Source organism: Balaenoptera musculus, chromosome 1, assembly GCF_009873245.2.
Source record: "Balaenoptera musculus isolate JJ_BM4_2016_0621 chromosome 1, mBalMus1.pri.v3, whole genome shotgun sequence".
Lineage (NCBI taxonomy): Eukaryota > Metazoa > Chordata > Mammalia > Artiodactyla > Balaenopteridae > Balaenoptera > Balaenoptera musculus.
The window spans coordinates 45,336,237-45,480,415 of NC_045785.1; the positions used below are offsets into that span (position 1 = coordinate 45,336,237).

The 144,179-nt window shown below is 44.1% G+C and overlaps 4 protein-coding genes across 12 annotated transcripts in view; 1 reads left to right on the plus strand and 3 right to left on the minus strand.

The window, feature by feature from the left end:
• Positions 1–9,074: 9,074 nt before the first annotated feature.
• On the minus strand, positions 9,075–17,826 carry LDLRAD1 (low density lipoprotein receptor class A domain containing 1). Of its 3 annotated transcripts, XM_036829513.1 has the most exons (6): positions 17,806–17,826; positions 17,246–17,297; positions 14,504–14,632; positions 12,328–12,465; positions 10,435–10,563; positions 9,075–9,223 (listed from the first exon to the last, which is right to left on the minus strand). In XM_036829513.1, exons 1-6 carry the CDS (start codon positions 17,824–17,826, stop codon positions 9,075–9,077), a joined length of 618 nt encoding a protein of 205 aa, XP_036685408.1. The 3 variants fall into 3 exon arrangements, with proteins under 3 accessions (XP_036685408.1, XP_036685414.1, XP_036685423.1); XM_036829519.1 differs by lacking the exon at positions 14,504–14,632; XM_036829528.1 differs by lacking the exons at positions 12,328–12,465; positions 14,504–14,632.
• Positions 17,827–27,850: 10,024 nt separating this feature from the next.
• On the minus strand, positions 27,851–52,956 carry TMEM59 (transmembrane protein 59). 4 transcript variants are annotated; one of them, XM_036852112.1, is made up of 9 exons: positions 52,595–52,934; positions 48,603–48,635; positions 47,479–47,584; positions 45,955–46,049; positions 43,202–43,354; positions 41,526–41,607; positions 40,563–40,644; positions 37,850–37,958; positions 27,851–28,483 (listed from the first exon to the last, which is right to left on the minus strand). In XM_036852112.1, exons 1-9 carry the CDS (start codon positions 52,784–52,786, stop codon positions 28,328–28,330), a joined length of 1,008 nt encoding a protein of 335 aa, XP_036708007.1. In that variant the 5' UTR covers positions 52,787–52,934; the 3' UTR covers positions 27,851–28,327. The 4 variants fall into 4 exon arrangements, with proteins under 4 accessions (XP_036708007.1, XP_036707999.1, XP_036708021.1 ...); XM_036852104.1 differs by having other exon boundaries at positions 40,563–40,647; XM_036852126.1 differs by lacking the exon at positions 48,603–48,635 and having other exon boundaries at positions 52,595–52,956.
• TCEANC2 (transcription elongation factor A N-terminal and central domain containing 2) lies at positions 52,852–91,385 on the plus strand. 4 transcript variants are annotated; one of them, XM_036852159.1, is made up of 5 exons: positions 52,852–52,987; positions 53,966–54,109; positions 67,198–67,339; positions 81,913–82,106; positions 90,028–91,385. In XM_036852159.1, the coding sequence occupies exons 2-5, from the start codon at positions 54,008–54,010 to the stop codon at positions 90,214–90,216; spliced, it is 627 nt and encodes a 208-aa protein (XP_036708054.1). In that variant the 5' UTR covers positions 52,852–52,987; positions 53,966–54,007; the 3' UTR covers positions 90,217–91,385. The 4 variants fall into 4 exon arrangements, with proteins under 4 accessions (XP_036708054.1, XP_036708044.1, XP_036708062.1 ...); XM_036852149.1 differs by having other exon boundaries at positions 52,860–52,973; XM_036852167.1 differs by lacking the exon at positions 52,852–52,987 and adding an exon at positions 53,032–53,314.
• A 44,079-nt stretch (positions 91,386–135,464) lies between these two features.
• CDCP2 (CUB domain containing protein 2) overlaps positions 135,465–144,179 on the minus strand; it is a 19,611-nt gene continuing 10,896 nt past the window's right edge. Inside the window, 4 exon segments of the mRNA XM_036842102.1 lie at positions 135,465–135,791; positions 138,957–139,135; positions 142,689–143,042; positions 144,075–144,179. The exon segment at positions 144,075–144,179 is cut by the window's right edge and continues 231 nt beyond it. Of these exon segments, the coding sequence (XP_036697997.1) occupies positions 135,465–135,791; positions 138,957–139,135; positions 142,689–143,042; positions 144,075–144,179 (965 nt within the window).

A 144,179-nucleotide genomic window follows, 5' to 3' on the forward strand; every position in this document is an offset into this window, starting at 1 on the left:
AATCAGCATAAACACTATTGGAATTTATCTAAACAAAAGAATGGAGCATTTTTAACATTCCATGATAAAGTGGAATTTTTCTTGGAAAGGAAAAAAAAAAACCCAAAACTATAAACCTTCTAGACGAACATATAAGATAAAATCTTTGTGACCTTGGGTTAGGCAATTATTTCTTAAATACAACACCAAAAGCATGATCCATAAAAGAAAAAATTTGATAAATGGGACTTCGTCAAAATAAAAAACTTTTGCTTTTTGAAAGACACTGTCAAAAGAATGAAAAGACAAGCCATAGACTGGAAGAAGTATTTGCAAATCATAATCTGATAAAGGGTGTGTGTATTCAGAGTATACAAAGAACTCTCAAAACCCAACAACGAAAAAACAAGCAATATAATAAAATTTAAAAATATTTAAACAAACCTTTCACCAAGGAAGATAAGCACATGAAAAGATGCCCAACATCATTAGTCATTGGGGAAATGCTAAGTAAAATCACAATTAGATGCTACCACACACCTATTAGAATAGCTAAAATTAAAAATACTGATTATACCAAGTGTTGGCAAGGATATAGAGCAACTCAACTCTCCTACTCCAATGATGGGAATGTAAAGTGATACAACCACTTTAGAAAACAAGTCGTTTCATAAAAAGTTAAACATACACCTACCATATCCAGCCATTTCCTTTCCAAGATAAATGAAAGCATATGTCTGTTGCAGGAGAGTGGACTCGAATACTCAGAAATGAATTGTCTGAGGAGACACACATGCTGACAAAGCAAGAGACTTTATTGGGAAGGGGCACCCAGGTGGAGAGCAGGAGGGTTAGGGAAACCAAGAGGACTGCTTTGCCACGTGGCTCACAGTCTCGGGTTTTATAGTAATGGGATTAGTTTCCGGGTTGCCTCTGGCCAATCATTCTGACTCAGGGACCTTCCTGGTGGCGCACGCATCGCTCAGCAAAGATGGATTCCAGTGAGGAGGATCTGAGAGGTTGGTAGGACATATGGACTGGCTTCTCCTTTCTCCTTTTGACCTTTCCCGGATTCTTCCGATTGGTGGTGGCTTGTTAGTTCCACATTCCTTACCAGGACCTCCTGTCGCAAGATAACTCAAATGGTTGCTGTGGTGCCTGGCCAGGGTGGGCGAATTCAGTCAGTGGTTCCCCTAACATGACCATGTAAAGACTTGTGTATAAATGTTCAGAGCAGCTTCATTTGTAATAGCCCAAACTGGGAATAACCTAAAGTCTATTAACAAATGAATGGATAAGTGAAGAATGCATTTCTTCAGCCTGGAATTCACAAATCATGGTACACGCACATGATGGAATACTACTCAGCAATGAAAAGGAATGACTATGGGCATGCTATGACATGGATAAATCTTTATATGTTTTTTTTTTTGCCTGCACCTCTCAACATGTGGGATCTTAGTTCCCCAACCAGGGATCGAACCCATGCCCCCTGCAGTGGAAGCTCAGAGTCTTAACCACTGGACTGCCAGGGAAGTCCTTGGATAAATCTCATAATAGTTATTCTGAATGAAAGAAGTCAGAGAGACCAAAAAAAAAAAGAGTATATGCTGTATGATTTCACTTATATAACATTCTAGAAAAGTGCAAACTAATCTATACTGACAGAAAATCAGTGGTTGTCTAAGTATGGGAGTGAGGATCAGGGCGGGTGAGAGTGAAGGATTACCAAGGTGCACAAGAACTCTTGAGGGTGATGCACATGTTCACTATGGACATGAAACTATGTGATAGTTTCATGGGTATATATCAATACATGTGTCAAAACTTATGAAAGTGTACATTTTAAATATGTGTAGCTTATTGTTTGTCAGTTATACTTCAATGAAGCTGTTTTAAAAAAACTCACTGGGCTTCCCTGGTGACGCAGCGGTTAGGAATCCACCTGCCAATGCAGGGGACACGGGTTCGAGCCCTGGTCCGGGAGGATCCCACATGCTGCAGAGCAACTAAGCCCGGGCGCTACAACTACTGAGCCTGTGCTCTAGGGCCCGCAAGCCACAGCTACTGAGCCCACGCACCACAACTACTGAAGCCTGCGCGCCTAGAGCCTGTGCTCCACAACAAGAGAAGCCACCACAATGAGAAGCCCGTCGACACAACTAGGGAAAGCCTGTGCGCAGCAACGAAGACCCAACGCAGCCAAAAATAAATAAATAAAATAAATAAAATTAAAAAAAAAAACTCACTGAACTATATACACCTAAGATCTGTGTATTTCACTAATGTAAATTACAACTCAATAAATGTTTTTTTAAAAAAATGGAATCAAAGAAATCGCTTCTACCTGACCTGAAGTTGCTGGGTGGCCCTCAGAATCCCAGTGACAGCTACCAGGCAGTGCCAGTTTGGGCTGGTCCCTTCCCTCTCTGCCTCTCTGAGAAGCAATGTCCTCCTATCAAAAGTCTGGCTGGGCTCTGAGCTCCTCGCCAGCTCTGATGTCTGTGGTTTCGTTAGTCTAAGGATGAATGGGGAGTCCCGGGAAACAGTGATGGCAGAAGGTTAAACCAGACCAGTTTTCCAGTCCAAACCCTGCGGTGAAGCCTGAGTCACTTTAAATTCCATTCATCTGTACCTGCGTGTTTGCACAGCAAAGAACCTGTTGTACTTAAGGTACTGATCTTGGAGCCAGGGCCAGGGAGGCTGGGAGATGGCAAATGTTGACGCTCCACGCCTAAGTTCTCTCTGCAGGCTGTGGCATTCAATCCCCTGCTCTGCTGATGTGAACCAAGGGAGCGGCCTGGCTGGCCGCCCCGGGCTCTGTGTCTTCCTGGACCTAGCTTATGGAATGCTGTTTGGGAGGTTGCTACAGCACCTGCTTCTTTGTGAAAGGAAGAACCAATAAAGCAGAAAAGAACAAACACCGTTCTTCCGCCAGCACCAGCCACCTCCTGTTTACAGGCTGCCTCCCCCTGGCCTGGACTCCAGCTTTCTCCTCTAGGGAGTCCTGGCTAAGAAAGAGTGAGCCATCAAGGAGTGGGGATGGTGGGCTCTGGGTGTGAGCCTATCAAGCTTTGATCCTGACTCCACCCTTTAAAAACTGTGTGATCTTAGCCAAGCAACTTCATCTCTCTTAGCCCCTGTGAGGTACAAATAACCAAACCGGGTTCCCGGAATGGTTGTGAGGATAAGAGAAAATGGGATACAAGAGCTAAGACATGTACCAAATGCTCACTAAATATTGCCTGGTAATATTTGTGGACAGGGACTGTTGCCCGCCCGTCCAGTAAACAAAGAATGTTGCCCACCATCCCAATTCTATGAAGATCAAGCCATTAGGCACTGCAACCTCCCACCGATGGTGTACCCTGAGGGGAATTCAGGATGGAGAAAAACAGGAAGCATTCTGGGCTTTGACTACAGGCCTAAATAATTAAGATGCATATGTAAAGAATAATTTCAATGAACCCAGATCCTTTCATTTTTCCATACATAGAAAAGTGCCAAAATCTTTCATTTGTGATGTCTGCTCTTTGTGATTAGCAGTAATCTTTTGGTGTTAGACAACATGTTTTTGTTTTTTCAGCAAAAACCTCCTATATACCCTGGTTCCTCCCTTACCTCTTCAGAGCAGTTCCTAGAGCTGTCTGAGAGGCTGTCTCCTGGGCTATAGTCCTCAGTAAGGTCCCTGGATAAAACTTAACTTGCAACTTTTAGTTGTGCATTTTTCTTCTGTCGGCATATTCATTAAAGGCCCTCTCCTTTCTTCTGCTTGAAGCTTTACTGTTTCCCAGCGGCATTCACCTTTTGGATATCACTTTTCCCCCTAATGCCTGCAAAGTAGTCTGATCATGACATCCTTATTCCTGCTGTACAGAGGAGAGCCTTCTTTGCAGCCTCTCCTCAGAAGGAAGAATCAAATGTGTTTCTCCTGCTGAATACCTCTGCCAGCACCCTGAATCCAAGACTCTTCCTCATACTCCAGCCACGGGGGACAACTTCACGTGCCCTTAGGTGCCCCTCTTGCACTGGCCCCTGTGGCTCTTCAGCCTGGTCTGCCCTGTCCCTGGCTCCTTCATCACCCTGCTCAGGCACCACTGCCACTGGAAGCTTCCCAGACCTCCTGAGACATAGCACGAAATAGCCAACTGCCATGGCTAAGTGCCCAGACTCCTGGTGTTGTCAAACCCAAGTGCATGTGCCTGAGGCACAGTGAGGCCAGACAAACGGAAACAGAGTTTGGAGCAGAGAAAGGTTTATTTCAGAGCCAAGCAAGGAGAACAGGTAGCTCATGCTCCAAAGACCCAAACTCCCCAATGGCTTTCAGGGGAGCATTTTTAAATGCAACATTTGGGGGTGAAGGCTGCAGGATTCATGACTTTCTTCTCACTGATATGTTGTGAAGCAACAGTGTGGTGTTTTAGGAATCTTAATCATCAACTTTCTGGTTCCGAACGGTCTGGGGTCTCGTGCTTGTGCTCAGCAGGTAGTCGCCATCCTCCACCTGAGTGCGGGGCTCTCAGTTCCTGTACAACAACTTAAAGATATGCATCAGATTGTTACGTATATTCCTTGAGGAGGAACTAGGACTCTGTTTTCACTAAACTATTATCATTACTTTTCTTGTTTAACTGCTTTTCCTTTGTTTCTATATTCCCGCACATCCCTAGTTAGTAACTGCTTGAGTCCGTTCTTTAGAACTCAGGGAAGGCCTAGGAGACTAAGCAAGAAATGAGGGGGTGGGGCACGGAAAGGCTCCCCCCTCGCCTTCCCAGGAGGCCCTGCAGGGTTCTTCTCAGTTTCCCTGGCTCTGCCCCTACCGGTCATACACACTTCAACAAGCTGCCTGGCCCCTCTAAGCCTCATATAAACACAGTACCACCCTCAGAGCCTTGTTGGAGGATGAGAGGTAAAGCTCCTACTTAGCATAGTGCTTGACTCATAGTAAGTGCTCAGCAAGTGCCAACTGTGTGCACCTAGAAAGCTGGCTTTTGGTCTTCCCCCTGCTACTGACACGCTGAATGGACTCGGGAAAGTTGGTCTCAGCTTTGGTTTCTCCGTCCTGTAAAATGAAGCATCTTAACCCCATGGGCCTGTTAGGGAACCATTGACCGAAACCACCCACCTTGGCCAGACACGGTGATAACTACTCATGGGTTGTCTCACAACAAGAGGTCCCACCAGTAAGGACCCTGAATCAGACCAAATATGGGCCAAGCAAGATGATTGGCCAGAGACAACCCGGAAATTAACCCCATTACCATAAAACCCGAGACTGTGAGCCACGTGGCAGAGTTGTTCTCCTGGGTTCCTACTCTCCTGCTCTCCGCCCAGGCGCCCCTTCCCAATAAAGTCTTTTGGTTTGTCAGTATGAAACCGTGCACCTCAGACCGGGACGTGAACCCATGCCAGGACTCAAACCCGGCCAAAACCCATAGTATTCCAACTGAGATCACACACCTGGTCTCAGGACTTAATGAAGCTCAGGTTCTTGATGTCTCACCGCAGAAAGAATTCAGTGAGAGACAAAGTGACGAGTAAGAAGTGGATTTATTTAGAGAGAAACACACTCCACAGACAGAGTGTTGGCCATCTCAGAAGGTGAGAAAGGCACCAGGGTATGGGGTTGTCAGTTTTTATAGGGCTGGGCAATTTCATAGGCTAATGAGTGGGAGGAGTATTCCAGCTATTTCGGGAAGGGGCAGGGATTTCCAGGAATTGGGCTACCACCCACTTTTTGATCTTTATGGTCGGCCTTGGAACTGTCATGGTGCCTGTGGGTGTGTCATTTAGCTTGCTGATGTGTTACAGTGAGTGTATACTGAGGCTCAAGGTCTAGTGGAAGTTGACTGGTCCTCCATCTTGGACCCATTTGGTTCTAATCAGTTTATGTCATGTCCTTGGGCTATGTCATTCTTTCAAATGTTGTGCCCTAACCCCTTCCCTCCTATTTCAAGTACACATGTCTCCTCAGACAATTCATTTCCAAGTGTTAGACAAGAGGCCCACTCTCAGGCCCTGGAAGGGGTCCCCTTCCTGCAACAGGCCCATAGATGGGCTTGGTTGGGAGGGGAGGGCAGAATTATGTGCAACCTGTGGTGCCAGTGCCTCTGGGCATTTTTCTGAGAAAGCCACAGCCCAGTGAAGAAGCCCAGGAATGGATGACCACTGAGGTTTCCCTGTCTCTCTCTTGCGGGGACCAACCGCAGCACCACCAGCCCCTGGCAGGAACTGGGCCTCACCTGCACCTGAACCACCGAGGCTGACTGATATTGAAACAGCAGGGAAGTGGGCAGGGCACAACCTATAATAGAATGACATAGCCCTTGAGGATACAACAAACACTGGTTAGAACTGTTAGGTTCAAGATGGTGGAAGATTCAACTTCCAGTGGACCTTAAGTCTCATTATACACTCATTGTAATATATTAGCAAATGCTAAATGACACACCCACAGGCGCCATGACAGTTCCAAGGCTAACCATAAAATGTCAAAAAGTGGGTGGTGGCCCAATTCCTGGAAACTTCTGCCCATTTCCCAAAATAGTTGGAATAATCCTCTCATTCGTTGGCCTATGAAATTACCCAGCCCATAAAAACTAACCACCCCATATTTTGGGGCCTCTTGCCTTCTGAGATGGCCCACGCTCTGTCTGTGGAGTGCTTCTCCCAGGGCCATTCTCAACTTTTGAGACGGACCACATTCTGTCTATGGAATATGTATCTCTCTAAATAAATCCACTTGTTACCTATCACTTTGTCTCTCACTGAATTCTTTCTGCCAAGAGACATAAAGAACCTGAGGTTCGTTAAGTCCTGAGACCAGGTATGCGATCTCAATGAAAAGACAGCGGGTTCAAATCCCAATGTGAGTTGAGCAGTTTCAGCATGAGCAAACATAGGCTCCTTCTTCCTTGGCCTCTCCCCAGTGACCTTGTTTTCAACAACTGATGATCAGGATGTCAGGAACATGTTGGTATTTGAACGCTGGAATGAGTTTCTGAAACTTTTCTTGTTCCTCAGGGGTGAGTCAGCTCAACTCTCTTGTCCTCTCTCAGGCTTCGGGGCCCCTGTTGTCCTCATTCTCACTACTTCCCTCCCCCCCCAACACGTGTTCCACCAGTAAATAGCCCTTGATCATCCTCTCTTCTCTGCCCACTTGGTCATGCCCTGGCATGTTCTTCTTGGACTGTTACTGTTACTGTTGTAATTAAAGGTCACTGTAGCTCCAGGTGACTTCCTTGCTTACCATGCCCTGATGACACCCACTGCCCTTAGGTTGAAGTGTGACACACTATGCCCTCCAGGATCATGTCCTTGCCCACCTCCTCACCTCCTATTGTCCTATTGCTTTGGCCACGTGGCCTGCTGGGCATTCCCACACCTTTCTTCATGAGGCCCCTCAGCCGGAAATGCCTTCTCCTCCACCTGTACTACTGGAAATTCTCCTGCCCTCCAGAGCCAGCCCAAATGCCCCTCCTCTGGGAAGGAGTGGCTGCTCTGGATCAGTCTTCAGAACAAGGATGCCCTGAGTGTGCCCGTAGTACCTCACTTGTGCCGCACTTGGAGAGAAACTCAGCCAAAGATGCCAGAGCCCAGGGCTGAGGCTCCCTCAGGCAGGCTCCCTGAGGCATCCCGTTCCAGGAACTGATCTTCAGGTCATCAGAGCCCAAAACATGATTGTGTCCTGGCTCCCGAAGGCCCCTCCTTGGTGCCCTCAGCCCAGCATTTTCTGCTGTCCCACCCCTCCTCCCAGTGTAAGGTGCCTCCTCCGTGGGATCCTGTGCTCCTCCATCATTGGACCCAGGCCTGCTCACTCCTGGGTGCCTGGCGCCCGGCTTGGCACAGAGCAGGCGCACAGCGTCTGTTTAGTGTGTGAGTGAATGAATTAACGTGGCAGTGAATGAACTAGAGCTCACCCGTCTCTCTTGGTGCCCATATTTATTTCAAAACTCACGTGAGACTGATACACAGAACTGATTTTATTAATTTCCAGTGGGGATATGTCTGGCTCCCTCAACAGGAGTCCCCTTATTGGCCAGATTCCAAGTCCATCTTTCAGAATAAGGGTGGGGCACTTTCTGATTCTCAAGCCACCTTTTTAAATACGCTACAGAGACTCTGCCTCCACCCTGGCCAAGATAGAGTCACACTGGTAGATGGAAAGACTTTGGGGTTGGGACACCATGGATGGTATTTGAGTCCCAGTTCCAGCCCTTACTTTGCTGTATGATCCTGGTTATTTCTCCCTCTGGGCCACAGTTTCCTCATCTGTTTAATGGGGATATCCATCCTTGCCTGCCTGGGTGCTGTGAAACTGGAAATGTACGCCGAGAAACAACTCTTTCACTCAGGCTCTGGAACCCAAATACAATCCCTACTTGAAGGAACCTGGGCTGTTTTGTTGGGCAGCTGGTCACGGGGTGAGGGTGGGAGTGGTTGGGAAGAGAAGGGATGGAAGGGGCGGTGGGGGTGCTCCTCAAGCTGTTCTTCCTACAACTCAGAGCTTCCTGGGGTGGCTTCCTAGGGGCAGGATGACAAGTACCCCATCTCATGTGTATCTCATGTGATCCATCAGTGGGACCTGCTAGGCTTACTGAGCTGAGAAAACACTGAGGCTGCATCCAAGTTCAGCAATATCTGCCTTAGGTACCAAAAGGGCAGGAAGTGGCATATACTTCATATATGTGCCATTCATAAGGGCTAAACTTCTCAGCTTGGTGTTTAAGCCCAAGACTTATCTTTTCTCCAAGGGGTGACAAGGTCAGTATCTGCAAGCCTGTCTTGGAGTGGAGGAGCAGATTTCCTCTGTGTGGCCCCAGAGTCAGGCCTCCAATCATGGCAGCAGATTCCCTTCGTCTTTGTTAGGAGTTGCCTAACATGGTAGTGAGCTCCCCGTCACTGGAAGAATTCAAGCAGAGGCTGAAAAACTTGAAAGCAGGAGAGGCAATTCCTATTCAGAGACAACGGTGTGTAGATCCCACTACATGATCTCGAAGGCCCCTTCCTGCCCTTGTGTACTTGGATTCATAGCACATGTGATGGGTTATCAGTGCCATTCCAACCAGCCTCCCACTCTGGCCTGGGTGACCCATTCAGGGTCCAGGACAGGAGTACTCGTCAGACCAGTCGGAGCAGTGCTGCACGTGATCACGGCAGAGGCTCCTGGGGATACAGCTGCAATATTTGAAGACAGTCGAGGGACAGCGCCACCAGCCAGGGCCGCAGGGCGGGCACGTAGTCACTGGGAAGACAGAAGAGCAGCTGCTCTGTCCTGGAATGCCCCGTGCACCAGGGCACTCCTTAGCTCTGAAACCTACCATTGCCTCCACAGCCCTGCCCCATCTGACACGGGTTGACTATATTCCTTATTTCCCTGGAGAAGAGAAAATCTAGACTCCCCAGCTCATAGGCTGTGTGACCTCAAGCAAGTCTCTCACCCTGTCTGAACCTCAGTTTCCTCATGTGCTCAAGGTTGTTATTAAGGAAGATAGGCAAAGTGCCAGGTCCACAGTCAGTGTTCAGTTACTAACGGGCGTATATAGTCTCCCATCCTCCTCTCTCACCCTGATTCGGTCCCACCAGCCCGCTTACGATTCTCTTGAGGGCACCTCGCAGACCTCCCTCCTTTGCCCTGGACCCTGGGCCTCCAGCATTCTTCCCTGCACACCCAGCCTCTGCCTGTTGAAACCCTGTCCATTTTTTAAGGCCTGCTTGAATACTGCCTCTTCTGAGAAGTCTCCCTTGATGATTACTTCTCCTATCTGCCCCCTCCACAAAAAACCTCTCCAGGACCCCGGCACTTCCTTTTGGCTTCAGCATGATGTGAGTCCTGGGGGTGGGACATATGTTTGACTCCTGACGGTGCCCCAGCAGAACCTGGCACCAGGCCAGCCCCCAACAGTGCTCAGAACATGTTTGTGGGTTGAACACTGGGGAAGAAATTGAAAGGAAACTCTGGAGCAGTGAAAGAACTCGTCTCAGAGTCAGGAGACCTGGGTTTACACCCAAGCCCCCTTCCTATCACTCATCATATTAAGTCACTTCTCCTCTCTGGTCTCAGTTTACCTACATATAAATTGGGGCCAGCGATTCCTGCCTTCCTTTCCTCGCAGGGTTGTTGGGTGGTGCAGAGAAGATGAAGGAAGCCCAGGTTCAAACCCCGGCTGGGCCACGTACGTACTCCTTGCATGACTGCCCTCTGGGTCCCAGTTTCCTCATCTGCGACCCTGAAAGCAAGTTTCCCACCACAGAAGAATAACTCTCCAGAAGGAGCCCCTTGGAGTGGTAGTGAGCACCCTACCACTTGAGGCATTCAAGGAGGAGTGGAAAACTTCTTCCTAGGATGCAAGAAGGGGATGCAGGGGGAACTTCGGAGATTCTCTCTGTTTAACTTCTGCCCTCTGGCCACTACCTGGCCACCTGCCCCAGCCAAGCTCGTGCCCAGACCCCCACCTGGGCTCAGTTCATCTGAGCAGTCCCCACAGTTGTTGATCCCATCACACTTTTGGTTTGAGTAGATCCAGGAAGCGGGGTCTCCGCAGTGAGCCACGAGGAAGCCAGGGAGGCTCTGGGGCATGTCTCCTGCAGAGGGAGAGATGAGGCAGGAGGAAGTCCACATCTGGATGCAGCTGCCTCAGGACTATCCGGAGGTGGATTTTCCTGGCCACCCTGGCAGCTGTCAAACTCGGGGTCACTGCCCATCTATCCAGGAAGGGCAAAAGGAGGTTTCTTGGGGAGGAGGTCAAGTCAAGGAGAGAGGAGGGTTCTTTCCCTGTTCACCCAATAGAATGCCCAGAGCCACTTCTCCCTACTCAGCTCTTGCGCCTTCCCACTCCACACCATTGCTTGCTTTATTCCTCCCTCCAGAAAAGTCCTCCTTGACACCTGTCCAAAACCATTCCACCTGCAAGTCCAGGTTCAAGTTCCTTCACCTCCAGGAAGCCTCTTCCGACTGGAACATAACAAGAATAAATATGAAGCCTTGCACTTGGGTCCCAGAACTCAGGGAATGTGGGATCACATGCTTTGTAAAAGAGAGTCAGAGCGTCTTTCTTGGAAGTGAGTTCTATGTTAGACAGCAGTGTGACAGGTATACCAAAAATTAACACAAACTCAGGCCACATCACTGGAGGTATAACCCAGACTTGGGAGGGGAAAAGCCTTTGTTCCTTGGACTCACCAGAGCCAGCCAGAAGTGTCATGGATGCTTCTGGGGCCAGTCCAGGGAGAGGGACATGGGCACTTGGTATGTGTTCTGTAGAGTGCTGGTGGAGTGGGGAAGACCAATCATAAGGGGGTGACTGGGAGTTCAGAGGGTGGCCCGGGTAAGAGGACACTCATGGGGGACAAGAAAGCAATCTCCAAATCCATGCAGTGCCATCATCATGGGAGACAGATTGAAATGTGGTTCTTGGGGGGCAGGGGTTAATGAGAGGGCAGAGTTGGAACCAATCAAGGATGCTACTGGGAGGCAGCTCTAAACTCAGTACAAGGGAGACGTTCCCATGGAAAAACCAGGCAATGACGGGAGCAGCTGCCTCAAACTGTAGTGAGCGTCCCATCCTGGGAGTGTGCAAGCAGAGGCAGAGGGGATTTGGGCATGAGCTGGGACATGGACTAGATGACCTTTAAGGTCTCTTCTGGTCTTGAGGGTCCATGATGCAATGACCCTCCCCCCATAAGCTACCCCATCCCACCACTCCGGCTCACCAGGCTCTCTCCCTCCTCTGTGGCAAGTGCCACGCCCCTCTCTCTTGAGAACTGTCAGGTCTCTAAGGTCTGGGACTAGACCTTCCCATTCATTAATTCAGTAATTCACTCATTTCATCATTTATTCAGCAAATTATTCCTGATACCTCTCTGTGCAGTGCCCTGTGCCAGGCACTGGGCCCCAATATCAAGCAGATTAGGTTTGCCCCAGAGGAGTTCACAGTCTGATGGGGGTGGCAAACATGCCAATTGAGAGTGACAACCAGTGTGACTAGGGCTGGGGTGCAGGGAAGCACAGGGGTTGTGAGAGCCCAAAGGAGGGAACTTAATTTAGTTCGGGCATCAGGGAAGGCTTCCTGGAGGAGGTAGCACTTGAAATCTGCCTTGAGGGTTGTACACAGGTTCTCTGGGCACGGAGATGCACAGAGTGGAGGCATCCCCTAGTGTGGGCACATGTGTGTGCGTGTGAGTGGGACAGGGCAGGGGAAGATGTTCCTGGCTGAGGGCAGCATATAAGCAAAGGCCTGAGGACATCAGGGTGCTTGGTATGTTCAGGGGTGGTCGAGCTTCAGCATGGCTGCAGGGAGAGCTGGAGTTGGGGGGCAGCTCCCAAGGGGCCCTGGAGTAGCTACTCACGGCACAAGGCCTCCTCCTCGTCCTCGCCGTGGGCACAGGTGCGGACGCCATCACAGACCCTGCTGGCTGGGATGCAGCTCCTCAGGTCATGGCATAGGAAGCCTGTCCTGTTCATCTGTGTCACGCAGGGCTGGGCCCCTGAGTGGGCAGGGCGAGCCCCGGAAGGGTCAAGGGTGGTGTTTACAAGGGCATCACCAAGTTCTCCCCACTGAGCCCCACCTGAGCTGGGGTGAGAAGCTTGGGCAGTGGGGAGGACACTGAGCTCCAAGCCCCAGCTCAACCACTTGCCAGCTGTGTGACCATGGGCAGATGACCCAACCTCTCTGTGCCTCAGGTTCCTTTCTGCAAGATAGGGATCATAGCACACACCCCACAGGACAGTTGGGGAGATTACATAAAAGCCTCTGTGTGAATAACCCTAGAGAGAGTGCAGAGAAAGTCATGGTTTATTGAATGACTGTCTCATGGGAAGTTCCTGAGGACAGTGCTCAAGTCAGTGAAGTGGCTTTCATGGTGGGGCTCCTGGTGCAGGTGAAGGTGTCAGAGGCAACCTCCTGGGGCTGGTTGGGGACTGTTATGCCACAATCCCTTACATCTGGGACAACTTTATGGGCTGCAAAGCGCCTTCACATTTTTATTCTATTGTTTCCCCAAAAATCTCTGTGAGGTGTGATCATTAGCCCCATTTCATAGATGAGGAAAGTAAGACTCAGAGAGGTGCAACATGCCCGGCCGCACGGCTGATACCCCAGGCTGCTGCCTCTGCTCTTTCCTGAGGCCGGGTCGCCTCCCCAGTGTCCAGGAGTGGTGGGGACCATCTGAGTGTCCATCCTTCTGAGAGTCTTCCCTTCCATCCCACTGCGGGGAACACCCAACCCTGGGGCTACCCCCAAAGAATTAGGGGAGATAAACTGACAGACGGGCTGGGAGGTCCGGCTCCGCAGGCTGTGCATGTGTACACGCGTGAGTGCAGGTTGGAGGTGGGAGCGGGTTTGTGCCTGTGTGTTTGTGCACATGTGAACCACAGCTCATCTCCTGGAACTGCCTCAGCTAGTGTGAGGGGGCCGGCCCTCGGAGACAGTTACATTGTCACACACACACATACTTCAGTACACTCGCACATACACAGACGTGCACACACACACAGATATGTACCTGCATACACAGACATGTGCGTATACACAGACACCTGCACACACACATACACACACACAGGTACATACACGCAGGCAACTCCTTGCGTGCTCACATCTATCCCCAGTGCCCATGCTCAGGCATGTAGGGTACTGTGGATTTTACCCCCTACTCCACCTGTCCCCTTAGCACCTCCTGCTAGGTGACAGAGCCATCTCTCAGAAAGGTAGGTCTGCTGACACTCTGCCCCCAGCTTAATCCCCGCCCATGGCTTTCTGGGTGGTGACCTCCCTCCCCAGTGCAGCCTTAGAGGCCCTGGGCCTCGGCCCCACCCACTGCTCTGTCCTTCGTGTCCACTGACCTTCTCCTCACATTTCCTCCCATCCCAGGGACTCTGCACAGGGTGTTCCCTGTGGTTCTCCTGCCACCCCTTCCACTAACCAATCCCACTTTCCCTTCATGCCTCAGCCCCCTTACACTTCTCAAGGAGCCCTTCCTGACTCCTGGACTGGGTCAGAGCCCTGCTCCAGACTCTCAGAGCCCCCGTTAACCCTGCCTTACTGTACTTATTGGATTAATATCTGCCTCACTTTCCAAACTGTTAGCTGCATGATGGCAGGGTCGGTGTTGGGGCTCACCACTGAAGCCGGGCCTCAGGGATATGCTGGACAGGTCCCTGTCCTCTGTGGTGAAGGCAGACATGCAGATGGATGGCACCACCCAGGGTGACCAGACTGGGGGAAGAGGAAGTGTGAGAGTTATGGGAGCTGAGACAAGGCTCCTAAACCAGGCAGGCAGGGAAGGCTTCCTGGAGGAGGTGGCATCAGAGCTGGGTCCTCTCAATAGCTCATGCTTATAGATGTGCAAATGGAAGCTCAGAGATGTGTATATGTCAGTGTCTGTGTGTGTCTGCACATGCACCCTAAGGAATTGTCCAAAAGTCATTTCATGGAGAAGCCAGGCAGGGTCAGTTTTCCCCCATCTCTCTGTGTCCCCATCCCCTCCCAACAAGTCTGACCCACCCTCTCTTGCCCACCCTGACCTGGCGTGCGAGGTGGGGGTCCAAGGATGGCGACCAGGGCAATCAGGGCTGCAAGAGTTGCCAGCAGGAGCATCAGGAAAGCTGAGAGGCAGGCCCCTCGGCATGAGCAGCAGAAAGGGCTGCAGTCGGCTGTGTGGGGTGGGAAACCAGTGATGGAGCAGCCAGTGCTGGGGCCCAGGGATTTCCTGCCCTGACCGCTACAAGTTGTCCCTCCCCACTGGGGTCCTGGGGGGCAGGACAGGCTTCCCTGGAGGAGAGGGCTCCCAAGCCCACCATGATGTTCTCAGCTCTGCCTGTGGGCCCACCAAACACCTGTCTCTGGCCCAGGTCCAGTTGCTGGTGAGTGGCAGTCAGGACGAGGGTCCCAGGTCTCTGCTCCACCCCCCTCACCCTCCTGTCCTTCCATGAGGCTGTCTCCTCAGGAGGAAGGGAGAGATGTACATCTGCGTATCAAGCCCCTACCATGGGGCAGAGACCAAAGCAGGCCCTTCATAGCCATTATTTGTATTTTCCAAGACAACATTTATTTTATAAATGAGGAGACTGAGGCTCAGAGAAGAAAGGGTTCAGGTCACCTTGTGTGGAGCTGGGATGTGAATCCACACCTATTTGCCACCCAAATGGGTGCCCTTTCCACATGCCAACTGATTGCTCATTCTGGAGCCCATCAGGAATTGGAATCCCAGCTGCACCACTTTCCAGTTGGACCACACTGAAAAGCCACTTTACTTCTCTGTGTCTGTTTCCTCAAGTGGAAAATGGGGGTCATAATGCCTACCTTAGAGTTGTTGAGAGGATTAAGCTAGGTACTGTATCAGAACAGTGCTTGGGACATAGTAAGTGCTGTAAAGGTTTTAGCTACTATTCATGTTTTTGAGCATCTACTATGTGCCATTCTGTATCTGAAGTACTGTGGAAATAGGTGATGTCCTCCTCCTTTAACTAACTTCGATCCTTTAATATTTGCTTGCTTGTGAAATAATGAAACAACGTCTTCTTGGGATCCTACTAGATGCCCTGCTCTGTAGAGGACACAAAATCAGTCACAGCTCTGATCCCCTTGCCCTCCAAAAGCTTGTAGTTGCACTCAGAAGACAAGATGTAGACAGAAGAGTGTGGGCACTCCTGCTGTCCTCTGGGGCACAATTATCTCAGAGAGGGGGCAGGAGCGGGTCTGATGCATCTACGTCCCCAGGATCCAGCCTGGGGACATAGTAGGCAGGCACACAGTAGGTGCTTTCTGAATACTCTGATCTAGAGATCCAGGAAACAAGGGAAGGGCCCAATTCAGGTCAGTTCAGGTCATTTCCATGTAATCCATTCACATTTCCAGAGCTGCCTACTCTGTACTCAGGCTATACCTATACACCCGCTGCTCACAGAGCCAGGTCGCAAATGTGGTTAAGAAAGCGTGAACAAGGTGTCATGGGTGCTTGAAGGAGGGTGGGATTTCCACAGGCAGGCGAGGGGAAGGTGCAAGGAGAGGGCACTCCAGGCAGAGAGCGCCTGGATGGCATGCGGGGGACAGCAAGTGGCCCCGTGTGTCCGGAGCCCGGGGTGGGCGTGCATTGCGAAGGGAGACGATAGCCGATTTATGCTGTAGGAGATGCAGCATAAATCTAAAACCCATATTCCCTGCAGCCTTAGTCCGTGGCTCCCTTGTAAGCTCAGGTAACCAGGGAGACAGCGGGAAGGCTGGCCAGGAGCAGCATGGTTGGCCAAGCAGCCACTCCTCAAACATTTGTGCAGCACAGGCCGGGTGGGTGGGGTCACAGGAGAGCCTCGGGGCCCACGGCCAGATGAAGGCTGCACTTCAAAGCCTGAAAGCCCTTAGGTGCCGATGCCCCAGGGGACAGACGGGAAAAGGAGGCCATTTTCCCACATCACGCCCACCGTGAGCCAGGCTTGAAATAAACAAGCGCCAGTGTGGAGCAGCAAAGGCACCGGGGCTCTGCAACCAGAGGGACCCTGATTCGGATTTGAACCCTGCCTCCCTTCTCCCATCCGTGTGGGATCCCAGCTTGGCTGAGCTACCTGACCTCCCTTCACCTCAGCTGCCTCATCTGTTATTGCCCCCTAATAGGAGCCCCTCTCAGAGCTGTCCTGAGGGTTGAAACAGGCCCTGCGATGCTGGGCACATAACAGGGCCTTGATCCTTGATAGCTATTAATAGTAGCTACCTCTCTGGGGCTGTTTCCTTAAACGATCAAATGAAGGCCAAGATTGGAAACACATAGCAGGTGCTTAATAAATGTGTTCTTTCCTGCCTTTATTCCACAGAGGTAAAGCAAACTGTCCTGGTCACATGGTGAGCCAGTGGCCAAGAGCAGGTGCTAAATAAGTGCGTAATCCTGCCTATTTTATCCCTCAGAGGTAAAGAGAATCACCCAGGTCACCCTCTGAGCCAAGGACTCGACTCCAGAGCTCTTTCCTCTATAGGTTACCGGGGGGTACTGTATGTGGCTCTGTGCCTGTGAGGTGGGCAGCATACAGTAGGTGCTCCACACATGCTTGTGCATGGAGAGAATGAACCACCCTATTAAGCAAATGGCTGTCATCATGGTTGGCCAGGACGCTGGGAGCAAGGGGACATCAGCAAGGGGACAGAGAGCGGGACAGAGCTCTCTCTGTCTGAGAGAGTGGGAGCCTTAGGGAGCCCCCTTTGTGTCTCTGTAGCAACAGCCCAGCTTCAAGGGAGCCCCACGTGGGGGAGGGACTGGCCCCAGGCCCTCCGTCCTTTACCTTCCCTTCCAGGGAGGGCTTGGCTTCCAGCGGCAGCAGCATTGCCATCCCCCTGCCCAAGAGAACAGAGTGAGGGGTGGGCTGAGGTGAGGCGAGGTCCAGCCTCAGGGAGCCAGACTGAAAAGTTTTTCAGAAGTGTCACCAAGAGCCTCGGGGGAAACCACGGGCCCTCCCACTCCAGCATGCTGAATGCCCCAAACTCATCACGTCCACGTCACGTTCCCACACCCATGCCTGTACTGTGCCCTGGAATGACTTTTCCTCCACTGTCCACTTGGCAAACATTCATCCTTCAAACCAGCTCAGGCGGCTCCCCTAGGATCCCCCGGCTGCCCCCTCCCATAATGTCGATCGTTCTCTCCCTTGGCCTTCTGTCCCCTCCCAGCACGTATCACCTGAACCGTGTACCTGGTTCACCTGTTGGGTCCCCATACAACCTGGTAGAGAGCCTCCAGGGTGGTGGAGGACCCGAGTCACCTCAGCGTCTCCCCTCTTTACTGCCCACCCTTAGCCTGAGGTTGGCTCCCCATGGTCAGGAGCTGTCTCAGGGCAGCTCTTACCTGGGGGAAGATCTTGTTCATGTCTCCGGCTCCCGGCTCCAGTCTCCGGGCCCTGGGGGGGTGCAGAGAACTCAGCGCAGGCTCCCTGCCTGTCACCAGGGGCAGCCTGGGGGAGGGATGACAGAAGGCCTCGCCTGGCCGCACCCACCCTGTGGGCAGGCCCCTCCCCGGCTGCTTCCCATGCCGAGGAAAGGGCAGCAGGGCCCTGCTCCTGCCTGGCCCTTCCCCACTCTGCAGTCTGACAGCCACACTCCAAGGTTGGAGTTCTCATCCCCATGTTACAGGCGGAGAGTCTGAGGTTCATAGAGGGAGAAACTGCCCTCAAGTCACACAGTGTGGGTTTGGTGGGGGCGTTAACTCAGGAATTTTTCAGGGTGTGATTTTTCCTCCACATCAGTTATGAGACTGGAGGATGTCAGGCCCCGCAACTGCATGAAGATCCAGGCAGAAATACCCAGGATTAATGTTCCAGTGGCTAAAAAGCAGGGGTCATTTTTTTCATTGATGTTTGTTCAATTAAATATGTAACCTAGATGGAAAGAGTATGCATTTCCCACTAAAATTATAAAGCAAATATAATTTTAAATTATTTTCTTTTTTTTTTTTTTTTATAAATTTATTTATTTATTTATGGCTTCGTTGGGTCTTTGTTGCTGCGTGCGGGGGCTACTCTTCGTTGTGGTGCGCGGGCTTCTCATTGTGGTGGCTTCTCTTGTTGCAGAGCACGGGCTCTAGGTGCATGGGCTTCAGTAGCTGTGGCCACGGGATTAGTTGCTCCACAGCATGTGGGATCTTCCCGGACCAGGGCTCAAACCCGTGTCCCCTGCATTGGCAGACGGATTCTTAACCACTGTGCCACCAGGGAAGTCCCTAAATTATTTTCTTTAAAAAAGTGGCCATGTACTTTTAATGTTTCCGGAGATGATGCCTGTGATGGGGGAGGGGTGGGGGCAGGTTGCTTCCCTGAATAATGCCTTCTACCAATTCAGCTCATCCCTCTGCTGAGGAGACCAAGGTCCTGGGAGCTTAAGGGTCTGGTTGGAAGCCCTGGACCAAGGGAGGAGCGGTGTCCACCTCCAGAAGTGAGCTTGGGGGCTCCAGGGAGGGTCCCTCTGTATGTAGCCTGCCTCTGATGCCCATGGGCTGCCTAACCTGTAACCAGCCTTTTCTTTTTTGTTGGGATATAAACTACCAAGTCCACGGGGATGGGGGTTGGGTTGGGGGTGGAATGCACAGACTCAGGGGCAGCCCTCAGAAGGCGGCAGCGCTGGGAAGGGTTAAGCTATAGGTCAGGGGAACGCGGTTCTCCTGAGGGCCCTGCCACTGGCTCTGCCGTGGGCAAGTCATTTCCCTTCTCTGAGCCTCAGTTCTCTTGTCCAGAAAAAGAAGGAATTGGACTGAGTGAAGAGGATGTCTTAGTTTGGGGATCCCCATAATCAGACCTAAGACCAGTTTTGAAGGCAAGGAGATTTAAGAGGGAGCAATTCCGGGAAACACCGGGGGAGTGAGGGAAGTGAGGCTCCAGTAACAGGAGTGCTATCACACTTGTCCCACTGTGGGCAAGAGGAACTTTCTCTTGCTAAGGAATTCGGGAGAAGATGCACCTCAGAGTCACCCCACCCGAGGGTAAGGGAACTGAGATATGCATTTGCCAGTTCTTGCCAGTCACTGGCTGAGAACTGCTGGAGGGTATTTATTCCTGGCACCCCTTGGCCCGCCTTAGGCAAAGAGATGCCAGTGTTGGCAGCTGCAAGCTAGGCTGATGTGCCCTGAAATGGAAAGGGCTGAGGGGTACAGGCAGGACCCTCATGGCATGTGCTGAAGATGCATCGAGATTTCACCTTGCATGCCAACTCCAATTGATTGTTGAGAGTGTCTGGAACATGAGGTTCAGAAGGATTCTGAGGTCAGGCAGGACTCAGGGTTTTATGATTGAATAGTGATGTCTGCCATGGGTATAAGAATGGAGAGTGGTATCATGCATGATGACAATTTTGCCATTCTGGGACCAACACATGTCCTTCAACTCTGGCCTTTTTTTTTTTTTTTTAATCAATTTATTTATTTTATTTTTATTTATTTCTGGCTGCATTGGGTCTTTGTTGCTGCCTGTGGGCTTTCTCTAGTTGTAACGAGCGGGGGCTACCCTTCGTTGCAGTGCACAGGCTTCTCATTGTAGTGGCTTCTCTTGTAGCGGAGCAAGGACTCTAGGGCACGTGGGCTTCAGTAGTTGTGGCACACGGGCTCAGTAGTTGTGGCTCACGGGCTATAGAGCGCAGGCTCAGTAGTTGCGGCGCACGGGCTTAGTTGCTCCACAGCATGTGGGATCTTCTCGGACCAAGTCTCGAACCCGTGTCCCCTGCACTGGCAGGCGGATTCTTAACTACTGCGCCACCAGGGAAGCCCTGGCCTTTCTTGACTGTGATTCTTTAGTGTTCCTTTACGAAAAGACTCTTCAGGGATGTGAAATTTCCCTTCCTCTGGACTCCTGCTCCAGTCCAGGTACAGCCACACCTGGCTGTGCTGGCAGCATTGTATCTCTCCAGGGCTCAGGCTGTCACCAAGAACCCTTGAGTGAAGGACAACAGGGGGTCCTGGAAAGACGGAGGAGAGGCCCTGGTGCCTCAATCCCTGAACTTCCTGGTGTCACAGCCAGGTTATATTGAGGAGAGAAAGGACTTGGGCTGCATTGTACAACCTCCACCTCCACCCTGCTGGGCTCCCTTCCCTGCTTGGGCCATGGCACACCTGGGTAAACTTCTAGCAAGAGAGGGAACTTTGGAGCTGATCGTCCAAATGGTCCCACCACTAGCTGTGTGACCTCTGATATGTCACTTAACCTCTCTGAGCTTCAGCTCTCCCATCTACCTCTATAAACTTCTTTTCCACTCATTCCTGAAGAAAGGTGGTGCCCCAGTAGATGGACCTCTTCGCCCTCCCCACTCAGTACCCAACACTGCATCAGGCCCCCTTGGCCCACCTGCTCCAAATTCTCCCTTCTTCCCCCCTCCCTTTCCCTGGGAAAAAAGTTTCAAAAACTTAATACAGAAAACTTGGAAGAATAATGTATCCACCATCCAGAGATAACAAACGTTAAAACTTTTGTCATTTTTGCTTCAGACTTCTTTTTCCATCAAGCATAGCAAAAATTGAAGGTCTCTTTTTTTCCCCAGTTGTATTATTCCTTCCCTCCCTCCCCAGAGTTAACCAGTTTCCTGAATATGCCTTGCATGCTTCCAATGGCTGGGTTTTACACACTCTCTAGACACACACATACACATACATCTAGAATCACAGTGCAGGGGCCCCTCAGCTTTACCAGATATGGCCAAACTGCTCTTCCAGGTGGCTGTACCAGTTTGCACTTCCATTAGCAGCGTGTGAGAGTTTCTGTCTCCCCAGTCTTGAGTGTCAGACTTTCTGACATCCATCTGCTGTCTGGTAGGTGTGAAATGGTATCTCGGTGTGGTATTTTTTTTTTTTTTTTTTTTTTGGCTGTGTTGGGTCTTCGTTGCTGTGCGCGGGCTTTCTCTAGTTGCAGCGAGCGGGGGCTACTCTTCACTGAGGTGCACGGGTTTCTCATTGTCGTGGCTTTTTTGTTGCGGAGCACGGGCTCTAGGTGCGCAGGCTTCCGTAGTTGTGGCACGTGGGCTCAGTAGTTGTGACTTGTGGGCTCTAGAGCTTAGGCTCAGTAGTTGTGGCGCACGGGCTCAGATGCTCCGTGGCATGTGGGATCCTCCTGGGCCAGGGCTTGAACCCATGTCCCCTGCATTGGCAGGCAGACTCCCAACCACGGTGCCACCAGGGAAGCCCTCAGTGTGGTTTAATTTGCATTTCTCTAGTAATTCTTATGGCCACCACCAATTGCTAACATTTATTGAACACCTATTTTGCCACATGCTGTACTACATGTGTTACATATATTAACTCATTTAGTCCTCCCAACCACAGATGATGGGAACTATTATTATCTCCATTTTACAGATGAGGAAATTGAGGCACAGAAACACTAAGTTACTTGCCCAAGGTTCACAGTTGAAAGGAGGCATAGCTGGGATGCAGACTTGGGTGGCTGAAAAGTTCACACTCTACTCCTACCTATCCCCTCACTTCTCAGAAGTGTGGTCTTCGGACCAGCAGCATCCTCATCATCTGTGAGAGATGGGGTCTCACCCCAGAACTACCAAGCCAGAACCTGCATTTTAACAATGTTTTTCCATGTTATGGAAAAAACCGAACGAACTTTTTGGCCAACCCAGTATATCGGTCATATGGATTTCTTCCCCGGTGAATGGCTTTTTCCTATCTGTTGCCCATTTTTCTATGGGTGGTTTATCTTTTTCTTATTGATTTATGGAGTTCTTTATGTTGGATTTGAATCATTTGTTGCATGGATCATACATCTCTCTCCCAGTCTGCAGCTTGTCACTTGCTTAGAGTGATTTCTGCTGGCTCCCTCCACCTTTCTAAATCCATCTTTCTTGCCCAGAACCAGGCAATAATCTCACTTCATGAAGCCTTCTTCGACTCTCCCCCTTACCCTGGATTTACCTTTCCCTATATTCCTTATGGTCTAGGGCCCCATTTTACCCTGGCTGTGGCTAGCGGACACCCTCTGCACATGAGATCAGTAAACCTCACCTTGAGTCAGGCAAACCTGGGTTTTTATCCTGATTATGCCAAATTACTACCTACCTAATTTAAGATGGCAAGTCACAGCCTCTCTCTTTCCTCATCTGAAGAATGGGGATTAGAATACTTACCTCAAATAGTTGTGGTTAGAACGAAGCGAGTGCACATATGTGAAAGGGTTCTGTACCCTGGGAGGGTGCAATATTGTTTCTGGATGACTTGGTTTGTTTATAATTACAAAGAGATCTGCTTGAGGGCTGGGACTGCTTCATAGTCCAGTGCCCAGCTCTGGGTTGGACAATGCTAAGTGGGCACCACAACTAGATTGACCCAGGGACCTGAGAGATCAGCTTCCAGACCTGCCTAGAGGTGAGGCCAAGTCCCTGCCTCAACATTTACCACTCCTCCCCTGTGCCTTCCATAACTCTGAGAGCCCTGGCTGGCCACCTCCTCTCTGAGACTGTTTCCTTAATTCTAAAATGGAGATGTTAAACCCCTTTCTGCTTTCCAAGAGGGATGCTGTAAGGACCCATTTAAAATGACAGAGTGCTATGAAGGGCTTTGCAAAAGTCATGGGGAATCAATAGACAAACTTCGTCATGAAATATCTAAGTAGACACTTTTACAAGATAGCATGATAATATTGCTTAGTGCAGATGATTCAAATTTTATTGATGCTTACAGACTTAAGTGTTATGAAATAATCAGATGTGGGGCTCCAATAATGACTGCATGATGGTATATCCTGAGGTAACATTATCGAGAGCTTTTGTTGAAACCTCTCATTTCTAATCAGTTGCTGATTTCTTTCCATCCAAGCCTTCAATTATTGCTGCAATGTTGCAAAATAATTCAAGTATGAAAAGCATACAAGAAACAGTAAAATGAACCCAAATAATTTAGAATTGAAGAGGCAAACAAAAATATTTTACTCTTAAAATGACAAAGTAAAATTAGACAACCTCTAAACCAGGGGTTCAGTGAACTTGGATGAGAAAAAAATTAAATATTTTCACTAACTTCGAACTGAAATATAGCATTTCCTTCAATTACGAACATAGGCAACAAATGACAGGGCTGTTAGCAGTACTGTGACTTTATCACTAATAGAAATCAGACATGTAGATATCACAGATGTTGCAGAGATTTCAAAACAATAGTTTGAAATTACTTTGAAATTCCAATAGATTTAGAACCACCAGTAGGCCTTATTTTATGTGTTAATAAAGAAGTACATATATACATAATTGCAAAATTTTGAAAATACCTTAATAACTGTATTTTAATATAGTTTCCTTTGCAATCCTTCATACTTAGTTTTATGCATGTGAAAACATTATTCTGAGGAACAGTCCATAGGCTTCACCAGATTATCAAAAAGGTTCATGGCATGAAAAAGGGTTAAGAACACCTGCTCTAAACAGATAAGTCATTAACATCACAGGAAGAGAATACTTAATAGTGAAATACGTAAAGCTGGCTTCAACAATTACACATTTCAGAAAAGGTATATAAACTGTACTTCAGAACTTACAGTATTGCAAGGAGTCAGAAAATCCACACTAATTGTACAATCTAGCTTTCCACAGAAGGCTGCATTTCCCACTATCTCAATCTTTTATCTCTGTCACTGTACATACCTCCACCCCCAGACTCTAGTCTAGAACAAGTAGTCAAGGAAAGAAAGATAAAAAAGGTAGCTCATACTGATGATACTCATATGCAAACATAACCTGCTCAGCAACTGGAAATGTGGTGAGAGGGGCTCAGGAACACCTGGGTTAGTTGAGGCTGGGCTGGCAAACCTAGAATTTGAGGACGGTGATAAGTTGACCAAGTATTGTGGTTTAAAAATTTAGCCCAACGTGAAATCTGGTAAGAAGCTTAGGAATGCATGGGACAGCCTTCCCAGTTTGCTTGGCAATACTCAGATTGTGACTTGACCCAAAGACTAGGCTTACCATCCAAACAGTAAGGTGGAGGAACAGACAGCCTTATACATAAAAGCTCAAACATATACGTGAAACAAAAAGAAATATGATTACTGGGCATTCAAAACCAAAAACAAAACCCTGGGAAGGGAATGGAATTTCCCATTTCTCTGTGGCTGGATAAGCACAAAATTTAATAGACCCTGGTGGTTACCATAGAGCTAAGACATTGCTGGCCTCTGGACTTGCCCCTCTGGTCTATCGGGCACGCTGTTGCCACGTGCATCATTCTAAAGCACTGCAACTCTTGCTTAAAACCTTTCTATGCTTTCCACCTTGCTCAGGACCAAGTCCAGGTTTAATGAGGTCCTTTATTATGTGATCCGCCGAGCCCTATCTATAGCTATACTTTTGTATGCTCTATGTCTGCCTGCTAAACAATTTGCTGTTCCCCACCCTCTTGCCTCTAGGTCTTTGAGCATACTGTCCCCACTGCCTGGAACACTGCTCCCTGTATTTTGTTTGGCTTTCCTTTAGGTTTAAGCTTGGAGATCACTTCCTCCCAGAAGTTAGGGGTCCCCTCACAGTACTCCATGCTTATCTGGTCACAGCACTTACCACATTAATAATAGTCTGTCTCCGGGCTTCCCTGGTGGCGCAGTGGTTAAGAATCCGCCTGCCAACACAGGGGACATGGGTTCGAGCCCTGGTCCTGGAAGATCCCACATGCCACGGAGCAAATAAGCCCATGCGCCACAACTACTGAGCCTGTGCTCTAGAGCCCGTGAGCCACAGCTACTGAAGCCCGCGCACCTAGAGCCCGTGCTCCACAACAAGAGAAGCCACCACAATGAGAAGCCTGTGCACTGCTATGAAGAGTAGCCCCCGCTCGCCTCAACTAGAGAAAGCCCGTGCACAGCAGAAGATCCAATGCAGCCAAAAAAAAAAAATTAAAAAAAGAATAATACCAGTCTGTCTCCCTCTTTAAAATCTGAGTGACCAGATTTGGGCACTGGGTCTTGTTTGTTGTTGCAGTCCCATCTCCCAGCATGGGGCTTGGCACTCAGGCTCTCAAGCGGTTGTTGAATGGTTAAACTGTGGATCTCTAATACGGTATCTTGGCAAAAATCACTACCATGGTGTGGGGACTCAGCTGAGAATGTTATATACACTGCACCGAAGGTTGGGGGATTAGCTTTATCGAAAAAGGTCTAGAACCCTCTAATTCTCCACATGTGGTCCTAAGATACTTAAGAGCCCACAAAAATTATAATAGAACTATTTTATATATTTAAAAAATCATAATGGAAATGGCACATTCATCTAAGATAAAGCCACACACACTAATAATAAGGGATAAAGTTGTTTGCTTTTGGCTCAGAGTGAAAGTACCAGGTTTCACATGCTAATGAGCAGCTCAAATTGGCTGATAATACATCATAAGAATTTTTGAGATAAGATTGATAGACCAGATAATCTGGTAATTTCTGATTTACAAAAAATATATCATATATAAAAGGTATTCATGAAGTTTTGTGAAAAGATTGGGAATCTTGGGCCTAAATCATTCATTATGGTGATTAGTACTGTGTTTGTAATTGCCTGAATCAGTGTATCTCTTACACCAGGGACCTGAACCAAGCAAGAAGGACCTTAGGAGTCTGGGAGGTTTGAACCAGACTCAAGGGTCTTGATAATTTGCCTAGGACCAAGGCAAGTTTCCCAAGAAGATGCTGTGTGGTAGGAAAGGTGATACCTGTCTAATGGAAACAAGTAAAGTTGGGCCCACCCAAAGGGCTAAACTGTTACTTTAGAAGGGGCCAGTTTCCTTGCTTTTGTTGCAATTTTCAAGTCATATTTTTATGCTGTATACCTTTGGGGGGTGGTGGTGGTGGTAATTTTTCTTTTCTGTTTTAAAAGTAAAACCGTTTTTGAAAACGTCAGTCCAGTTTAATCATGCGAAAATAAAAAGGCAGGACACAAATATTTGAGTGCCTACTAAATAGCAGGAAAGATTGGGTATTTCCTCATACAAGGAATTGTCTCTTACAAACAAGAGGGGAAAGTTTGTCTAAACTTGGATCAATGCTTTCAAGAGGAATGAGGGTATCTCAGGGGTATCTCATTCGGGAAGCAAAGAGAAACAAAACCAAGGGAAGGTGGAAGAGCATAGGACAATTATACAGTTGCTCTTTCTTATCGAGATATTCTTTCGTATTGTTCTGTTTTTATAAGGGAGGCCTTTCCTAATAGTGGGATCTCTGACTCCTATAAATCTGCAGCATTTTGAATATATTCCCCTCAGTTGGCCTCACTGGGTGCACTGCAGTTAAATGTGTGTCTGATTTTTTTTTTTTTAATAAATTTATTTATGTATTTATTTATTTATTTTGGCTGTGTTGGGTCTTCGTTTCATGCGAGGGCTTTCTCTAGTTGCGGCAAGCGGGGGCCACTCTTCATTGCGGTGCGCGGGCCTCTATCGCGGCCTCTCTTGTTGCGGAGCACAGGCTCCAGACGCGCAGGCTCAGTAATTGTGGCTCACGGGCCCAGCTGCTCCGTGGCATGTGGGATCTTCCCAGACCAGGGCTTGAACCCGTGTCCCCTGCATTGGCAGGCAGATTCTCAACCACTGCACCACCAGGGAAGCCCCTGTGTGTCTGATTAATGAATATAAGTGTATACCATGGGTGGTAAATAAGACAACTGGGCTTATTTTAAGGTAAATCCAATCCATTTCTCATGTTTTATAACTGTTTTCTCACAAAAAATCAGAAAGAGACAACTGCCTGACATACTTTCTAACCCTCTTCCAAATCTAGACAACCTACTATTTAAAAAAGCAAAACCTATATTTTGTGACCAAAGCCTTACTTGATTAGTTAATTGTATTTTCTTTTGACTCAGAGAAAGCTAATGACTAGGCTGAAGGCAAGTGTGTGACTCACTCTTTATTCAAACAGCACTACTGCAGTTGCCAGTAATGCCCATGTGAGTGAGGAAAGTATTGGTTAGCAAAGTCATTTAACATTTCACGTCTAATGACACTGAATCTCATTAAGACTGTGGTGTACTATGTTACTTGATGTCACTCTTATTTTGTATCTGTATTATTGATAATAATAATAAAGGAATGATAATAACAGTTTTTGCAAAGTGAATTCTATACTTAATTGTGCAACACGAGAGTCTAATTCTTACTATCAAAATGAAAAGCTTTCTCTGATAATATCTTTAACTTATATGCTTTCTAACAGAGAAAAATAGTTCTTTGGAAAGATCCATCCAACAAAAAAATCTATAGCCTGTGCAAAATAACATAAAATGCATTTGTGAGAGAATCATTTTTGCTTTAATTTGCTCCCTGATCATCATATAGCAATAAACAGACATAGAACATTTCCTAATTATCTTCTGGGTTGGGTAGGGGTGAAAGGGAAGATCTGGAAAATTAGGAGTATATTAAATCAAATTTCAGCACATAATTATTCAAATAAAATTTTAATGATTTCAGTTCAATACAACTGAAAATGTAGTGTATTAAAGGGCACTTTCTACTAAATTTCAAATTACAGGTTGTGGGCCATTGCTGAGCAGGAGTGTCATATCCTACTGAGTATTCAACTTATTAACTACGGTGATTGACATGGTAGGAGGTGGGGAAGAACAATGATCAGCTCACAGAATTTGGCTAAGAAAGGAAACAAACAAAAACAGTGCAAATAATAATTAAAATAGCACAGATATTAGTAAAATAAAAATACAATCCCAAATATCCATCTCTTAAATTACTAGAAAAAAATTACAGGTAAAATTACAGCAAATACAGTCGTCACAGATTTGGGTAACTTTATTTGCATTTAATAGTGATTTTTAAGTCCTATAGCCAATGAAACCATTTTAAAAAGCACTATGAGGAATGGAAATTTAGATGTCTGTACACTTTTCTTAAAAAAAAAAGCTTAAATTTCTGAATGAGCAAGATTCACTTTTGCAGGTAGAGGCCCTGCTTCTTCATAATCTTCACCTTTAGATCTAACAACCACAAGAGAAGAAGCTGGATATCTGTTTAGCTTTTGTTCATTCATGAATTCCAAGTCACCATAGATACTCAGCTTCTGCAAAAAACAATCAATGAACATTAGCAATTTGGATAATTAGGAACCTCTCCAAGTAAGTCTTCAAATAGCAATTTAATCTGTGGTTATTTGGTAAAAAAAAAAAAATTTCTATAAACATCCTCAAAAATGCGTTTACTCAAAGTGTTAACAGATACGTGATTCCGTTCCCAGTGGATGGCCAAAGAAAACTTTTCCACATGTACTGACTTAAAATACTTAGAAGTTAACAACTGAGCATCAAGACAAATTGCTCAGGTTTAAATGGAGTAAGTGAGGTCATACAAGAGCGTGGATTCTGGATGTTTGATGCCTTAAGTGATCAATTCCTTTAAGATCTTAGCTCTCCAACCAAGTGGTCAAATGATTTGGGGTAAGTTTCTCTGCTACTAAATGTTCTAAATTAACATATATGGAAAATGGTATGTACTATTTTAAAAGGCTGTGAGTAGAACAAAGAATGTACATGAAATACTTTAACATTGATAGAAAGGTCTTCAGAAACATATAAAAGCTCAAATTATTACTAACATATCCAAGAAGATAGATACTAAAACGAAAGAATGAAAGCATAACACAGAATCAGTGCAAATGTCATAAAACTCACTGAAGTATAATGGAAATGTCTAATATCTTTTGAGAGTAGGTCTATTTAGATATAGGTCTATCTCCTAAAGGAAAAAAAAGAAAATGAAAAGTTTTTACTAACAAATGGGATAGATTTTGTTGTTAATGCATATGGCAATAAATCTCTGATTCTGTAAGTTAAAAACTGAAGTGCTGGGACTTCCCTGGTGGCTCAGTGATTAAGAATCTGCCTGCCAATGCAGGGGACACGGGTTCTAGCCCTGGTCCGGGAAGATCCCACATGCCGCGGAGCAACTAAGCCCGTGTGCCACAACTACTGAGCCTGCGCGCCACAACTACTGAAGCCCGCGTGCCTAGAGCCCGTGCTCCGCAACAAGAGAAGCCACCGCAATGAGCAGCCCGCACACCGCAAGGAAGAGTAGCCCCCGCTCACTGCAACTAGAGAAAGCCCGCGCAGAACAACGAAGACCCAATGCAGCCAAAAATAAATAAATAAAATAATATAAATAAATTAAAAAAAAAAAACACAAAAAACTGAAGTGCTGACATTATTGACAGGGCAACTGACTATATTAAAAAGACAGACCCACACAGAAGTACCTGATGTTGGAAAGGTGCTTTTAGAAGATGCTGAATAAAGAGCACCTTCAAAAGTTTAACTATCTACAATACCAATACATGCTACAACATGGATGAACCTTGAAAACATTATGCTAAGTGAAAGAGGCCAGTCACAAGAGACCACACATATTGGTCGTCTATGGCTGGTGAAGATGCTTGGGAGGAAATGGGGAGTAACTACTAGTATGAGTTTCCTTTTTGGGGTGATAAAAATGTTCTAAAAGTGATTGTCATGACGGCTGCTTACTTGAAGACATTTCAGATGTGGTCTGCTGTCTACTGTTTCAAGGCAACAACTATCCTGCACCAAGGAGGTGGCCCAGTACCTGACACTTTTCCAGTAAGAGAATATTTTCAACACAAATTCAGTGGTTGATGGATTGGACATGGATCTGATACACTAAGGCCTCCTTAAAACCCAAATTAATATGTGATAATTTGCTCTGGGGCACAATGAAAGAAAAACTTTCACAACTCTAACATTTAAAAACCTTGAAACAGCGACCAGGAACTGTTCAAATGATTTCAAACATCTATATGGAAGAAGCTATCTAGAAGATCAGGGAGAAAGAGTAAAATTCGTGCAGAGAAATGGATGGGAGCATATGGATAACCTCTAACCAGTATGTTCAGTGATTCTGTGGCTACTCTGTATTCTCAAATTACTAATCAAATACAAGGGTACAATAGAGGTATTTTCAAAAGTGTTACCTTGGGAAGTTTATTGCCCAAGTACCCTTTATGAAAAAAATTACTTAAGGAGGTCCAGCAAAAGTAAAGAGGAAATCAAGAAAGAAAATAACATACAAGAAACAGTAGCAACTGAGATGACTTAGAAAATGGGAAGAAAGCCAGAACAAAACAAAAATGGGTTCCATAAAACAGATATATGGAAGATTCTCCTGGGAACACTTTTAAGTAATTCAGGTTTATATTTGCCAGTGTTCTAATAGAACCAGTGTTCTACTCTGAATATTTATATAATCATAATATTGTAAATGCTGCCTAGTGGATTTTAATTTTTCAGATCAACCTATGAAAGTATATATACAGAAGAATGAGTATATTTTATTGTCAAGGATCATAATAATTAATGAAAATTGAGACAGTATGAAAAGGGAGAAGGAAAGGCAGTAATGAGGAATCAACAGAAATTTGTAAAGCACTCACTAAAAGTATACAAAATAATAATATACATTATAAAAACCAGCAACTGGGGGCTTCCCTGGTGGCTCAGTGGTTAAGAATCCGCCTGCCAATGCAGGGGACACAGGTTCAAGCCCTGGTCCAGGAAGATCCCATATGCCACAGAGCAACTAGGCCCGTGCGCCACAACTACTGAGCCTGCGCTCTAGAGCCTGCAGGCCACAACTACTCAGCCCACGTGCCACAACTACTGAAGCCCGTGCGCCTAGAGCCTGTGCTCTGCAACAAGAGAAGCCACCCCAATGAGAAGCCCGCGCACCGCAACGAAGAGTAGCCCCCGCTCACCTCAACTAGAGAAAGCCCACGCACAGCAATGAAGACCCAACGCAGCAAAAAAAAAAATAAATAAAAAAAAAAAATTTAATAAAAAAAAAAAACCCCAGCAACTGAAGAGATGGAAGTGAGAGACAGTATAAGGGAACTAAACTCATCCTTTAGTAGGAGGACATCAGATAATGTCTAAAATTGATAAAACAAAAAATAGAAGATAAAATTGTAAAATGGCAACTGCTCGGAAAAATTTTTAAAAACTATTGACTGGTTTATCTGAGAAGTGAGGAAGAGGAAGTCAATTTTATGTCACATGTATTACTTCTAAAAGTTAAAAATAAACTCAATTAGTATGTATTTGGGCTTTAGGCCTGCCTTTGCCACTAACCAGTTATGCAATCTTAGATAAGTTACATAAATCTTTTCTAAAACTCATTTTCTTAACAGAATTTAGATTAAAAAGCTATGGCATTTACATCGTTTTCTGATTGTCTCTCTTGAGACTTAAAGCTTTTAAACAGCAAGATTCTTAGTCTTTTTTTTTTTTAGACAAATAATGTTTACTATAGTTTAAGACATGTTTCACCCTACTTTTTTTTTTAATTAATTAAATTAATTAATTTATTTCTGGCTGCGTTGGGTCTTCGTTGCTGTGCGTGGGCTTTAACTAGTTGCGGCGAGCGGGGGCTACTCTTCGTTTCGGTGCACGGGCTTCTCATTGTCCTGGCTTCTCTTGTTGCGGAGCACGGGCTCTAGGCACGCGGGCTTCAGTAGCTGTGGCTCGTGGGCTTTAGAGTGCAGGCTCAGTAGTTGTGGCGCTCGGGCTTAGCTGCTCCACAGCATGTGGGATCTTCCCTGACTAGGGATCGAACCTGTGTCCCCTGCACTGGCAGGCAGATTCTTAACCGCTGCGCCATGAGGGAAGCCCCCACCCTACTTCTTGAGTCGTTGCAGCCTTTAACATTTAACTTTGTTCCACCTTCATGTTATTCTTCATTGTACCTCTAATCTCTTGAACAGGGCCTAGCACATAGTATGTTATCCGTAAGTGTCCGTGATTTACTAACATGAATGTTATTTGAAGTCTTCTAAAACCTTTCTTAACTAACCATTTGAAATCAGATGATCATGGTCTTGATAAATAAGAAAAAAGAATGCAAACAGATAATGAGATAACACTGAGGCAGCAGTTATATTATTATTTGTTGCTTTGGCAATTTTCTGAGGCTGCCTGGTCTCTAGAAAGGAATATCCAATATTGCTAAACCCTGTTTTTATAAGTCAGGTCTCACCTGCTTGACAAGGACCACTGTGAATGACAACTCTTTATTATCTTAAATAGACAGCTCAACAAGAGAAAAGTATTATTTCATGAAGTTTCAAAAAAATGACATCATAAATGTGAAAGAACAGGGAAAAACAGTGGAGAAAAAAGGATCAAAATCTTTGTAAGTCACTCAAAATGATACTGCTTTAAGATCAACAAATGCCAACTCTTTCTGGCATTACTATCAAATGGTATATGATTAGTACCTACTATATACAAAACAGGCTAAGGATAAATTATTTCAGAACTTTCCTAAATAAAAAAAATAAAGCTGCTCATAAGTTTCCAAGACCACATTCCTGGCCCTTATTAGCACCATTTTAAGCTTTATTTGTAGTGACTGAAAAGGAAGCTTTTTATATTTCATGTTTGAGCTCAAGATACCAGGTCCATACTGAAGAGAAACATTCTCTCAGCAGGTTTATGATTCCCTATAAACACATAGGATTATATATATAAATAATATAACAAAATATAAATAACATTGCTCATTGCTTGTATTACTTAAAATGGAGTCTCACGTTACTATGGAGAGAGGTCAGAAGTAACTTATGTTCCAATAATAAAATCAATGAAAAGGTTTTATGAAAGTAAAGTTTAAAATAGGTGGCTTTTGATTAAGAAAATCTGAATAACTTTCCTAATGCTAAATTCTCAGCTACTTTTACAATAAATAAAGGAGAAAATACCAGGGAAGGAGTATTTACACTGCAATATTTTAAAATAAGAAACATTAATATTGAAATAGCTTATACAGCTTGTTTTTTCTCCTTTTTGTTTTGGCTGCGCTGTGAGGCATGCAGGCTCTTAGTTCCTCTACGAGGGACTGACCCAACACCCCCTGCAATGGAAGCACGGACTCTTAACCACTGGATGGCCAGGGAAGTCCCAGTTTATACAGTTTTTTTTTTTTTAATATACTTTATTTATTTATTTATTTATTTTTGGCTGTGTTAGGTCTTTCTTGCTGTGCACAGGCGTTCTCTGGTTGCGGTGAGCGGGGGCTACTCTTGGTTGTGGTGCACAGGCTTCTCACTGTGGTGGCTTCTCTTGTTGCGGAGCATGGGCTCTAGGCACGTGGGCTCAGTAGTTGTGGCTCACGGGCTCAGTAGCTGTAGTTGTGGCTCAAGGGCTCAGTAGTTGTGGCGCGCGGGCTCTAGAGCGCAGGCTCAGCAGTTGTGGAGCACGGGCTTAGTTGATCCACGGCTTGTGGGATCTTCCCGGACCAGGGCTTGAACCCATGTCCCCTGCATTGGCAGGCGGACTCTTAACCACTGTGCCACCAGGGAAGTCCTATACAGTTTTTAACTGTGAAAACAAATCCACTAAAATGGCAATATGAAATAGTTCTGGATGAGTGATTTTTTTTCCTGCTTCTTTATATATAACTTTATAAATTCTATACCAAGTGGATAGAATTTTTATAATTAAAAATAGTTGAGAAAACATTATTACTTAGCTAAAGTGTGGTTTCAGATACAAAGTAAAGCCTAAAAACAGTGAATTCAAATGAGTGTTTTCGCTATATTTTTCTAGAAAATGTATCTTAGGAAAGCATAGGCTCTTTGAGGGTGTCACCATACTTTTGATTGTTAAGGACAGGAAGAAGAGTTCTAGAGAGGGGAAAGAAAGTGACACCCATATGCAGATGTCAGGAGGGAATGTAATAGCTGCCAACAGGACTCCACGTATGGTTCTGATGCTTTAGGCTTTATGATCCAGGGGCCTGGGCATATGTGGGAACAACGAGGCATTCTACAAACAACTTAAAAATAAGGGGAAAGAACTTCTCACAGAATTAAAGCTATACAATCAAGACAAAATTTATCACAGCAGAGACAACATCTAAAAGGAAGAAAAAGATCAAGAGTAATCTGAAAGGGAGGGACAGATCCCCAGGTCTGTAAGATGTAACCAAAACCACAATGTGAAGCACTGTTATGTCTAAACAACACCAGAAGAGGAGGTCAATTCCATAAGTCAAGTAAGGAGGTAAGAGAGGAAAAACTATGAAATGTCCATCTAAGAACTGTTTCAGTAAGAGAGTTTGAGCATCCTGGCTCAAAAACATGAAACATGTGGTCCCAGTGGTGTTCAACTTCCTAGTGTCAAAAGAGGTTACACAGAAGATGAGCTCCTGATACAAGTAACATAATCAACTTCCCTAGTGATGATTCCAGGTTAACTAAAAAAAATTAAGGGTACTGGCTTTGGAGTCAGACGACCTGGGTTTAAATTCTGGTTCTACCACTTACTAGTTATGTGACACTGGGGTAATAATACGTTCTTTCTTTCAGTTTTCGTATCTGGAAAAGAGGATAATAATAGCAGCCATCTCACAGAGTTACTGAAAGGACTAACTGAGCTAATTCATATAAAATGCTTAGAACGGTGTCTAGGAGAAAGTGCTCAACATTAGTCAGTAGTCCTGGGAACCAGAAGCCAGGTAGTGGTGATTTTATCAAGGTAAATTCCACCTGAGGCCAGTAATTCAATCTTTCCAGGAAATAACCACACCAATCTCTACATGTATTTTTCTTTTACAAGGGGCATCCTAGAAGTAAAGAGAAGGAATTGTGCTTATTGGAAGGAATAAAGTACCACAGTGTCAATAAAGATTTACTACTCTGGGTTTGTAGCTTTGTTGCCATGAGGATTTAGAGTGCATGGGGCAGTTCAAAAGCAAGTAATAGGCAAAGGCAATCCTATGTAAGATGTGTAATTTCAACTTTATCAGGAACAATAAAATGATTAAAATATGGATATCAGAACTAAACAAGAACACAAATAGGTAATTAGCAAGAGGATGTTCAGATCATATCATAAACAGATGAGTTCTACAGAAATTTACCCATTGTCTAACACTTCCACAATTCAAGGTTCTTCCCAATCCTGTCTAACTTTATTCATTTGGTTTAATTTCCTAATTTAAGTTCTTTTAATCAAGTCAGCTGCTTACAGTCCTTCCCTGATAGTAGCTTATTCTTGTCTGTACCTGGGAATATTGTCCACCCTCCTGTCTCTGCTAATCCATACCATTCTTCAAATTTCCCTCCTTTCTTCTTTTCTCTCTTTTTCTATTGCATTCTGGAGGCATATGAGAACTAAAGTTATTTCAGTTGGATCTGATGTCAATAGAATTTATTATCTTATGTTTAGTTATATAAATAATTTTCCTTCCTTGAAAGCTAAGTTGACTCATCAAATTAGACTTTTTTTTTTAAGAGCTCAAAAGTCATTGTTTTTATTTATTTCTATTTATTTATTTATTTAAACATCTTTATTGGAGTATAACTGCTTTACAATGGTGTGTTAGTTTCTGCTTTATAACAAAGTGAATCAGCTATACACATACATATATCCCCATATCTCCTCCCTCTTGCGTCTCCCTCCCACCCTCCCTATCCCACCTCTCTAGGTGATCACAAAGCACTGAGGTGATCTCCCTGCGCTATGCGGCTGCTTCCCACTAGCTAGCTATTTTATATTTGGTAGTATATATAAGTCCATGCCACTCTCTCACTTCGTTCCAGTTTACCCTTCCCCCTTCCCATGTCCTCAAGTCCGTTCTCTACGTCTGCGTCTTTATTCCTGTCCTGCACCTAGGTTCTTCATAACCATTTTCTTTTTTTTTTTTGATTCCACATATATGTGTTAACATACGGTATTTGTTTTTCTCTTTCTGACTTACTTCACTCTGTATGACAGACTCTAGGTCCATCCACTTCACTACAAATCACTCAATTTTGTTTCTTTTTATGGCTGAGTAATATTCCATTGTATATATGTGCCACATCTTCTTTATCCATTCATCTGTCCATGGACACTTAGATTGCTTCCATGTCCTGGTTATTGTAAATAGAGCTGCAATGAACACTGTGGTACATGACTCTTTCTGAATTATGGTTTTCTCAGGGTATATGCGCAGTAGTGGGATTGCTGGGTCATATGGTAGTTCTATTTTTAGTTTTTTAAGGAACCTCCATACTGTTCTCCATAGTGGCTGTATCAATTTACATTCCCACCAACAGTGCAAGAGGGCTCCCTTTTCTCCAAACCCTCTCCAGAATTTATTGTTTGTAGATTTTTGGATGATGGCCATTCTGACTGGTGTGAGGTGATACCTCATTGTAGTTTTGATGCATTTCTCTAATGATTAGTGATATTGAGCATTCTTTCATGTGTTTGTTGGCAATCTGGATATCTTCTTTGGAGAAATGTCTATTTAGGTCTTCTGCCCATTTCTGGATTGGGTTGTTTGTTTTTTTGATATTGAGCTGCATGAGCTGCTTGTAAATTTTGGAGATTAATCCTTTGTCAGTTGCTTCATTTGCAAATATTTTCTCCCATTCTGAGGGTTGTCTTTTGGTCTTGTTTATGGTTTCCTTTGCTGTGCAAAAGCTTTTAAGTTTCATTAGGTCCCATTTGTTTATTTTTGGTTTTATTTCCATTCCTCTAGGAGGTGGGTCAAAAAGGATCTTGCTGTGATTTATGTCATAGAGTGTTCTATGTTTTCCTCTAAGAGTTGACAGTGTCTGGCCTTACATTTAGGTCTTTAATCCATTTTGAGTTTATTTTTGTGTATGGTGTTAGGGAGTGTTCTAATTTCATTCTTTTACATGTAGCTGTCCAGTTTTCCCAGTACCACCTACTGAAGAGGCTGTCTTTTCTCCATTGTATATTCTTGCCTCCTTTATCAAAAATAAGGTGACCATATGTGCGTGGGTTTATCTCTGGGCTTTCTATCCTGTTCCACTGATCTATATTTCTGTTTTTGTGCCAGTACCATACTGAAATTAGACCTTTTTTCTGAAACAAAAATCCTTTACCTTAACAGTATGTTTCTTGAGCCAGTTAAATTTTAATTACCAAGAAAGTCAAGACAGTTTTCCATCTCTTTCAGGGTATACCAGAACACATTACTCAAAATCAAAAGCTCTAGCCTTGCTGCTTCTAAAGCAGCAATTATTCCTTAACATTTGTGGCAATGTTAAATTTAAAATTTTAAGTAGTTCTACAAGTCTTGTTTCTTATATATCACCTTAGAAACTGATGTCAATGGGTTTTTTTCAGTCTCAGAGATCTAGGGAGAAGAGAGACACTGTACTCAAACCAGCCGGCATATACTGGTCATTACGGTAGTTAGCATCACAGAAAATTGGTAAGTGATTCTTGTGCTGCGAACCTGTAATTCTCATGTGTGCCAACCCCGGTGTGTGATTAAAACCACCAAATCTTCTCTCATTCTATTAGTAGAAAGGTTTTTGCGTTTCTAGCTAAACCAATAAGGCATTAAAAAAAGTAAATCATATGGCTCAGTCTTCAAAAGGCCTAAGAGTTGGAATTAAATTTACCTCAGAGGGAACATACTGCTCCACAGCTGTAGCAACAGTTGCACAACAAATCCAGAGCAATACCATCACGGAGAGGACAAGAGTCATGGTTAAAATCCAGCCGGAGTTACTGGGGGGGAAAAAAAAAATCAACAATTAGTTATGTTAAAATTGCATAATATAAAAAATAGGAGGCTCTTAACAATTACAGGCAATCAACCTTGTGTACTTACTTAATAATATAATTAAAACTTTATGTGTACTACCTATAAAACTATTTTAAAAAACATACTTATAGAAGAAAATATTATAATAGCTATTATATTAGGGTGATATGATGTCCTTTCCTCCATTACTCAAGTTTCTATAACATGGCTACGTTACTTTTATAAATTAAAAAATCAGACATACTGGCTTTCTACTAAATATATGAAATTAAAGCAAATTACTGTTAAGGGTATTTTTTAATTACTAAATGAGATAAGGCAAATCAAAGTGTCCTATAAACTGTACAGTGCTACACAAATGTCATATATTATTTTGCAAGGTATTAAGATAATACTTGCTTTAAGAAAACCCAATATTCCAAAGAATTAAGGTACATAATAGGTAAATTATGAAATGATCATTTGTTTTATAAATGGATTCACAACAGGCTTCCAGAAGTTAGCTTCTCTACTACATTTCAAATATTTAACTTAGCACAATTTACTTGAATTTCAACTTACAAGAGCATATCTATTATGAAGCATTCTGTATCCATTAGCACATATCTTAAAAAGATACAGTTATATTTTTCTTATGATTAAAATATCTTAGGGTAGAGGCCAGTTACAAGAATCAGCAACTGGAGTTTTTTCCATAAGTGACCTATTGTTTGCTAAACTATAGATTAAGATTTAAAGAACAAGTGAAGCTATTTTTAAAATGTTAGATTTAAAAGAGTAACATAAAACATGACAAAATGTTAAAAGGCAATAAGGCAGCAATAAGATGCTAGGTAATGCAGTATTAAGGATAAACTGTAGGGAATTCCCTGGCAGTCCAGTGGTTAGGACTCAGTGCTCTCATTGCCGGGTCCCCAGGTTCAATCCCTGGTTGGGGAACTAAGATCCGGCAAGCCGCGTGTCGCGGCCAAAAAAAAAAAAGAATAAACTGTAACTTAAGATTATATAATTACTTAGGTTTCATAAAACTTATTAAACTGCAACAAAAATCCAAAATACTGAGAGAGAGAGAAAAATTGCCTTTTTTTCTGTACAAGGTCAAAAGCAAGTTTAGCAATGAAAGGAAGGGAAAATTTAAATTCTCATTTCCTTATCCAGTCTTTAAAGAGTTTATTCAGTAAAAAGTATTAATTTTTAGGTTCTAATATAACCCTACTGATATCTGATAAAACCTCTCAAGAAACTATTTCTACTCTAAGAAATTACAGGAAGCATGTAGTGTGGACTACTGAAGTGTTACACTTGAGACAGAACAGTCCACTAGAGTATATACACACTTGTTCACCTCTCTACTCAAGTGCTTGGTCTGGTACCTGACACAGAGTAGATAATTATCACCAAGTGCTATGGCCTACTGTCTCTTTCTCTCTCTCTTTTTTTTTTGGCGAGGGGTGGGGAGTGGTTGCAGGGAGAAGGCTCATATCAGAACTCCTTGGAGGAGTAGAAGCATGCATACTTTGATAAAACCCTTCTCACCCTCAGAAGGCCTGATATTCCTTCCCAGGAGGGCACAAGGTACCAATTACCCTCGCCTGCCCACTTTCTCTTGCCACCCTTAAGAATCCTTGGCATGGGTACTTCCCTGGTCGTTGTGGTTAAGAATCCGTGTTCCAATGCAGGGGACGCGGGGTCAATCCCTGGTCAGGGAACTAAGATCCCACATGCTGAGGGGCAACTAAGCCTGGGTGCTCTAGAGCCCGTGCGCCACAACTAGAGAGAAGCCCACACCGCAACTAAGACCCGACACAGTCAAATAAGTAATTAAATTTAAAAAAAAAAAGAATCCTTGGCATGGAGATGACACTCAGTATAGAACACAAAGCCCTCCTTTATCTATAGCCCTTATCTACCTCCCGTAGCCTCCTGTGTAGCCATATAGATAAAAACAAAAATCCAACCCCCAAACCATTCAGACACACAGTCATCCCTTGGTATCCCCAGGGCACTGGTTCCAGGACTGCTGCCCCCTCCCATACCAAAATCTGAGGGTGCTCAATTCCCTTATATAAAGTGGTGTAGTACTTGCATATAACCTATGCATATCTTCCTGTACACTTTAAATCATCTCTAGATTGCTTATAATATCTAATAAAATGTAAATGCTATGTAAATACCATTGACCCTTGAACAACATGGATTTGAACTGTGTGGGTCTACTCATATGTGAATTTTTTTCAATAAATATTAAATTAAAGCTTAACTGAGATGTCTGAAGAAGCACATATCGTAACATAAATCAAAGACTCCCAATAAGAACAAGGATGCTTTTGTGCTGTGAAAAAAACTACCCGCTTGGGTTTGATTAAAGTAGTATGAGAATTACCTTTTAAACAAACTAAAATATCCAAAAGTACAACTTTGGATTTGGTAGGGAAAAGGTAAAAGGTAAAAAAAAGTTTTCTACTTTTGAGCAGCTAATATGACTCTAAAATAATAAAAAGGACTGCATCTCTCTGATACAAGCCAGATTTTATCTCCTATATGCATAAGTGAAGATGAATACATACAGAGAGAGACATCTTAAAAAACCATCACGTTCTCCATCTTCAAGATAGTTCCTATGTGCTTGTGAACTTCTCATTTGCAGATCTGCTGAAATAATAAGGTACAAGTTTATGATATCCTATTTTCCAAAAGCTAGTCTCAAATGACTGCTTCTAGATATATACACTGTACAGATATCCAGCTGCTTTTGTAAATGTAATCTGACATATTTTATAATGAATGCAAGTTCCTCTGGCACATTAAAAACCAACTGGATATTATACAACATTATGAATTTCCTATTTTACTTTCAAATTCTTATTGACATTGATGCTTTCTGTTTAATTATATTTCTGAATGTAATAACAGAATTTGGTTTGTTCAAGTCTAAAGTTAAAGATGGCCTTGTGTTATGTGCTGTCATTATCCACCCACCAAAATAATTAAAAAGTTAATAAAATCAGTATCTAAAATAAGGTATGAGCTAGCACATTTTAAAAGGTAAGCAGTTTTAGCCTGATGTTTTCTATTCCTATAAGTTTAAATTCTCTTCTAGCATAGAAATAAAAATAGAATAAAAACATATTTTCAGGGTAGTTTCACTATTCGGTTAGTTTGTTGGGAGATACCAGAATCTCTCATTAGTTCATACTCAAAACATCCTTCAAAGCAAACTAAATGTTTTTAGAATAGTGATTCTAAAGTGTGGTCCCCAGACCAGCAGCAACAGAATCCTGGGATTTGTGAGAAATGCAAATTCTCATGTTCTATCCCAGATCTAGTAAACCGGAAACTTTGGAGGTGGGGCTCAGAAATTGCTTTAACAAACTCTACAGATCCAATGCATATTAAGGTTTGAGAACCACAGTTTTAAAAATTATTTATTCACCTTCCATTAGTGTAAAAACAATCATACAACCAATTCTACCACCACCAGATTGGACTGTTAATGTTTTTAATCCCAAGCTACTTAAAATAAAACTTACAGGACATTTTGCTTAGTGACGGTTCTTTCAAATTTGTAGGCTCCTGCTCCAACTGTGGTGCATACTGGATTTCTGGCTTAGACTAAAATGATAGTGAAAGCAATTAAGTCATTTGTACTTCTTCTTAAGCTTTTCTCAGTAGGAAGTTCTATAACATATCATCTCTACAAACATTCAAATTGAGAAAAAGTAACAGAAGTATGGTATAAAAAATAAAACATGTTAACCACAATATATTTTAATTGCACTTGCTAAACATTAGATCCAGTGCCTTGCAAAGAAACAGACTTCTAGCATCATCAAGAATTTAGTCAGTTTAATTTCCTGACAACATAAAAAAAAAAAAGAGGGACAAATTACAACATAGTACATTAAGTATCATACCATGCAAAACTGAGTTCTAATTCTGGTTGATCAGGAATAATTTAGCAGACTGCCAAAATTTCTGGTTAAACACATATTATCTTTATTCTTTCTCATCTGAAACATTCCATTCTTCCCTAAGTATGAGTAATTCATAAATTATAGCTCAGTGCTCCATACTTTACATCTTCCATGTAGCACTGATTCTCTGGAGTGGCGTTTTCTCCATCATAGCCACACTTAAGTTGACATAAAGAGAGAAACAGAGCTAATCTCACTTCTAATCAGGAATGAAGGAGGACTCCGCTCTGAGAGTCAACTTAAGCTTTAACTTAAGTAGCTTTCAGACACAGAACTTATTCATGAACTTAAAGAGAGAAAACTCCTTCTGTGTTTTACATATTACCAAATTAAGTACAGGGGACCCAAGACGCAGGACGATGCTAAAAATCACAGACTAGCCTTATAGTAAGCCACTCAATTGGCAATAATAATTAAAAGGTTTACTTTAATTATTACCTGAGAGAAAGCATCACAACATAATTTGTTGGCTGGTAAGTTTGAGGAATTTAACAACCAAATTAAAAGGAAGACAGCATGGTAGGGTGGTATATGAGCCTTGGAGCTAAAGTAACCCAGGTTTGAAGCCTAATTCTGTTACTTACTGGCAGCGTGACCTTAAATAAGTTAGACTCACAGTTTACTCATCAATAAAATAGTGATAATACAACCTCATGAAGTTGTTTGAAGATTTGAGATAATATATGTAAATGCCTAGTACACATGAACCTTCAAAGACGCAGCTATTATTATCATATCACATGGTACATAATGAGGTAGGAGAAAAGTTACCTCTCTAGAAGGCAATATGCTTCTTCAACAAGCTCTCTTATAAGAGTTATGAGAAAAAGCACTATTAACAGCTAAAAATTATGTTCTATTGCTTTTCCCTAATATCCATATGTGATATAAATACACACCATTATTTATATTCAAACTACATTAATTTTTCTTATGTCTCATATCTAGAGGTTTCATTTTTATCAATTTAACCACTCTAAAATTTAGCAGATTCAGAGTTCTTGTAAGATAAGGAACAACAGGCTTTAAATAGGTTTCCAATGGGCAGAGGGAAGGGTAAGTCACATTGGGTCCTGATGCCCAATGTTTTAATGTAGGTTAGTAAGTAATTATTATTTGATGATAAATATTTGTAAGGGACTAAGTAAATGGCTCTATACTAAGACATTCATTTAAGACATATACGTTACTACTGTCGGTATTTAAATGAATCTATGAAGCACAGTCATCACCTGGAATATAACTATTTTTCCATCATCAGCTTGAAGATAAAAAGTCCATGAAGACGTTATGAAGCTCTGTGCAGAGTCCATCATATCACTCCAGAATGACCTTACCAGAGTTAGAGGGAAGAGTAGATGCATTTTTGGCATCAGGGACATGAGCTTAAAAAAAAAATTAAATCATGAGAAATATATTATTTTTTATATATGTACATTCAAGAGAGCAACATAATCAAATCCTTATTGGGACAGAGTATAAACCATTAAGTGATTCTACCATAGTCATCAGCATTACAGTAAACTCTTCATTACCTATGCAAATTAACTATGAGAAGCTTAAAATCCCAGGATCCTTTAATTTGCGACCAAACACACTTATAAGCTACCTGTCACCTCTATCAAAATAACAGGCTTTTGAATTAGGTCCAAAAATGTGGAGAATCTTAAGATTTGATTAAATAAGGATTAGCAAGTCCTCAAGAGGTAGAAGGGGAAGGGACAAATCATACTATTCTCATCTTTAATGCTTTCATGTAAAATAAACCATGCTATAATGAACACCAATGGAAAAAAGGGAAAAATCAATCAAAAGAATATATGCATCATAAAATGTGAGGTATCTGACAACAGGGCGAGTGAGGGAAGTATTTATGGGCTGACTATATACAGAAAGCTACTGATGAGATTTTTACATTAATTGGTATCACCTCCCCTCCAATTCTGACTTCTTGACTTATTTAGCAGCAGTGGGCCCCTCTAGAGCACAAGTGTGGGATACAACTTGCTGAACTCTAGGGATAGCTTTGGTTCTGCTATATTCCAAAAGAGAGGCAGTATGGGGTATTAAGAGAGAAGAGTTTTTAGAATCAGAAGACCTGTATTCATGATCCAATTTTCCCACTTAATAGCTGTGAAATCATTCATTGATTAGTTCACTAAACAAGCATTCGTTAAGATTATAAATTTTAAGATTTTTAAACCATGTGTGTTTATTTATCACTGTATATCTGTGTTTAATCTGTATAGGACAGAGGTGAAACACAGGGTGATACATGTGTATGGGAAAAGGCACATAACCCAAACTAGGGTGAGAGGTGGTTAAGAAGGCTTCGCAAAGGACATGACACCTGCCCTGAGTCAAGAGGATTCACTGAGCAGATGGGGAGTAGAAGGGACAGAGGCAAGAAATAATGTCATATTACAAACATTAAGAACTGTTCAGTACGTACATAATTAAGAGAAAAGGAAATAAAAATGGGTCTTAAATATTAGAAATTATGTTTAAAGTTACTCATAAGAGAAACACAAATTAAAATTGTAATAAAAGTACGTTGCCAAGGACTGGGAGGAGGAGGAAAGGAGAGTGACTGCTAATGGGTATGAGATTTCTTTTTTTGATGATGAAAATGTTCTGGAATTAGGTAGTAATGATGGTTGCACAGTTTGTGAATATACTAAAAACTACTGTACCGAATACTTTAGAATTTTATAGAATGAATTATATGTCAATTTTTAAATCTGATACAAATTCCATGGAGGGCAGTTTTGCTCTATTTCTCAAAATTAAAAATGCATATACCTCTTAACTCAGCAATTCTACTCCTGTGATTTTATTCTATAGATATAAATGTGAAAAATATGCAACATCATTTATAAATTTAAAAAATTAGAAACAACCTACATGTCCACAAATAAGGGACTGCTTAAATAAATGATACATCCATACAATGAAACATGTATGCAGTGAAAAAAAATAAGTAGACATTCTTTATTACTTATATTTTAGAAAAGAAAGAATACATGTATTCTTGTATATATATAAATTACCTCTGCATTGGTAACCCTGGCTACATTAATGGAGCAAAATGGAGTGGCTAAGAGATACAGAAGTAGGAGACTTTTCATTATACAGCTGATCCTTGAACAATGCAGGGGTTAGGGGTGCCAAAATCTGTGCATATACACAAATTATTGTTGGCTCCCCATATCCGCGATTCTGCATCTGAGAATTCAACCAACTGCAGATCATGTAGTGCAGTAGTACTATGGGTCAACTGTATACTTTTTTTTTTAACCTTTTGAGTTTTGTACCATGTGGCTGTACTTCCTATGCCAGAGTTAATAAAATTAAAAAACTTTTCCCAGCATGTTTGGATAGAGTATGAGGGGTGGGGAATTATAAGAGATGATATAGAAGAGGTAATCAGGAGCCAGGCTGTGATAAGTGGTTTGGACTTAAACCTGTATGTACTGGGGAGCTACTGAAGTATGTAAGATAGGAGAATGACATGACTAGACTTCCATTTAGAAAATAAATATCTGGACACAGAAAATAAATATCTGGACACAGACTAAAGGATGGACTAGAGGGGGCTGAAGTGGGAAAATAGATTGGAAGTTAATTTAGTAATACAGATGAGAAATAATGATGATTTGAGTTAAGGCAATGGCAGATGGGATGAAAAAAAGGAACTCTCAATTTTTCTGAGCCTCAGTTTTTTCATATGCAAAATGGGGATAATATTGTCACTGGACCGAGAAAAAAACCAAAATGAGATTATAGGTGTGAACATACCTCTTAACAGTAAAGCATTATACAAAAGTAATTAAATCAATTGACTTTTCTATTTGCAAACATATCATTTGTTTGCTGAAGACTAATTATAAAATACAACACTAAAATAGGATCATGTGGGCAATATACATTTCAATACAAAGTGCGATCTAAGCAGTCATTTCTGAAAGGCAGAATTGTTTCGTACTTGTTCTTGTCTCAATTCAGCAAATGGCAGCTGATTCTGGCAACCAAGGTGACAAGCATATTGCTCATCAGATTGGGAATATGCTTCTGTACATGCTGGAAGAGAAAAACAGTCAAATTACAAGAAAAAAAGAGAAGGAGAGAAAGAAAAGGGGGAGAACATTGGCATCTTATAAAGAAATTTTATAAAACTCCATATCTTCTGCCTCCCACAAGTCAGATCTTCCAGGTATAAATCTATTAATTACATACTCAGGCTCTGGCTACATGATGACATTCATATGAGGTGATCCTCATAGCTAAGGTTTGCATAGTGGAAAAAACACTGAACTGGCATCCTGAAATTCTGGCTTCACCACTTGTTGGCTGTGTATGTGACCTAGGTGGAGCTGTTTAACCTCTCTATTGATTTCTGTATGTCTAAAACTGAACTACCACCACCTATTTCATGGAGTTGAACAAAATAATATACTGTAGTAATTTACACAAATATATGATATTACTGTTAGGAACTGAATCACTTAGTTGAGAAGCAAGGGTATTCACATGGCAAGGAAAAATAAAACAAAGCAATCAGTCTAACATCCTAAATTCTGAGAAAACTGAACTTAGAAAATGTTCCACAGCAGGATTCTAAAGTTGGAATGAGTCTCTACCATATATACTCTTCATTTAGTTCACTAGAGCCATTTCTTTCCTGTGATATAACACTTTACCACTATAACAATTTTATTTTTCTTTCCACCCAGTCATGCATTTGTAATATACTTCCCAAAGGTGCTAGATAATAAACTGAACCGCATTATGCACATATAAAGATGGCCATTTAGGAGACTGAGCCATAAAAAAAGTTTATGATATCACAGAGGCTAAATGTGAGTACTGGCATAGTGATAGGGAGAAAGGTACCTCCTGCTACACTGAATAAACAGTGTAAGGTAATGAATGGAGAAAATTCCATTACAGTTCTTTAAAAAGCTAAATGTCAATTTTGCCCTGATTACAGGTTTATTTTATTAAACACATCACTTTTGGTAAAAGGTAAGAACAGTGGTTTAAGAGACGACAAAAACTCTGGTTACTTCTTTTATTGGCATGACCCACAAAGAATACACTATTAAATACTGAGTCAAAGGCCTGATTCAGTAAAAATCTTGGAGCTAAGTCAACTAGCCTATGAATGAAAGGCTTAGGAAAATTATACCATCCATTGAAAACGTAGTGATGAATTATAAGAAGGGTAATTACTATTGCATTTGTCTAAACCAAATGCTTACTTAAACAAAGGTGTCCTATCCACAGCATAAAATAAACATTGTCTCAATAAATAGATGAAATTTAAAGCCCATGCAATTTCTAGCAGTAGCTACTAAAAAGTTTAACTTCATAATAATTAAAGTATGCTGGATGAATAGTTTAAACAGTATGCCTGTCATTTTCTGAGGAAAACACATAAAAAGCATAACACAACTCAAAGAAAACACCAATGTTATATACTGCTGATGTCATTAGCATAGCATCTTACCAGATTCACATTCCAATTTGGTCCGATTTAAATCAATTCCATCATCCACAAATTGACAAATTGAAAACAGCCTGCAACCTCTCTGACATGCGTACAACTCCTCTTCCTAGGGAGTTCAAGAACAGGGAGGATTACCAAAAACTAGCATTTTTCCTTCAGGGGGAAAAAAGGTCAAAAAGAAAGCAAAGTTAATAGGGTTTATTATAATTGTCCAACAAAAGATTTATGACTGAAAGAAAAATGATAGGAGCCAGGTAATACCAAGACCTTTGCCATACAAAGAAGTTTTAGTTTCTTATTTTAACAGTGACATCCAAAATAAATAAATAAACTAATGAATAAATAAATAATAAAAGTGATATCCAAGAAACAAACCTAGTGGGTAAAAACATCACCCTTTTCCCATATTCCATAGTCATATTTTGGGGGGAAAAGTTGAAAATAAAAATAACAGTGACATAATCAGAACTTTAATAGAGGTAGAAATGAGTAAACAAGTACTTTAGGGACCAATGGTGTACTTCTGCCACATAAATATTTATACGAATCATCAGGCTTATCAGGAAAAGTATCACGACTAGCTTCACGTGGCAAATAGTGCCATAAAGGCCCCCACAAAGTGAGGTATATATCTAAAAAAATGCTTAAATGAAAGGATTTTTTTAAACTTGGTTTACCTGAACTGAGAACACAAACAAGGCCAACATGTGACATATGGGAAAGGCCACTGGAATCAGCCAGACTTGGAATAAAACCTTTTAGGTCAGTGTGTACAAGTTACTTTACATATCTAAATCTCAAAAAGGAAATAAAAGCTATAAATTATCTCCAAACCCCTCAATAATGCTGGAAGACAGCTATTCCTAGTGCAGTGCCCGGGACACTGAAGGTGCTCAATAAATGGTAGTAGTGTTAATCATAATAATTGGTTTTAAAAATAGAAAACAACAGTTATAAGCATCATTGCATATGTGTGAGAGCTCAAGATAGGAAAGACTCTTCATCGCTGGAAAATGTGAACTGCTTAATAAGACTAATGACAACGTCTTCAACAGGCTTTTCTTTGGTTAAATGTATAGTATTTGAAACAAACCAGTACATGTGGGGGAGCCCCCTCAACTTACTGTGTAGTTCACTGTGTACAAACTGGCAGGCACCTAATAAGGAAGGAAACAGCACGTGCATATACCAGTTAGCAACCAACGGAATACAAAGGTATGCATTTCTTTCCAGCAGGATTAGTAAAATTTATGTAGCAGCAACAATCCATTAAGAGGAGATGGCTGCAGTCTAATATTAAACAAGCTTTATTACACAACTTTGAAGGTAGTGCATTTTTGGACTTCAGTTCTAGCTGCATTTATTGTTATGGTGAAATTGAAAGAGTTAGCAATTAAAATAAATTTCATACCTGAGTAGCTTTTGCAGGCTTTGTAAAACAGTGGAAGAATTCTCTTACGTCTTTGGAGCACCACATATTTCCTTATATTGCATAGGGGAAGCATGAGCTCATTAGTATGAGCTATACTGCATACCATTTCATTTTCAGATATGTTTTCATTTGTTAAACCAATCCAATAAGCCCTCCAGTACCATTTTCAGAAGAGACTGTAGCATGGTGAAAGAGCCTAGGTTCAGGAATTAGCCCTGGTTAGAAGCTCAGCCTCACCACTTATTCTGTACAACCTTGGGCAAGGGACTTAATCTCTCTCAGCCTCAACTCCTTAGTTGTAAAACAGTGACAATATTCATATGCCAATCTTGAAATATGAGGATTTTATTTTATACTTTATTATTTTATTTATATATTATCTTATATCTACATAATTAACATTATGCTATACTAACTAATAAGTAGACATAACATTAATAATATATTTCATGAGCACCCATAATGTGCCAGGCATGGTGCTAACACTTAATGTATCATAGGATACCTGGCACAGAGCAGGCACTCAATTGGTAGCTATTAAAAATCATAACCTTATTCCAAGTAAGTGTTTCATGTTCTAGATAATATTTCATGCCCTATGTATCCAAAGTGACTGGCAAGCTTATATAAAATAGACCTTCCCTAATTTAGAGCACAAGGAAATGGTGCTCCCCACCAAACTGAATACCAGCTAAATAATTAGAAGGAAACTTAATGAATCCTCCTTAAAGAAGGAACCCTACTATCTATAGATTTCACATGCATTTTCTTATCCTGAGCTAAGTCAGGCTAACTATTCTCCCTCTTATTCAGTATTACTAATATACTGTATGTACCAAATTGGTTTTATGACACTGGGCAAAGGAAATAACTATCTATTGCCATGGGTTAGGCACTGTGCTAAGAGTGCCATGTATACTATCTTTAATCCTCACACTTGCTCTGCAAGGTGTGAGGTGTTTTTTTTTGTTTTTTTTTATAGTTGACAAAATGAAGTCATGATAAGTTAAGTAATCAGCAAGGACGCACAGATAGTAAAAGTGAAGCTGGGGGGCTTCCCTAGTGGCGCAGTGGTTAGAGTCCGCCTGCCAATGCAGGGGACACGGGTTTGAGCCCTGGTCTGGGAAGATCCCACATGCCGCGGAGCAACTAAGCCCGTGCGCCACAACTGCTGAGCCTGCCCTCTAGAGCCCACGAGCCACAGCTAGTGAGCCCTTGTGCCACAACTACGGAAGCCTGCACGCCTAGACCCCGTGCTCCGCAACAAGAGAAGCCACCGCAATGAGAAGCCCGTGCACCGTAAGGAAGTGTGGCCCCTGCTCGCCGCAACTGGAGAGGGCCCACGTGCAGCAACAAAGACCCAACTCAGCCAAAAATCAATCAATCAATCAATCAATCAATCAATTTACTAAAAAAAAAAAAAATGAAGCTGGGAATGGAACCCAGGTTTGTATGGTTCCAGAGCCCACACTCTGTTAAAAAATGACCAAGCTAGCTCTATAATTATCTTTGTTATTAACATGACTTATGTCTCCTGCATTTGGACCCAGACAAGTTAAGCAATTATACTTCTGAGGAAAGTTAAAGGGTAAAATATAATAATTTTAAGTATCTACTTACAAACAAGTAAAGTATCCTACTTTCTTGAAACAAATATTAATTCTGAAAAAGAGTCATTAAAATGAGAGCTCTATCTGCCAGTCACAAATACCAGACCAAGAGAGGCTACAGGACCTTGTAAATTCATCTAATTTCTTATAACACACACTGCTTTTTCCTGAACTGTAAAGCACAATAATTTGAAGGAGGACTGACAGACATCAGTGAAATAAGTAAATTAAATATTTGTCATAATACAACTTTATTAACAGAAGGCACCATAATACAGCCAGTTTTAGGACTGAATTCCTATTACTCCACTACTTCTTGGCTATGTGACCTTGGGCAAGTCACTGAACCTTTCAGAGCCTCGATTCCCTCAACTGTAAAACCCAACTTTGCAGGGTGAGAATTGGGGATAATGGAGGTAAATCTCCCATCATACTGGCTAACAGAGAGAAGACAGTTAATAAATTTTAAGGCCAGGACACACAGGGAGCCAGATGATTTAGAGTTCCTGGGGAGAACAGCTTTACTGAATAAGTAAAAAACACTTAGATATCACATCAATTGTTAGAAACTAGTGGATATTATAAAAATACCTAGAGGTTTCAGAAATGTTTATCCTTTTGAATTGTTTATTCTCACAGCATATGTATTCAAAAAACTACAAATTTGCTAGGAAAATCTCAGAAAAAAAACCCAAAACAACCAACACACCCAAACACTAGAAAGATACAAAATAAGTCTCTGCCCAATTCCAGGCCAAATCAATATTAGTTTCCTCATACAATCCTCTTACTTATGAGAGGTTTATAAGAAGAGAAAAAAATAATGTATCCAGGAGCAGTACACATGGATTTGAAAGTCTGGAAGTCAGAATTCCTCCTTTCTCTCTCTTGACTGCTATATTTGTCTCTGACTGAAAATTTGATGATCCCCTCTCCCACACTTTTTCTTCAAAATTGATAATCCTCAAGCAATGTAAAATCCAGCAGTAAACAAACATACGGGCAGTGATAGCATTTAGAACTTCAGAATTTCAAAAGCCTGAAAGCACTTGCCAATAAGGAACATCCTAAACCTGTCACTTTGTAGTTTGAGAGAGCAAAGAGGGCTAGCCACACAGTTAAGCATACAGCATAGGGAAGATGAAGGAAAAGCAAGGGCAAAAAGACCAGCAAAAGCTCTCATAAGGAAAGGCGGGGGAGGAAGGATGATATACCCAAATTATATATTTGGAAGGGTGGGGGAGTCACCACGCAATTTAGGATGTTGAGTCAACAGTTCTTCTAGAAGCTGCAAAACAACTCGATTAGCGGAATGGAATTAAAGGAAAGGCAGCACCTGAGGGCGGACAAGGAGGGGAGGAGGGGTCACTCTGTCTGTAAGTTGTGATCCCCCTACGAAGGGCAGTCTCATTTCTTTCCTACTCCACTTATTCCCTCTGTCTTCTGCTGCACTGAATGGTAAGTTCTCTGAATGCAGCAACCTAACTGCTTTTTCTCTAAGCCATTCCAGTCCCAGTGTGAGCGCCTTGTACAGTTACTCAACACAGGCGGAAAGCCCTTCCTGAGCGTCTCCCAACTCCTTGATGTATTTCATACTATGGTGGAATTGTCTACTTGTTTCACTCCAGGAACAGACTGCAGGCTCCCAGCCCAGAGAGGCGCTCAGGGAACAGGGGTTAAGAGTTAACATTTTCTGGGCTGGCGTATCTGCAACTGCCCCCCTCCCCCCCGCCGTCCCTGGAAGGTGAGGACCCCGCATTAATCATCTAGATACTCCTCCCCCTCCGAGTGTTCGTCTCCCCTGCTGCCCCGCAAGGCCCCAGAGAAAGGGGTTGTGTCTTGCTTATTTTTGTGTCCCCAGCCTATTACAGGGTAGGTGCGGCACAAACTTCCGGTAATTACAGCAGAAGCGCGGTGCGGGTAAGATTAGGGAAGAAAACAGGAGCCACACAGATGGGAGACAGCGGTTGAAGGGTGGATTCAACAGTCAGGCTCCCAGAGCCGACAGAGGTGCGGGAGAGCGGAAAGATGGGAGACCACGGAAGGGTTGTAGCCCGGTTTGGACGGGCCCTACCTTGGGGTAGGTGTGCAAGGGGTAGGTCAACTGACAGGCCCGGTGACAAGACGCCGTATCACCCAAGACCGAGTCAAAAGCTTCAGCCGAAGCGGTCCCCGAGCCTCCGGTCAGGGCCATAGTCAGCAGCAGCAGCAGCGGCGAGAGCCCCAGTTGGGCCCTGACCCAGAGGCTCCCCTTCGGCGCCGCCATTTTGTTTGCCTCTGTCACAGCACCTCAGCTTGTTGCTGTTTTCTTTTCAGGTTTCCTCCTCCTTCCGGGACCAGCCCCTTCCCAGTCCCGCGGGCCGCTGCTTCCGCCTCTGCCGTCCTCTCAGCTCCGCCCTGACCCGCCCGAAACTGCCGCCTCGCGCCCCACCTCTAGGTCTACGAACTTCTAGGTTGGCGAGAGGAGGTGGGTCCAAATATCGCGAGTACTAGAGCGAAGCGACACCTTAGCTTCGCGAGGCACGCTGGGGCATGTAGTTCTCTATAGGCTGGAGGCGCACGGTGGGTTGGGAAAGTTGGTCTCGGAGAACTACAGCCGGCCTAGGTGCGCCCGAGCCCGCCCCTTCGCGGTGTATTCTGGGGAATGTGGTTTGGTTCACACCCACCCTCTCCACCCCGCTGACGGGCGTCGGTGATCTCCCGGCTGGCTGAGCCACAAACGAGAAATTGTAGCCGTGGAAGGAAGCGTCGGTTTAGTTCTGACCCCCAAGGTCTAGGCTTGGGCCCTCAGAGGGTGCGTTCTGGAGAGGCCCAGCTGCTGGCAGGGCTGCTTTTCCTGGTGGGTCTCACATGACATCGTTGTTAGGCTTCCCCTTCCTGGGCTCCTGAGTGCTGAGGGCAGAGGAAGGTGGTGGTTCCCTTTGCTCTGGGATCAGAGCAGGACAGTCGTGGTTAGGGTCCTTTGACCACGGAGTAGTTCCTGGAGATGACTGGTTGCTGTGAGGACCCTGCTGAGATCTGGAGGAGGTTGTTGGTTATTGGTTACTAGGGGAACCCTTGGGGTTGTGGCTATGGTGCGGTAATTAAGACAGCTTCATAGAACCCGGGGTAACTCTAACCCTGCCCCAACCCAACCTAAGTTGGAAGAGGCTTTAGAAGTCACGAGGTTCAACGCCTGGCCCAGTATTGGAAGCCCCTCTACAGTGCGCACTTCTGAAAGCTAGGCACCTCCTAATTCAGGAAGTAGACCCATCATTGTATACAGTTTTCATTTTTTAGGAAGATGTTTCTTTTTCAGGAGGATATCTTCCTGTGAATTGCACCCAAGAGTCCTAATAATTCAGGAATGCTTCCAGAGTGTGTAGAACCCAATTGTGTCACTTTAGGGAACACACATCACAGAAGCTTTGATGACGTTTTAAAACCTGCCCTCTTTCTTGAGCAGAACACGGTGCAAACACGTGAAGGTAGTTGGAGTCCCCTAGCAATGGATAAATTCGTCCTTCGAACACCCAGAATCCAGAATAGTCCTCAGAAGAAAGCTCCTGGAGGAAAGATTTACAAGCAGGCCACGATTGAATCTCTGAAGGTGAGAGGGGATCTGGGAGTGGAGAAAATGTGCAAAGGACTGTGATAGCCAGGAGGTCTGGAGGAGTTCTACTATGGAAGACCTATGAATTACTTATTTCTGTGCCTCCTCCCCAGAGTGTTCCTGACCACTCCAGGTTTGTTTCCCCCATACCTTGTTTATCAATTCCTGCACTTACGTTACACTCTTCTAATTACTTTGGCTTTGTGGTATGTTTTGCTAGCTGGTAAGATAAGCCCCCTAAGTTATTCTTCTTTTGCAAAATTTTCGTGTCTATTAAATGGAATGTTAAAGTACCAAATATGATTTTGTGTTCCCTGTACAAACTCAGTAAGATTGGGTGATGATACCATACCTTCATATCCTATTGACCAGAACCGTATCACATGGCCTTCACAGCGACAGCTGAGACTGGAAGAGAGACTGTTAAAATACTCTTTGCAACCTCAAACTGTCTGATTTCTGTTAGCAAGGAAGAGGCAAGGAATAGATACAGGATAGACAACCAACAGTGAATCAATGGATATAAGTACCCAATTAGTGGTAATTATTACTTCACTAAAAACAAACAAAAAACCGTTTGTAATTAGTTCCCTTTGTCTTCTTGAACCTCTCCTCCTACATTACTGACTTTTTCTTTTCGGTTCCCTTTATTGCTTCCTATTTTCTCATCTAGACTACTAATGTTTGTGCTCCCCAGAGCTTTGTCACATTTTACGTGTTTGGCCAGGGTGATCTTATTCATCTTAAGGCTTCCCATGCTGCTGACTGCCAAACTTGCGCCTCTAGACTAGATCTCTGAAGGTGAGAGTGAGATCTGGGGCTAGAGAAAATGTACAAAGGGCTGTGATAACAAGGTGGCCTTCTGAGTACTTGACTGATATACTCAGTTGGATTTCTCTTCTAGATGTGCCACAGGCTTACCAGACCCAGATTAGAAAGCAGTAAAGGGGAGTATAAACAAAAGCCCTGGGTTCTAGGCCCTAATGTGCAGCTGTGTGATCTTTAGCAAGTCATTTCCTTCTCTGGGATCTCACTTTGTCCTCATCTAGAAACTGTGGTGTTTGACCTATAGCAGTGTTTCTTCAAAGGAACACTGTTGTCCTTTGGGGCAAGGTAATTGTTCATCATTTGGAACTGTCCTGTGAGTTGCACAAAATTTAACATCCCTGGCACTCAGACAGTAAATGTCAGTAGCAATGTCCCATTGTGATGACCAAAAATGCCCTACATATTTACAAGTACCCCTTGGTTGAGACCTACTGAGCTCTAGATGGTCTTTAAAATCTCTCCTAGTTTTGCAGTTTTGTGACTTCCTGGAACACATTCAAGGTTTTCAACTGTTTGTCAGAGTATCCATGGATAATTGTACACAGTAGTGATTCTCAGTGAGGGATGGTGGTGGGCAGGATTGTGATATCAGACTGTCTGGAAGAAAAAGAGGATGGTAGTAATTGAACTACATGTACACTCACATACAAATACCCAGATTCTAATATACCTTCACCTGACCCTTCTGCCCTTTGTGTCCCCACGTGGGCCCCAGTTGAGAATCACTGTGTGTGATGATGAGAATGAGCCAAGTGAAGATTATGGAATCAGAATAAACAATAGGCATATGGAATAACATTCTCTTTAAATGCAATAGTTTTTCTTCCAAACCTGTTTTTTATTCTCCTGTATTTATTTTATATCCATATACCAAGGAACTGGGACTAGAAACTTAGAAACGATCCTTAATTCTTCTCTCTTATATCTAGTTTTCGATTCTGTCTCCTAAAAATCCTTTTTGCCCTTAACATCTCCCACTTTAAATTCAAAATCTTGTTGAGGGCTTCCCTGGTGGTGCAGTGGTTAAGAATCTGCCTGCCAATGCAGGGGACACAGGTTCGAGCCCTGGTCCGGGAAGGTCCCACATGTCACGGAGCAACTAAGCCTGTGCGCCACAACTACTGAGCCTGCGCTCTAGAGCCTGCGAGCCAGAACTACTGAAGCCCTCACACCTAGAGCCTGTGCTCTGCAACAAGAGAAGCCACCGCAATAAGCCCACGCACCGCAACCAAGAGTAGCCCCCGCTCACCTCAACTAGAGAAAGCCCATGCGCAGCAACCAAGACCCAACTCAGCCAAAAATAAATAAATAAGTAAATTTATTTTTAAAAAAAATCTTGTTGAATTTAGAGCAGTGCCGTGGTCTGTTAACTTGTCTCCGTGCCCTTGGCATCCCCTGTCATTCCAGCCTCCACACTTAAGCCAGAGAAATAAGTCTTTAAAAAAAAAAAGAAAATCTACTCAGGTCACCTTCCTGCCCGAGGAAACCACTTCCCTTAGTGGTTTCAAATTACCTTTTGATAAAGACATTTCTTTACGTGGTACCCAAGGCCCTCTTGTGACCTGGTACCTGCTTGCTGGGCTGCTCTTCTTATTTACATTCCATCCAGTGTCAACCACTCACAATTTCCCAAAGATGTTGTGTTCTTTCATACCTCTGTACCTTTGCTTATGCTGTCCTGTTTGCCTTGAACGGCTTTTTTCTCTTGTCTTGGAGGCAATATAGTATAGTAATTAAGAACACAGGCTCAAGCCAAACTACCTGTGTTAAAATCCCGGCTCTGCCACTTAAACTACCTGTGTGACCTTGGACAAGTTAACCTCTCTGTGTCTTTCCTCATCTATAAAATGGAATTAGTAATAATATCTATTTTATAAGGTAGTTATGAAGTTTGAGTGAGTCGATGTATGTAAAGTGCTTGGAACAGAGCCTGGCACATACTAAATACTATGTAAGTGTTTGTTGTTATCAGCTACTTTATGAAATCCTTTGTTCCCATGACCTAGTCAAGAGTTTCCTCTGCTATAAGGTCTTTCCTAACCACCCTCTGTCCCCCAGATACAGAGCCAATCTAATCTCTCCCTTCTCTAAGCCATCCCTATATCTTAACATGCCTCTACTATCGCACTTAACTTGTGCTGTATAATAAGTGTTTCTTTACATGCCTGTGTCCCGCTACACTCTCAGCTTCTTGAAAGACTATGTCTTATTGGTTTTGTGGCCCCAATAGCTGGCATGGGGCTTGGCATATAGAAGGCCATGGTGCATTTTTCTGAATGACCAAATGGTTAGTTTTTTGTTTTTTTGTTTTTTGGCTGCACCCTGCGGCACGCTGAATGACCAAATGAATTAAACTCTAAAAGCCTTGGCATGGCATATGAGACCCTTTCTATTCTGTTCTGTCTGAGGTGCCATCTCACCTCATCTCTTATAGCTCCCCATTCACGGGAATGCATTCCAGCCACACCCCATTTCTTGCTCTTCTCTATCTAAGCTATTCTCTTTCATGTCTCCAGGGCTTTGACTTGATGCTGGTCCCCTTTCCTGCATCTTTTACAGAGTGAATTCCTACCCATTTGTCATCCCGCTCAAGTGAATCTTAGATTGTTTCATGAGTACAGGGACCTTGGACATTTCATTTACCTCTCCACCCTTGGACCTATCACAGTGCTTGGCACATACTTAGTGGTCAATAAATATTTGTTAAATAAGTGAATGATGAAATGCTTCCTGGGTCCTTTGTGGGGAATTAATCTTTCCCTCTTCGATACTCTCTTGGCACTTGGTTCAAATGTCTGTTGTAGCACTTACCTTACTGTATTGTAATTATCTGATTACCTGTAGTTTCCCCAATCTATTATGAACTATTAGGACTGGGACTGCAGTCTCTTATGTTCTGATTCTGCTTTAAGACCTAACACAGTGCCTGCTACATTGTATGTAAAAATTTATTGAATAAACAATAATTATTATTTGGGGATGCCCTTGCTGGGTCTGGATAGTAAGCTACTCCACAAATGTTATTGTGAAACAACTTTATGCTCAGTACTATGCTAGGTACTTTAGGGAACATAAGAAAAATTTAAGATAAAAGTATGAGCCTTTAAAAAAAATAAAAAAAGTATGAACCTTTATGGGACTTCCTATTAGGGCATCATATCATAAGAAATGAAAAAGTAATGGTACAAAATCATATGTTCTCCATTACAAAATTGTTGATTAGACAATAAGGGCTAAGAGTTAAAAGAGGAGGGACTTCCCTGGTGGCGCAGTGGTTAAGAACCCACCTGCCAGTACAGGGGACACGGGTTCGAGCCCTGGTCCGGGAAGATCCCACATGCCGTGGAGCAACTAAACCCGTGCACCACAACTACTGAAGCCCGCACGCTCTAGGGCCCGTGAGCCACAACTACTGAAGCCCGCACGCTCTAAGGGCCCACATGCCACAACTACTGAGCCTGTGTGCTGCAGCTGCTGAAGCCTGCGTGCCTAGAGCCCGTGCTCCGCAACAAGAGAAGCCACTGCAATGAGAAGCCTGCGTACTGCGATAAAGAGTAGCCCCCACTTGCTGCAACTAGAGAAAGCCCACATGCAGCAACAAAGACCCAACACAGACCAAAAAAAGAGTTAAGAGAGGAAAGAGCTCAGCATCTGTTTTAGTGGTCAGAGCACCTTAAAGAGATGGAAAGATTTGGCTAGGTAGAGGGAAGTCGCAACATAACCATTCAGTAAGTGGTACTTGCTGTTCTCTTTCGTTTATGCATGCACGCATGCTTACTTTCCTGTGTACACAATGACAAATTAAAAACAAGTTGAGTTAAATATGAATTCTAGAGAGTTAACTAGGTCCACGTTCTGCCAAGTGACTATTCCCACACACCACTATCATGTTTTAATGACAAGAATCTGCTGAATATTCAAGCCTCAATTTCCTCATCAGTAACATCAGAAATAATATTTAACCTGCAGGGTTGTTATGAGGGCTAAATAAATAAATGCATATTGAAAGGGCTAAGCATTGTGCCTGGCACATAATAAAAACTAATAAATAGTTCCCTCTTGTATGGAAAAAAAGAGGCTGTGTAGTAAAACTAGAGCTGAGAATGATGATGATGATGGTGATGATATAGTAATAATGATTCCTGCTTACATTTATTGAGCCCATTTCTGTGGGCCAGGCATTGTGCTAAGTGCTTTACATATATTAACTCTTTAAATTCTAATAATAGCTCTGTGAAATGGATGCTCTTATCATTTATATTTTACAGATGAAGAATCTAAGGCACAGAGAGATTAAGTAGCTTGTCCAAAGTCATGAAGCTTTCAGTGGCAGAGCTGGGATTTGAACTAGAAAATCTGGTTCCACAGTCTGTGAACTAAAAAAAAGTGGAGGTTTCTGAATGCCAGCAGAGGAGGTATAAAAATCTTGGAATATTAGGACCACTGTACTTCTGTTATCAGCATAGTGCAAGTAATTTTGCCATAGCCTTATCACATTCAATAAAAGTGACACTCAATAAGCTCATGTGGTGTACATTTGAATAGTAAAGGTTAATTTGGTTAATCTCATCTTTCTCCCTAAGGGAAAGTGATTTCTTCTGTTGGTTGCAATAGGAGATTTTTTTAAATGGAAAGATTCTGAAAAGATGCTAATTATTTTAGGTTCTGCACTTAAGAATGCTCTATAAATCTTTACTCCCTTTGTAGGATTGACTAGCCAATATGTTGTCCCCTGCCCCCACCAGTGGAATGGTGCCCATTTTATTGCTTATGAGTGAAGCATTTTCCTTAATTGGTTTTACCAAACCTGATATTCCAGCTATCCACAACTGTAAGACCAGATAGTATTTTGGAGAGCACCTTTTCTTTCTGGCAGTAACCATTCCACTACTCATTATAGCTTCCCCATTCATATTTTATTTCCACTTCCCTTTTTCCTCTAAATAATTCAGATAAGAACTTGTAGTATCCGTTTTGGGGCCCATATGTGGACAGAAATAGGGAAACATTCTTTGTATGTACATGGAATTCTTCTCTGGAACGGGCTGCTATATTTTTCTATTTTTGCCCTAATATTTCAGATCTGAAGACTGTACTGTACTTAGTCCTTGAGGGTAGATATAACTTTGTTCAATTACATCTACTGCACACTGGGGATAGAGAGAAAAATAAGAAATTGTTCTGGCCCTCAAGTTGTTCATAGTCTAAAGGAGGAGACAGCCTTGTACGTAACTATTTGCAGAAAGTACAGATGGGGTAATTGAAGCCTGTGCAGATTACAAACTCAAAAGGGAGTTTGGTCAGATGTGGTTGGAGAGAGGCAAGCAAGGCTTCATACAGGAGGTGATTCTTGAAGAGTCTTTCAAAATAAGTAGGTGTTATCACGTGGTTCAGGCAGAGAAAGAGCATCCCAGGCAGAGGATGTGAAATACTGTGGTTTGTTTAGGCAGCTTCAAATAGTTTGATGTATGTTGAGCCAATGGTGAGGCTGAAAAGGATGTCAGGAGCCAAGTCATGTTTGTTAAGACCTTTTATGCCATACTAAAGAGCTTAGGCTTCTGTAGTTCCATATGCTGGAATGATCTGATCTGAAACCCCCAACCTCATTCCAGCCATGTAGAAATGCTTGATAAAAAGTCTCCAATACAGGGACTTCCCTGGCAGTCCAGCAGTTAAGAGTCTGCTCTTCCACTGCCGAGGGCGTGGGTTCCATCCCTGGTCGGGGAACTAAGATCCTGCATGCCGCATGGTGTGGCCAAAAAAGAAAAAAATAAAGTCTCCAATACAGAGCTGAGCTTGAAAAGAAGAAAGAGAAACCCTCAAGTGCCAGGAAGAAAGAGGAAATCCAAACCCAGAGCTGGAGATAACAGGCATACCTTGGAGATATTGCAGGTTCGGTTCTAGACCACTGCAATTATGCGAATTTTTTTGGTTCCCAATGTATATAAAAGCTACGTTTCTGCTATACTGTAATCTGTTAAGTGTACAATAGCATTACGTCTAAAAAAATGTACATACCTTAATTAAAAAATACTTTATTGCTAAATAATGCTAACCATCATCTGAACATTCAGCAAGTTGGAATCCTTTTGCTGGTGGAGGTCTTGCCTCGATGTTGATGGCTGCTGACTGATGAGGGTGGTGGTTGCTGAAGGTAGGGGTGGCTGTGACATTTTCTTAAAATACGACAATGAAGTTTGCCGCATCAATTTACCCTTCCTTTCATGAATGATTTCTCTGTAGCGTTCAGTGCTGTTTGATAGCATTTTACTCACAGTAGAACTTCTTTCAAAATTGAAGTCAATCCTACCAAACCCTGCTGCTGCTTTATCAACTAAGTTTATGTAATCCTTCATTGTCGTTTCAACAGTCTTCACAGCATCTTCACCAGCAGTAGATTCCATCTCAAGAAACCTCTTTCTCTGCTCATCCATAAGAAGTAACTCCTTATCTATTAAAGTTTAATCATGAGATTGCAGCAATTCAGTCATATCCTTAGGCTCCACTTCTAATTCTAGTTCTCTTGCACTTTCCACCACATCTACTGTTAATTCCTCCACTGAAGTCTAGAACCTCTCAAAGTCATCCATGAGGTTTGGAATCAGCTTCTTCCAAACTCCAGTTAATGTTGATATTTTGACTTCTCGTGAATCATGAATGTTCTTAATTGCATCTAGAATGGTGAATTCTTTCCAGAAGATTTTCAATTTACTTTTCCATGAGAGGAATCAACTATATGGCAGCTATAGCCTTACGAAATGTATTTCTAAAGTATTTCTAGATGTATGTATCCTAGAAATGTATTTCTAGGACTTGAGAGTCAAAATTACTCCTTGCAGCAGAATGGATGTTGTGTTAACGGCATGAAAACAACATTAATCTTGTTGTACATCTCCATCAGAGCTCTTGAGTGACCAGGTGTATTGTCAATGAGCAGTGATATTTTGAAAGGAATCTTTTTTCGGAGTAATAGGTCTCGACAGAGGGCTTAAAATATTCAGTAAACCATGTTGTAAACAAATTTGCTGTCATCTAGGCTTTGTTGTTCCATTTATGGAGCCCAGGCAGAGTAGATTTCGCATAATTATTAAGGGCCCTAGGATTTTCAAAATGGCAAATGAGCATTGGCTTGTACTTCAAGTCACCAGCTGCATTAGCCCCTAACAAGATCGTCAGCCAGTCCTTTGAAGCTTTGAAGCCAGGCATTGACTTCTCTCTAGCTATGCAAGTCCTAGATGTCATCTTCTTCAAATATGAGGCTATTTTGTCTACATTGAAAATCTGTTGTTTAGTGTAGCCACCTTCATTAATTATCTTAGATGGATCTTCTGGATTACTTGCTACAGCTTTTACTTTAGCACTTGCTGCTTCCTTGTACTTGTATGTTATGAAGACGGCTTCTTCCCCTAAACCTTATGAACCAACCTCTGCTAGCTTCAAACTTTTCTTCTGCAGTTTCCTCACCTCTCTCAGCCTTCATAGAATTGAAGAGAGTTAGGACCTTGCTCTAGATTAGGCTTTGGCTTAAGGGAATGTTGTAGTTAGTTTTTTTGTTTTTTTTTTATGATTCTGATATCTCTCCTCTCTCTTTTTTTTTTAAAATTTTATTTATTTATTTATTTATTTATTTATTTATTTATGGCTGTGTTGGGTCTTCGTTTCTGTGCGAGGGCTTTCTCTAGTTGTGGCAAGCGGGGGCCACTCTTCATCGCGGTGCACGGGCCTCTCACTATCGCGGCCTCTCTTGTTGCGGAGCACAGGCTCCAGACGCACAGGCTCAGCAATTGTGGCTCACGGGCCTAGTCGCTCCGCGGCATGTGGGATCTTCCCAGACCAGGGCTCGAACCCGTGTCCCCTGCATTAGCAGGCAGATTCTCAACCACTGCGCCACCAGGGAAGCCCTCTCCTCTCAACATATCAATTATACTTCTTTATTTTTTTTGAATTTTATTTTATTTATTTTTTTATACAGCAGGTTCTTATTAGTCATCCATTTTATACATATTAGTGTATACGTGTCAATCCCAATCTCCCAATCATCACACCATCACTCCCCCTCCCCGGGAATGTTGTAGTTAGTTTGATCTGTACAGACCACTAAAATATTCTCATATCAGCAATAAGGCTGTTTTGCTTTCTTATCATTTGTGTGTTCACTAGAGTAGCACTTTTAATTTCCTTCAGGAACTTTTCCTTTGCATTTATGACTTGGCCAACTATTTGATGCAAGACGCCTAGCTTTTGGCCTGTCTCGGCTTTCAACATGCCTTCCTCACTAAGCTTAATCATTTCTAGCTTTTGATTTAAAGTGAGAGACGTGCTTCTCTTCCTTTCACTTAAACATTTAGAGGCCATTGTAGGGCTATTAATTGACTTAATTTCAATATTGTTGTGTCTCAGGGAACAAGGAGGCCCAAGGAGAGGGAAAGAGATGGGGAAATGGCTGGTTGGTGGAACAGTCAGAATATTTATCAGTTAAGTTTGCTGTCTTGTATGGGCATGGTTTGTGGCACCCCAAAACAATTACAATAGTAACACCAAAGGTCACTGATCACAGATCATAACAAATATAATAATAATGGAAAAAGTTTGAAATGTTGCAGGAATTACCAAAATGTGACACAGAGACATGAAGTGAGCAAATGCTGTTGGAAAAATAGCATCTGTAAACTTGCTCGTTGCAGGGTTGACACAAACCTTCAATTTGTTAAAAAAAAAAAAAAAAATGCAATATCTGCAAAGTGCAATAAAGTGAAGTGCAATAAAACAAGGTATGCTTGTATATAGTTCTATGCAAATCAGGTACAGAGTTTAGGGGCTGGGGTTTTAGGGCCAGTATGGGGACAGCAGATAAGGCTTCAGGCCACATGAAGCCGGGAGTCAACACAGGGCTACTATGCTTTTGAAAAATGAACTAGAAAAATTCTATCCACCAGTCCAAGAAATCAGCATGAAGATTGTATCATCTCAGGGTTTGAGTTCAAAAAGAGTTGACCATAATAAATTAGAACCTCACACTTATTACTATGTGTGTATATATATTTTTAACTTCGTGCTATCTGCAAAGCTGGAAAATTAACATAAAAACTGGCCCAGAACCAGGGAAATCCAAAGGCCTTGGCAAAGGCAAAGGTGAGATTTCCCTGTTAAGACACTTCACAACCTAGAGTACACAGGACTCCTGTGGAAAACAGTCCCCATTAAAGATGAATTCATGGTCAAAAATTACAAAACTCTACAATAAAATAAATTACCAGGAGGGAGGATGAGCAGGTAGATGTAAATAATAGAATTTCTACTCCAAGAAGCAGAGAGAACAGTCTGAAAGAGACCTTAAATATGTTTAAAATGTTCACAGGATAATGAAAGTAATAGAAATGATAAGAATAGGATAGTATGAAAAGAAAACAGGCAGATTTAGAGAAAAAAACAAAAACAGAATTTGTCCAATGAAAAAGCATATTTGTTGACAAACACATTGAACAGGTTAAAAGTAGGTAAGTCATAGCTACGGAGAGAAATGCTGAATTGAAAGCTTGATCTGAGGAAATCACTTAGAATGCATCCCACAGAAATAGAAATATGACAGAAAAGTTAAGAGACTTGAGGACAGGCAGAGACCAAGTATATTTCTAATAAGCGTTTCAGAAGGTAGAGACTTGTGAGGAGGATACTGGTATAGATTTCATTGAGTATCTTAAAAATTGTAAGGGCAAACACTAAAATGATAGAAATAGAATGTATAACTTCCAAACCATGAAAGAAAAAACAAGATTAAAGAAAACTCAGGCTGTTAAATAAAAGATAAGAAAAGAAGAAAAAAGCAAAGAGAAAGTATGTCCAGTGTATCAGTAATCATAATAAATGCAAATGGATTAAACATGCCTATTAAAAGATAGAAACTCTCAGATTGGATAGGGGAGGAGGAGCAAAATAAAGCAGCCATAGGCTATTAAAGCATAATGACCCAGAAAAGTTGAAAGTAAAGGATGGAAGACATATGAATGTATAATAGGCAGGAGTTCATTGAGGCAATGTTTATAATAGGGAAAATGTGAGGGGGGAAAACGTCCCTAATTATCCATTAGGGGACTAGATTTTAAAATTCTAAGACATTGTATATAAAAATAATGGAATAATATTCAATACTATTAAAATAGATCAACTGGGTTTATACGTATCAGTATGGATAAATCAAGAAATTATACTGAGTGAAAAAAGCAAGCTGCAGAATATTATATTTACACCTTCTTCCTACTGAAAATATCCCTTACCTGGCTTCATCGATTCATTTGTCATACCATTTAACACTAATAGTATTTTATATTGTAACAGATCATAAAAAAGGGCTCTGTCTCAATTTTGGCTAGGGCTCCTAAAGGCTGAGAACAAAGGAATAGCTATAAAATGTGTTCCCAAATGTTATTCTAGACCATCTATACAGAACTTGTGAAGGCAGAAAATGAAGACCAGTTTTGGAATTCTCAACCTATCACCTACCTTAGGCAATAAAGAAAGTTGAAAGTAAAGAAAGAGAGGAGATAGAATTCCTTTGGATAAAGTGGGAGGGCTATGGTATTTTCACTTGGAGAACGTGACCTCAGTTCCTGGAGTTGGTGGACACAGAGACCAGACCTGTGCCTGGGAAAGTCTAAAAACAGGGTGGCAACTGATGCCACAAGAAGGAGAAGTGGCTGCTGTGGGAAAGCTGTTAGGCACAGTTTTTCAGGGCAAAGATATGGGCATAGTGGAGAAAATGCTAACTGGCCTGGAGTTGAATTAAAGAGGCTCAGTTCACAAGGATCCTTGGAAGGGCAGTGGAACCCCTACAGAGAGAGTGGGTGAAGCAATTTCCAGAAACTGGAGACTTAGGGTGGACCTGTAAGCGGCTGGCTGGAAGAGGCCTTGCCAGTGTTGTGGGAACTGCAGGTGAGATCTCAACCATGGGCGCTCTCTACGGAACCACAAAAACACCTCATGAATATCTGCCAAGTCTAGAGAGCACTGAAACCTGATGAGCGTAGCATCACAACCAAAAATAAGGCTTTTGCTTTCCCATACTGCTTTTTTTCCCAGTTTCGAACCTGGAAGGGCCAAAGACCAAAGCAAACAAGCAGATGGGGGAGGAGGAGAAGCAAAGGTGGGGAAATAGAGAAGTCCCCAGACATCCCCTTCTCCCACCACGGGCAGCTAGGCTAGACCCCAGCCAGGGAGGGAGTTGAGACTTTTTGGGTTGCTTTTTATTGAACTATCACATGCATGTAGAAAAGTAGACAAATATGTATGTCTTAACAGATTTTCACAGAGAGAACACACCTGTGTCACCAGTATCCAGATCAAGAAACAGGACATTTCTCAGAGGCCCCTGTGCCCCTTCCCAGTCCCTAACCGGGCCCACCTCCCCAGGGTAATAATGATAAAAACAAGAAAAAAATTTTTTTGTGTAATTATAAAAGCGACTTTTTTTTTTGTCTCCCAATTTACTTAAAAAAAAAACTCTTGAAATAATTTCAAAACTACAGAAAAGTTGCAACACAGTACAAAGACCTTCCTTATGCCTTTCACCCAGATTCCTTAATTGTTAATATTTTACACTTAATGGAAAGATTTGTGTCAACTTTAAGATAGTGGTTTCTTCCAGAAACGGAAGGAAGGGAATGAAGGGCGAAAGGTGTAAGGAGACTTGAACTTTACGGTGTTTTATTATTTTATGTGTAATGGCAAAATGTTAACTTTTTTTCAGTATAAATAGTGAGTTACTCTACCTTTTTATGTGTTTAAAGTTTTAAAAAATTCTTCAAACAAGAAAGGGTTTGAGTTTTACCATCTAGGAAGTAGGGAGCTGTTGAAGTGTGCTTTTTATTGTTGAAATAAATATCTCTTTATGACTTCTCTGCTCTCTGTCCTTGCCTATGAATTAAGATACTTAAGTGAGCTATAAGGTTGATTCACCTCAGCATCGTTTTTCTTTTCTTCCCCTCCTTACTGCCTCTCAGTGCTAAGTGCCCAGTGGTGTCTGACATGGTAAGATTAAAACTTGCACTTTTCCTAATAGATGTAACCCTCTTCCTGATTTGCAGTAAGCAGGAGCTGCTTTTAAGCAATTACCCATCATTTGGGGCCATCACATATATTGTGCTTTGGTTCAGGTCATAATCAATAATTCATATGTCAATAGGAACCCATTAGCTCAGGTGAAGGCAGACGTCTTTCTAATGAAAATGTTCCATTTTCCAAATGACTTTTCTTTTTCTCAGAGAGTTGTGGTTATAGAAGACATAAAAAGATGGAAAACTATGTTGGAGCTTCCTAATCAAACCAAAGAGAATCTAGTTGAAGCCTTACAAGAATTAAAGAAGAAAATACCCTCCAAGGAAGTGTTAAAATCAACAAGGATAGGTATGTTCCTTCCGAATTTATAAGTGCTTATATTTTATCTCCTTTCTCCTTTCCTCCCTCCCTCAGACATTATCATATCAGTGCTTCTCAAACTATCTGTGGTGAGAGATCATTGTTTAAAAAATTCTCCATTGGTTGCAGACTAATACTTCTAAAATATAATAAAAATTACCAGAAAAATGAAATTAAAATATACAAAATGTAAGCCCTACTTTTTAAAAAAATTATACTCAACAAATGTAGAAGTACTTTGTCAAACTGCTATAGAAGTTTTAAATGCTTACTTCAGTTTCTGTACTTATTGCATGAACTTGTAACTAGCATGATCTGTGGATAACGTTTTGAGTGTCCTTGATGCTAGGTGTGCAAAAATGAAGAAGACATGATTTGTGACCTCAAGGAACTTAGGGTTTGGTGGAGAAACAAGCAGGTAGACAAATGGGAGTAGTAAAATAGTATAGGTTAAAAATAAAAGCATATAAATAATGTCCATGGTACCATTCTGATCTGTACAAGGTATATGCTGGCACAGAGGACAGAGTAGTCTTACATCTGGGGAATTCAGAAAAGGCTCCATAGAAGAGGCGACATTTCACTTAAATCTTGGCTTTTCCGTCTTGAGTAGAAATAACTTCCAAAGCATGGTTTGTAAAAACAACATAATAGCAACATTTGCTGCTACATCATTTATTACAGCATTGGAGATATTTTAAGAGGTAAGTCAGGAACTACGTTGAATTACCATTTTAGTACAGTACACAACTGTGAATAATATGCGAGGGAGGGCCAACATGTGTTCCTCAAGCTGCTCCCAAGTCCCCAGGGAGTGCAGGGTAGTCGTTCACAGCTGCTGTTCTTGCCCTCACCAGTGCAGCCATTGCCTTCTCTGCCTCCCCTTGACCTCTTGTTCATGAGAAGCAGGAGAGAAAGCAGCTTCAGACTGGCGCTAACAGCTGGCAAGAGCTGTGTGAAATTCCCCCGAGGTTCCCCCAAGAGTCTGGAGAGTTGCACCCCTGTAATATAAACCAGAATCTGAGAAAATTAGATGCTTAAAGAACATAAAACCCTATCATTATAGCCAAGGAGAGTCTCCCATCTGCTGCTAGATTTTCTCTTTATAGGTTGTGGTCACTAGAGGGCAATAAGACCATTCATATGAGCAGATAAGGTATTTCCACCAGTAGAGGGTACTAGTGGTTAATATTTTATGACATGTATACATGTACATATGTGTATGTATATGTTCATATTTAAGCACACCACAAATACCACTTACAATCAGATCTTAAATATCAACATAATAGTCTGGAATTGTCCTACAAATACAGAACAGATGATAATTTTTTAAAAATCATTTCTATTTGTCCTTTGAGTACCATTGTGAATATGCTTTCAAGAATGGGTGTGTCTGATGTTCAGAGATTTCAATTCAAGAATCATAATGAAACCACAACAAGGGGATATAACTTAAGAAGAGCTGGAAACCATCCAACTTTTGAGTCTTGACCCTATCCCAAGCCTTACCATAACCTGAGGTTGTGTGGAATATACAGGTTCCTTGGTCAGTTGCTAGCCTGAAGATTCATTTGGATCATTGCCTGAGAATGTTTACATTCTTCCACCTTTAGCCTCCTGCCTGTCCCTATCCTGTGGGCTGTAAGGGACAAATATTTACTGAGTACCTTCTTTGTGCTAGGAACTATGCTGGCATAATGTTGAAGGAGACAGATACTGTCCCACCTTTTTGGAGCCTGCAGTCTAGTGGAAGGACAGGCAATTTAACAAGACTTTATCATACAATGCAATGAGTGCTCTGATGATGAGGAGAAGTTAGCCCAAGGAGTATATGTGTTGGGAGTAGAAAAGATGTTAAAGAATGTGTCAGGCCTGGGTATATCACGTGAGCTGTACAGAGGGCTGGAGGTGGGAGAGAGCACGGTACATTGCAAAAACTAAAAGAAGTTTTGTTTACTTGAAATGTAATAAGCTGGAGACAGAGTCTGGACCAGATGGAGAAGACTCTTTGTAAGCCATTCAAAACTGTTTGGTCTTAGCATGCGTATTAGTTACCTGTCCCTGTGTAAAAATTATGCCCAAATTTAGCAGCTTAAGTGTCTGTTATCTCACACAGGTTTTCTGAAGGTCAGGAATCAGGGAGCTGCTTATCTGGGTGCTTCTGGCTCATGGTCTCTTAAGAGGTTATAGTCAAACTGTTGGCTGGGACTGTAGTCATCTGAAAGCTTGACCAGGGCTTGAAGATCTGCTCCTAACTGCTCACTTATGGGATTGCTGGTAGGAGGCCTCAGTTTCTCATCACCTGGGCCTCCCCATAGGGCTGCTCATGACATGGCAGCTGACTTTCCCCAGAATAAGTGATCCAAGAGAGAATAACCAAGATGGAAACCATAGTGTCTTTTATCATCTAATCTTGGAAGTAACATACCAACACTTCTATTATATTCTGTTGATCACACAGACCAACCTGGGTACAGTTGGGAGACAACTACACATGGGTTATGAATACGAAGAGGTGAGGATCATTGGGGGCTATCTTGTAGACAGGCTATCACAGCATGTATTTCTTTTAATTTAACCTAGATATATTCTACTTCTGAACCTGCAGATTTATGTTCATTTGTAGAAGTTTTACAGCCATTATCTCTTCAAAAGCATGTCTCCTTTATTCTCTCTATTTCTTTGTTCTGGGATTCTACAATTAGAAATTTGTTAGATCTTTTATTTTCCATGCCCCTTAGCTCATATGTCTCCTTGTCTCTCAAAAAATTCTGGGCAGTTTCTTTAGTGTCCCACTATTGTGGGACATCCAAGAGGAAATGTCCAACAGAATGTTGGATGTACAAGGCTAAAGCTAAGGAGGGACAGTAAATATATACTTGAGAGTCATCACCAGCATATAGTTAGAAACTGAGGCAGTTGCCCAGGGAGAGTATGTAGGAAAAGCAAAGAGCCAAGTCCCAAATCCTGAAGCACATCAATATATGAGGCTCACAGGAAATGGAGAAGGTGTGAGCGGGAAAATGGGAGAGAATGCTGTCATGGAATGGGAAGGAGGGCTTCTGAGAGGGGATTCGTCAGCAGTGTCCATCGTTGTCAAAGGGCCAAAGAAGCTAATTCTAAAAATTGCACGTTGGATTTTACAAAGTAAGGTCATTAATGATTTTGCTAAGGACAGTTTCAAAGGCAAGGTTAAGGGCAGAAGCTTGAGGAGTGAGGAGGAGGTAAGGAAATGAACTGTGAAAACAGACAACTCTTTCAAGAAGTTTGGTATTGAAAGGAAAGAGAGAGGTGGCAATATCAGAAAGGAATGTGGAATTGAAGAAAGTTCTAATTTTTAAAATAGGAGAGAACCTAACCTGTTGAGTGACAGGTTCGTAGGGAGACCTTATCAGGGAGAATGGACCAGACTTTGTAAGGATTGACTGTGGAGATGAGGATGGCATGATGCCTCTCATTTTGTTGTCACCCACACCCCCTTTACTGGCTCTTTATTTCTACCTTCGGATACACTTAAATCTTCTCCTTTAATTGTCTGCCATCTTTTCCAGATACCTCGTTTCACTTCTTCCTTTTATAACCAAATTCCTTTAAATATGATTAATAATCACAACTCCCATTTCTGCCCCTTACCCTCCTTCATTAAATTATTTCCATGCTGGCTTCTCCCACAAACACTATTCTTCTCTCTAAGGACACAAGTTATTTCATTCTATCCAAACCCAGTAGTCTTGTCTCAGTTCTCATCTTCCCAGAACCATGAACTTGAGACCATTGATTACTCTCTTTTCTGTCAGTATGAATGACACTGAACTTGTTGCCAATTCTTTATCTATTTTTTAAATGTTTATTTCCTTCAAGCCCTTATCTGAGTTTGTAATTACTTATTTAATTATTTACTGAGTTATTTTTTGTTTACTGTATAGTAACTCTATGCGAGCAAGACCATGCAATATATTTTATTCACCAATGCATTTCAAGCATTAGTGTGGCATATAGCAGATGCTCTGGATATGTTCATCAAATTAATGAAAATGACAGGATCAAACAAGATTTTCTCCATGGCGCTTTCTAGCTTTCTGTATTCCTGTTTCTTGCCTTTCTCTGTTTCCTCCGTCTTTGTCCCCTGTCCTCTCACAGGAGGTACTTTTCCAGAAAGCTCAGATCTCAGTCTTTGGCTGCTGCTTTAGAGCACTTAGCCAGAGAGGCCGTCCACTTCTCCAGCTTAACTGAGGCCTTAATTCAGACAACTCCTGGGTATGCATCTCCTGTCCTGATCCATTTCTGAATCTTAGATTTTTAGAAATACAGTTCCAATTTACATTGCTACCATTTTCTTAAAATCTTACTAATTTACTGGGTAAAAATAGCATCTTGTTTTCATTTGCTGTATAGAATGGATTGTTTTCTATTTATTTATTGGCACTTTGTCCTTTTTTTGTGAATTGTTTGTGTTCTTTGTCCATTTACTGTTGAGATCTTATAGTTTTTGTTTTCTGTTTCTGAACTTTATTAATGTCAATATCATAAACGTTTAAATCCGTTTAGTTACCTCAGTTTATAAACAAGGAAATTCAGACTCAGAGAGATGAAGTGACTTATCCAGGGCCATATAGTGAGTTAGCACCAGAGATGTAATGAGAACCCAGGTCTCTTGGGGCAGTGTTCTTTCTTGGTTAGCAGACTGCCATTGTGCCCTGAATCCCAGCCATATGTGCCTTTATTTTACTGGACCACCTCTATGGGTTCTGCCATCTGCTCAAGCTCACCTCTTTTAAATCAGAATTTAGTGCCTTTTCTTGTGTACTTCAAATGGGAGTTTTCTCCTAGTATTTTCATTTTAGTCAGTGTTTGCTCTGACATAAACTCTTTAGGTGCAAATGTCCAGCAGGCAGTTGGAGATGTAGGACTGAAGCTCAGATGAGAGATCTAGACTAAAAATATGTATTTGGAAGACATTCGCCTGGAAGCATTTGCTTAAAATCACTTAAGTGGATGAATTCTCTGAGTAAAAGAAAAGATTAAAGGGCTGAAGGATTGAGCTGGGGAGAATATCCGTGGCAGGGAAATGGGAAGAGGAAGAGGAGCCGGTGAAGAGGCAAGAGTGTAATTAGAGAGCGGAAGAGAGCCAGGGCTGTGCAGTGACACGCGGGCTGAGGAGGAGAGTGTTTTGAGAGGCAAGGGAAGTGAGTAACCTCACTGCTCTCAAATGGTCTGGGGAGTTGAGGGCCAGCTGGGCAAAAGCCTTTGGATCTGGCACCTAATGGGGCCTCTGTGACCGAATACCTTTATTATAAAGGAAACCAGTGGGCGTGGGTATTGAGTAAATGGCTGATGAGGCAGTGGAGTTAGACCTTGCACTCAACCTGGTAGGCAAGCATGCCCCACTTCTGCAATACTGTAGGTATAAATATTCTGGGAGAAGTTTTAAGTCCATCATATTGATCTGATTTTCATTTATAATTGATTAACAACAAAAAAACCTTGTACTTACAAAGTGCTTTCACATCTACAACTTCATTTGATCCATATAACAATTCTATAAGGTAAATATTATTATTTCCTCATTTTACAAATGAGAACACTGATTTCCTCATTTTACAAATGAGAACACTGAGGCTTAGAGAGTTTACAGTAACTTGCCCCAGGTCGGGAAACCAAATAATAAGCGACAAAGCTAAGGTGGACTTATGCCATGTCATGCCACCTCCTGAAACCCAAAGATGCACCCTTGTCCATGGCAAGCTCTTACTTGTCTTTTAAGACCCAGATGAAACATAATCTTCTTGGTGAAGCTAAAAATGTTTGTTGAATGAATAAATGAGTTAGTGAGTGAGTGAATGAATGGGTATGTGATTTGACTTGCCCAAGTTCGTGGGATAAGTTAGTGGCAAGGAACTTTCAAATGGCCTTCTGTTCTTAGGTTGTCCCATAGATTCAGCAATCCTGAACTGCTGATAAGCTCCTGTATTCATTATCTATGAATAGTGCCATAACAAATTGCCAGAAAATTAGTGGTTTAAAAAACACAGATTTATTATCTTACATTTCTATAGGTTAGAAGTTCAGTACAGGTCTCAGTGAGCTAAAATCAGGGTGTTGGCAGGGCTACATTCCTTTCTGGAGACTCTAGGGGAGAATCTGTTTCCTTCCTTGCCTTTTCCAGTTTCTAGAAGCCACCTGCATTCTGTGGCTTGTGATTCTCTTCCTCCATCTCCAGAGCTGGCAATGGTGGGTCGAATTCTTTTCACACCTCATCTCTCTGACCCGCTCTTCTGTCTCTTCTGCCTTTAAGGACTCATGGGATTAGATTGGGCCCGCCTAGGTAATCCAGGCTCATCTCTCCATCTCGGGGTCCTTAACCTGAATCACATCTGCAAAGTCCCTTTTTCCATGGAAGGTAACATATTCACAGGTTCTGAGGATTAGGGCATGGATGTCTTTAGGGACTATTATTTTGCCTACCACAGCCCTCCAATTACTCTGTGCTCTTTCAGGTTCTATGCTTTTGTTCACTCTACTGCTTGTCAAGACTCAGGACGAGAATTGCCTCTTTCATGGTATTCCCTGGCCCGTTTGCCACCCAAATTGACTCCTCTGTCCTTTTGGCCCTCCCTCGGTTTCCCCCTTCAATACTATCTTAGGACCTGTAACACTTTGGTGCACTGTTTTTGTTTAGGTGTCTTCTCCTGTGCTTAGACCTACCTGGAGCTCCTTGAGTAAAGGGCTGTGTCTTGTTCAACATTCTATCCCGAGGTCTAGCACAGGGCCTGGTACTTACTAAGTATTTGATAATGTTTGTTAAATGAGCAAAAGACCGCTTCCTGCAGGGAATTTGTCTTAACAATGTGCTGGGATGCAGAAGCCCGGTACTCTTAAACCCAGGGGACTTGACCTAGATCGTAAGACCAGCCAGTGGCACTGCTTGCTTTAACATAAACTTCATGGAGCAAATAATGACTTTTTGCAGATCATTAACTTCCTCGATGTAGCTACTGACCAGCTTGTGACCTTGGGGAAAGGTCATGGAGCCTCATTTTTTCCATCGGAATCAGGAGGAGGTAGGACTGTATGATCACTGGAGGCAACAGTATAGGGTTAATACGTGAGCTCTGCAGCCAAACTGCCTGCATTTGAAACTTGGCCCTGCTTCTTACTTGCCATGTCCTGCACAAGTTCCTTAACCTCTTAGTTCCTCAGTTCTTTACCTGTTAAACGGGGAATCATTATAGCACCTACCTCGTAGGGTGTTCTGAGAATTCATTGACTTAAATGTAAATCATTCAGTGCAGTGGCTGTCATTATTGTTATCATGAAATTCCCTTTTTCATTTAAAGTTTGTCATTTTGTCTTGTTTTTTATAGAAGAGTGTTCCCTAGGTCTCCTCTCTCCTCTTTTCCTGCCCCAGACTCAGTGCCTTCCCTGCTGTTACTCTTCCTTCTGTCACCCTCTTGCTTGCAAAGCTTGCATCCCCCAGGTCTCCTCATAGCCCCTGCCCTTCTTGGAGTGGTTTCCCTGGTGTTGGGAGAGCCTCCTGACCAGTCCAGGTGGGGCTCCTGTGGGAGTATCTGTGAGGTGTACTGCCCCCTGCAGGCCAAGAGCAGTGATTCCCTTGCCCTGGCCTGAGAGTCGAAGACTTCTGCCCTTTGGCTCTTCTGATTTAGGAATATCAAGAAGGTGAACAACATTATCTCAACAGAACTTTATTGGACACTCTCTGTGTGCCAGTCCCTAATAACAGAGAGGGACAGGGTGTTGGGGCATTAAGTATGCAGGCTCTAGGGTCAGGCTGCCGTGCTCAGATCCTGGCTTCCATGCTTACTAGCTATGAAGCCCTGGGCAAGTTGCTTGGCTGAGCTTCTTTGTAAAAAGAGATATAATAATAGTATTTACTTCATTGTGTAATTATAAAAAATTAAATGATATAATTCCTATAAAATCTGGAGTAGTAAGCAGGAAGGATGCTTAGCAATGGGTAAGAATTAGAAACTTTTCATTCAATTCTTTACAGTATAGTTCCATTATTTCCATTATTTTGTTTGCAATTGTGTGATTTTCCCAATCAACTGCATCCATATTCAAATGTTAGTACAAAGCCAATTTGAAAGCCAAATGTAAACTTTTTTTCTTTGTAATATAACTGTTTGATTCAGTTCAGCAAACATTTCTTGATTGTTTTGTGGTAAGGCACTATGCTGGGAGCTGGGAATGTATCTTGGAGTAAGGAGTAAGGTATGGGGTTCTGCCCCCAAGATGTTTATGTCAAGTTTAGAGGGAAAAGTGGGCATTTAAACCTTCTAGGCAGAGGGAGCAGTGTGAGCTAAGTACAGAAATGTAAGAAGGCCAGACAGCCTGACCCTATCAAGGACACGCCAACTGCTTTCTATGGCTAGAACTTAGCACCTGGAGGCCAAAGGGGTAGGAGGGCTGGGACTGAGGAGAGGAAGGAAAGAGAGAGATATGGTGAGAGGTATGGCCAAAGAGGTTCCAGGTCATCGAGGGCTTGAATCTATACTTAGAAATTAATTTGAGGACAGAGGAGAGAGCCATTGAAGGGCTTCTGGTAAGGGAATGATGTGATCAAATTGTGTTTTTAAAAGGTTAATTTGACTTTAATATAGAGGATGCATTGGAGAAGGCCACTCTGGGGACAAAGATTGATTAGTAAGTCATTGCAGTAGACCTGTGGAGAGGTGATGAGGACCTGAATCAGGGCAGCAGGGAGAATAAAGAGGAACGTGAGGAAAAGGAAAAGATGCAAGAAATGTTAAGGAGCCTAGGGACTTCCCTGGCGGTCCAGTGGTTAAGGCTTAGTCTTCCAATGCAAGGGGTGCAGGTTTGATCCCTGGTGGGGGAGCTAAGATCCCACATGCCTTGGGGCCAAAAAACCAAAACATGAAACAGAAACAGTATTGTAACAAAGTCAATAAAGACTTTAAAAATGGTCCATATCAAAAAAAAAATCTTTAAAAAAAAAATGTTAAGGAGCCTAAAATAATGGGTGAATGCTAGTGCCATGTGTGACAAGAAATACAGGAGGAGGGACTGAGGGGGATAATAATGAGTTCCATTTTCCACTTTAGAAATGTTGAGCTAGAGGTGCTTGCAAAATAAGCAGGTAGAGATGTCCAGTAGGGGACTAGATATTTGAGTATTGTGCTCAGTGAGAGCCTTTAGGCTAGAGATACGTATTTGGGAGTCATCTGCTTGCAGATGGTAGTTGGACCACAGGAGTGGGTAAGATTACTCAGGGAAAACAGGTGAAGAAAGAAGAGAAGAGGCCAAGGCCAATGTCCCAGCTGGGGTTCACAGGTAATTAAAGGTTGGGCAAGGCATATACAGCCAGCAGAAGAGATGGAGAAGGAAGAGGAGAATCAGTAACAGGTGGTATCTCAAAAAGCAATGGAAGGGCTTCCCTGGTGGCGCAGTGGTTGGGAATCTGCCTGCCTATGCAGGGGACACGGGTTCGAGCCCTGGTCTGGGAAGATCCCACATGCCGCGGAGCAAGTGGGCCCGTGAGCCACAATTACTGAGCCTGCGCATCTGGAGCCTGTGCCCTGCAACAAGAGAGGCCGCGATAGTGAGAGGCCCGCGCACCGCGATGAAGAGTGGCCCCCGCTTGCCACAACTAGAGAAAGCCCTCGCACAGAAACGAAGACCCAACACAGCCATAAATAAATAAATTAAAAAAAAAAAAAAGAAAATTCTTAAAAAAAAAAAAAGCAATGGAAGAGACTATTTCAGAAGGAAAAAGGCAGCAGTGTCAGATGCCACAGAGGTATCAAGTAATGTCACGATGGAAAAGGTCCATTGGATTCGACAAGAAGAAGGACTCTCTGTGGAACTTGTGCATCTTCATTTCTTGTATATAAAGGTGGATCAACGGTGCCTGTCTTGGGGAGAGAAAAGGATAAGGTGGGGAACACATGAAGGGAAGGATCTCTATTCCAAAGAAACCTGAATGCACTTCTAGTATAGCATATCCCGTGCTGTTAGGATTGCTTACAGGTTGAGCCAGCCCATGAGATTGTGAGCTGGACTGCATAGATACATACAGTCCCACTGCTCAGAGGAGACCCTTGTTAATAATTTCATTATAAATTCTTTTAGACTCTTTTTCTCTGTGTATAAACAAATATATGTGTTTGTTTATATATATATATATACAAATGTAATTTTAAAAATAAATATTGGCTTATACTCAGCGTGCTCTTCTGAGAACCTGAGTAAAGTAATCATCTTTCCATGTTACTACACGTAGAGCTATTGCAGACTTTAATGGCTGCCAAGTATTCATTGTTTGAATGGACTATAATTCATTTAACAAATTGGACCCTTAATGGTGAGCTTGTAGGTTGTTTTTAACTTTTTGCTGCTGTACACAGTACTGTAATGAATATTTTTATACATGAATCTTCTTTGCACACTTTGGCAGGGTGAGTGTAGGTTAAATTCCAGGGACTATGTCTCATTCATGTCTGTATCCTCAGCACCAGGCATTAAGTAGATGCTCTGTAAAAGTATTAAAATGCCCTGCATTTAGGTCTTTGAGGTCCTGCAGTATCTCATTTACCTTTGTGTTTTTACCATCCACAACAGTGACCAACAGCACAAAAAATTGTTTTCTGAATGAATAATCTCAAGGATATGGAGAACTCCAGCCAGAAAAGGAAAGTGTTGAGTAGTGACTTCAGCTTTAAGTGGCATGTGTTTCAGAAGCACCTCACTAAGCATCGCTAGCTAGGAAGCACCTTGAGATATTTCTAATGAGGGCTCTGCATTTCTCCCCTTTGCCATCCTCCTTGTGATGAGTGTTGATGTACTTCTTTCCCTGGTCAGTAGAAAGACTAGATAAAAATTCTTGGGAGGTAATTGGATAGAGAGAGAAGTTAAAGAATCTTGTCTTCCCTTCAAAGTTACCTCCAGCACGCTCTTCACAGAACCTTTAAAGCAGGGACAGTTTCTTGTTCAGCGCTGCATGTCTAGTACCTAGCATACCCAGTACAAAGAGTAGGCCTTCAGTCGACATGTGAGGAGTAAATAAATCAAGCAAGTGTTGAGCTATGCAGTTGGTGTCATCTGAGAAATTTTCTAAATGTTTTGACCATTTTCCCAAAATTGAATTCTTTTCCATTTCCTTTTGTTCATTGATGCCTCTTTTATTGTATATTAATTTTTATATACAATAGGGTTTGTTCCTGAGCTTAATTATTTATTTATTTATTTATTTATTTATTTATGGCCGCGTTGGGTCTTCGTTGCTACGCACGGGCTTTCTCTAGTTGTGGCGATCAGAGACTGCTCTTCGTTGCAGTGCGCAGGCCTCTCATTGCGGTGGCTTCTCTTGTTGTAGAGCACGGGCTCTAGGCGTGCAGGCTTCAGTAGTTGTGGTGCATGGGCTCACTAGTTGTGGTGCACGGGCTTAGTTGCTCTGCGGCATGTGGGATCTTCCCGGACCAGGGCTCGAACCCGTGTCCCCTGCATTGGCAGGTGGATTCTTAATCACTGCACCACCAGGGAAGTCCCCTGAGCTTCACTTTTTATTCCACAGATCTATCCATCTGTTTTTTTGGTGCCAGTCCATATAATTTTAGTTGCTTTATAATATGTTCCAATAGTGTATAAGGCTAGTTATACCTCATAATACATAAGAGTATTTTTTGCTATTACCCATTTGTTTTTCTAAAATAAGTCTAAAGCTATTTGGATGTATTCTAATAAAAGCAACCTACTGAGATTTTTTTTATTGTAATTACATTAAACCTACAAATTAATTTCTATATTGACATCTCTGTACTGGTCTTTCCATCATGTAATATGGTATATTTTCCCCTTTCATTCAAATTTTCTGTTATATATTTTAGTAAAAACATATGTATTTCCTCATCTGGGTTTCTCATTCCCCAACATTTACCAAACACCCACTCTCCCGACCCCCTCTCCTGCCCCTGTTTTCTGCTGGAGATACAAAGATTAACGTGTCGGGCTTCCCTGGTGGCGCAGTGGTTGAGAGTCTGCCTGCTAATGCGGGGGACACGGGTTCGAGCCCTGGTCTGGGAGGATCCCGCGTGCCGCAGAGCGGCTGGGCCCGTGAGCCACAACTGCTGAGCCTGCGCGTCTGGGGCCTGTGCTCCGCAACAGGAGAGGCCGCGATGGTGAGGGGCCCGCACACCGTGGTGAAGAGTGGCCCCCGCTTGCCGCAACTGGGGAAAGCCCTCGTACAGAAACGAAGACCCAACACAGCCAAAAATAAATAAATAAATTAATTAATTAAAAAAAACAAAAAACAAAAAACTGTAAAAAAAAAAAAAAAAAAAAGATTAATGTGTCACAGCTCTTGCCCTCAAGGAGCTCTCTTTGGTGGGCAAGAGAGATAACTGATCAGATAATTACAACTAATTGTAATAGTTATTGTGATGAACAGGAGCATGAGGTGCTAAGGAAGCACAGAAGAGAGGTACCAGCCAAGACTGGGGGTTATTATATTAAGGAAGACTTCCTGGAGAAGGGGACTCCTGAACTGAGTCTTAAAGGCAGAATGTAAGTTAACCAGATGAAGAGAGAAGAAGGAATATTCCAGGCAGACAAAATGCTCATTGGAGTATATGTTCAAAAGTAAAGAGGTGAGAAAAATATTGAAGTGTCTTAGGAGCTGCAAGTAGCTAGAGTATCAGATGACAGTGGGGTAATAGCTGGAAATGAAGCTAGAAGGTAGATGGGAAGGTGGCAGATTGTGAAGGTACTTGTGTGACTAGATAAGAATTTGGATATAGGATTGAAAGATTTAAGTGGTGGAGTGTAATGCTCAGATTAATGTTTTAAAAAATATCCCTGAAAGAGAAAATAATAAAGTTAAATAAAGGCCACTCTGGCTGCAGTGTGGAAGGTGGCATTAAGGGTTCCAGACTTGGGCTGAGAGGACAGTCAGGCTGCTGGAGTCATCTGGAGGCAACATGCCCTAAGGCAAGGTCAGTGGTGATGGGGATGGAGTTTAAGAGTGGTTCCAGAGCTATTAAGGAGATAGGCACATACACAAACAGCACATGGGCATGCAACCCCCTCTTGTTAATGAGTTGATAAGTGGTTTATGGTTTTTACTAGTTTAAGCATGATTTTCCCCCTATTATACTCTGACTGTTTATTGCTGACATAAAAAAGCTATAGATTTTTTTTTAAAAAGTATACCTATCTTATATTCTAACACTTTTTGAACTTTAATTCTAAATGTTTACTTGATTTCTTTGGCTTTTCTGTGTGTTTATTTTTATCTAAGTAATTTTGCATATGATATTTTTTGACCCTTTCCTCTTTTTCCATTTTTATTATGAAAATCTCAAACATTCACAGAAATAAAGAGAATAGTACAAACCCCCATAGGCCTTTCACCTACATTCAGTAACTATTAAGGTTTGGTCGCATTCACTTTATCTTTCCCTTTTTTGTGTTTTTGTGCTGTTACTGAAGTATTTTAAAGCAGAGGCTCAGACCTTTTGTCATTTCAGCTCTACATACTTCAGTATGCATCTCTAAAAAATATGGATGTTTTCTTACATAGCTACAATGCCATCATCATGCTCAACAAAATCAACAATAATTCTTTGATATAATTTAATAACCAGTGTATATTCGTATTTCTTGTTTATCTCAAAATATATTTTAATTAGTTTATTCCAATCAGGATTTGGATCACACATCACATTTGATAGTTTGGACTCAAAAGACTCTTTTAATCTTTAGCAATCCATAACCTTACTCCCTTTTTTTAAGTGCCATTGATGATTGAATGTTGTCCTGTAGAATGTCCCACATTCTGGATTTGTCTCTTAGGCTATAATTTAACTTATTCCTCTGTCTCTCATATTTTCTATAAGCTGGAGGTTAGCTTTGAATGACTAGTTACTAGGGTTATGGTTCATCTTTTCCTTGGGAGGAGGGTGCAAGACTACTTCATAGGTAGGGCTGTGAAGTACTACCTCTATCTGATAGTGCCACTCTTAGGGATGCTAAGATTGATCAGTGGAGATGATGACACCTCACCTTTCCATTGTACATTTCCCCATCAACCTTTCATTGACTGATTTCATCCACTGTTGATTGTCACCTGAATGAATTATTTCATCATGGGCCACAAAATTTTTTAAAATTCTGTCAATTTTATCACATTTATTAGCTGAATAAAGAACATTCTGTCAATAACTAGGACTGTTTGGTTGTCCTGAAATATAATATGTACTGAAAAGACAAGATAAATGCTTAATTCATTTTCTTTTATTGCAATTTTTGGATTAAGGAGTTGGTACCTTAGGTGTTCCATTTTAAGTATCTATTGATCGTGCTTCTGTTTTATGACTTATTTCATTGGCTAGCCCAGTGATTCTCCCCCAGTGATTATCTTGTTATCTCAGCCTCTGAGAAACAAGTCTTCATTTGCACAAGAGCCTTTACATCCTTAGGTGTGTGAATGACTTGCTAAGTGCCACACATTAGTCCTTCCAGTTCTGTACTTTTCAGAAGAATACAGAACAATCTTCTCTTTGGTTTCTGTTCTCTTGTTCCAGGTCACACTGTGAACAAGATGCGTCAACACTCAGATTCAGAAGTGGCTTGTCTTGCCAGAGAAGTTTACACTGAGTGGAGAACTTTCATTGAAAAACACGTGGATAGACCTTCTATAGAAGTCCGAAGTGATTCCAAAACCGAGACATTTAGGAAAAACGCCCAGAAATTACTCTCGGAAGCCTTGGAATTGGAGGTAATGTCCTGGTTGGAATGTGATGACTAGGTACTCTGGGTTAAATGACCTTCATATTTTCATAATGAACTTTCATAGTCTTAAGTGCTATGGCTTTATTCTAATTTTTTTTTTAAAGATTCTGGATTTGTAAACATTCTGGGGGACAGTATCGTATAAAGAGTGCAGGCTTTGGAACTAGCAAGACATGGATTAAAACCCTGGCTCTAGTATGTGCTGGTTGTGACACCTTAGGCAAATCTCTTAACATTTCAGAGACTTGATTTTTTTTTTTTTTATATAAATTTATTTATTTATTTTTGGCTGTGTTGGGTCTTCGTTTCTGTGCGAGGGCTTTCTCTAGTTGCGGTGAGCGGGGGCCACTCCTCATCGCAGTGCGCAGGCCTCTCACTATCGCGGCCTCTCTTGTTGCGGAGCACAGGCTCCAGACGCGCAGGCTCAGTAATTGTGGCTCACGGGCTTAGTTGCTCCGCGGCATGTGGGATCTTCCCAGACCAGGGCTCGAACCCGTGTCCCCTGCATTGACAGGCAGATTCTTAACCACTGCGCCACCAGGGAAGTCCCGAGACTTGATTTTTTTACCCGTGAAATGAAGATTATAATTCCTAACCTAAGATTATTGGAAAGATTAAATGAACCATATATACAAAAGAATAGGATAGTGCCTGGTGGTTAGAGGTCACTTAATGAATGTTGGTTCCTTCCCATTTAAAATTGTTACCCTAACAAATACCATATGATATCACTTATATATGGAATCAAAATATGACACAAATGAACTTATTTACAAAACAGAAACAGACCCACAGACACAGAAAACAAACTTATGGTTACCAAAGGGGAAAGGGGTTAGGGGAGAGATAATTAGAAGTTTGGGATTAGCAGATAAAAACTACTATATACAAAATAAATAAACAGCAAGGTCCTACCATATAGCACAGGAAACTATATTCAATATCCTGTAATAAACCATAATGGAAAAGAATATGAAAAAGAATATATATATATATATACACACATATATATATGTGTGTATATATATATATATAAAACTGAATCAGTTTTCTGTACACCAGAAACTAGCACAGCATTGTAAATCAACTCTACTTCAATAAAAATAAATAAATAAAATTCTTTCCCTTTCCACTGAAGCAAAAATTCTGAGATGGACTCTGTTACGGAATATCAATGGCAAAATAAATAGCTGTCTTTTGAAAAGACTGTACTCCATTTTTGGTCAGCACTCATACCTTTAGTTCTAATGCATATAGTCAATTGCGCAATCCCTATCATCTTCATGACCAACAGTTAGATGGTGTTAGTGGTTTGAGGTACACATGCTGGAAGAAGAATTTTTGCTCATTAGCAATAATATTAATCATCATCATCAAATAAATCTTATAGGTCAATTAATATTCTGGAAAAATCAGACATATAACATCCATATTTTTCCCTCTTCTCAGGGTATCCCTAATAATGTATCCTTAAAGAATAACTTAATATTATTAACAAAAGAAGCAATTCAGAAGTCTGATTTAAATACTAGATCTGTCACTGCATTCTCTGAAAAAATATTTTAACCTTTCTATCTCTATTATGTATCCACAAAAGAAAGGCAAATGGGCTTGTGGTATATTATTTACTTTTTAAAAATAAAGTTTTGGGTTTTTTAATACAAACTTATGATAGAAAATGAAAAAATATGGAAAGGAAAAATAAGATCACCATTGAACCTACCATCCAGACATAGTCTTGTTAACATTTTGGTGCATTTCCTGTTTGGTAAATTATTGTAGCTCTTTCTTTTTTGTTTTAATAAACTTACTTATTTATTTATATTTTTGGCTGCGCGCGGGCTTTCTCTAGTTGCAGTGAGCGGGGGCTACTCTTCGTTTTGGTGCGCAGGCTTCTCATTGTGGTGGCTTCTCTTGTTGCGGAGCATGGGCTCTAGGCACGCGGGCTTCAGTAGTTGTGGCACGTGGGCTCAGTAGTTGTGGCTCGCGGGCTCTAGAGCGCGGGCTCAGTAGTTGTGGCGCACGGGCTTAGTTGCTCCGTGGCATGTGGGATCTTCCCGGACCAGGGCTCAAACCCGTGTCCCCTGCATTGGCAGGTGGATTCTTAACCACTGCACCACCGGGGAAGTCCCTGTAGCTCTTTCAATGAATACTGGGCAAGTTATGATTATCCCAGACTTATTAAGAGCCAATTATGTACCAACTGTTCCATAAGATATTTTTATTGATTATTTAAATAACATTGCAGAAAATTGACAATTATTCACATTTATGTTGTATTTTTAATCTTGATCAATATCAGTTAGTGTCATTTTGTATATACTTTTCTATATATTTCTATTCTTATATTTATAATTTTTAATGTCCATTTGATGGTTCAGTGAATTAATATACTGTAAGTTTGCTTAACTTTTCCTAAGAAAGTATTAATATGAATATTAAGCCCTTGGAAGAGAGAAAAAAAATATAAAGGTTGTAAGTCTAATTTTCTGGAGTATCGATTAGCCAACAAGACTCGCTATTTGATGTTTTAAAAGAAGTTTATTTTTTAAATAAACCAAAATTATTGCAGAAACATAGAGTATGGGTATATAATATGTAGTTAATGTGGTGGTAAATACCAGTTCCCTGTGGTATCTTTTTAAGTAAATGATAATAACGAAGCTATGTTTGTAAGGATTAATGAGCAGTTTGCCTGCTATATTAAACTCAATAATAATTATCCTTTTAGTTTATCCATTAATTATCCTTTAACTGGCACATCAAGTGGTAAGCACTCAAGTGTTACAAAGCAAAGTTTAAAAAGTGTGATACATTCGTTAGTGCTTTCCAGTGTAATTGGAAAAAATATCAGATTAAGCATAGTTGAATGGTTTTGATCCCAAAGAGTAAATTTTGAAAATTAAAAGTGTGCATCTTAGCCATCTTCCTTGGCCAAAGAAAATCAATCTGTTTTCCCTGCATAAACAACAATTTATAGTATTTTCTTATCAGTTTGGTATGTCAGAAAATATAAATACAGACACTTTTTACATAAAGTTAACTCTTAGCACCCATCATCATCTGAAACATTTTCATATTAGGGCAAATCAGTGAACCATCTAATCCAGTATCTGGTCTTTGACAGTATCCAATGTTGAGTGCATTCAAATCAGACATCAGATCTCCATAAATGTACTTTATCAGGCAGTAGTAAACCATTGGGTAAGTTATTGGCCCAATAACTAAAAAGCTTTTGCAATTTGATCTTAGCATGTGTTTTTTCAAATCCACTCATTACATTTTTATAGAAAATAATGTTTCTGTTATTTGTTTGGTCTTATCCTTTAGTAGTGAAAGCCACAGATAAAGAATATACACACACAGCCCAAAAGTGCATCTCTTTATTACTCTACAGATCTTGCTTTCCAGATTCATGGATTGTTTCCTTGTTCTTGGAATAAAGGAATAGATGAATAAAAACTCCATTGTTGAGACCCACACTCCATTCCCCTTTACTTTCTCCCTTCCAGATCTTCTTTGTTCTTCCCTGTCTTTTAGATCTTTCCTCATATGAACGTCCCCTGTAGTGTCATTCTCTTACTTCCCCTTCCTCATTATCCACTCTCCTTCCTACCTCACGGCCTGTGATCATTTTCCTATTATGTCATTTTAAAAAAATGAATCTGATTCTCAAAGTGAGCCTGTTATCGTTAAGAGTTATGAAACACTGGCTGGTTGGCCCAGTTGGTTGTCAGATGGTGCTAATGAGATCCAGGTCAGGGGTACATCCCCATATGGGACTGTTAGTTTTTTTTTGTTTAATGGCCTCAGACTGTACCTCTGGCTTTGACCAACTCTTTAATAAATGTATTCAAGTGGTCAAAAAGGAGTGTGGGTATATATGTACAAATCCAATCATGCTATTGGAAAACTCATACAAAGTTTGCTTCTAGTGGATATTCAATTCACCAAATGTTTAGTTCTACTACTACTAGTGCCAGAGGAGAATGCAAACATGAATGAGTTGCAGTCCTTATCCTAAGAAAGCTTACTGTCTCCTGACTAAGAGCCTGTAAATGACTGACTAAATACGAGGCAGGATGAAATATGTCTGAAATAGTGTTACTAGCAAGTGGTATAAACACACAAAGGACAGAACAATGAAATCTGATGGGGAAATCTGGGAAGGTTTCATGAAAAAAACAGCACTTGAACTGGCCTTTGAAAGAGTGGTTGGATTTTGCTAACTAGAAAATACATATAAAATAGAAACATATTTCATATTTCATATGCTATGTATAGGATGTTACTGAAAGAGCAGAAAAGGAGGGAGGTATATGTGGGGAAAGAGGAAATTCATTTCACAAATATTTACTGAGCACTTAATATGTGCCAGTACCTATGCTACTAGGCATGGGGAGTTTAGAAGTGGATCCAAAATGGTACCAGCCCTGGAGGGGCTCACAATCTTCTGAGGGAAGTAGGCAAATGAATAGTTACAATACAGTGTGGGAAGTTCTGCACTTAAGGTAAACACATGAAGAAGAGCTTCTTCCCTTGTTTTTAAAGAGCTTACAGATGTGGCAAACATCACTAATTGATTATGGCACCATTTCTTCTGAGTTCAGAATCCTTGACAAAAGACAGCTCTGGGTGGATGTGTTTTATATCTTCACCCAGCTATTGCCAGTTTGTCCAGGATTGGACAACTGAATACCACATACTCAACTCACAGGTACAAATAGATAAGGAAGGCAAATCAGATTCTCTGTCTCTGGGAAATTGAACTAGGAAATACCAAGAAGCAACAGTGGGAGTTTTGAAACAGAAGGGATATTGGAGGAGTTATGAGGAAGCAGAAGCTATGGGTAGAGATGTGTAGAATAGGGGGAGAGAATAAGGCAGTTAGAATTGATAGTCAGTAAAAAAAAGCAAATGTAGAGGAACAAAAACATGTGAAAAAGAGACCAGGCAAATCATGAGAGACACAGAGAAAGGATATGGTCCATAAATAAATCCCTAGGTTTCTTACAGCATTCTCGTTCCCATTCATACACATGTATCTCATAGTAAATCCCCTTTTTCTCAAGGTCTCAGTAAGGCTCTGGTCCTTTCACCCAAAAGGGCTTACCTAAATTATCAGATTAGAACCCATTGGGAAGGCCTCTCAACTTGGGTAGGTTTGGATTATCCAAAGGCAGTTATAAGGTAGGCATTCTTCACTTTGTTCAGTGAACATGTTATACACAAGGATGCATGATGAATCATTTTCCCTTATGGTATACATTTTAATATTACAAATGTTTTTCTTCATTTCTTCATTCCGATTGGCCTTCATTTAACAAGAAGCATGCATGAGAATTGTTAGCTACTTGCTTCTTATTCCCATCACATTGCTGGTATAGCACCTATCCTGCTGCCCCTTGGTTTTCTGTGTACATGCCTCTCCTTTCTAGGTTGTGACTTCTTAGAGGGTAGGGGGTCAGGTGTTTTCTGCTTGGGTGTCTCTAATACCTAGATCAGACCATACTCAGAGTAGCGACTCAGTAACTATTTGCTGAATGAAGTATGAATAAGTATCCAGTTCTGTGAATTTCAAGGCACTCTCAAGGTTCTTTTTTTATATATACTACAGTTTGATGGAATGGCCATGACTTATTTTTGCAAATGCACACATACCCTTCTTCCCCTAACAACCACTCCCCTCAAAAAAAGAAAAATTAAAAAAAAAAGCCTTTTTTCTTGCCTGTCATATTAAGTGAATCTCTAAACAGTCAGTGACTAACCATCCTCACACTGGGACGAGGAACCCTCATTGGGGTGAGGAGCCTCTTTTGCAAATGCTGCTGGACAAATGCTGGGCAGACGGCCAGCCACCCTTATAGCCTTGTAAAGTTGTCTGGTACCCGGGATGCCGCAGGCTGGGGGCTAGTTCAGTGCCCACCAAGGAGGCCATGAAAAGCTCGAGGAGCCTGGGTTCTGGAGAGCCATGGCACCACGTCCACTCACTCCAGCACCAGCCTTGGAGATAATCAGTCAGTCATCAGGACCCCAAACTTCCCTGAACACCTTTTGTCTGTTACACCTAGGCAGATGTCTGGACCTGGATATTCATTCTCTCTCTCCCTTTCTCTCTCTCTCTCTCAGTCCTGTTCTGTTCCCTGCGTGGTCCTCATTTCTTCCAGGTTTCTTTATTATATTCATTTTGGTCTGCTGGTCTCTCTCTTTTGTTAGGACACTTATCAAATGTCTGGTGATCCTTTTTTTATTTTGGTGCATTTTTTCCTTAAACTTTTCCTTTTTAAAATATAAGTATAGTACATATATGGAAAAGCACACAAAAGATATATGTACAGCCCACTGAATTCAACACCAAGCAAGTGCCCGCCTCACCTGGCCTGATCCTACTCATTCTCCAGGTCTCACGTCAAATGCCATTCCCTCCTGAGGCCAGGAGCTGCCCTCCTGGGTCGGGTCCCTTTGCTGCAGCTCTGTGCCCCAGAACTCGCTCCTGTCCTCTTTCCCAGCCCTCGGTACACTTGCAATCCCTGCTTCTATCTGTCTCCAGCCAACCCGTGCTCTCTGTGGAGTCAAGAGCTATGTTGACCTTGTTCACTGCTCTTTCCTCAGCCCAGGCACATAGTGCTGAGTAAGCATTTGAATGTGTGGTAGGGTAGGGAGGGAAAGAGTGAAGGGAAAAAAGCAAGTGAGAGAGAAATTTGTTTCCTGTTTTCAAGGAACTCACTCTCAGGGAAGACAAACTCAAAAAAATAGATCATTATAATATGTTATGAAAATGACTAAGGGAAGCTCGGGACACTGTGGCAGCCCCAAGGGGAACTTTCAGTCCTTTAAACTAGGATTTGCTTTTTTTGCTTTTTGTTTTTTAGCTAAGCTTTGACATACAAATAGGAATGAGTTTCCTAGGGAAATTGCGCCTTGCTGAGGAAACGTGTACCTGTGCAGAGGCGTAGAGGTGTGTAAAAGCAGCTGAGGTTGTTCAGGCTGGGCCGGGGTCAGGACCAGGGAGGCGAATAGTGAGCGATGCGCCTGGAAAGGAACGAAGTGAGGGGGTCCCTGACCAGCAACCCGGTCTGGCCTGGATCCAGATCATGTGGGCAAAAGTCTCAGACCTGTCCTGCTTTCATTAGGCCTGTGACTTCAGCAGGGCTTGGGCCTGAGCCAGACCACCCCAGAATTGCCACAGGTCCTATCCTCTAGGCCCCTTTCTGCTTAGCTGACCCTGCAGAGGTCTCTCCAGACTCAGCTGGTCTCTCAGAAGGTTAAGGGGGCAGTGAGTATGGTGAAAGGGAAGAAACATGGGTATTGGAGTCGGGGGCTCCGAGTCAGAGTCCCAACTCTGCCTCTTAATAGTTGTAAGATCTGGAGCATTCCTTTACCTTTGAACCTGTTTCCTCATCTATAAAATGAGATAATAGGACTTGTGAGCAGTAAATGTGAAAAATGATTTATAAACTGCTTTACACACATATTAGGATCCAGACCCAGTGTTTTTAAAATACTGTAAGGGGTTAAAAGGCACTTAAAAAACAAACAAACAAACAAAAAAGTATAAAGTGTTATACTGATTTATTATCCTTGGTCTTCGTTTCCTGGTTGGTAAAGTACAGGGCCCAGGGCCCAGAACCCATTGCTTGGTTCAAGCCAGTTTCCTGTTATAATGGCAAATATTACCACCCGGCAGGGGTTGTGAATGAGGTCCCTGTCACAAAGCACATGGCCTTGTTCCTTAATTGCCAGGGTGGAATTAATTTGCTCTTCCTGTTTCTTTTGTGACAGGAAGTAGATGTCCTTGAATTTCAGTTGATTAATGGAGGCCTCTGAGCAAAGTGCTCCAGCCTCTCTTGCTTTTTAATCCTTATGCAATGCAAGACCCTAATTTGATAATTTTGCTGTTTTTTTAGATGGATCACCTACTGGTTGAAAATATTGAACGGGAAACGTTTCATCTCTGCTCCCGCCTCATTAATGGGCCATACCGGCGGACAGTGAGAGCCCTGGTCTTCACATTAAAGCATCAAGCTGAAATCCGGGCTCAGGTGAAGAACGGCACGCTGCCAGTCGGCACGTTTGTACAGACCCACAAAAAGTGACCTGAGGATGGTTCCAACCCTGGGCTGGGCAGAAAGGAAAATGGGCCTTTCTCTGCCATTCAAAGACTCTTTTGAGTTTGGGCGATGGCTGATGCTGGCGGTGCTGAATTTTCCCATGGTGCCATTCCTTCAGACAGAGGATACAGAGAGCCCCGGGAGACAGACCTGCAGGAAATGCTTCATTAGCTGGAGTGCGCTGGTGCTGCCTAACAGGATGTGCGCTCGCTGTCGCTAGGAAGCGCAGTACGGTTGCCATCACCCAACACAGTGAAAGGGTGACGGATTCCACTGTGAATGTGCCAGGCACACCTCTAAACTTCCCCCGTGTCAGGCAGATGAAGTTACTACTTTATTTTGCCACCCTGCAGGTAACTGAAACTCAATTACCGCAGCTGCTCACTCGGTTCCATCCCCCTGAGTTTAGATAGCTCCAGTGCCTCTCAGAACTCCCCTGTCTGTTCTCTTTGCTCTACCCCAGGGGTGAGCCTGCCGGAGCCCGTCAACTACCCCTTCTTTCCAGAACTCACTTATCTGAACGTTTCAGCTCTCCCTGGAAGACCTTCTGTGTTGGTCTCCAGAGCCCCCATGCTGAGGCTTCTAATGAGGAACTGGCCTGAAGCATCCCCACACCTTGGGGTTTATTTGAATATGTTGGCTCTCTCGGTTTAGGGCTCTGTAGAAGATACATAATGAAATTGCTCTTGAAATGAATTATTGTAGGAGAAAAATTATATACATATGTATTTTCAAATGAAATACCCGTATATATACTTGCTTGAACAATTATGTAAGTGATATTTGCTTTTTTAAAAAAGTAATAATAAACTGGGGCTTTTCTGTCCCTAAAACCAAAGGTATGGCTTGTTCACTGAAAAGTTGAGAAAGAGTATAGTTGGTGAAAGAAAGAGTTTTGGGTTGATAAAGAGTATAGTTGGTGAAAATAAAGAATGATTGGACAGGAATTTGAGGGAGATAGCAAGACCCAAAGAAGGTTTTTTAGGTTAGGGGAGCCTGGAGCATGTTTGTAATCTGCAAAGAAGGAGCCAGTAGAAAGGGAGAGATTTAGGGAATTCCCTGGCAGTCCAGTGGTTAGGACTCTGTGCTTCCACTGCTGGGGGCCCAGGTTCGATCCCTGGTTGGGGAACTAAGATCCTGCAAGCCTCGCAGCGCAGCCAAAAAAAAGGAGAGATTTAAAATCCAGAAAAAGAAGAGATGGATTAAAAAGGAAGGACACCCTGTCTCTCACACTCACGCACACACTCAGCTTTTTTCTGACACTCTTTTGACAGTAAGTTGCATACATCACATATCTTTACCCCAAATGACCAATAAACAAGAAATGATGCTTAGGGACTTCTCTGGTGGCACAGTGGATAAGACTCCGCTCTCCCAATGCAGGGGGCCTGGGTTTAATCCCTGGTCAGGGAACTAGGTCCCACATGCATGCTGCAACTAAGAGTTCACATGCCACAACTAAGGAGCCAGTGAGCCGCAACTAAGGAGCCCGCCTGCCGCAACTAAGACCCGGTGCAACCAAATAAATAAATAAATATTAAAAAAAAGGAAAAGAAATGATGCTTAACCTCAAAAATATTCAAGAAAATGCAAAATAAAGCAATAATACAATGCCATTTTTCACCGATAAAACTGGAAAACATTTTAAATTAGGACACAGGGAGGGGGAAGGGTAAGCTGGGATGAAGTGAGAGAGTAGCACTGACATAGTATATATGTCATAGTATATATACTACCAAATATAAAATAGCTAGTGGGAAGCAGCTGCATAGCACAGGGAGATCAGCTTGGTGCTTTGTGGCCACCTAGAGGTGTGGGATAGGGAGGGTGGGAGGGAGACGCAAGAGGGAGGGGATATGGGGATATATGTATACATATAGCTGATTCACTTTATTATACAGCAAAAACTAACAAACACAACATTGTAAAGCAATTATACTCCATTAAAGATGTTAAAAAAAAATAAAATGCCAACTTCTGGTGAAGATGTGGGGAAATGGTCACTTTTATACACTGATGGTGGGAATATGAATTACCACATCCTTCTTGGAAAATAATCTGCTGATATTTACAAATATTTAAACATATATGTACATTGACCCAGCAGAAAGTTTTCCTAAAGAAACACATAATACATACAAGGATGTTTTGTGCAGCATTATTTGTGTGTGGGGAAGACTGACAATGAGTAGTCATTAAAAAGAATGGGACTTCCCTGGTGGCGCAGTGGATAAGAATCCACCTGCCAATGCAGGGGACACGGGTTCGATCCCTCGTCCGAGGAAAATCCCACATGCTGCGGAGCAACTGGGCCCGCGTGCCACAACTGCAGAAGCCCGCGCGCCTAGAGCCCATGCTCTGCAACAAGAGAAGCTACCGCCGTAAGCCCGCACTGCAACGAAGAGTAGCCCCTGCTCGCCACAACTAGAGAAAGCCTGCGCGCAGCAACGAAGACCCAACGCAGCCAAAAATTAATTAATTAATTTAAAAAAAAGAATGACTTATGTATCCATTGACCTGAAGGGTTGACCAAGATGTATTATTAAGTGAAAAAAAAATTTATAGAGAAATGTCTTTAATAAGAACCCAGTTTTATAAAAAGGAAACAAAAAAATCCTATATATGAATGTATGTCTTTGTACAGGATTATATGAGCACAGAGAAATGTATGAAACGATATATATCAGGTCATTTCCATTGGCTGCCTTAGGGAGGAGAGGGGAGTCAAGATGGCATGAGAGAAGATAGGAGATGGGGAAGAAAAAAGTCTGTAGCAAGATGAAATCTGCCAATGTAATGATGTTGAATACACTCATATGAGTTTGTGTGTATGTTTATATTTTTGTTCTTTTAATGGATTAAGCTTATCAGATTTATTTTAGAGAAATTTAAAAAAAGAAGCAAGGACAGAAAGAAAGGAACTAACATTGTCTACCTTCTAGGTGCTAGATACTTTTCCTAAGATAATTTATTAGCATTTACATTGATCTTTATATAGTTCTTTAAAAATCCTGTTGAATCATCTCGTTGTATTAGTAGGTATTGTTTCAGTTTTTTAGATTTCTTCTTTTATTCAGCAACCATTTGCTGAGCACCCCTTCCATGGGGCCTTGTGGATACCTAGCAGGAGCTACAGATGAGACCCTGAGGCTCACCAAGCAGAAGTATCTTGTTCAGTTTCCCACTGCTAGTAACTATGGGAGCTGGAATAATAATTGCTCAGCACTGTGCTAGACATTTTAAAAAATACCCAATTAAAGGTGAGAAAAGTGAGGCTCAACAGTGGTTTAGTAACTTACTCAAGGTCACACGGATAGTGAATAGCAGATCTAAGATTCAAAACCCAGGTCTATGCTCAACATCACTAATCATTAGAGAAATGCAAATCAAAACTACAATGAGGTTTCATTAGGTCCCATTTGTTTGTTTTTATTTCCATTTCTCTAGGAGGTGGGTCAAAAAGGATCTTGCTGTGATTTATGTCATAGAGTGTTCTGCCTATGTTTTCCTCTATGAGTTTGATGGTGTCTGGCCTTACATTTAGGTCTTTAATCCATTTCTTTTTGTAGTGAGGTGGATGGACCTAGAGACTGTCATACAGAGTGAAATAAGTCAGAAAGAAAAACAAATACCGTATGCTAACACATATATATGGAATCTAAAAAAAAAAAAAAAGGTCAGAAGAACCTAGGGGCAAGACGGGAATAAAGATGCAGACCTACTAGAGAATGGACTTGAGGATACGGGGAGGGGGAAGGGTAAGCTGGGTCAAAGTGAGAGTGGCATGGACATATATACACTACCAAACATAAAATAGAAAAGCTAGTGGGAAGCAGCCGCATAGCACAGGGAGATCAGCTCTGTGCTTTGTGACCACCTGGAGGGGTGGGATAGGGAGGGTGGGAGGGAGGGAGACGCAAGAGGGAGGAGATATGGGGATATATGTATATGTATAACTGATTCACTTTGTTATAAAGCAGAAACTAACACACCATTGTAAAGCAATTATACTCCAATAAAGATGTTAAAAAAACAAAACAAAAAACTGCAATGAGGTATCACCTCACGCCAGTCAGAATAGCCATTATCAAAAAAGCTAGAAACAATAAATGCTGGAAAGGGTGTGGCGAAAAGGGAACCCTCCTACACTGTTGGTGGGAATGTAGATTGATACAACCACTATGGAAAACAGTATGGAGGTTCCTTAAAAAACTAAAAATAGAGCTACCATATGACCCAGCAATCCCACTACTGGGCATATACCCTGAGAAAACCATAATTCAAAGAGTCATGTACCACAATGTTCACTGCACCTCTATTTACAATAGCCAGGACATGGAAGCAACCTAAGTGTCCATCATCAGATGAATGGATAAAGAAGATGTGGCACATGTATACAATGGAATGTTACTCAGCCATAAAAAGAAACGAAATTGAGTTATTTGTAGTGAGGTGGATGGACCTAGAGTCTGTCATATGGAGTGAAGTAAGTCAGAAAGAGAAAAACAAATACCGTATGCTAACACATATATATGGAATCTAAAATAAAAGAAGGTTCTGAAGAACATAGGGGCAGGACAGGAATAAAGACACAGATGTAGAGAATGGACTTGAGGACACGGGGAGGGGGAAGAGTAAGCTGGGACGAAGTGAGAGAGTAACATTGACATATATACACTACCAAATGTAAAATAGCTAGCTAGTGGGAAGCAGCTGCATGGCACAGGGAGATCAGCTCAGTGCTTTGCGACCACCTAGAGGAGCGGGATAAGGAGAGTGGGAGGGAGACGCAAGAGGGAAGGGATATGGGGATTTATGTATGCATATAGCTAATTCACTTTGTTATACAGCAGAAACTAACACAATATTGTAAAGCAATTATACTCCAATAAAGATGTTAGAAAAAAAAACAACAGGTCTATTTGCCTGTATATAGCCTCCCAGGTTGATTTCATCCACTCTCATGGTTTCAAGCAGCTTTTACATGCTGATGACAACTCCAGTTTGTATCTTCAAACCATCCTTGTCCCCCAAGTTTCAGACCCTGGATGACCAGGATCAAATTTGAAGGGTCTTTGGAGCACTAGGCGAAGGCGTTTGGACTGATTCCATGCAGGAACTATGCAGTTAGTTTTCTGGTTAAGGGGCTGTCTAGAAGAGAAGCTGGAGCAGGGAGAGAGACCGGAAGTGGGAAGCTTCATTTTTAAACAACCAAAAGGTTCTGTTAACTTAGGAACCCAGAGTAAGTTGAAGACAAATTGCTCTCTGGCTGAAAGGCTTCAGTGGTGATAGTTGGAAACTGCAATGATTGCAGAGATGTGCTTTGGAGATTTGGAAAGCAAACTATGTTATTTGTGGCTGTTTTCTCCTTGATGCATGTGCAGAATTTCCATGAACACTAATGGAGCTATTCTGAGTGCTTGCTGAAGGGAAGGAGGCTTGCAGACATCCATCCAAGCTTGCCCACCCACTAAGAAGCACCTCTGAGTTCCAGCCTCTTAAAAATGAAAGGGTCAGCTAGTGAAATGAGGTGAGAGAAGTTCCTGGGACCTCTGAGTTGCCTGTAAGCCTAGGCATGAATATGTTTTCTAAATGTGTTCAGTTGCTAGGGGAAATTTGGGAGACTAAATACCATTAGAATCTGCTCCAGCAGCTTATTGATCCTTTTCTTGTGGTCGTTAAATTGGAGGTCCTGGTCTTTGGAGTAGGGAGCTTGTCTATTTTCATTCACTCAACAAAAAAATGTTGCCCAGCTCCTCTGTTCCAGGGACTAGACTGGCCCTGGGGAAACTGCAGTAAATGAGATACAATTTCTACCCTTCAGGAACTCTTAGTTTGGTGGGGAGACAGACAGGTAGGGAAATAATTACAGTATAGCATATTAATTGTTTACTGTAGATATTTAAAATGTTGAGGAAGTGGAGAAAGCAGTGATTAACACCATTCTAAGGGAAGGGAAGTCTTCACACAGTTAATGTTTGAACCACATCTCTAAGGGCAGTTATGAGATCTTAGCAGAGGGGTCAGTATGTGTGCAAAAGCACAGAGGTGTAAAGTGCATGGCTTGTTTCAGTAAAGGCAAATAAAATGGGTGGTCGAAGCATAAGGGTCTTAGGAATGGAGAGAAATGGGGCGAAAAAAAGCCTGGAGGGCTTGTGAAAGAGTTTGGACTTTGGCCTTCAGATCATGGGAAGCCATGAGAAGTTTCTGAGGAGGTGAGGGACCTAATAAGATGTGTGTTTTAAAAAGATAAAAATGTTCCTGTATAAACAGATATTTAAGAAAAAAAATTTAATGAAAAAAAACACAACTATTTAAGGCAAAGGAAAGAAACACTTGAGATTCAATAAGTTAGAGATTTTTTTTTTTTTTTGACAAATGAAGTTTAGAGTTGACCAAACAGATATCATTAGAGAGTCCCAAGTTTGAAAAATGGCAGAAAGCTGAGATAATGCATTTACTGTGTTCAGTGGTGAAGGAACAGGCAGCTGGCCTTTTTTCATTTATAGAATATCAGGTTTTTAAACTTGTGCTTGTCAACCTTGGTTTTCTTTTGCTACAGCCTCAGGCCTCAGAGCCTCACTCTGAGATGTGTAATGTGTTTTGGATGCGTTTATCACAGCCAGATGGGCCAAGGGCTCAGTTTGTTACTGCCCATTATTGCTATCGAAGGGAGTCCATCCAGAAAACAAGGCTTTGGAGCTTCGATTAGTTTAGTGACACTGCCTTGGTTTCAGAAGAGAGATGATTTGATTGGATGACTTTGTATTTTCCTTTAAATCAACCAAAATGATACAATTGCTGCCAGGAATAGGCTTACCCATAAGCTAAGGAGGTTGGTTTCAAGATCCAAGAAGACCAGGATGTCCAATCAAATGCTACTTTTTCATCTTGTTAAAATCTTTGATTTAGGGAATTCCCTGGTGGTCCAGTGGTTAGGACTCGGTGCTTTCATTGCCGAGGGCACGGGTTCAATCCCTGGTCGGGAAACTAAGATTCCACAAGCCACACAGCATGGCCAAAAAAAAAATAAGAAAAAAATCTTGGATTCAGGGCATATTTACTGAGTTCTCATGTGCCAAGCCCAAGGGTCAAAGGGATAAGTAAAACAGTCTCTGGCCCCAGGAAGCTCACAGTCTAGTGAAGGAGACAGATAAACCATTTTTTTTATAAATTTTTTTTTTTTTTTAATGAGCTGAAGGACATTATTGCAAATTTCTTTTTTTTTTTTAATTTAATTAATTAATTTATTTATTTATTTTTGGCTGTGTTGGGTCTTCGTTGCTATGCATGGGCTTTCTCTAGTTGAGGCAAGTGGGAGCCACTCTTCATCACGGTGCGCGGGCCTCTCACTGTCGCGGCCTCTCTTGTTGCGGAGCACAGGCTCCAGACGCGCAGGCTCAGTAGTTGTGGCTCACGGGCCTAGTTGCTCCGCGGCATGTGGGATCTTCCCAGACCAGGGCTCGAACCCGTGTCCCCTGCATTAGCAGGCAGATTCTCAACCACTGCGCCACCAGGGAAGCCCCAGATAAACCATTTTTTAAAAGGCAGACAATTATGAATTATGAATTAAAAAAGAGGAAATAAGCCAATTAACATATTAGAAGATGCTCAACCTCACTGGTAATCAGGGAATGGCAAAGATTAATGCCATCTTTAAAGACCTAAAGGATGCAGGGATAGTGTTCCCTTTAACTCTCTATTTAATTCACTGGTCTGGCCCCTACAAAAATCAGATGGATCCTGAAAGATGACAGTGGACCACAGCAAGATCAACCAAGTGGTAGTTCTAATTGCAGATGTGGCATCTTTCCTAGAGTACATTAACATGTTCTCAGGTACATAGTATGTAGCCAATGATATAGTGAATGTTCTTCTTTTCCTTCCCTATCAGAAAGGAAGATCAGAGTTCGTATTCACTTGGAACAGACAAAAGTATACATTTAGTCTTGCTCCAAGACTGTTAACTCTCCCGCTGTCTCCCAACCTAGTCTGGAAAGACCTGTACTGCCTAGGTATCTTGCAGAACATCACACATATCTACTGTATTAAAGACATCAGCTAATTGGACCAGATGAGAAAAAACAGCGAGTATATCAGAAGCCTTAGTGAGACACATGCATTGCAGACAGTGGGAGAAAACCCTATGAAGTTTCAGGGGCCTGACATATCAGTGAAATTTTTAGGGACCTGTCATCTGGGATAGGCCAGGCACATTCCTTCCAAAGTAAAAGACAGTATTGCATCTACTCCCCCATTATGAAGGAAGCACAATGCCTGGTAGGCCTCTTTGGGTTTTGGAGGTAGCATATTCCTTCCATACCTGGGAATACTGCTTCATCCCATACACTGGATAACACAGAGGTTGCCCATTTTGATGGGGACCCAGAGTGGGGAAGGTCTCAGCAGCAGGTCTAGGCTATAAGACAAGTAGCCCTGCTGTGTGGACCATATGATCTGGCAGAACCCATTGTATCTGAGGGTATCTGTAGTGGGAAGAGATGCCTATGGAGTTTATGACAAGGCCTAGTAGGGGAGTCACAGTCTAGACCCCTGGGGTTCTGGAGCAGGGCCATGTCATCTGTAGCCAGGAATGACACACTTTTCAAAATACAGCTCCCAGGGACTTCCCTGGTGGTTCAGTGTTTAAGAGTCCGCCTTCCAATGCAGAGGATGTGGGTTCAATCCCTGGTTGGGGAACTAAGGTCCCACATGCCGTGGAGCAACTAAACCCGCGCACCACAACTAGAGAGAAGCCTGCAATGAAGACCCAGCGCAGCCAAAAAATAAATAAAATAAAATTTCAAAAAAAAAAACCCTCAAACAAACAAACAAAAAACAAAATACAGCTCCTGATTTGCTACAGGGTTTTGGTAGAGACAGATCGTCTGACCACGCATCACCAAATTGACCACGCAGCCAAAGCTGCTCATCGTGAGCTGGATTCCTTCAGATCCACCAAGTCATAAGGTCAGACAAGGCCGGCAGCAATTTGTCATGAGATAGACCTGGCACAAGTGGGATTGGGCACAGCAGGGCCACAGGGCAGAAGGTAGCTGCATGAAAAGGTGGCCCAGACACCTATGTCACCCACCACATTTGCACCAGTGTGTCTTCCTCAGCTCACCTATGATTGTCTGGGGAGCTCCTTATATCCAGCTGGAGGAGAAAAAAGCCAAAATTTGTTCATGAGTGAGTCGGCTCAGTACATGTGAGCAAGCCAAAAATAGACCGTTGCTGCACTGCAGGCCCCACATAGGGGTGTCCTTGAAAGACAGTGGAGGAGAAAATACTTTCAGTGGGCAGAGCTTTGAATAGTACGTGTAGTCATCCACTTTTTGGAGAAAGAACAGGGGCCCAAGGTTAGAATATTACTGGATCTCATGGGCAGCAGTGAATGGTTTGGCTGGTTGGTTAGGGATCTGGAAGGATAAGATTGGAAAACCAGGGACAAGGAGACCTGGGGTAGAGGCATGTGGATGGACCTATGGAAATGGGCACCAAGCGTGAAGGTCATTGTATTCTGGTGGGTTAACACCCACCAGACAGTGTATACCATGGAAGAAGCATTAAACAACCACGTATATGCAGTCAACATTAGCCAGCCTCTAAGGCCACCCCAGTGCTGGCAAAAGAGATGCCTATAAACAGAGTAACCATGATGGCATGGAGAAAGGGCACGTATGGGCCCATTAGCATGGGTTCCCTCTCACCAAGAGTCATCTAGCTATTGCCGATGCTAAGTGTTCAACCTGCCAGTTACAAAACCCAACTCTGAATCTCAGATATGTTTCTTTCCCTTGAGGAAAACAACCAGCCACTTGACAAGTTGATTATATTAAACCCCTTCTACCCTGGAAAGAGCTGTGATTCATCTTCACTGAAATAGACATATATCCTCGGTATTGCTTTGCTTGTAGGGCTTCATCCTGTGTAACTCTCCAAGGGTTACAGAGTGTTTAATCTACTGGCATGGGATCCTGCATGACTCTACAGCAGTGGGCACATGGCCATGGAGGCAACTCATCCCTTCTCATACTGCACTATCCTTAAGCTGCCAGCTTGGAACTATCTGTAGAAGGCATGGCTGAGGTACCAGCTCAGAAACAGTACTCTGTGAGGACAGGATGTCGTCCTCCTATAAGCAGCATATATTCTAAATCAAAGACCATTACACAGTGCTTCGTCTCCAATAGGTATTATAGAATACATGGGTCCAGGAACTAAGGGATGAAAGCAGGAGTGGTCTCATGCTTACCATCACTCTCAGGAAGCATCTATGCTTCCTGTCCCCACAACTCTGGGTTCTGCAGGTTTAGAGGTCCTGGTTCCCAAAGAGGCAACTCTTCAGCCAGGGGAAACATCAAGATGACTATTGAACTTTTTGCCGTGTCTGACACCCAGGCATTTTGAGCTCCTGGTGTCAAGGGACCAGCAGGCAAAAAGTAGAGTCACCATTCTTTCAGGCATAATTAACCCTGATCATCAGGAGGAGGTAAGGCTGTTGTTAAGCACTGGAGAGCAGGGAGGTATATCTTTGGTACCCAGTTGATCCATTTGGAAACCCCTTGGTACTCCCTTGCCCAATACTTGCAGGAAATAGACAAGTGCAGGGGCCACGGCTTGAGAAGGATAAGGTGACCACAGGCTCAGACGTCTCAGGACGGAGGGTCTAGATCATGCCACCATGTAGGTCACTGAGACCAGAAGAGGTGCTAGCCAAGGGTAAGGGGAATCGAGAATGGATAACAGAAGAGGAAGATGATGAGTGTCAGTTGCGGCCTCAAGACCAGTCACAGTGGTGAGGGTTGCAGTCTGTTCCACTAACTTTCCTCTGTAAGTTTCCCCCAGGAAAGAAAGCCCACCAGAATCCTGGAAGAGATGCTCCCAGAACTTAAATGAAGAAGCGGGGCTGGATGGCACAAGGTGTGGGCTCTAGAAGATGCTGTTCTACGCTTCCCAGACCCCCAACCCTATGACCGATGCACCCATTCCCCCTCAGCTAGCAGCTAGCAGGGGATTCCCTCAGCTCAAGAGAGTTACCTCACCCCAGGTCAGACCCCTCCCCCAGGGCAGGTTGATTCAGGGTTATAAAGGCCTATTTCCACTGCCCCAACTCAGCACAACTCTGAAGGACCAGGGCTTCAGAGCTCTGTGGCACCAGCTGAGGTCTTACTACTGCATCTTACTACTGCAGTAGTAAAACTACTGCACCAGGTCTTACTACTACTGGTTTTACTATTGGTCTCTGCCTGATCTTGCTCCTTTCCCTTCCACCACCCAAGAGCAACCCCTAATAACTTCCTGTATGCTAATCTCCATCTCAGAGACTCCTCCCCAGGGAACTGGGCCTGCAACATGGCTCTTCTAGTTGTTGGTAACAACTCTTAGAGCAGGTGTCAGCAGACTTTTTAAAGAAAGGACAGATAATAAAGATTTTAGACTCTGTGGGCCTTATGGTCCTTGTCACAACTACTCAACTCTGCCCTTGTTGTGCTAAAGCAGCCATAGACAGTATGTAAATGAATGGGTGTGACTGTGTTCCAATAAAACTTTATTTGCAAAAGCAGGCAGTGGGCTGCATTTGGTCCATGGGCCTTAGTTTGCCAGCCCCCGCTCTAGAGAAATATTTTTACATGCTCACAGAGTAGGCAAGTACAAAGATTTTAATTGCAACATGGTTTGTGATAACAAAATTTTTGGAGCAAGCTAAATATACATTAGAAAAAGAAAGGTTAGAACTAACTGATGAACAATCATCGACAGGAAGACACTGGAACTCACCAAAAAAATACCCCACGTCCAAAGACAAAGGAGAAGCCACAATGAGACAGTAGGAGGGGTGCAATCACAATAAAATCAAATCCCATAACTGCTGGGTGGGTGACACAAACTGGAGAACACTGATACCGCAGAAGTCCACCCACTGGAGTGAAGGTTCTGAGCCCCACATCAGGCTTCCCAACCTGGGGGTCTGGCAATGGGAAGAGGAATTCCTAGAGAATCAGACTTTGAAGCCTAGCAGGATTTGATTGCAGGACTTCAACAAGACTGGGGGAAACAGAGACTCCACTCTTGGAGGGCACACACAAAGTAGTGTGTGCATTGGGACCCAGGGGAAGGAGCAGTGACCCCATAGAGACGGAACCAGACCTACCTGCTAGTGTTGGAGGGTCTCATGCAGAGTTGGGGGGTGGCTCTGTCTCACTGTGAGGACAAGGACACTGGCAGCAGAAGTTCTGGGAAGTACTCCTTGGTGTGAGCCCTCCCAGAGTCCGCCATTAGCCCCACCAAAGAGCCTGGATAGGCTCCAGTGTTGGGTTGCCTCAGGCCAAACAACAAACAAGGAGGAGACCCAGCCCACCCATCAGCAGACAAGAGGATTAAAGTTTTAGTGAGCTCTGCCCACCAGAGCAACAGTCAGCTCTACCCACCACCAGTCCCTCCCAACAGGAAACTTGCACAAGCCTCTTAGATAGCCTCATCCACCAGAGGGCAGACAGCAGAAGCAAGAAGAACTACAATCATGCAGCCTGTGGAACAAAAACCACATTCACAGAAAGATAGACGAGATGAAAAGGCAGAGGGCTATGTACCAGATGAAGGAACAAGACAAAACCCCAGAAAACAACTAAATGAAGTGGAGATAGGCAACCTTCCAGAAAAAGAATTCAGAATAATGTTAGTGAAGACGATCCAGGACCTTGGAAAAAGAATGGAGGCAAAGAGAGAGAAGATGCAAAAAATGTTTAACAAAGACCTAGAAGAATTAAAGAACAAACACCTAGAAGAATTAAAGAACAAACAAACAGAGATGAACAATACAATAACTGAAATGAAAAATACACTAGAAGGAATTAATAGCAGAATAACTGAGGCAGAAGAATGGATAAGTGACCTGGAAGACACAATGGTGGAATTCACTGCTGCAGAACAGAATAAAGAAAAAAGAATGAAAAGAAATGAAGACAGCCTAAGAGACCTCTGGGACAACATTAAATGCAACATTTGCATTATAGGGGTCCCAGAAGGAGAATAGAGAGAGAAAGCACCCGAGAAAATATTTGAAGAGATTATAGTCGAAAACTTCCCTAACATGGGAAAGGAAATAGCCACCCAAGTCCAGGAAGTGCAGAGAGTCCCATACAGGATAAACCCAAGGAGAAACACGCCGAGACACATAGTAATCAAATTGACAAAAATTAAAGACAAAGAAAAATTATTGAAAGCAGCAAGGGAAAAATGACAAATAACATACAAGGGAACTCCCATAAGGTTAACAGCTGATTTCTCAGCAGAAACTCTACAAGCCAGAAGGGAGTGGCATGATATACTTAAAGTGATGAAAGGGAAGAACCTACAACCAAGATTACTCTACCCGGCAAGGATCTCATTCAGATTCGATGGAGAAATCAAAAGTTTTACAGACAAGCAAAAGCTAAGAGAATTCAGCACCACCAAACCAGCTCTACAACAAATGCTAAAGGAACTTCTCTAAGTGGGAAACACAAGACAAGAAAAGGACCTACAAAAACAAACCCAAAACAATTAAGCAAATGGTAATAGGAACATACATATTGATAATTACCTTAAATGTGAATGGATTAAATGCTCCAACCAAAAGACACAGGCTTGCTGAATGGATACAAAAACAGGACTCATATATATGCTGTCCACAAGAGACCCACTTCAGACCTAGGGATGCATACAGATTGAAAGTGAAAGGATGGAAAAAGATATTCCATGCAAATGGAAATCAAAAGAAAGCTGGAGTAGCAATACTCATATCAGATAAAATAGACTTTAAAATAAATAATGTTACAAGAGACAAGGAAGGATGCTACATAATGATCAAGGGATCAATCCAAGAAGAAGATATAACAATTATAAATATATATGCACCCAACATAGGAGCACCTCAATACATAAGGCAACTGCTAACAGCTCTAAAAGAGGAAATTGACAGTAACACAATAATAGTGGGGGACTTTAACACCTCACTTACACCAATGGACAGATCATCCAAACAGAAAATTACTAAGGAAACACCAGCTTTAAATGACACAATAGACCCGTTAGACTTAATTGATATTTATAGGACATGCCATCCAAAAACAGCAGATTACACTTTCTTCTCAAGTGCATACGGAACATTCTCCAGGATAGATCACACTTGGGTCACAAATCAAGCCTCAGTAAATTTAAGAAAATTAAAATCATATCAAGCATCTTTTCTGACCACAATGCTATGAGATTAGAAATCAATTACAGGGGGAAAAAAACGTAAAAAACACGTACACATGGAGGCTAAACAATACGTTACTAAATAACCAAGAGATCACTGAAGAAATCAAAGAGGCAATCAAAAAATACCTAGAGACAAATGACAAGGAAAACATGACGATCCAAACCTATGGGATGCGGCAAAAGCAGTTCTAAGAGGGAAGTTTATAGCTATACAACCCTACCTCAAGAAACAAGAAAATTCTCAAATAAACAATCTAACCTTACACCTAAAGGAACTAGAGAAAGAAGAAAAAACAAAACCCAAAGTTAGCAGAAGGAAAGAAATCATAAAGATCAGAGCAGAAATAAATGAAATAGGGACTTCCCTGGTGGTGCAGTGGTTAAGAATCCACCTGCCAGTGCAGGGGACACAAGTTTGATCCCTGGTCCGGGAAGATCCCACATGCCACGGAGCAACTAAGCCCGTGTGCCACAACTACTGAGCCTGCGCTCTAGAGCCCACGTGCCACAACTACTGAGCCCATGTGCTGCAACTACTGAAGCCTGTGTGCCTAGAGCCCGTGTTCCACAACAAGAGAAGCCACAGCAATGAGAAGCCCGTGCCCCTGCTCACTGCAACTAGAGAAAGCCTGCGTGCAGCAACGAAGACCCAACGCAGCCAAAAAAAAAAAAAAAAAAAAGAAATAAATGAAATAGAAACAAAGAAAACAATAGCAAGGATCAATAAAACTAAAAGCTGGTTCTTTGAGAAGATAAACAGAATTGATAAACCATTAGCCAGACTCATCAAGAAAAAGAGGGAGAGGACTCAAATCAATAAAATTAGAAATGAAAAAGGAGAAGTTACAACAGACACCACAGAAATACAAAGGATCATAAGAGATTACTACAAGCAACTCTATGCCAATAAAATGGACAACCTGGAAGAAATGGACAAATTCTTAGAAAGGTATAACCTTCCAAGATTGAACCAGGAAGAAACAGAAAATATGAACAGACCAATCACAAACACTGAAATTGAGACAGTGATTAAAAATCTTCCAATAAACAAAAGTCCAGGACCAGATGGCTTCACAGATGAATTCTATCAAACATTTAGAGAAGAGCTAACACCCATCCTTCTCATACTCTTCCAAAAAATTGCAGAGGAAGGAACACTCCCAAACTCATTCTACGAGGGCACCATCACCCTGATACCAAAACCAGACAAAGATACTACAAAAAAAGAAAATTACAGACCAATATCACTGATGAATATAGATGCAAAAATCCTCAACAAAATACTAGCAAACAGAATCCAACAACACATTAAAAGGATCATACACCATGATCAAGTGGGATTTATCCCAGGGATGCAAGGATTCTTCAATATACGCAAATCAATCAATGTGATACACCATATTAACAAAATGAAGAATAAAAACCATATGATCATCTCAATAGATGCAGAAAAAGCTTTTGACAAAATTCAATACCAATTTATGATAAAAACTCTCCAGAAAGTAGGCATAGAGGGAACCTACCTCAACATAATAAAGGCAATATACAACAAACCCACAGCAAACATCATTCTCATTGGTGAAAAACTGAAAGCATTTCCTCTAAGATCAGGAACAAGACAAGGATGTCCACTCTCACCACTATTATTCAATATAGTTTTGGAAGTCCTAGCCATGGCAATCAGAGAAGAAAAAGAAATAAAAGAAATACAAATTGGAAAAGAAGTAAAACTGTCACTGTTTGCAGATGACATGATACTCTACATAGAGAATCCTAAAGACGCCACCAGAAAACTACTACACCTAATCAATGAATTTGATAAAGTTGCATGACACAAAATTAATGCACAGAAATCTCTTGCATTCCTATATACTAATGATGAAAAATCTGAGTGAAATTAAGGAAACACTCCCATTTACCATTGCAACAAAAAGAATAAAATACCTAGGAATAAACCTACTGAGGGAGACAAAAGACTTGTATGCAGAAAACTATAAGACACTGATGAAAGAAATTAAAGATAATACCAACAGATGGAGAGATATACCATGTTCTTGGATTGGAAGAATCAATATTGTGAAAATGACTATACTACCCAAAGCAATCTACAGATTCAGTGCAATCCCTATCAAATTGCCAATGGTATTTTTTACAGAACTAGAACAAAAAATCTTAAAATTTGTATGGAGACACAAAAGACCCCAAATATCCAAAGCAGTCTTGAGGGAAAAAACAGAGCTGGAGGAATCAGACTCCCTGACTTCAGACTATACTACAAAGCTACAGTAATCAAGACAATATGGTACTGGCACAAAAACAGAAATATAGATCAATGGAACAAGATAGAAAGCCCAGAGATAAACCCACACATCTATGGTCAACTAATCTATGACAAAGGAGCCAAGGACATACAATGGAGAAAAGACAGTCTCTTCAATAAGTGGTGCTGGGAAAACTGGACAGCTACATATAAAGAATGAAATTAGAACACTCCCTAACACCATACACAAAAATAAACTCAAAATGGATTCGAGACCTAAATGTAAGACTGGACACTATAAAACTCTTAAAGGAAAACTAAGGAAGAACACTCTTTGACATAAATCACAGGAAGATCTTTTTTGATCCACCTCCTACAGTAATGGAAATAAAAACAAAACTAAACAAATGGGACCTAATGAAGCTTAAAAGCTTTTGCACAGCAAAGGAAACCATAAACAAGAGGAAAAGACACCCCTCACAATGGGAGAAAATATTTGCAAATGAATCAACGGACAAAGGATTAATCTCCAAAATATATAAACAGCTCATGCAGCTCAATATTAAAAACACAAACAACCCAATCCAAAAATGGGCAGAAGACCTAAATAGACATTTCTCCAAAGAAGACATTCAGATGGCCAAGGAGCACATGAAAAGCTGCTCAACATCACTAATTATTAGAGAAATGCAAATCAAAACTACAATGAGGTATCACCTCACACCAGTTAGAATGGGCATCATCAGAAAATCTACAAACAACAAATGCTGCAGAGGGTGTGGAGAAAAGGGAGCCTTCTTGCACTGTTGGTGGGAATGTAAATTGGTGCAGCCACTATGGAGAACAGTATGGAGGTTCCTTAAAAAACTAAAAGTAGAATTACCATATGACCCAGCAATCCCACTACTGGGCATATACCCAGAGAAAACCATAATTCAAAAAGACACATGCACCCCAATGTTCATTGCAGCACTATTTTCAATAGCCAGGTCATGGAAGCAACCTAAGTGTCCATCGACAGATGACTGGATAAAGAAGATGTGGTACATATATACAATGGAATATTACTCAGCCATAAAAAGGAACGAAATTGGGTCATTTGTAGAGACGTGGATGGATCTAGAGACTGTCATACAGAGTGAAGTAAGTCAGAAAGAGAAAAAGAAATACCATATATTAACGCATATATGTGGAACCTAGAAAAATGGTACAGATGAACTGGTTTGCAGGGCAGAAATTGAGACACAGATGTAGAGAACAAACGTATGGACACTAAGGGGGGAAAGCCGCGGGGGGGTGGGGGTGGGGGTGGGATGAGTTTGGCGATTGGGATTGACATGTATACACTGATGTGTATAAAATGGATGACTAATAAAAACCTGCTGTAGAAAAAAATAAAATTCAAAAATTCAAAAAAAAGAAAAGAAGAAGAATGGTTAAATAAATTGTGGTACATGCAGATTTTGGAATACTATACAGCACATAAAAAGAATGAGTTTAGATCTATGTAACAACATTGTACAATAGAAATATAATGTGAGCCACATAGGTAATTTAAAATTTTCCAGTAGCCACATTAAAAATGTAAAGAGAAACAGATGAAATCAGTAATAGATTTTGAGCCCTATACACCCAAAATATCATCACTTCAACATGTAATCAAAATAAAAATTATTAATGAGATAGTTTACATTCCTTTTTTGGTACCAAGTCTGTGAGATCTGATGTGCATTTTACACTTAGAGCACATGGGCTACCTGCAGATGGTCCCCTACTTACAACCGGCTGACTTAAGATTTTACGACTTTAAGATGGTGTGAAAGCGATACATACTCCGAAGCTTGAATTCTGATCTTTTCCCAGGCTGGTTATGTGCGGTGGGTCCTCTCTTGTGATGCTGGGCGGCAGCCGCAGCTCCCAGTCAGCCTCGCGACCACGAGGGTGAACAACCAATACGCTTACAACCATTCAGTACCCAGACAACCGTTCTGTTTTTCACGTTCAGTATAGTATTCAATAAATTACATGAGCTCTTCAGTACTTCATTATAAAATAGGCTCTGTGTGAGGTGATTTTGCCCAGCTGTAGGCTCATGTCAGTGTTCTAAGCACGTTTAAGGTAGGCCAGGCTAAGCTCTGATGTTCGGTAGGTTAGGTGTATTTTTATCAGGAAGCAACCCCATCGTTAGTCGAGGGAGATCTGTACATATTCAAGTGCTCAGTATCCACTTGTGGCCAGTGGCCACTGTATTGCACAGCACAGGTCTGTAAGTACCGACATGGAGACGCCACTGAGACATATTGTTACGTGCAAAAGGGAAGTTACAGAATAATACGTACAGTATGATGCGTCTATGTAAAGTGAAAAAAACTATTTCTATAGGAAAATATTGAAAAAAAAGAGCAAAAAGAAAAAGATGTATACAGCTATATACCCTAATTAGGGAGAGGCTTTGGATGGAGTGGGGCTGGTCTGGCGGGGGGGGGGGGGGGACTTGCTCTCTCCTTACTGATTTTTTTAAAAAAATTTTTATTCGGGGATAATTTTAGACTTACAAAAGGTTGCAGAGATAGCACAGGGAGTTCCTATCTGCTCTCACCCAGTTTCCCCTATTGTTAACATCATACATTAATGTAGTGCATTTGTCAAAATTAAAAATCCACTATTGATACATTACTGTTAACTAAACTCCAGACTTCATTCGGACGTCGCCCGTTTTTCCCCTCATGTCCTGTCTCTGTTCCAGGATTCAGTCCAAGCTTGAGTTGCGTTTAGTCATGATGCCGCTCCAGTCTCCCCTACTCCATGACAGTGTCTCCGTCTCTCCTTGTTTCCCATGACCTTGACAGTCGTGAGCAGGGCTGGCCAGGTAGTTTGTAGAATGTTCCTAAATTTGGTTTCGTCTGATGATTTCCTCATGACTAAACTGGGGTTATGGGTTTGGGGGAAGAATACCACAGAGGTGAGGTGCCCTTCTCGTCACGTCACTTCCAGGGGTACATGATATCCTCAGACTTTATCACTGGTGATGTTAACCTTGACTGCTTGGTTGAGGTGGAGTTTGCCGGGTTTCTCCCCTGTGAAGTTTCCTCTTTTTCCCTTTCCATACTCTATTCTTTAGAGGCAAGTCACTGAGTCCAGACTCTACTCAAAGGTGATGGAAATTAAACTCCACCTCCTGGGGAAGGGTGGAGTATCTACTTATATTATTTGGAATTCTTCCCTAAGGAAGACTTGCCCATTCTCCCCTATTTATTATTTATTTGATACGAGTATGGACTTTATACTTTGGGTTGTAATCCAATCTGACTTTTTTCACAGTGAATATCGACTCCTGTATTGTATTTTTTTTTTAATGCAGAAAACATATAAACAATGATGCTGTGTGAAAAATAAATTCTATGACTGGTGAGATTTTTTTCCTCTAAAGCACTTCATGACTGCCTTTGAGTAAAATAGTCATTGTCTTGTTGCTGTTCAACTAACAACTTTAGGCAAGCTATTTCAACTCTCCATGACTTGATTTCTGCTTCTGAATGAGGGAATGTTTCATGAGATGGAGTCAGAGGCCAAGAAAGGGATGATTTTTTATGTTTATAGATGTACAGGTGTTTTGTTGTCTATTAATAGACCTTAAGTTCTTAATGGCAAGGGTTATCGTCTCTTATTTATGTTGGAAAATGGACCCAGAGCTAATAGCCTTTGAGAACATTGTGTAAACATAATTAATATTTATATCCCCTATCATAATCCCAAATAGTTCTCCTTCCTCGCTCTTTCATCTCTCTAAGTGGGATTTGGTTTTCCTGTTCTTCCTCAGCTTTTTCTCCAGCGGCTGAAATCCACCCCAAGGCCTGGCATTCAAGGCCCTGCCCTAGCAGGTGTCTGCTGGCCTCTTTGGCCTCATGCTTTTTCCTCTCATCCACCTATAACCATGGCCACACTGATGGGGTTATCACCCAACAACGATGCTTACTGACTATCTCCCTCCTCTACGCCAGGCCCTGTGATCGGCCCCAGGCCACAGAGATGAACCGAATAGGGGCTCTTTATCACAGCTCACAGTCCAATGCGGGGACTGAGTCATTGACCTGTAGCAATCTGACGTACTAGAGCGATGAGTGGAGGACTGTGGGAGCATCGTGGGGAGGGAGCTAACTGTGCCTGTGGAGGGCCCTGGTCTGGAGCCAATCAAAAAGGCTTTGCCAAGATGCTAATTTTGGAGCTGGGCTTTGATGGGTGTATAGGAGTTTACCAGGTAGTGAATGGGAGAAGTGGTATTCCAGGTACGAGGAAAGGTAGCTTAAGTCAGAGAAATATCAGAGAACAGGGAACAATAATAAGTGTCGTGTGGCAGGAGGCAAAGTGCATGAAGAGGAAGAATGGCATGGAGTGAGACTGGAGAATGAGGTGGGGGCCAATCTATGAAGGGCCTGGATTCTGGGCTGGGAGTTTCTACTTGGAGAACTTTAAAGATTTTGAGACGAGGAAGTACCAAAGTAAAATTATCGGTACGGTATCAGGGGCTTACTGCGTGGGTAACTGTTAATTAACTGAGCAAATACTGAGCACCTACTAATATTGAGCACCGTCAGGCACTATTTGTTTCCCCCTCCACCTTAATGCGAGCTCCAGGGCAGGGACTGTGTCTGGTTGCTTTCTGGGTCCTCAGCATAGTCTGCTACAGAGCAGGAACTCAGTCCACAGGCACGGGATGAGTGTGATTGGAAGACCAGGGGAGATCCTGGCCTGGGTCCTGCTTAGGATCTCCCCTTGCAGGCCTGGGGCCAAACCCTCCCTCAGCTGTGGATTTCTCTTGATCCTGAAGTTTGTGCTGGGTCAGTAAATCTCTCTACGTTCAAGAGTCCCATCCCCTCCTGCCTGATGCAGAGAGCAAGTCTCCCTGAGGAAGCACTAAAGGTTGCATTGCTTCAGAGCCAGAAAATGATCGCATGGCCCCTGGGAGGTTCACTTCAGAGGAAAGCAGCCCATGTGGCTTTCAGAGACATGATTTGAGGCCAGTCCACCAGGGAAAATGCCCAGAGCATTGTCATGGGGGCCTCGGGGCCAGTACTTGAGCTGACCAAATATCAGGATTTTTAAAGGGTATTATTTTGGAGAGGCTGTGTGGCAGAGGAAAATCAAAATAATCAAAACCCCAGTCGTCATGGAGTGAGCTCCTGCTGCATGTTAGACACTGCTATGTACGCCACGCTCTGTATCTTATTCACATTGTTACCTCCAAAAGGTAACCCCGATCCTAACTCTTCCCCCATCTCCAGTGCCAGAGCTTCTTACCTGGTCTCCTGGGGGCACTCTTGTCCCTCCTGTAATGGATTCTCCACCCAGCAGCCAGCATGAACGTCCAAAACAAACTGCAGGTCATGCCACTCAAAGCCCTCCAGTGGCTCCCGTCACACAAAGTCCCTACTGCAGCCTACAGGGTCCCACGTGGCACCAGGGGTCTCCATCTTGTCTCCTACCCTGGCTCCAGTGCTCTGGTCTCTGTCCCTCAAACTCGCCGGCCGTGGCCCTTCCTTGGGGCGTTTGCATCTGCTGTTCCCTCCGCCTGGCGCACTCTGACGAGCCCGGGTGACTCACCTCCTCAGTGAGGTCTCCCCTGGCCACCCTCTTGTTAGGTCACTCTCCGACACATTTTTTTCTTCATGGGATTTAACCCCATCTGAACTTACCTTAGTCACTTATTTATTCATTTGTGTTTTCGCCTCTCCCATCAGAGCGCACGTTTCATGGGAGCAGCGACCTTGTCTGTTTTCTCTCCACCGGGTCCCCTGCGCCTGGCCCAGGGCTTGGCCTCCAGCAGGGCTCTGTACATATGTGCTCAATGAATGGCACCTCCAGGCTGGCCCACGAGGGCTCACGCAGCCCAGCGGTAGGGCCCTTGCTACCCAGGAAGAGCTCCTCTTGAGCGAGACAGACAGATGGAGTGGAGGCCAGAGCCAAGGCGCCGCTTTTATTAGTGAGATGCTTTTGCTGGGAATAGGATTAGCATAAATACCGTCCCGGGCAAGCGGATAAGGAAAAGCTCTCTTAGTTACACTCCAGAACTCTCCTTTTGTGGGGCGAGTCCAATTCATGGCTGGGGCTGCTGCTCAGAGAGGTTAGATGGGGTGGGTGTGAGGGTCACAAGCAGAATCCTTTTCAGTCCCCTCCTCGCTCTCCCCCTCCAGTCCCCTCTCCACACTGACCTCCAGAGCAACCTCTCTAAGAATGCTTAAAATCCAACCTTACCGCACCGGGGGGAAAGCCTTTTACTGGCCCCCACTGTGCCCAGCTGAAGGCCAAATGCCTCACAATGATAAAGATGAAGATGTGATGATGGATGATGGTAGGTACCACATAACTCTCTGAAAACCCTCCCAACGGCCCGGCAAGGCAGACCAGTCTCATTGCCCTCATTTGTCAAATGAAAATCTGATGGCTCAGAGAGGTTCCTTGACTTGCCCAAGGTTACTCCGCCAGCCAGCGGCAGAGACAGGTGCCAAGCCCAGGCCAGTGGACCGATTGTTTAACACACATTCAAGGCCAACCTCCCCCTCCAGTGAAGCTGCCATGATCCTCCAGGTGCCCAGGTGTCAGCCTTGCCTGCTTCAGCAAGAAGCCCAATCAAAGGCAGGCATTTGCCCCATGAAACTCCTGTTTTCTGGCTAAGAAGCATCCCTGGTTTTAGCCTCTTCCTCTTCAGCTCCATCAAGGTTTTCACCTTTGGTGGGGAGGGAGTCATTTTCCACAAAGAAACAGAGTTCATAAAAACTGCTTTATACTAACATGTATAATAACTATAAAAGCTAACATTTATGTAGTATTAAATGTCAAGACTGTGCTAAGTACTTTATATGTATTATCTCACTTTTTGAAATTCTATTAATTTATTTGAAAAGGAACCCCCTACACATGATTAAAACAAAACAAAAGAAGAGATTACAAAAGAGTATATGGGGAGAAGTAAACCTCTCTCCCTCCTCTGCACCCGTCTCCCACTTCTCCTCCCAGAGGCCACACTGCACCACCCAGTTCCTTGGTTATCCTGAGAGTCCCGTCAATTACTACTATCTCATTTAGTCCTCTCAACAGCCCTTGGAGGTAGGTACTAGTATCCTTGTATTACATATCAGGAAACAAGTTCAGAGACAGGAAGCTACTTACTCAAAGTCACACAGCTTCAAGTGGCAGAGCTGGGACTGTCTGTACCCCTGTGTGCGTTCAACCCCAGGCCACCCTGCCTCCCACAAGAAGGGGAAAACCGGAAAGTTGAGCTGAGAAGCGTCCACTGGCCAGTCAGCTGGACGGGCTCACTGACAGGCTTTTACCCCACTTACTGGTTTTGCAGCAAAGAATTCAAATTTGGGCCTCAGTGAAATGACAAATTATGACCTGTCACAGACCTTCGAGGTTACTGACCTATTATTCCAACCCTGAATAGCTCTAGTCATCAGTCCTTGCTGTTTCCTGCCTCCTTGTACCTTCGGGCCCTTGGTTTGCCCTTTGGAAGTGTCAGCTCTGACAAGCTGCTCAGTGTAAGCAAGGCCACGTGAGACAGTGAAAAACGCAACCGTGCAGCTTTAACCCCAGCTCGTGCCTCAGCTCTGCCCCTGACCTGCGCTGGCTGTGACGGGTGACGTCACCTCTCTGTGCCTCAGTGTCTTCACTTGTAAGATGGGAATGATTACATCTAACTTAAAAGGTTTGAGGATCCTCAAGTGAGGTGACAAAGGCCAAATGGCAAGTAGCAAAGCCTCATGCAAATGCTGTTACTTTTAATAACAATAAAAGCTGGAGGCAATCTGGTAGTCTAGATAAAAACAGCTGGCTACTTTCACAACTGCTGTCTGTTCACTTCTTTTCATCCCTCCCACAAACCTGCATCTGTCAAATCTGTTACAGCTTACAAAATCCGTTTGGTCTATTGTCTTATTAGTCCTTGCCCAAGCCCCAAGAGGCAGAATGCTACAGGAATGATCTCCCCCAGTTTACAGATGAGGAAACCGAGGTTCCAAGAGGGGCAGTGCCTTGCCCGAGGTCACAGAGCTGGTGAGAGGAGGTCCTCACACCCGGCCATGTCACTGCCCCACCCTTGCCCGGGGGAGAGAGCCTGTGCTCCTTAGCCTGGCACCAAGGCTCATCTGGATCTGGCCCCTGCCCTCCCGCCGCACATGCATCTCTCAGCACACCCCGTTATCTTCCAAGTGTGCCATTGTTCCCCAAACACACAATGACCTTTCTCAGTCCCTTGTCTTTGTACCCAATGTTCCCTCTGCCAGGCTGCCTGGGGGACTCCTGCCATCCTTCATCAATTCCTCCTGTAGTCCCTGTGATGGGTGCCCCGCACAGTAAGTTATCACTGTTGTTATCATTACTACTGTATGGACCATTTTGCAGAGTGATCCAGCGCCCAGACTTGGAGCCAAACTACCTGGGTTTAAATTCTGGCTCAGCCACCCACTAGCTAAGTGATGCTGGGCAATTTACTTAACATCTCTGTGCTATATGTTCTCAACTATTCTCATGAGGGTAACCTCTGGCACTGTTGTGAGGAGTAAACAATATATGTAGAACAATAAGCACAGGGTCTGGCACAGAATAAACACTCAATATTAGTTATCATTGCTATTGTCTATTATTGGTATTCAGCTATGCCTCTCCTCTCCCTGTCCCTGTGCTGAGCACCACGAGCTGACTCACACACAGTGTCTGGCTTCAGAGTCCAGGGGAGGAAAGAGGCGTGTAAACACTCCATGACAAAGCATTCATTCTGACCAAATCGCTGTTTTGCTTAAATCATCTTGTGCCCCTGTTCACGTGCCCCTGTTCACGGGCCCCGAGTAGAAAAGAGCATTCTGCAACCACTCCTTCCCCGCCCGCGGTGGCCTGGGTCCTCGTGCCGCCCACTCTGTTGGGTGTCTCATCCATGGGGAATGGCTTTGTCAGCTCCCCTTCTCTCCATGTTAACCCCAGAGACAGGCTGCCCCCAGAGCCAGGAAAGAGCCAGCCGCAGTACAATTTAGCTCCTTGGGCCGCTTCCCCAGCTGAGATTTGCAGGCTGTGCCTGTCACAGTGACCCTGCAGGCTCAATTACAGATCTGCTTCTAGGCTAGACGGTGGCAGGAACCTGCCTAGATTTGCCAAACAGCCCCAAGGGAAAGCCACGGGCCAAACCTGGGACCTCAGAGAGCTTGGGGCTCATTTGGCTGCCTCACTTGTTACACATGAGGAAACTGAGGCCAGAAATGGGGGGGGGGGCATTCCAAGCTCCTCTTGGGAAAATGGGCCCAGTGTGAAGTCTAATGTGGGTCCCTGAGTACCGTCAAGGGAGCTTATTTTACTGTACATGAGCGTATGACTTCATTATTACCCAAATAGCTTTTTTTTTTTTTTTTAATTTATTTTTGGCTGCGTTGGGTCTTTGTTGCTGTGCAAGGGCTTTCGCTAGTTGCGGCGAGCGGGGACCACTCTTCGTTGCGGTGCGCGGACTTCTCATTGCGGTGGCTTCTTTTGTTGTGGAGCACGGGCTCTAGGCACGTGGGCTTCAGTAGTTGCGGCACGTGGGCTCTAGAGCACAGACTCAGTAGTTGTGGCACACGGGCTTAGTTGCTCCACGGCATGTGGGATCCTCCCGGACCAGGGGTGGAACCCGTGTCCCCTGCATTGGCAGGCGGATTCTTAACCACTGCTCTACCAGGGAAGTCTCAATAGCTTTCTTTTTATATAACAAAATATTTTATATGGAACCATGCTTTAAAACTTAAACCTAAAGCAAGACATTGACTGCCATAAACAAAGACCATATTCTGTCCACACAAACACATTTAGAATGTATTAGACACTGAATTGGGCGATTGGGGTTGACATGTATACACTGATGTGTATAAAATTGATGACTAATAAGAACCTGCAGTATAAAAAAACAAACAAGCAAACAAATAAAAAAACAACTAATACTAAACTTTCTTTGGGTTATTTGTATGGAAATATGTTAATATAAATGTTTCAGACATTACATGAAATTTCTAGAAATCTTATATGTTCTGGTACAATGTTATAAGTCATAATTCTAGTTATTACTTTAAAATGTATATCTCAGAAATAACTAAGCTTCCTTGTCAACTGCATTATTATGAACTTTCATCAAATCTTTAACCGTGGTCATTTTTAAGTCTTTTGTCATTTACAGATAGTTCTGGGTGTACTCTGATGCTTTTGCAAATATGTTCCTATAAAAGGGTTTCATCTTCAAGGAATTCATGGAAAAGACTCTGACAAGTACAGGTTTCTGGTAACTGACTATACTGCTGAACTGAATGAATAAGCATTTTCAGAACTCTAATGGAAAACTGATGAATTCATAAAAGTGCTAACAAGAGATCAAGATGAAAAAAAAAATTAATTACATGGGACTGAGTGAACTGATGAGGATGATTATAATTTTTGTGACTTTCTGTTTGAATAAAATTTAAAAAAATAAAAATTAATTTAAAAAAAAAGAATGTATTAGACACAAACTAAACATTGCCTGGCTTCACCGACCTGTGATTACAAAATGGAGTCCCATTTTTGTCCAAAGAACAATGATCTTGAGCCTCCTTCTACGTAAGCGGGAACTTACCCTTCTCAAAGGGTCCCCCGGCTATTCCTGGGAATCCCCAAGAGTAGCCAAAAGACAGCCTGTCGATGGCAGTCATCATAAGATATTTGCCTGTTCTTCCTCTGCAGCTCAGGGCTACATCTTCATCAATATCCTCAACTAGTGACACCCTTCGAAGGAACCCACTGCTGCCACTGTTCATGGTGCCTGCCGTGAGGACTGTGTCAGGGCTTAAAAGTGCTCCACACTGCCTTTGTTCTGGGTGCGACCAACCGTTGAGGCTGGGCCCCTCGGCCAGGTCTCTTGGCACCCAGTCCTACCAAGTGCAGGGAGTGGACCCCCACCCCCTTGTGGATTGAAAGCTTGCCAGCTAAGAGTCCTTGGTCAGGCCACCTCCCCTCTGAACCTGAGCCATCTCAACAGTGACATAGAGGTGATAATGTCCACCTGGAAGTTTTGTCAGGAGGATCACATGAAGCCTATATACATGAAGCCTGGCACATAGTAGGTGTTCAATAAAAGGCAGTTATCATTATCATTATTATACTGTCTGAGGCTGGGTTTCCCCAGGAACTGTCCTTGAAACAAGGATCTGAGACAAGAGGAAGCACCTGTAGACATGTTGGAAGGTGAGACAAGGAAGGGAAAGAAGTGGAGGATGTTATCAAATAAGTTTCTGATAAGCAAGGATTCCACCAAGGGATTCTGGATGATAGTGTAGAACGTGACTCAAAGTTGTCCCAGTCAAGGAGCAAGGGAGCTGGGATGTGTATCCGCCACTCATTGGCTGCGATCTGCTGTGCTGTGTCTGTGTTGGTCTCTGTATGGCAGTTTGAAGCCCTAGAATGTCAGGGCATTAGGCAGTCAAGTGAATCCATGGTAGAGACGAGAAATAGCCCTGGAAAAGAGGAGCCCTAGCCTGCGGCCACTCAGTGAGGAAGTGAGAAGCCAGATCCAAAACCCCGGTGTCCATATTCTTCCCTCAGCTCCTACCACCGATGTGGACATCACCTCTGGGCCAACAGCAGGTGGGAGTGGGGGTCCTGTGAGCCATCTGGATTTAAGGCCAGCCCTCCCTTTAACTTTAGGTGCTCCTGGGGTCTCTCGGCCTCTCCCAGATGCCTTTCCTCTTCCCATCTGATGTGCCTGGGGCTTATGAAAAATCTCAGCTTCCAAGAAGAGAAGGAAATCTATTATGGAGCCCTAGAAACTCTGGGAGAACAGCCAGAAGCTTCTAGTTCTGCCTTCTCCACTTACCTGCTTCCCAGGGCCACTTCAAAACAGGGGACCCATCAGTGCTCCCTGAGGTAGGGAGCCCTTCCCTATGCAGAGCCAAGGGGCCTGAGTCACAGTCCCAAGTAAGGGGGTCCTGGGGAGAGTCGGGGGGTGGGGGATATGCAGCTAGTGAGGATGCAGTAGAGTCACTGCAGATTCTCCAGGAGCAGCCGTTCAAATGCCTGAGAGGGGAGGGGACTCAGGCAAGTCACTCAGTCAGATCCCGGCTTCCTGACCAGGGCCTAGGCTGACCAGATGGCACCTTGCAGCTCACCCTCTCCACTCCGAGCACCTCTCCTGCAAGGGCTCTTGGGATTGCCCCAACTTTGCACCACTGCAAATCTGACTCCACGCTCACTGGGCATTGACCTTCGCCTTCACCATGTCACTTGCCTGTGTCACCAGTGCTCTCCTCATTCCTAAATATAAGTCAAAGCTGTTGGTTCTTAACAGAATGATGGCTGGCTGCAACATCAGCACCGCTGACCACTTCATCCTTGAAACACATTCCTCTCGATTTTTCCAACATCATATTTTTCTGGTTTCTCCTCCTGGGTCTCTTGGGCTTCTGTGGATTCCTTCATTCATTCAACTAGGATTTATCTGGCTACTTTTATGTGTTAGTCATTGTGCTTCAGCCTGGTGAGTCAGTGGTGAGCAAGACGGTCAGGACCTGCCTTCCAGAGCACACAGTATAACGGGACCCTCAGGGTCCAGTTCTGAGCCTCCCCCTATCTGCTACCTCCCCATTCCCTCCTGATAATCTCAGCTACAGGTTGATGACTGTCAGACTCCAATCTTCTGCCCAGACCTTCTTCTTGAGCTCCAGGCCCACACCTCTCACTGCTTGGAGGACATTTCCATCTGGTCCATAAGCAACTCAAACTTGCAAGGTCCAAACAAAACTCATGACCTTCTCCTCAAAGTTCCCCTCCCCTATAGCTTGTCTCATGAGCAATGAACTGGGGAGTCATTTTGAACTCCTCCCTCCAGCATCTTACAACCATCTGCCCTCTATACCGATGCAGCCCTTCTGTCTTCCCACAGTCAGTGACCTAGGTCTGCATCACAGACACAGCCTCCAGCCCATCTTCCTCATCCAGTCTTGTCCCCTCCAAACCATTGCATGGACATAGCTAGAGAGATCAAAAGTAAACCCAGACAGCCCAAAGGGCCATCAGTGGATAAATGGATAAACAATCTGTGGTTTATACAGTTGGCCCTCTGTATCCACATGTTCTTCATCTGTGAATTCAGCCACCTGTGGATCGAAAATATTTGGGGGAAAAAAAATCCCAGAAGTTTCCAAAAAGTAAAACTTGAATTTGTTGAGGGCTGGCAACTATTTACATAGTACTTACATTGTGTTTACAACTAAGTCCATTGGATTAGATAATATAAGTAACCTAGAAATGATTTAAAGTATACGGGAAGATGTGCCTAGTTTATATGGAAATACTAGGCCATTTTATATAAGGGACTTGAGCGTCTGCGCATTTTGATATCCACAGGGGTCCTGGAACCAATCCCCACAGATACCAAAGGATGACTGTACATACAATGGAATTTATTCATCCATAAAAAGGAATGAAGTATTGATAGATGCTACAGCACTGATGGACCTCGAAACCATCAAGCAAAGGGAAAAAAAACAGACACAAAAGGTTTCATATCGTATGGTTCTATAAATGAAATGTCCAGAATAGATGAGCGTCCATAAAGACAAAATGCGGGTTGATTGTTGCCAGAGGCTGAGGGGAGGAAGAATGGGAAGAAACTGCTTAGTGGGTAAGGGATTTTACTTTGGAGTCATGAAAATGTTTTGGAATTGGATGTTGGTTGCACAACAGTGTGACTGTACTAAATGTCACTGAATTGTTCACTTTAAAATGGTTAATTTTATGTTATGTGAATTTCACCTCAGTAAATTATTTTTTAAAATACCTTCTTACACACATTAGGATGGCTAATATCAAAAAAGCAAAATAACAAGTGTTGGCACGGATGTAGATAAATTGGAACATTGTGCATTGTTGGTGGGAATGTAAAACAGTACAGCTGCTGTGGAAAAAAATATGGTGATTCCTCAAAAAATTAAAAATAGAATTACCATATGACCCAGGAATTTTACTTCTGGGCATATATCCAAAAGGACTGAAAGCAGGGTCTCCAAGAGATATTTGTACACCCATGTTCATAGCAGCATGATTCACAATAGCCAAAAGGTAGAAGCGACCCACATGTCTATAGAAGGATGAACAGATAAACAAAATGTGGTACATACGTACAGTATTCAGTCTTAAAAAAAGAAGGAAATTCTGCAATATGCTACAACATGGATGAACCTTGAGGACATTATACTAAGCGAAATAAGCCAGTCACAAAAAGACAAATACTGTATGATTCCACTTATATGAGGTGCTTAGAGTGGTCAAAACCATAGAGACAGAAAGCAGAATGGTGGTTGCCAGGGGCTGGGGGGTCGGTGGTGGGGAGAATGGAGAGATCTTGTTTAATGGGTACAGAGTTTCAGATTTCTAAGATGAAAAGAGTTATGGGGATGGGTGGTAGTGATGGCTGCACAACAATGTGAATGTATTTCATGCCGTGAACTGCACACGTAAAAATGGCTAAGATGGTAAATTTTATGTTATATGTATTTTACCACAATAAAAAAATTCTTTAAGTAAATCTGACCTTGTCACTACCTTTTCAGTTCCCTGCAAAGGCCCCATTGTTGTTAAGATTAAGTTCCAGCTCCACAGCTTGGCAGCCAAGGCCCTCTGTGACCCGGCTCCCTACCCACTTCTGAGGCCTCATGTTCTGCTTCTTGCCACACACATTCTTTAGTCACACAAGCCAACCATTTTCTCTAACGCTCTGGGTGCCCTCCACATGCTATTCCTTCTGCCTGGGACACTTTTCCCCATTTCTTCAGGCTCACGTGCCATCCTTTAAATTATGCTTGGGGATTATTTTCTCTAGGAAGACTTTTTACTCCACTGGTCCCTGGTCCAGGGCCTCTGGGCTCCCCTTCATCATACGATACTCATGTCACAGTACCATCCATTTATGTGTCTATCTCCCCCTGCCCCCCAGGCTTTGTGCTGAAGGAAAACCCTGACGAAGTTTTGTTCATCTCTGTGCAGGAGTCAGCAGAGAAGAAGGAATATTAGCGTGGAGATTACTGAGGCGGTAAGCTCTCAGGCTAGGCATGTGAGTAAGACAAGAATACAGGAGGTAGGGCCAAGCAGGGTGTACAGAGGAGGGAGCAATCCCATCCCTGCCATTGAGCCTCGGAAGCTTCTTGGAGGTAGGGGCGTTTGAGAGGGCAGCATTTCTACAGACAGAGATGGAGGTCTTCGAAGAGCGTGGGTAAAGCACAGAGATGGGAACCCGCTTGGCATGGAGGAGGAGCAGAGAACAGCAAGTCATCTTAGGGCAGCGATTCTTCATAAGCCTTTCAGAGCTGCAAAAGCCTCCTTACAAGGGAAGTCATGTGAGAAACCAATGCTTTAAAACAGATGCAAGTGGATCTGGTCTGGTTGAAGTAGACTTGAGGGGTCTGAAAGTCCTATTCTGTCCCCACCACCACACACACCATCGTCCCAGCCACTACACACACCGTCGTCCCAAACAAACACCACACCATCATCACAACTATCACATACACAAATACCACCAACACACACACCATTCTCACACACACACACCATTACACACATATCCTTTTTCTCTACAGAACGCAGTTAGAAAATCAGCAGCAAACCCACGCACCTATGGTCGACTAATCTATGACAAAGGAGGCAAGGATATACAATGGAGAAAAGACAGTCTCTTCAATAAGTGGTGCTGGGAAAACTGGACAGCTACACGTAAAAGAATGAAATTAGAAAACTCCCTACCACCATGCACAAAAATAAACTCAAAATGGATTCGAGACCTAAATGTAAGACCGGACACTATAAAACTCTTAGAGGAAAACATAGGAAGAACACTCTTTGACATAAATCACAGCAAGATCTTTTATGATCCACCTCCTAGAGTAATGGAAATAAAAACAAAAATAAACAAATGGGACCTAATGAAACTTAAAAGCTTTTGCACAGCAAAGGAAACTACAAACAAGATGAAAAGACAGCCCTCAGAATGGGAGAAAATATTTGCAAATGAATCAACGGACAAAGGATTAATCTCCAAAATATACAAACAGCTCATGCAGCTCAATATTAAAAACACAAACAACCCAATCCAAAAATGGGCCGAAGACCTAAATAGACATTTCTCCAGAGAAGATATACAGATGGCCAAGAAGCATATGAAAAGCTGCTCAACATCACTAATTATTAGAGAAATGCAAATCAAAACTACAATGAGGTATCACCTCACACCAGTTAGAATGGGCATCATCAGAAAATCTACAAACAACAAATGCTGCAGAGGGTGTGGAGAAAAGGGAACCCTCTTGCACTGTTGGTGGGAATGTAAACTGATACAGCCACTATGGAGAACAGTATGGAGGTTCCTTAAAAAACTAAAAATAGAACTACCATATGACCCAGCAATCCCACTACTGGGCATATACCCAGAGAAAACCATAATTCAAAAAGACACATGCACCCCAGTGTTCATTGCAGCACTATTTACAATAGCCAGGACATGGAAGCAATTTAAATGCCCATCGACAGACCAATGGATAAAGAAGATGTGGCACATATATACAATTGAATATTACTCAGCCATAAAAAGGAACAAAATTGGGTCATTTGTAGAGACGTGGATGGAGCTAGAGTCTGTCATACAGAGTGAAGTAAGTCAGAAAGAGAAAAACAGATACGGTATATTAACGCATATATGTGGAACCTAGAAAAATGGTAGAGATGAACCAGTTTCCAGGGCAGAAACTGAGACACAGATGTAGAGAACAAACGTATGGACACCAAGGAGGGAAAGTGGCGGGGGGTGGTGTGCTGAATTGGGCGATTAGGATTGACATGTATACACTGATGTGTATTAAATTGATGACTAATAAGAACCTGCTGTATAAAAAAATAAATTAAATTAAGTTAAAGGAAAATCAGCAGCATAGCAGGTACAGGTAGAGCAATGGATATAAGCATCACTCTGAGAGTGATGCGAGCTGGTCATCAGGGCCTTGTGGGCAAGGTTGAGGAGCTCCACCTTCATCCTGAGGACAGTGGGGAGCCATGGTGGGGTCTCAGCAGGAAGATCTCCACTGCAGTGTGGGGATGGAGTAGAGGGGCCCACAGCCAGGATCAGCCTGCCCAGACAGAGGCCCTAAAGGATGGAAATGGGACCCTCACAGCCCCTCCAGTGCAGGGTAGGTAAGGAGTGTCCTCAGGCTGGCATGGCAAGAATTCTCAGGACCCAGAACTTGGAACCAAGTCCAAGCTAACATTTTTACTCATCCTCATGCTGTGTCCAGACTCCATGGTCTGCCCATGGTCTAGATGAACTCCAGGCAATGGCTGGAGGCAGGGGAGGCTAATGATGGCAGTGTAGTGGCAGTGGGGATGAGAGAGACAGGAACAAACTGGAGACATGGGGGCACATGGAATTGACAGGCTGGATGTGGGAGGCGAGGGAAGGGGAGGGATCAAAGATGAGCCCAGGTATCTGTCGGGGTGACTCACTGAGATAGGAACACAGGAGGAAGAAGAGGCTTGGGGAACATAATGATTCCATTTGAGGCTTACGGGGTGGCTTTGCCTGTGGGGAAGCCTGGAACTGTCATCTAAAGCAGCGGAGGAGGGGACTGAACCCAAGAGAGAGGTCTGGGTGGAGACACAGGCTGGGAGTCACCAAATACCACAAAGATGGTACCAAAACCCCCAGGAAAAACAAGATTGTCCAAGACCCTACTGGGTGAGGGCAGAGGCCTCCTCTGACCCTTCAGACTTAGCTAAGCTCCTGGGAAGTTGTCTCCACTACACTGGCTGTTTTCCCTTTGACACACTCACTCATCTAGGAGACTAGCAAGTCCAGTTTGCCCAGGACTTCCCTGATTTTAGAACTGAAAGTTCCACATCCTGGGGAGCCCCTCAGTCCTGGCAAACCAAGGCAAGCCAGGACAATTGGTCAGCTTTCACATATCCCAGTTTTAAGGATTTGGTCAGTGTAATAGGATTTAAGAGTCAGGGGAAGGAGAAGGATGCCAGGAGGATTCAGGGCTGTGTTTGGGATGTTGGAGAAAACCCTCTAGGAGGCATTTCAAACTTTTTTCCTGCTGGGAAACTGGCACAACCCGGATGTAGTGGCTGAGTCTGGCTCCAGGGATGGTTTGGCCTTCCTGGTCCCCCAGGCCACGCTTCCCCATCACCATCCGTCCTCTGCAGGGAGTGCCATCAACTTCCTGGTGATGCCACGGATCCCTCCTTGCGGCTCCACAAGGTGGCGCTGTGCCCAACGCCAGCCCAGGCCTCTGCCAGGTGGGCAGAGGGGCCTCCAGAGCCTCCAGCCCACCCTCTGGGCTGGCTCCCCCATTCTCCCCAGGCCTCGGGCCCTTAGGAAACCTCTGGTGGAGGAAGACACCCCAATGCAGCCACAGTGCACACAGGGGTTTTCTCTTCTCTCTCACCAGGCATGTACTCCACACTCTCCTGTCCACACAGCCTCCCCAAGTACCCCAAACCCGACAGCCCTGAAGGAACATGCTCGGCAGAGCCAGGAGGGATCTGAGGGGTCACCACTTCCGGTCCCGTCTAGTGATGTGCATACACACACACATACACAGGGGAACACCCCTGTACATGAACACATGTAGCTGTCTCCTGCTGTCAAGTGCCCCTCCCCTCGCTTCCCTCTCAACCTCCCTTTCTCGACCCCCTCACAGCCCTTTGGTGGGGATCAGATGAAACGCTGGAGGATATGGGGTTTCATAGAGCGAAGCAGGTCGGGCACACATGAGAGTGCAGTGGGGGTAATGTTAGACACACACATATATTTCCAAACACACCTGCACACGCAGCAACATGCAGCCTCTCGCACCTGTGACCTAGCCACACGCGAGGGAAATCCTGTCCAGCCACACGTGTGAAGGCCGGCACAGGGACTCACGCACACAAAGTCACCTGCTGCTCAGAACTGCAGGCCTGGTCTGGACACCCAACACCCAGCGGGCCCCTCCCTTCCAGGGTCCCTTTCAGCTTTGAAACAGAGTTGGCAAAGAGGGCCATTGTCCAGGCAGGGTTTCCCCAAACCTCCAGGCAAGCCCCCAGCCAGCCTCAGTTTCAGCTCCGGATGGACGTGTGCTCTTGAGACCTGTCCCCCACCGCCAGCCCTTGTTCTAGCTCCCTCCACTGGCTGTGTGACCTCAGGCAAGGCCTTCCCCTCTCTGGTCCCTCCTCTGTTCCCTGAGAGTGGATTGCCCTCTACAGAACTTAAAGGGGCTTGGGGGTCCTGGTGAGAAACTTGGGCAGCGAGGGACACATTGCTCTGGAGGGTCCCATCCACCTAAATCGGAACTCCCTTTCCACCTCTGACTCTGGGTGACCTTGGGCACACTCTCCAGTGGTGACACTGTGAGTAAGGGGTCTGGCACACGGCCTGGTACGCCAGAGGCAGATGGGAAATCTTTGCTTCCTTCATGATAGGGAAGCATCATTTTGTGCTGGGGATTGTGTGGACGGACAGGGACGACTGTAAAGAAAGCATTTCCACAACCCTGACAGAACTAGAGTTGCCTAAGGACAGGGAGCTGCAACCCAAGGAGAAGTGGGTGAGAGACTCAGAGCCCACCTGAGCATGGGGCTGTGGCCTGGGCGTCCACGTTGTGTGCGTCCATATCTGTGTATGTGTGTGTGTGCACATACGTGTGCAGGAGGACATCTCTCCACATGCCTGAGAGCGTGTGCAAAATTTCTCCGATGAGCCTGTGGCTTGGGTTCGAATTCCAGAGATACTTCTGGGCTTTGTGACTTTGCCCAAGTTACTTCACCTCTCTGTGCCTCTGGTTCCTCATTTATAAAATGGAGATTATTATGATAATACAATTTAAATGCTAGCACAGGCCTCAAGGGATTAAAGAGAGGATACATGTAGAAAGCAGTTAGCCAAGCACCTGGTGGCACACAGTTGGTGTTCAAAAAGCTGTTAGCTGCTATTTCATATGCAGCCCCAGCACTGTGGACTCATTCATTTTTATTCCTTCACTGACTCCATCTCTATGCCAGGCCAGCCGTATGCTGGAGGATGAGGACACAGAGATGAACTGGACAGGGTCCTTGACCTCCAGGAACTTCCAGAATGAGGGGGGAGACAGATCTGAACACTGACAGTGACAGCAAAGCAGATGTTGAGAGAGGCAGTTGGAGACAAAGGAAGGGAGAAGGGGGCCCCTGGGATGGAGGGAGAGCACCTCCCACATCCCCACACCCCCTGTGCACCAGCCCCCTTGGAATACTCCCTGTTCTGGAACTGTCCACCTGCTTTCCTACCTCCAGGCCTTTGCTCGCTCTGTTCCCTCTGCTCAGAAATCCCTTCCCCCGTTCTGCCTGGTGACTGCTGTGCATCTTTGAAGGACTCGGCCTCAGTGGCACCTCCTCTGTCCCACTCAGACCAAATGCCTCCTGGCTTTACCCACCACCCTCATCAGGGACGAGCCATCTGGTCGATGTGTGGGCAGCAGGTGCAGCCTCCTGCGGCTGCTTGTTTCTAACCTTAGATCTGTCATCAACTCTCAGTGTGACCTTGAGCACATCGCTTCACCTCTCAGGCCTCAGGTTCCCCCTCTGCAAAACGGGCAACACCTTGGGACTTCCCTGGTGGCGCAGAGGTTAAGAATCCGCCTGCCAATGCAGGGGACACTGGTTCGAGCCTGGACTGGTCCAGGAAGATCCCACATGCTGTGGGGCAATAAGCCCGTGCGCCACAACTACTGAGCCTGCGCTCTAGAGCCCATGAGCCACAAATACTGAAGCCCGCGTGCCTGGAGCCCGTGCTCCGCAACAAGAGGAGCCACTGCAATGAGACGCCTGCGCACCACAACGAAGAGTAGACCCCGCTTGCTGCAACTAGAGAAAGCCCGTACGCAGCAACAAAGACCCAACGCAGCCAAAAATAAATAAATAAATAAATAAAATTTTTTAAAAATGGGCAACACCTCCTTCTCAGGACAGGTGTGAGGATCAAAAAGACAGAATATTTGGAGAAAGCTCTTTGCAAACTGTAAAATGCTGGGCACCCATCCAGGGGCGTTTTTATCCAAACAGCTTCCTTCCCTCTCCTGAGTGTGAGCCAGAAGGTGTGTACACCCCATAGGCTTGGGCTGTGACTACCTGCAGCTCAGGTGTGGGGAAGTTTCTGTTTGGGGTTTGTCTGTGTTTGATTTCAAAGACAGGGAAACTCCCTCACCCAGGTGATATGGGTGGGGCCTGGTCAACAGAGTTGCCAGGGGAATCCCAGGGGTTGGGGGCCCTGATCGACCCCCACGGTGATCAGGTGGAAACTCACCCCCCAGGAAGGAGAAGGGCCATGAGATTGCACTGCAGGGATAGAGTGTCCCTTGGAGTCAGGCGACCTGGGTGTGATTCTGGCTCCTCAGGGTAACCTTAGGCCAATCGCCTTCTCTCTGGGCTTCGACTATAAAGCCAGTGCACAGGCTTTATGATTTGGGGAGCTCTTTATACTCCATGGGGTCTGGCAGCACCAAATGGGGACCAAGAGCTGACATGGCCACCCAAGATCCCCCAGGCCTTGACCTTGCTGTGTGGGAAGAATTTCAACAGCCATGCTTTGTCCCCACCTGCCTTTCTGGGCTTGTCACCTCCATTCTCTGCTCCCACTCTGTGCTGTCCCACCTGTTGAACTTGGGGTTCCATCAAGGCTCCCAAATCTCTGATCTACAGCCATGCCCTGCCTGAAATGCCCTTTCTCCCCTTTCACCTGTTTAATGCCTCCTCATCCCCCAGGACCCTGCCCAGGCATCACTGCCTTCAGGGGGCCCTCCCTGCTTCCAGGTAGTGTTGGGGTTCCTCTTCTGGCCCAGTGCTCACCTGCTTTGTGTCACTGTTGGTTTAGGAGCAGGTTACCCACACCACTCACATCGCCCTGTCTCCCCAGCACCCATAAGTTCAGGGCCAGGCACCCAAAGGCATGAATAAATACCCCTGAAGTGTCCTCTTGGCACAAACAGCAGGAGGACCATCTGGGAGAATCCATATGGTTTTGGTTTCGTGGAAAGATCCCCAGAAGGAGCTGGGCTCAAGTTCCCCCTCCACCACTTACCAGTCAGGTGGTCTTTGGTAAGCTCCTCAGCCTGGCTGAGCCTCAGCTTTCTCATCTGTAAAGTGGGATAGTCATGAAGAATAGGGTGGGTGAAGCACCCATGTCCCTGGGGGGCTCAGTGAGCAGGAGCAATTGCTACTATGTCTCCATTTCTGCAGCAACTCTGAAAGACATGGCGTCCAGGCTCTTTGCAGTGCAGCCCCCAGAGCTGCAGCCAGGGATGTTCAGTGTAGCCGTGGGGTCCAGGCCCAGGTGGAGTCAGAGTGCTGAGATCGCCGGAGCGGCCTTCTCAGAGCCTGGGTGGGCTTGGAGGAAGCCAGCAGAGGGCAGTGAGCCCACTGATTTTCTAGGAGGGAGGCCAGCTGGGGCGTCATTGACTTTGGAGGGGAATGTAGAGTGGCCCTGGGAGGCGCTGAGGCTCAGTGTCCAGGACAGCTGGGCCTGGCTTCGGGCACTGTGTGTTCCGGGGCCTGCAGGGACAGAACAGCAGGCCAGGGTAGCCAAGGGCTCCTGGAAGTCTCCACCGGGAGCAGCCTTTGACAAGGCACCCATGATGGGGCAGCAGTTTGTCGGGGCCTCTCTGGGACCTCAGGAACCCCAAATCATTTTGCAGCTTCAGGCTGGGACTGGTCAATACTTACTGAGTTCGTGCTCTGCACTAGGCACTGTGCCCCAAAGTGTTAGTGCTGCTGGACTCTGAAATCAGAACTCCTGATTTGAGGCCTGGCAGCACCACTAACTAGTGATACGACTGTGGGTAAGACACGCACCCTCTCTGTCCAACCTCCTCTCCTGTGAGGCCTAAACAAGCTGATCCACGTGACGTGTCTAGAACAATTCCTGCTGTCAGTATTAGCCTTCACCTAATGAGAGCTACAAGCTGTGACCTCAAGCAGGTTACTCAACTTCTCAGTGCCTCAGTTTCCTCATCTGTGAAATGGGTCTCATAACAGTGCTCATGCCTCATAGCATTATTACAAGGATCAAAGGGACTAATTTATGGAAAGTGCTTAGATTCTTAGAAGAACACCAGGCACAAAATGCTCAGTATTAATATCTAAAATGTATTTTGTTACAGCTACAAGCGTGAGTTACAGCTGTTATCTGTTTTTCTCATTGACTCTCCTCACCTGCTCTACTGTAAGGTCTGGGCTCTGCAGACAGACCTAGTGCCTGGGTTTCAATCCTGCCTCCACTGTTTCTTTGAGGAAATAATAATAATAGTTACTGTTTAGAGAATTAAAGGAGACAGTAAATGCAAAAAAATCTAGGAAAATGCCTGGCATAGAGTAAACTTCAAAAAATGCTTCTATTATGATTCCCAATTCACAGATGAGGAAACTGGGATTTGGAGAGGTTATGGAAGCTAGTGGCAGAGCCAAGATGGGAACCCTACTCCCAAGCCCAACTCCTGACACCACCTGTGCCTCATTCCTCTCTGGACACCAGCGCCTTGGCCCAGGTCCTGGCTTATGGTGGGTGCTGGGGAAGTGCCTCTTGAAGGGGACCCAGAGAACTGGTGGATGGACAAACCGAGGTTACTTGGCCAGGAAGCGGCAGAGACAGACATGAATCTAGGGTTCAACTCACGGTGCTAAGCTGGTTTACTCCCCAACAACGTGCGTGGTGCCAACAGATTTAAGAGCTTTTCTACGTGGTGGGCTGTGTCCCAGGAGAAGACATCAATGACAGCTAAGAGCGGCCACGTGGCCGTCTTGGTCCAGTGGGTTTCATTCTGAAGCCAAAGACACAGGGGCTGCTTCCATCATTGTTCTGAGAGAAGCAGCTGGTGTCATCCAGGTGCCCTAAATAATAACTTCCCAGCTTGCCTTTCCAGCTTCGCCCCCCAGCATCCCTCCCAGCCCCTGCCCCCCGCAACCTTCCTGTCTCCCAGTCATGATGTGCTCTTTCGTGCCTCTTGTGTTAGCACATGCAGTTCCCTGTGCCTGCATGCCATTCCTCCTCCTCCGCCTGTTGAGCCTCCTGGCGCCAGGAGTCTCTCTGGGCTCCTCTAGCACTTACACAAGTTGAGTCAGTAATTTTAACCCTGTCTTGTTCCCAAAAGGCTTTGAGAGGAAAGTACTTTGCTTATTTCTGTGCTAGTCTCCATTTGTGGCTCCAGATCCACTGTCACTCTTCTCCACCCTGCTCTGTGCCCCTCCCTCTGGGTTCAGCCAATGAGGAGCCCCCCGCCTCCCCGGAAGACTAGAGGGCAGGAGGAGCCAGGGGTCCCCTAGCTGGCTGTGTCCCTCCAAGCACAAGTCTCCTCTCCTCACCTTTCAAGCCAGAGGACAGTAAGGACCCCACTGTTAACTAGCCCCAGGTTCTGCACACTCCCCTGTGGTTTCTCTGCACCCTGCCCGCACATTTGTAAACAGCCCCTTTATTAAACTCGCTTCAGATTCCTGAATTCAGTGGGCTGTCTGCTGGTTCCTGCCAACCCTGACTGACTTAGCTGATACAGTCCCTTTGAGCACTGTGTGCCTTACAGCTGGCTCGTCCCCCCACATGTGAGCTCCTGAAGGGAGGGGTCGTGTCTGAGCCAGTCTTCATCTCCGTGCACAGGTGCAGTACCCAGAAGACATGGGAAGTGTCCTTGACTCAGAAAGCACCAAAGTACCAGTATTGCCACACACGTGGGGTTGAATGAAGGGAGTTGCGTGAAATCGTCCATTCATTCACTTGTTTGTTCGCTCATTCAACCACAAGTGCTCACTGAAGGCCACGTGTACCAGGTTCCAAGGAAGACAGACTTCATGGAACTGGTGTTGCACTGAGGGAAGCGGGCGTAGACAGGCAACAGCAAGCACAGTCCTTACACCATTTCAGGTGACAGTTCATTCTGTGAAGGAGGCAAAGCAAAGCAAAGGGATACAAAGTGACGGGGTGGAGGTGCAGTTTTAGACACGTGGTTGGCGGCCCACTGGGCAGAGAAGGATGTGCAGGAGCCAGGTCGGGGGACGCTCGGTTCAAGCACATTCCACACAGAGGGACCAGGAGCGAGCAAGGCTGAGGGTGGGAAGGACCTCGGTCTATTGACGAACAGCAGGGAAGCCGGGAGGCCAGGGCAGGTTGGGTGCAGGGGAGACTCCTAGGAGTGGGTGGGAACTTGCTTTCTTGTAAGGCCCTTCCAGCTCTGGGATGTGAGAAAAGCCCAGGGCCGGCCAGCAACCACCTCCTGAATGGTCCAGGAGGAGGCCCCATGTGGGGCACACTCCCTTGTTCTCTCAGTCCTCACAATGACCTCATGAGGAGGGTTTTTCTACCCCCAATCCACACATGAAGAGACTGAGGTTCAGAGAGGTTAAGCAACTTGCCCAAGGTCACATAGAGTCAGAGAAAGAACTGGAAAGGAACCCAGGTCTGCCTGACCTGCAGGCCAGGAGAGGTTTTCCCAGGACCAGCACAGCCATTTGCCAAGGGCTTCCTCATCAATAACATTGGCCCTACAGGGACAGGCTGGCAGGAGGAACCAAAGCTCCAGGCTGGGGGGAGGCACATCCCAAAGCCATATGCCAACAGGGAGGGACCTGGGGTCTAAGCCTGGCTTTTTCCACAGCCCCCTACCCTCTGAAAAGGGGAAATGGTAGGTGAGCAGGAAAGCAGCCCCATGCCTGCCCCCTCCACCCCCCGTGCCCGATACTTCCAGGGCCAGGGCACACTGGCTAATGGGTATCATTTCAGCCCTTTCATTTCTGGAGACACTATGCTGTCATAAAGACTGTCATTTCCTGCAGGATGATCAATGCACTCGCTGCCCGGAGGGCTGGGAATGGCAGTATCTGGGTACGTTCTGGAAGATAAAACCATCCTCTCTTTCTCTGCCATTCCAGTCCTTTCCCAAGCAGACACAGCCCTTGTGTTTCAGAGCATTGGCCTGGGGTCCCAAGAGGCCCCAGATCGATGCATAGTCCCCCCAGCTCAGGGAAGAACTGTCCCTCTTAGCCTAGTTTCAATATGTCATAGCCATGTGACCTTGGGCACAGCACTTTCCCTCCCCAAACCTCAATTTCCTCATCTGTAAAACGGGGGCAACTATGTCTGCCTCACAAGGTGGCTTAAGTGGGATGATATATCTTAAACCCTTGCCATGTAGGGGTGCTTAAGAATAGTGGCTATGAAAATGATGGTGCTGGGGGTGATAGTGATGCCTGCCACATTTTGGAAATAGGGAAACTGAGGCCAGAGAAGGAAATGGGCTCCCCCAAGGTCACACAGCAAGTCAGTGGCAAAGCCGGGCCTAGAACTTGGGTTTCGAGGCCAGAGCCTTTGCTCATTACCATTGACTCACAGGTCAATGGTAATAAGTGAGTTTTGTTGACTCCTTCCATGGGCGGGCACTGTCATGCATTATCTCATTTAATCCCCACGACGGACTGATGAAGTCAGTGTTATTATTATTCCTACTTTGCGGGTAGAAGGCTGCAGCTCAAAGAGAGGAGGTGACCTGCCCAAGGTCACACAGCTAGCAAGTAGCGGAGCCTGAGTTCAAGCCGGGTGGTCTGTCTGCAGAGGCGCAGCTCCAGCCTCCGTGCTGGGGCCCCTGAAGATCAGCTGCTGAGGGTGGAGATCGAGGCTCCCGGCTCTGTGCGCAGACGCCCTTGGCCCTGCCCCAGGCTGGCCTATCGTCTCCCCCATCTGATGCGCTGATGAGGGCAAGGCAAGCTTAGGTGCCGCTGCCACCCCAAAACCCAGCTCATGGGCCCTGAAGGGCAGAACCCCACCCAAGGTCGTCCTCAGAGAGTGTATGCTGTGTGTCCAGTCCTGCCCAGACAGGGAAATTGAGACCTGGGAAGTTTATGAGGTGTTCACAACTCAGGCTGGTGGAGGAAGCCTGGCTCAGCGGCTGGAGGAGTCTGAGAGCAAGAAGTGGGTGGGAGAGAAAGAGGCTGGGGCCTCTGCTCCAAACACCCCAGAGTCTCCTGCTGGCACCTGACCCTGACAGACCTCTAATTCATCATGTTGCTACGCCCTCACAACAAACCAGGAACTGTGGTCCCATTCTGCAGGTGGGTATATCAAGGCTCATAGCATCAAAGCGGCTTGCTCAGGCTCACTCAATTAAAAAGAAGAGTGTGGACTTGAACCCAGTTCTCCCATTGTCCAGGCTACTCTTTTTCCCTTGCTTAATTCATTTCTTGCTTTATCAGCTCTTTTCTCTCTAGGTCTTTTCTCTGCAAATTACCAACTTATCTGCCCTCCCTGTCCCTGATTTGGCTCCACTTGACTGTAAGCCTCTTGAAGTCAGGAATCTCTTTTGACTTGCTCCCCTCTGTATGCCTGGAGCCTATCACAGCAATAGGCACAAGGCTAGAAACCAGTGGATGTTTGTTGGATTGTTGAAGGGATTGTAATTGGACTACAATTTTTTAAATTGATGTCAGTGGTCGGCACGGTCAATTTGGAGATTTTTGTTATTATGAAAGGACTCACTTGAGTGATTCATTATGCAAATATAAAGGTGAACAGGGGAAAGTCATGTACTATAAATGTATTTTTTGTTTATTTTTCATTAACAAGATTGCTCCACTTCTTGATATATAGGGCTCTGGGGAGTGCTGGACCAGTTCGCATAAGGATGCCAGAGGTCTTCTCACAGGGGAGCATTGGAAATCCAACCCCTGCTCACTGTGGTGTGAACTTAGAAAAATGTGGGTGGACTGGAGTAGCTCTGAGTGAAGTCCAATGGCAGGAGAAAGTCCAGAGCGCTCCAAAGAGAGGTCAGCTGGAGGAGAAGGATGGGCTAGTAATCTGAGCTCAACATCAGGGTGAGGACAGAGACACATGGGACTTCAATCAGTTTTTCAGTCAAGGATCATGGTTTATTTAAGGAAAAATGCCAACATGAAAGAGACACTGGTCCTCAGCCTCCAGCCTCACTACTGAGCATAGTATGGGCCTGCTTGTGGTTTATACTCTAGGGGTCTCTCCACCCGGTGGACAGGCATCCACCAGGATGCACAAGACCAGTCTTCAACAGCGCCACCATGTGGCAGGGGCTAAAGCAACAGCACTAGGTGGGGTTTCAGTTTCCTTTCTCTCTGTTCCTGGAGTTTGGAGGCAGGACTAATCTGCTTTAGATAAAGTCCTCAGGGTTCCTGAATCAGTTCAGGAGAGTGGAGGCCCCTGGATGGATACCGAACTTCCTGCTAATGAACACTTAGGATGAGCAATTAGTCAGAAAATTAGGAGGGGCCTTATTTGTATCCTGAGTTGGTGAAGCAGTCATACAAGTTATAGAACAAGTCAGTTTTATCAACTCTGTCACCAGTGACCACAACTATCTATGCTGACATATACACACAAGAGAGTTCTTTTCTATAGCAGAAAATCTTCAAAATTAATAACAACAACAACAACTGCACACACATGCATGGCATGCTATAGTTTATACAGCTCTTATCCATGCTCTTCTCTGAGCCTCACGCCAGCCCTGTGAGATAAGCAGGGCAGAGTAAAGGTCCCCTGGAAACTGAGGCTCAGAGGGGGATAGTGACTTGCCCATGGTCATCATAAAGTCAACAAGGCCTGGTCCTGCCCCCGTTGTGGGGTGCCCAAGCTGCCTCCCAGGGATGCCAGATGCCACGTCCCTACCCTCCCGGCTTACAGCAGCATCAGGACCACTATGGCAATGACCATGAGGACTCCAGCCAGGATGCAAAGGCCCAGGAAGACGATGTCACTGGTGTCCTGGGCCACCACGGCCACGGGGCCCTCCAGTGCCTCTGCCTCGTCCCTGGGTGGTGCCTCCTGAAGGTGCTCGGCCGTGGCAGCATAGGGCCCAAGCCAGTGGGAGCCGGACAGCAGGTGGACAGAGGCCTCCTTTCGCCTCGGCTCGCAGCGGACCTCGTATTCGTGGATGTCCTCCTGTCCACCCGCTGAGAAGTCGATGTACAGCACACTGACGATCACTGAAGTGTTATTTCTTCTCTGTGGGGGTCAAGGGGCACTTGCTCACACCTGAAGGGGCCAGGGCTGACCCTGTTCCCCTGGATATGTAGGCACTGAGTGCCAAGGGGGCAGAACTCCAGAGCCTGGTTTCCAGTCCCAGCCTGGCTACTGACTCCCTTCCCACTCAGAGCCTCAGTGTCCCCACCTGTAAAAGGGGCACTACGAGGGTGTCTGAAAGGACAATATATATTTGATGGGTCAGTGTTTGCTCTGGCTTGAAGGAGGTGGTGTCTATGAAAGGTAGTAACAGTAACAACAGGGACATTCGCCATGTTCCAGGCTCTGCATTTTGAGGGCATTATCTCATTTAATTCTCACAACAACCTTCTCTTATTGGTGCCATTAATATCCCCATTTGCCAGATAAGGAAAATGAGGCCCAGAGGTTAAACCCCTTGTCTGAGGTCACACAGCACACAATTGACAGGGAACGTATTCTCTTCCAGATCTGCCTGATTCTTAACTGTGCTCTTAGCCATCACACCTCACTCAAACCAAAGAATGTAGAACCAAAGGGGAGTTTCAGGACATCTAGTTCAATCTCCCTTCCTTGGCAATTTACAGATGTGGCTACTGAGGCCCAGCAAAGGCAGTAATTTGCCTAGAGCTAGATCCAGAAGCCGAGTCTCCTGCCTCCCAGTTAGATGCTCTGTCCCTGGTGTTACACGACTTTCCTTCTGGAATCGTTTTACCCAATTATGTCTGCAGCAGTTATGTGTCCCGTGGTTGAGTCCTGTTCAGCCCAGCAGCACCACCCCGGGGTTGGGAAGAGCCATTGAGGAGTGTGATGTGGGGAGCCTGTCACGCTGCTGCCCTCCCCACCCCCACGGATGAAGGAGGCAGGAGTTAGGACGCCCTGAGACAGTGGAGTGTTTGGGCTGGGGACTGAGGGACAGCATTTTGACGGGCAGTCTGGTGTGGTCTGGATTGGGGGCTGCAGTGATGCCGGGCTACTCTCCCCACCCACCCCTAATCTAGAGCAGTCGTTACACTCCTCAGGCCGCCCAGCTGCCCCTGTCCAGTCATGGCTCTTCTGAGCTGAGGCTTCTCTAAAAACCAAAGCTGCCTAGAACAGAGCAAACGGGCGTGACCTGCAGGAAGCTGCCATCACTGGACACTGGGTGGTCCTTTTGGGGACGGCAGTGAAGGGGAATCACGGATCTGGAGTTTCATGGACCAGGTGACCTTGTGGGTCTCTCCCAACTCTGGGCTTCCAGAAGGCTCTGCGTCCACGTCCCCAGAGGAGCCTTCTGCATTGCGCCCTCAGCCTGTCTACCACCGCACCCTCTGAGGAGAACCGGTGTCCTGGACTTTTGTGACACAGAATCGGAAAAAGAAAGACAGAACCTGAGAGTGGAAGGGGACCCAGTGAAAGGGCCGAAGTGAATCTACATAATAAAGAAGGGAGGGAGGGCTTCCCTGGTGGCGCAGTGGTTGAGAATCTGCCTGCCAATGCAGGGGACACGGGTTCAAGCCCTGGTCTGGGAAGATCCCACATGCCACGGAGCAGCTGGGCCCGTGAGCCACAATTACTGAGCCTGCGCGTCTGGAGCCTGTGCTCCGCAACAAGAGAGGCTGCGACAGTAAGAGGCCCATGCAGCGCGATGAAGAGTGGCCCCCGCTTGCCGCAACTAGAGAAAGCCCTCGCACAGAAACGAAGACCCAACACAGCCATAAATAAAAAAATTAAAAAAAAAGACAAAACATTGCCTATGGGAGTTAAAACATTAATTATAAAAAAAAAAAAAAGAAGAAGGGAGGGAAAAATCACACAAAACAGGTGTGCGGGGAAGTTTCAGGGGTTTTTGATGAATGAGACTTGAGGAGGAAAGAAAGTCCACACAAATGTGGTGTTACGGTTATGAAATCAAGTCTCTGTGGTTTTTAAGAGATGCACAGATAGGTTGTCATGGCTTTTGGCCATTTGAACTGTGCATCTTTGAAAGCAACTCAATGCAGAGACTGGTCCTCATGGGTCTAGGACTTAATAAGTGTTACACTAAGAATCCATGAGTCTGAGGTTCTCAGCTTTTATGTTTCCATGATATTGATGCCAAGATTCTATGATTATGTGGCTCCAGGTTCTAGTGGTGGTTCTGTGACTTTGAGACCCTGAGTGTCTGTGAGTTCTTTGTTCTAGATTTCATGATTCCTTGCTTCTGGGGTTCTCTGTCTCCATCATTTTATGACTCTATGGAACGTGGTTCTGTCCCCAAAGAAAACCCCAGGGGGATTTAGGGCATGGAATAGAGGTGAGGGCAGATTATCTTGGCAGCTAAGACTGACTCCCTCTTCTCCTCTACTCAGGTTAAAAGGATGGTGGCCGCCAGGAGGCTGGGGAAGCAGAGGGTGGACTTGAGGGGCCAGAGGCATACATTCGGTTAATGTTGGGTGGTGGCGAAATACGGTTTGCTGGAAAGCACGTGATTTCTGCCAAGGCAGTCTGACGAATTCCCAGATTCGTCACCAAGGCTGCGGTGTTGTCCCCGATGAAGACCACTGTGCCTTCTCCCCCTTTCCGCTTCCCAACCTGTCCCTGAGAATACAAACATCCAGGGTTCTTGGGCCACTGCCAGGTGACTTCTGAGGGCCCCAAGCCTGGGTTCTAGGCCTCCGAAATACAAGGATAGTAGAAAAACTTCATTTGTACACCTCACTGCCTTTGGAGGGAGGTGGATCCTGTCTCTTGAAGGGCCCCTTTGTTTTGCGGAGCCCAGCAATGGATTTGGATCACAAGGTTGGGGAGGGGGTGGGCAGGAGGCAGCAGCACTCAAACAGCTCTGTGCGTTAGAGGGGTGGGGACCGGGTGGCCCTGGGGAGCTCCAGTGGGGAGGGGGGGCAGCAGGAAGGCCCCCAGGAACAGTCAGTTCACAGGACCTTGAGGGAGGGGCCTCCAGTAGGGGCTTTTGGCTGTCGCCAGCTTGTGCAGCAGGACACCTCTTCTCTGTCTCCCCTACCTGAGTTCTTTGTTGTGTCTACACTGAGCAAGTTTGTTGAGGTAAAATCAAAAGAGGCTGAGTTCTGCATCCTGGCTTGTGGGGTGACCAGAGCCAGGAAGAGAAGCTGAATTCTCAGGTCTGGCAGGTGCCTCTCCCCAGGGATCAGAGCCCCTCCCTCGTGCCTGCCCTCCTCCCGCAGCCCCTACCTGAGACTCGGTGCCGCAGGTGTCAAAGCGGGCCTGGATCCGGAAGTTGCTGCCAACTTCCTGAGCAGCACAGCTCCGGCTGCCCAGGTAGACTTTGGTCCGTTCTAGAGGGGCCAGTGCCTGCGCGGAGATCAGGATCTGGAAGTCCGTGCGGGAGCAACTCACGTTCATGGGGACCACTGAGGATGGATGGGAGCGGGGAGCTGGAGGCCATGGGGGCAGGCGGTCTGACCCCCACCCTCTCCAAGCCCCTATCCAAAGGGTGGTGGATGGAAAACCGAGGCCCAGAGAGAAGATGGCTCTTAAGCAGTCCTACGAGGACGTTTTACACGTGTTACTCCATTTAACTCCATCAAACTATGAGCTCCAGGGCAGGCCCCGTGCCTACTTCTCAGCGTCCTCTGAGCCAGCACAGAGCTTGGCAGGTGCAGTGAATGCTGAATAAACGACTGACTGACTGAATGAATGAATATTCTTAATCACAATGAAAGCTATTATTTGCTGATCATGTTTGCCATATACCAGGCAATTCATTTAATCATTTGACTAGTATTTATGGCCCACTATGTGCAGGCACTATTCTAAACACCAGATACAGAAATGAAAAGAAAAAAACCAGCCACAAATGCCTACTCTCTTGGAGCTTACATTCTAGCTGAGTGAGGAGGCAGTAAATATGTAAGATACACCTAAGCGTCAGAGTAGTCTGAAGGAAAATCAAGCAAAAAAGAAAGACGGGGAGCGGGGAGAGCAGAATGTGTGTGGGTAAGGGTTGCAGTGGCTGCAGTTTGAAAAGGGTGGTGAAGGAAGCCCCACTCTCCCTCCTCATGATGACCCCTTGAGGTGGACATGACTAAATGCATTTGAAAGTTTTGGAACCCGGAGCTCTGAGAGGTGAAATTGTCAGCAGTGGCTAAGCCAGGATTTTAATCATTGCGTCTGTAAGATCCCACAGTTCCTGGTCTCTCCACCTTATGTGGTGGCCCCCTGCAGCCCCTCCTAGCCAGGCCTGTGTGACTCTAAGTGTCTGGGATCGTGAGAGCCTGTGTGTGTGAGCACGCGTGTGTGTACCGGGGCAGTGTTTGCTGGGGCAGGGGTGAGGGTAGGGGGAAGGAAGCGGGGTGGCTGGCGGGAGGAAAAGGAAAGAGCTGGTAGGCAGAGGCCTGGAAATCTCAACCCCTCTCCGGGAAATGCCTCAGACATATTTCAGCCTCTGGTGTCTGGGCAGTCGGGGATTTATGGGCCCGCCATCTCCCACGATGATCTTGGCGATGCTGAACTGTGTGTCACCCCTGATTGATGCTGAGGCTGTCCTCCAGCCGGGAGGCCGCCTGCAGCCTGGGCCACATCTGGAGCCTGGCCCAGCATTAGTGCCGTGTCTGACCCTGGGCTCCCACAGGCATCTGGGCTCCCACAGCCATCGGGGAGGTGCCTTTGGAGGCACCAAAAGGAGAAGGAGCTTGTCCAAGATCACATACAGCTGGGAGAGGACCCAGAGCAAGACCATCAGACCATCAGAGCAAAAGGGACTTTACAGCTCCTTCAACTGATATCTTCATTTTACTGAGACCCTCAGAGAGAAAGCTACTTGCCAGCTAGCTGTGGCAGAGCCCCATGGCACCTGGCTCTCTGATTGCACTCCGGGAAAGGGGTCGCTCTAACAGAGGGACAGCTCTCCTCCAGGTTTATGTATGGAGATGACTGAGGCCCACAGAGGGAGCATCTGCCCAGGTCACTTTGCTGCCACTAGCTTGCTGCAGCTCTACTGTTTCCCTTCACCATTGCTGGGCCCCCAAACTCCTCTGGCACATGGGTAAGGAAAGAGGAAGAAGGACTTCCCTGGTGGCACAGTGGTTAAGAATCCTCCTGCCAATGCAGGGGACACGGGTTCAAGCCCTGGTCCAAGAAGATCCCACGTGCTGTGGCGCAACTAAGCCCATGCGCCACAACTACTGAGCCTGCGCTCTAGAGCCCGCGAACCACAACTACTGAAGCCCGCACGCCTAGATCCCATGCTCCACAACAAGAGAAGCCACCGCAATGAGAAGCCTGTGCACTGCAGCGAAGAGTAGGCCCCGCTCGCTGTAACTAGAGAAAGCCTGTGCGCAGCCACGAAGGCCCAACGCAGCCAAAAATAAATAGAAGGGAAAGAAAGAAAGGAAGGAAGGAAGGAAGGAAGGAAGGAAGGAAGGAAGGAAGAAAGAAAGAAAGAAAAAGAAAGAAAGAAAGAAAGAAAGAAAGAAAGAAAGAAAGAAAGAAAGAAAGAAAGAAAGAAAGAAGGGAAGAAAGAAAGAAAGGAAGGAAGAAAGAAAGAAGGGAAGAAAGAAAGAAAGAAGGGAAGAAAGAAAGAAGAGGAAAGACCTTTTTTTTTTTTGGTTGCGCCGTGTGGCATGCAGGATCTTAGTTCCCTGACTAGGGATCAGACCTGTGCCTCCTGCATTGGGAGCACGGAGTATTAACTACTGGACCACCAGGGAAGTCCTGAGGAAAGATCTTTTGAATGCAGACCAGGACTGAGACACATAAGGGAAAGAAATCCACACTCAGCAAGGATGCCCTCCGAGGCAGGCACTGTGACCTGTGTTATCTCATTTCATCTTAAAGACCACCTGTCTAGAACTTTCATCAACCCCTCCTACAGGTGAGCACCATTGGATGGTCAGTTAATGGCAGCATTTGGATGTGGCCTCCGTCCGTCTGAGCTCAGTCCTGGGCCTCCTCCCCAGGCCCTGCTTAGCCACACAAAAGGCAAGGGTGTGAGTTCTAGCCTTGGCTGTGCCACCCACTGCCCGTGTGACAGCAGTGAAAGTCGTTTCCTCTCTGCACCTCTGTTTCTGCACCTGCACAACAAGAGGCTCTAGCTTAGTCAGGCAGAGGGCAAAATGGGTCCAGAGCACAGGCATTTCTGGGACCGTGGCCCAGGGAAGGGTGATGAGAGGAGGGGATAGATGATAGCTGCTGTCAGCTGGCAAATCTAACTAACACTATGGAGGATGGAAAAGCTGAGTGCCAAGTTCCCTAGCCAGCTCTTCATCTAGGCATGGCCACATGACCAAGTTCAAAATAATGAGAACAAGAAGATGTCTTTTGAGGGCTTCCGAAAATGCTTTTACTTTCCTGATAAAGGAACAATTGTGGCTGGCACCTCCCCTACCCTCTTCCAGCCTTGAACATGGACATGATGCCTGGAGTTGTGGCAGCCATCTTGTAGTCATGAGGTCAAGAGAATCCCAGACATACCAGCTGGGACACTGTTGAGTCCCTGAACCAATACAGCAGCTGCCTAGCTCTAGGCTTCTTGTTATGTAAGGAAACCAAATGTCATTTTTTCAAATCTCTGTCAGTCAGGACTTATGGCTGTACAAGCAAGGTTGGTCGGCATCTCCATGATTATATCAATTGTTTTCCATAAATAGTATTACCATATCTTGTGTATTACCCCTGGATACAGAGGATTAATCATAGTACAAGAGAGGCCAGGGGCCCATGGAGGAAGGTGACAGATAGGGAGGAATTAGGAATTGTGGATTCGGAAGCTGGAAAAATAGGGCACTGTAATAGTGAAAGTAAGCAAGGGCCATATTGATATAGCCTCAGAGGTCCCAGGGCGGGAGTTGGCAGTTGTGTAGCCAACCGAGAAGTTGGTGAGATGGAGCAAGGAGGCTGCAAAGACCAGGAACCCCGGCCTCACCTTCCCCCACCAGCACACCCATACCCTCAACCCCAGCTGACCTCCAATGTAGGCCACAGAGAAGCCCCTGTGGGTGGTGCTACGGTCTGTGTGCAGCAGAAGCAGGAGCTGGTTGTGGCTCGAGGTGACCGGTGGTGGCAGGTGGTGGCCACACCAACTCCCCAGCAGGGGCGCCTCCTCGCTGGCCCCGTCGAAGGCTGTCAGATGGTCAAAGTCACAGGTCCTGGTCAGGCTGTTGGGCCCCTCCAGTTCCAAGTCCAGGAAGAACACTTTGACCCGGTAGCCAAGAGGCAGGCGGATGGTCCAGTGGCACCGGATGTGGTTGGGGTAGGAGCTGGGGTACTGTGGGCTGGAGAAGTTGCCCCGCACCGCCGTGTATACCTCCTGACATTCTCCTGGATTGGGGAGAGCAGGACAGAAGGAGCAATGGTGAGAAGGGTGTAGACTGTCACCCTCTGCAGCTACAGCTTGGGCAGTAGGCGCTAAAGGGTCCTAAATCCACCCTGGCAGGTTGTCGGCACCATGGCCAGAAGACCAGACAACTGATCCCAAAGCCTGCTTTAAACTGAAACTAGCTGAAAGCTGAGACTGTCATTCCAATTGGTAAACCACTTCATGAGTGTTGACCCTGATAGGAATTCAATAACAATGCCTAATACCTGTCCTCGGAGTTGAGTCCAACTTGGACTTGACAGACAAGGTGGTTCATGACCTGACCTTGCCCTTTTTCTCCCTGCCCCTCATCCAGCCCTACCTTCCAGCCTCACCAAACATTTCCTAGTAATACAAGCACACAAACCCTCTCTGTCCTCCATGCCTCTGCACATACTGATCCCTCTGCTTGGAACACCCTTCCCTTTCTTCTGCCACTGGCTTACACCTTCAAAGCACTGCTCAATTCTCTCCTCCTCCAGGAAGTCATCCATGATTCTTACTGTTAGACAGCACAGATCACAGTGCATTGTCATTGTCTGTTTCCTTCTTTATCTCCTCCACCAGACAGTTTACTTCCCAATGGTTCATTCATTCATTCGTACAAACATTAATTGAATACCCTCTATGTAGCAGGTACAAAGATAAGTCCATAGGAACTCACAGTCAAGCAGAGGAAATCAGCATGCAAACCAGGTACAGAAGTGATGTGTTAGATCATCGCTATGAGAAAACTTCTCTAAGGAGTTGAAGGAAGGGAATAATTCTGAGTGAATCAAGGAGCCTTCCCAGAGGAGGTAACATGCTTGTGCCTTGGCATCGGCCAGACGGGAAAGGGTGTGCTAGAACATTTCAGGCAGAGAAAGAGCAGGAAGTGTAAGGCCCAGAGGCAGAAGTGGCTGAGGACAACCCCTCCCTGCCCCGCCGCAAGTGTGATGGGGAGGCAGGAGCCCAGCACACACAGCGCACTCAGGGTGTAGCTCCGGCCCTCCTACCTGAGAAGTAGTAGGCCTTGAAGCCCCGGCCCCCGATGTTAAAGTCAGACTTGAAGACCACCTGCAGCTCGTGGCCCAGCGACACGAGCGTGGGGGGCCTGGAGC

Bases quoted from the DNA above. Each gene is read 5' to 3' on its own strand.
- LDLRAD1 (XM_036829513.1), bottom strand. From the start codon at position 17,826: ATGAACAAGATCTTCCCCCAG. The intron at 12,466-14,503 runs GTCAGGGTGGGC...CTGCCCACTCAG, and splicing joins ACCCCCACCTCGCACGCCAG to GGGCCCAGCCCTGCGTGACA. The intron at 9,224-10,434 runs GTGGGGGTCTGG...CTGTCTTCCCAG, and splicing joins CTCAGATGAACTGAGCCCAG to TGACTACGTGCCCGCCCTGC.
- TMEM59 (XM_036852104.1), bottom strand. From the start codon at position 52,786: ATGGCGGCGCCGAAGGGGAGCCTCTGGGTCAGGGCCCAACTGGGGCTC. The intron at 37,959-40,562 runs GTATGTATTCAT...TTTCCCCCCCAG, and splicing joins TTTTTAAGATGTCTCTCTCT to TAACTCCGGCTGGATTTTAA. The intron at 28,484-37,849 runs GTAAATTTAATT...TGTTTTTTGCAG, and splicing joins AGCAGTATGTTCCCTCTGAG to AAGCTGAGTATCTATGGTGA.
- TCEANC2 (XM_036852159.1), top strand. From the start codon at position 54,008: ATGGATAAATTCGTCCTTCGAACACCCAGAATCCAGAATAGTCCTCAG. The intron at 67,340-81,912 runs GTATGTTCCTTC...CTCTTGTTCCAG, and splicing joins GTTAAAATCAACAAGGATAG to GTCACACTGTGAACAAGATG. The intron at 82,107-90,027 runs GTAATGTCCTGG...CTGTTTTTTTAG, and splicing joins CGGAAGCCTTGGAATTGGAG to ATGGATCACCTACTGGTTGA.